The sequence below is a fragment of the Physcomitrium patens genome, chromosome 1 (genome assembly GCF_059467195.1).
Source record: "Physcomitrium patens ecotype Gransden chromosome 1, ASM5946719v1, whole genome shotgun sequence".
Taxonomy (NCBI): domain Eukaryota; kingdom Viridiplantae; phylum Streptophyta; class Bryopsida; order Funariales; family Funariaceae; genus Physcomitrium; species Physcomitrium patens.
Window position 1 is genome coordinate 23,601,830 of NC_143410.1, and position 142,831 is coordinate 23,744,660.

At 35.4% G+C, this 142,831-nt stretch overlaps 11 protein-coding genes and 2 long non-coding RNA genes across 36 annotated transcripts; 4 read left to right on the forward strand and 9 right to left on the reverse strand.

Moving 5' to 3' along the window:
• Positions 1-2,025: 2,025 nt before the first annotated feature.
• On the reverse strand, positions 2,026-9,901 carry LOC112282343 (uncharacterized). Its single transcript, XM_024519836.3, has 23 exons — positions 9,589-9,901; positions 9,142-9,317; positions 8,853-9,023; positions 8,602-8,712; positions 8,368-8,445; positions 7,830-8,023; positions 7,590-7,650; positions 7,336-7,410; positions 7,049-7,126; positions 6,752-6,814; positions 6,490-6,573; positions 6,094-6,272; positions 5,903-5,942; positions 5,593-5,736; positions 5,316-5,435; positions 4,926-5,144; positions 4,592-4,765; positions 4,212-4,433; positions 3,553-4,045; positions 3,227-3,441; positions 2,744-2,894; positions 2,330-2,500; positions 2,026-2,248 (listed from the first exon to the last, which is right to left on the reverse strand). Exons 1-22 carry the CDS (start codon positions 9,752-9,754, stop codon positions 2,355-2,357), a joined length of 3,360 nt encoding a protein of 1,119 aa, XP_024375604.1. The 5' UTR covers positions 9,755-9,901; the 3' UTR covers positions 2,026-2,248; positions 2,330-2,354.
• A 484-nt stretch (positions 9,902-10,385) lies between these two features.
• LOC112282347 (protein fluG) lies at positions 10,386-16,529 on the reverse strand. The gene is made up of 15 exons (XM_073537194.2): positions 15,847-16,529; positions 15,128-15,379; positions 14,931-14,999; positions 14,509-14,620; positions 14,292-14,400; positions 13,915-14,167; positions 13,304-13,807; positions 12,900-13,193; positions 12,605-12,781; positions 12,337-12,482; positions 12,053-12,241; positions 11,686-11,918; positions 11,435-11,577; positions 11,226-11,289; positions 10,386-11,071 (listed from the first exon to the last, which is right to left on the reverse strand). Exons 1-14 carry the CDS (start codon positions 16,027-16,029, stop codon positions 11,227-11,229), a joined length of 2,727 nt encoding a protein of 908 aa, XP_073393295.1. The 5' UTR covers positions 16,030-16,529; the 3' UTR covers positions 10,386-11,071; position 11,226.
• A 5,361-nt stretch (positions 16,530-21,890) lies between these two features.
• Positions 21,891-26,267, reverse strand: LOC112281414 (type IV inositol polyphosphate 5-phosphatase 7). The gene is made up of 9 exons (XM_090248583.1): positions 26,248-26,267; positions 26,102-26,206; positions 25,373-25,943; positions 25,049-25,242; positions 24,854-24,962; positions 24,564-24,718; positions 24,180-24,425; positions 23,944-24,061; positions 21,891-23,610 (listed from the first exon to the last, which is right to left on the reverse strand). Exons 1-9 carry the CDS (start codon positions 26,265-26,267, stop codon positions 23,545-23,547), a joined length of 1,584 nt encoding a protein of 527 aa, XP_090104709.1. The 3' UTR covers positions 21,891-23,544.
• Positions 26,268-28,218: 1,951 nt separating this feature from the next.
• LOC149989949 (uncharacterized) lies at positions 28,219-32,857 on the reverse strand. 4 transcript variants are annotated; one of them, XR_016505348.1, is made up of 3 exons: positions 30,645-32,857; positions 29,534-30,505; positions 28,236-29,408 (listed from the first exon to the last, which is right to left on the reverse strand). It is a non-coding gene; the product is annotated as an uncharacterized LOC149989949 (long non-coding RNA). The 4 variants fall into 4 exon arrangements; XR_016505345.1 differs by having other exon boundaries at positions 28,237-29,408; positions 29,534-30,490; XR_016505344.1 differs by having other exon boundaries at positions 28,286-29,408; positions 29,534-31,116; positions 31,280-32,857.
• Positions 32,858-32,996: 139 nt separating this feature from the next.
• LOC112283982 (uncharacterized) lies at positions 32,997-34,976 on the forward strand. 4 transcript variants are annotated; one of them, XM_024523617.3, is made up of 5 exons: positions 32,997-33,061; positions 33,242-33,658; positions 34,042-34,189; positions 34,300-34,458; positions 34,625-34,976. In XM_024523617.3, the coding sequence occupies exons 3-5, from the start codon at positions 34,049-34,051 to the stop codon at positions 34,721-34,723; spliced, it is 399 nt and encodes a 132-aa protein (XP_024379385.1). In that variant the 5' UTR covers positions 32,997-33,061; positions 33,242-33,658; positions 34,042-34,048; the 3' UTR covers positions 34,724-34,976. The 4 variants fall into 4 exon arrangements, with proteins under 4 accessions (XP_024379385.1, XP_090110136.1, XP_024379218.1 ...); XM_090254010.1 differs by having other exon boundaries at positions 33,242-33,554; XM_024523450.3 differs by having other exon boundaries at positions 33,242-33,454.
• Positions 34,977-44,441: 9,465 nt separating this feature from the next.
• On the forward strand, positions 44,442-46,579 carry LOC112290620 (uncharacterized). Of its 3 annotated transcripts, none has more exons than XM_024537219.3 (3): positions 44,442-44,825; positions 45,081-45,149; positions 45,291-46,579. In XM_024537219.3, the coding sequence occupies exons 1-3, from the start codon at positions 44,796-44,798 to the stop codon at positions 45,795-45,797; spliced, it is 606 nt and encodes a 201-aa protein (XP_024392987.1). In that variant the 5' UTR covers positions 44,442-44,795; the 3' UTR covers positions 45,798-46,579. The 3 variants fall into 3 exon arrangements, with proteins under 3 accessions (XP_024392987.1, XP_024393079.1, XP_024392902.1); XM_024537311.3 differs by lacking the exon at positions 44,442-44,825 and adding an exon at positions 44,831-44,939; XM_024537134.3 differs by lacking the exon at positions 44,442-44,825 and adding an exon at positions 44,882-44,939 and having other exon boundaries at positions 45,059-45,149.
• Positions 46,580-56,277: 9,698 nt separating this feature from the next.
• Positions 56,278-60,151, reverse strand: LOC112283324 (uncharacterized). 3 transcript variants are annotated; one of them, XM_024521924.3, is made up of 6 exons: positions 59,662-60,151; positions 58,282-58,744; positions 57,790-58,118; positions 57,530-57,605; positions 57,171-57,389; positions 56,278-56,943 (listed from the first exon to the last, which is right to left on the reverse strand). In XM_024521924.3, the coding sequence occupies exons 2-6, from the start codon at positions 58,741-58,743 to the stop codon at positions 56,455-56,457; spliced, it is 1,575 nt and encodes a 524-aa protein (XP_024377692.1). In that variant the 5' UTR covers position 58,744; positions 59,662-60,151; the 3' UTR covers positions 56,278-56,454. The 3 variants fall into 3 exon arrangements, with proteins under 3 accessions (XP_024377692.1, XP_024377683.1, XP_024377664.1); XM_024521915.3 differs by having other exon boundaries at positions 59,713-59,905; XM_024521896.3 differs by having other exon boundaries at positions 59,469-59,750.
• A 20,453-nt stretch (positions 60,152-80,604) lies between these two features.
• Positions 80,605-84,931, reverse strand: LOC112283346 (uncharacterized). 2 transcript variants are annotated; one of them, XM_024521944.3, is made up of 6 exons: positions 84,054-84,931; positions 83,288-83,750; positions 82,796-83,124; positions 82,536-82,611; positions 82,177-82,395; positions 80,605-81,949 (listed from the first exon to the last, which is right to left on the reverse strand). In XM_024521944.3, exons 2-6 carry the CDS (start codon positions 83,747-83,749, stop codon positions 81,461-81,463), a joined length of 1,575 nt encoding a protein of 524 aa, XP_024377712.1. In that variant the 5' UTR covers position 83,750; positions 84,054-84,931; the 3' UTR covers positions 80,605-81,460. The 2 variants fall into 2 exon arrangements, with proteins under 2 accessions (XP_024377712.1, XP_024377704.1); XM_024521936.3 differs by having other exon boundaries at positions 84,509-84,857.
• Positions 84,932-85,257: 326 nt separating this feature from the next.
• On the forward strand, positions 85,258-91,146 carry LOC112283313 (uncharacterized). Its single transcript, XM_024521865.2, has 9 exons — positions 85,258-85,417; positions 86,695-86,995; positions 87,245-87,698; positions 87,867-87,932; positions 88,371-88,449; positions 88,721-88,883; positions 89,096-89,233; positions 89,508-89,929; positions 90,186-91,146. The coding sequence occupies exons 1-9, from the start codon at positions 85,394-85,396 to the stop codon at positions 90,795-90,797; spliced, it is 2,259 nt and encodes a 752-aa protein (XP_024377633.1). The 5' UTR covers positions 85,258-85,393; the 3' UTR covers positions 90,798-91,146.
• A 2,465-nt stretch (positions 91,147-93,611) lies between these two features.
• LOC149989950 (uncharacterized) lies at positions 93,612-94,350 on the reverse strand. Of its 2 annotated transcripts, none has more exons than XR_016505366.1 (2): positions 94,089-94,241; positions 93,612-93,846 (listed from the first exon to the last, which is right to left on the reverse strand). It is a non-coding gene; the product is annotated as an uncharacterized LOC149989950 (long non-coding RNA). The 2 variants fall into 2 exon arrangements; XR_016505367.1 differs by lacking the exon at positions 94,089-94,241 and adding an exon at positions 94,249-94,350 and having other exon boundaries at positions 93,708-93,846.
• Positions 94,351-94,465: 115 nt separating this feature from the next.
• Positions 94,466-97,931, forward strand: LOC112288890 (tRNA (guanine(9)-N1)-methyltransferase). 2 transcript variants are annotated; one of them, XM_024533599.3, is made up of 6 exons: positions 94,466-94,577; positions 95,268-95,333; positions 95,634-95,961; positions 96,119-96,606; positions 96,742-97,101; positions 97,406-97,931. In XM_024533599.3, the coding sequence occupies exons 1-6, from the start codon at positions 94,554-94,556 to the stop codon at positions 97,628-97,630; spliced, it is 1,491 nt and encodes a 496-aa protein (XP_024389367.1). In that variant the 5' UTR covers positions 94,466-94,553; the 3' UTR covers positions 97,631-97,931. The 2 variants fall into 2 exon arrangements, with proteins under 2 accessions (XP_024389367.1, XP_024389373.1); XM_024533605.3 differs by lacking the exon at positions 95,268-95,333.
• A 12,879-nt stretch (positions 97,932-110,810) lies between these two features.
• Positions 110,811-113,589, reverse strand: LOC112274484 (putative pectate lyase 5). Its single transcript, XM_024504086.3, has 5 exons — positions 113,158-113,589; positions 112,206-112,833; positions 111,900-112,003; positions 111,643-111,781; positions 110,811-111,484 (listed from the first exon to the last, which is right to left on the reverse strand). Exons 1-5 carry the CDS (start codon positions 113,334-113,336, stop codon positions 111,272-111,274), a joined length of 1,263 nt encoding a protein of 420 aa, XP_024359854.1. The 5' UTR covers positions 113,337-113,589; the 3' UTR covers positions 110,811-111,271.
• Positions 113,590-138,499: 24,910 nt separating this feature from the next.
• On the reverse strand, positions 138,500-142,725 carry LOC112286250 (argininosuccinate synthase, chloroplastic). 11 transcript variants are annotated; one of them, XM_090254043.1, is made up of 11 exons: positions 142,668-142,725; positions 142,275-142,319; positions 141,593-141,718; positions 141,262-141,355; positions 140,996-141,125; positions 140,734-140,782; positions 140,367-140,549; positions 140,143-140,217; positions 139,817-140,002; positions 139,586-139,674; positions 138,500-139,282 (listed from the first exon to the last, which is right to left on the reverse strand). In XM_090254043.1, exons 3-11 carry the CDS (start codon positions 141,680-141,682, stop codon positions 138,727-138,729), a joined length of 1,452 nt encoding a protein of 483 aa, XP_090110169.1. In that variant the 5' UTR covers positions 141,683-141,718; positions 142,275-142,319; positions 142,668-142,725; the 3' UTR covers positions 138,500-138,726. The 11 variants fall into 11 exon arrangements, with proteins under 11 accessions (XP_090110169.1, XP_090110177.1, XP_090110184.1 ...); XM_090254051.1 differs by having other exon boundaries at positions 141,593-141,961; XM_090254058.1 differs by having other exon boundaries at positions 141,593-142,022.
• Positions 142,726-142,831: the final 106 nt, after the last annotated feature.

Below are 142,831 nucleotides of genomic sequence, written 5' to 3' on the forward strand. Positions count from 1 at the left end.
CTTAATAAATAAATATTTTATATTCTAAATATTATTTTTAGTATAAAAATATATTTCTTAATAATTTTTATACTTTTTATCATTATGAAGTAAAATATAAAGTCTACTAATATGTAATAAGTAAAATTGCTATAAAAAACTAGATACAATATATAATAATATATATATTTTAAATTTTATCAAGAAAAAATATATATCTATATATAAATAAAAATATATCTTAAATAAAGTTCTAAAGTACTTATTATATATAAAAAAATTATAAGTCAAATTATATTTTTTTATCTAATTTATATTTAAAAATACTATATTTTACTTGATTTGATTTAATTTATAATTAGATTTAAATTAATACAAAATTAACTTAGATAGATTATAATACTTTTTGCATTTCCTTCTTTTTTATGTACTTATATTTTAATAATATTTATATATTACAAAGTAAGCAATAAGATAGAAGTTAGAAGAGTAACAAGTTAGTTTAAAATATGAATTTCTTCAATACACTAGAACTTAAAGATTAATAATTTACTTAAAAATAAGAATAAATACAAGATAAGACACCATCCATACTTTATTATTCTATAAATTACATGTATAAAAACTTCATAAAATCATTCAAGTTTACTTTATTATATATAAATTATAAAATCTAAATATTATTTTTTAAATTATTAATATATACAAAAACTATCATATTAAATAATTTTTATTTATAATAAAGTTATATAAAAATTAAAATAATAACTTATGATTATCATAAACATATTATTTTAAAACCTATTTATATATCTATTTTATATTTTAGTTATATATTTTGGATATTTATTATAAAAACAATAGCTATTGCACTTCTTATTATTGAATATTAATATGAATATTATTGATATTAAAAATAGTTACAATTGTTGTACACTTCTTTTTGCAGGTACAACTTAATAATTATTGATTATACCTCCTTCAAAATACTTATTAATGCCACCATAGTTTTTTTTGTTGCTTGCACAGCTTACAATCCATCACATGCTGGTACAATTTTTTCTAATATCACCTCAAGCCACCTCAAACCTATATTGTAAACAAAACATTATATTTTTTGAAATTCTAAAATATACATCTATAAAGAGTGGGCACTTTATCTATTGTAGTGTGGATTAATAATGTTTTATAAAGTGCATTATTGTGTGTAACTTATGTTTTAGACAACTTGTGGTAATAGTAGCAAAAATTGTGATAGCTTTAGCAAAAACTATGATGACATATAGTGGATTGAAAATTGTGATGATAGCAGCAAAAATTATGGTAATATTAGCAAAAAATATGATGATATGTGGTGGATGACTTGTTGTGGTAGTCATAGCAAAAAATAAGGTAACATTAGCAACACTCTAGTTGATAGCCATTTTAAAATTTTAAAAATATATACAATAAATTTAAAATATAAATAAATAATTAGAATTTATATTTTTTTATAATTTCCTAAAAGAAATTTTTAATTTTTTACGAGCATAATTATATTAATATCATATTTTAGCATATTAATAAGAATTTTTATTTGATGTATAGACTACTTTATCCACTATGATCTATTAGATATTAGTATAAAAGCTAATAATTAGATTACTTTATGTATTTAAGTGTAGAGTAATTTATGATGGATATCTGATTCAAGAAAGATAAAAATATAAATAAGATATATACATTTATATTATATGTGTGTGTGCATATACATATGCCCATTTAAATAAGCTGCATCAAACTATTTCAGATTGAAATTAATATTTTATCATTAAAAACATGTTTTTTTTACACATTATATAATTTCGTGAAAGAAGATGGTACTTCAATGCATTGAGGAAAAAACAACAGAGAATAGAGGTGCACATGTGTACAGCTGAGTCCATGTTCAGTGGATTTTCTTTCAAGGAACAAGATAAAACTCAGCAGTCGCCAAACCAATGACTCAAGCCCTTATTAACCTTACTAACAAATCAACCAATTCTCATTAAGTTCTCTACTCTTCCCAGTCATGGGAAAATTATATGGCAGAAGAGGTACTTTCCAAACCAGAAATTGATCAAGGCAACAATAGAAAAAAAAGTAAAAAAAAAAAAAAAAAAAAAAAAAAAAAAAGTAGCTCGGCACGGCACTTCAAATCCTGTCCACCACCACCACAGCAGCTCTCATCTAGACCCTTGGATTGCTTCCATTGTTGTAGGCCCATACAACTTCAAACAGTTCGACAGACCTGCAGGGTCAGCATTTTGACTGAATTTCCATGTGGGTCCATCTTAAAAGCGAGAGTTCTGCATGGGGAAGGAAACTCCACCTGCTCAGGTGTTGCGTTTTTTGGGTTACAAGTAGCCTTTTGACTTGGGGTACCGATCCCTGAACCTCGCTAGCAGAATACGCGACAATGGCCTCTTGCTCGACAACTCTTTCCCATGCTCCTTCAGAAAAGCCAGCACCTCCTTCTCGAAGTCCACCAGTCCCAGGACACCTGTTGTTGTGTCAACCGCACCACTAAGGTAGCTGGAGTGGCAGATTTTGCATAGCTTTGTTGAGGAGGATTATGATGCATTCATACGGCTGGAAGCATGTGGAGCAAGAGTGCAGGAAACTGTTTCCCGTTGCCTACTTGGAGTGATTGGCAGAAGAATGCTATGAATATTACATGTAGGTTGTGCAAAGTAAAGTTTTGGAAGTGTTTCTCTAGTGGGAGTTGAGTGGTTAAGTTGCGGACCGAGAGCTAGTTCATGGCCATCTTCATTCTGGCCGTTCTCAGCTTCCTCACATGCTTCTGCCTGCAGATCGCGAGCTGTCTGAGCTTGTCGCTCCAAAAACTCCCCTTCGGTTTCTTCTTGCGTTGCAGCAACAGGCTCGGACCGTGTCTCCTGTCCCGTAATGGTAAGAGGTGAGAAACAATCGAAAAGCATGACGTCAAGCAACAAATAATCTAGCTTCGCAAACTAGGGGACGTTGAAGTCTATGTTAAAGTCAAATGAGTGAATCCCAGTGGAGGATCTAGATCTTGAACATTATTCTCAAGCTTTTGGGTAAACAAGACCTAAGCTCGGGATTTAGACTCTCGCTGCTCTTACATCAGAAAACCGATAAACGGGAATAAGAAAGGTTTGTTACAAGAACAAAGCTCTTCAAAACAAGAATCTGTGTAGAACGTGAAGGGCAGACGCTCAGATTTGTAGGAGACACATGTGAAGCTTACATCTAGGCTGTCATCCTCGGAACTGAAACCGGAATCAGAGTTTGAAGTTGATGAGGATCCACTCTCGTCGGATTCTGAGAGCTCCATGATATCCTTGAGTTCCACCATAGATTCCAATAGAGAACGTAGACAATGATGGGCCGCTGTGAACCCATTCTGGTTTTGCAACAAGTTCTTGTTGATAATGTGCACCATTACTCTCTGCAAGCCAATCACTGCAGCCCCAGAGTGTCTCCATCATTAGCTACTTCCATATACTACATAAAATAATAATCGACACAACGTGCATTTATCTCAAGGATTTTAAGAGTGACCAATGGGTCAACCAGTAATTTTCATCTCGGATTCCAGCGAGAGGCTTGGATCAGCTTCACTTTCAGCTAGCCCCGCCAGCGCTTCAGCTAAGGTGAGCAATCCCTGACATGACCCATCTTCCGTCACATCGGGACCATTATCGTCGAAGCACAAGATTTTTTCCACTTCCTCAGGCAAATTGATGAAACACACAGTGATGACAAGTATGAGAGGCTTCGCCAGCGGGACGGTCATGCTTGTCAACTGCTGTAACCGTCGTGAGGCAACCTCACAGAAGCGGGGAACGAAAAAGGCCATTAACGCTTCCCCTTCAAGCGAGAATTGTGTTGCATGCAAAAGGGCATGTACGTTGCGACATGCACGCCAGCACGCCGCAGAGGATGCAGAATCGATGGCGGTAGTGAGGAAGGTGACTACGCAATCCAGGATAGACCGCTCACAGGTCTCCGGTGCAGATGAGGGCATAACTTCGGATAAAGAGAACTGAATTATTGAACATCTTTCCTGCATTGAATAGTGATATAGTGAGTGAGAATGAAGAGTAAAAATCTGGTCCGAAATCAGAAAAGTATGTTAAATTTCCAGAATTAAACACAACCCATTGCCAAACCTTATGCTTATCCAAACAAAGTCCAGACATCTTAACCAGGTGGGTGAGGTGTACAAAGACCTGCAAAGCAATAAGTTCGTCAATGCAGTCAAAGACTGGCTCATCTCCATGCGCGTCCCATCCATTCGAGGCTGCCACCAAATTAGCCCAGACTCGAACCAAGGATTCCATTTTCATTTCGACAACGTCTGCGGAGCTTTGCCCGTATCTCAAGATGACTTTCAGTAAAACTGAGGCATCACTGAGACACAAGGCTTGAGGTTTGACTGGCATAGCTCCCTCCTGCATGAAGAAAGCATAAGCCACGTAATGAAGTGCATCTTACTTTAGCAGTCTTGTGCGGTTGTTCGTAATTTGGAAACAAGCAGGTTTCACATTATCTCTGCTAACTTTCAGCTTGATCTAAGCGTCTGAATTTCGTCCAAAGGTTTCATGCTAACCTGCAAGGGCACAAGCCATGCTCGTTGCAATAGCTCAGAAAATACATTCGCCACGGTGGCGCAGCCAACCATCCATTTATCAGAATCCTTCCCCTTACTCTTATCTTTATCAGACAATGCAGCTTCCCAAGCCTTAGCAAGCGCAGCGATCGCTGAGAATCCAAGCTCAGCAACCTGCAGAATTCGCAGTGGTGTTGAAAGGTGGTCAATTGCTGAACCCTTCGTGAGTCCGAACAGGATGGTTGCAGCAATCACCACTTAAAACAAGTCTAAATGAATAGTTCCCCCCTACTACTCATTTCCAGAGCGAAACAGCGAAGAGCTCTTTACTTACTTGAGGCCACGGTTCAGAGTTGGAGGGAAGATTCTTGCAGGTCACCACCTGCACTACAGCAGCGATAGCTGGAACATAGGAGGCTACAAATTCTCGGCCGGTCTCCACAGCTATTGTCAGCAGTTGCAGAGATATTGCCGCCTCGCTTTCTTTTTCCATTCGTACGCCGGCAACAGTGGCTTGGAGTAGAGGCAGCCATTGAATTGGCTTGTACCCGTTCTGCCAAGCCCAAGCCAAGCATGACATGATAAACCCGTGAGGCAAGGATTATAAAATCTTAAAACATAAAACTTCGCATAAAAGACTTGTCGATCCGAGAGCGTAACAGTGTGCAGAAGATTCCAACATTCCATCGAAAATCTTCTTCAGCGAACTCATAGAGATGAGGACCTGGAGAAGAGATGCAAGTGCTGCCGCAGCGGATGCTCTAACAGGCCGCCATGATACACAGCCAGCATTGGGAGCCAACAAAGCCTTTAACAAGGCTGTGTATACATTCTCCCGAAGAACCTGGTGCAACGACATCGATTGCAGTGATTAGCAATTCACTCAGTCTACACGGCACCTCGTTCCGGCTTCATAGCTATAGCGTTGAAGCAATGAGAACACAACGCTAATGGAACTAACTTGGATATTTGATATTGAATATGACAAGAACTCCTCTTACCTCAGGCAAGCAACTCGAAAGTTCCCCTAGTATCCAGTTGGCGTTGGCCAGTACATAAGGACTTGGAGCCACCATTAGATACAAAGGAAACACGCGCCTTTCCAGCAGCAGGGCAACTTTTGCAGCTGGTAATGTCTTCAAATACTGCGCACTACGCATGATAGTGATTCAAGAAAATCTGTATACTCTATTCTAAGCAAACATTTGTGTCTATATTCTTCTCATCGACCACGGTGGCTAAAAACTTGATGGATTCCGAGTATCACAATCAAGCTCAATAGCAACGGCTCGCCAGAGATAACCAACTAACCTTCTGAAGACCTCCATACGCTATCAGAGCGCCATAATATCTGCATATTACCAAACTTTCAGCCACATTATGACGACAAATCATCGAGAATACGAAACTTTGCATTAACACACAAGCATAGCGAAGGTAATTCGGAAAGGAAATGAGCCATGCATGCAAAGCAATGAAATGATGAAGAGGTGTTGACATACCTTAGTACTTCGTCAGATTGCACGTCAGCTCCATCAGTAGGAAGTGGATATCGAGCTAGATAAAGCATCACTAGAATATCGCCAACTCTGTCTGAGTCATCCTTATTAGCTCCCTTGGACCCAATTCTCCTGCGTTTGACAGTGCCGGCTTTCTTTCTCCTGCGTACAGATTGAGGTCCCTGGAAATTTCACACGACAATGAAGCTTGTGATGTTCTGGAAGAATTTGACTGATTTCCAAAATAGAACATGACGCGAACCTTGCAGCCGTTATACATTATAACTCAGTAACGCGAAGCATTTTTTTTTTTCTTTCTGACGAACCATGTTTCCATCAAACTCCCAATCAATCTCAAAGAAGCAAGCACTGGAACTACGGAAAGAGGCGATATTACACCTTAGCCATGGCGATGATCCCAAGCAAGTTTAATGCCCTTCGTCGAGGTGTGACCAGATCTTCAGTCGATCCACTTGCTACATCCTGAATTGGGGAACTTGTTTACCATGAGATCATTGTAAAGCTTGATCGATTCTCATCTAGTGTGTTTTAAACTGTATGTTGCTGTTGTATGCAGATTGCACTCCCCTGCTTGAGATGATAATATTTGTAGCACACAACAGAGTTTAAGGAGGATCATTCTTTGAAACAGATGAAATACCATGTTCGAAGGGAGGTTTTTCTGGATATACTCGTCCTCTTCCTCTACCCATTCAGATAGATCCTGCAATCAATTAAAAGTTATAGAATTGATTTCATTCTCAAGATAATCAGTCGTACTTAATTGAATACAAGACTAACGTGTAACACTCAACTTTGGCCTGACAAAGTGGTGTACATCTAGAGCTGTGAAGCTGTAGCCTAACCCTCGTCTTCATGACTCGCCGATGATGCTATAAACTTAGAATATATGAACCAGGTTTTTGACCTTCGACTCAACACCACTACAAGAACACACCTTTTCATTCATCATAAGAGCAGGGAATATTGCTTTATCCAGCAAGTTGGGGAAGTGGGATGCAATTAATTTCCATCCCTGTCATAACAGCAGTACAAATGCAAACTTGATGTAAATCTACCTCTGATGTATGTAAACAAAAGAGTTTATACCATTGTTACTGTTAACAAGGTAACTTCAGAAAGTGCATTAAAAGTTGGATTACTTGATGAGGTTCACAACCCAGACTTAACACCACAGAGTTTACCACTACACCCGATGATTTTGAGATTCAGGAAAGTGCTTACAACTTCTGTCTGAAGAATGTTGGCCAACAAGTCAAAACCCAAGGATATCACGCGTTGTTGGATTTGATTAAAGTTCTGCCAAATTGCAACGAATGGGTAAGATAACCTTGTAGCGTGAATCGCGAAGGCGTACTCAATGCAGACTTGTCCCCACTGCATCCTTTTATGTAGAACAGATTAAAGCAACAAGATCACTGGTTTGACCGTTCTCAATCCCTTATCAAGTTCCTAATCTTTATAGACTTCTGCTTTACCTTGGCATTTGAGGTCTTTCCAACAATTTCAAGTGCTGCAACTGCCAGTGAAGATAGAAACCTACACCAATATATTCATCAAGTTTTTAATGACACTGGTCTTAAATTGGACCACGATTATAGTAGCCGTTTTCAGCATGCATAATAAAATGATGGAAAATTAATGATTAATCCATTAGAGGGGCAATTCTCGTTCAAGAATGCATTAGTTTGTATCCCTTCATAGTGAAGAGAGCTTACTTGTCCACATACACTCCATGCCGAGAAACCATATTACAACAAATTTGTAATGATCTTTTCCATATCTTCAGTCTTGGTTGTTTGTCCAAAGAATCCACCCGTTCTTCAAGAACAACTGAATCTAGCAGACTTAAAAGATCCGTGAACCACTGGTCGACAGATCCTAGTAATGCAGACGGCATGTGCGATTTCAGCTGCAAGGTAACAGAGACAACTGAGAGTGGCTTTTGATGTTAAAGCTGGATGTCGAAGCATCAACACGTACCCTCCTGAACGATCTACAGGAATATGTAACTTGTGCAACTTCTCTGATCAGAGAAATCGCTCACAAGGGAACAAAAAGAAAGTCGAACTTGATGAAATAAAAAGAAGAAGTGACAATCTTCAGAAATAATTAGAAGATAGATGCATCCATCGTCTGCAAAGAATCAATTCACTTCGCATCATCTCCAGGATAAGAACTTTGTTTCAGAATTGTACGAATTTGTATTGTAAAGGAAAGTGACATCTGACTGCGCTTCAACTAGGAGGAACTTACAGCATGATCTAAAGATTTGCAGAAAACCAGCAGGATGATGTCATGTTGTGAGTATTCTGCAGCTTTAGATGTTGCAACCTGCAACAAGTAATTCACTGGCGACGTTATTTATTTATTTTTTGTACCTGTCAAGTGAATGCCTTGAGAAAAGAACCCTGGCCTTACCAATAAACCCACATTGAGCCAGTAATCCCTTGAATGATCTGAAAACCTGAGCTGAAGGGCAATCGATACCTGCTGCACAAGCTGATGGAAGGTCCCATGGAACGGAACGAGAAGCTCTTTGGAAATGGTCTCCAGTTGCTCAGGAACAGGCTCACTTGCCATGGTTGGGTTCAGAAAATACTGTACACCAACCAGCATCCAAAACTTCCTCAAGGGCACACTTGAACCATTCCATTGACGCAAATAGAGAAAAGCAGTGTAGGACTAAGTGCCCAGACTTCCTCTTCAAGCCCCAGGACGGAGAAAGATTTGATCCTCACCTGGAAGGGTTTGGTGATGATCTGAAGTCCAAGAAGACAATTAAGAGCCTTCATATCTGAAGCTTCGGATCCATTCATAAGGTCGATATTCTCTATGGCAATTTTCAGGGCTGGCACAAGCTCAGGCCACGCCTTTTCTCTTACAAAATCATGAATTGTCACCAGCAAGAACTGCGAAAAATGGCCCCAGTCAGAAAATAGGGGGAAGTGCCAGACCACTAAGAATCGCACGTTGAAAGTAACTAGAGATGTGAGAAATAACGAAAAGAATCGTGTTAATATCACTCACAGATTCTGCCAAAGGCTTGCGTACGAGATCGTCGACACGCAAGACCACATCCACAAGCTGGTTCCGAAACTCTAGCCTCTCGTCACGAGACATGACGCCCTCCGCATTCCAGTGAGCTTTCAGGAAGTTCTTCAGGGAAATAGCTCCAGCTACTCGAATCCCTTTCTCCCTACCTCCTAAACAAAGCATTACCACAAAACAAAAGATTCCAACTCAGTAATGCCAATTTCTTTCTTCTCTGTCGGTATCAAACTCTGTCGACAATAGCTCACGTACCTCAAGATTCATCCTGTTCTCTCATCCTTGGATTTCAACAAAACGTAATACACACTACTCCAGATTTTCCTAATATAGTGTAGGATGTCAATATATACTGAAACATTAAATAGCAGCACATGATTACTTGCATGGTTGGACTGGTCATCTTTCTGAGATAAAATGTAATACCAGCGGCAAGTTCAAGCAAGCACAGGGCAAATTTTGGGGCTGTCTGTGCACCCTCCAAGTGCAATGTTGCTGTCCGCATTGCTCCTTCGTCAGGTCCCGCGGTGTCGCTCAACCAACATGCAATGTTATCCTTCACCGCCGTTGGCAATTCCACCATGGCCTCCATCTTGGGTGTCTTTTTATGTACTCCCGGTTCGTTCTTTTAAATTAGATTCAAGCAGATAGGCAGGCAATGTTCGCAGCACATTGCAACACTTTCAAAGCCCAAAATTTAACGGAAAGATTGTATTATTTTCCTAGCACATCGGCAAGATGCAGGTCTCTAACACAAAAAAATAAACTCATGAACTCGATGCTTTCCTTCCAGACAGGATTGGAAATCTTTGCAAATTAATACCTTCAACACTGAAGAGTTTCAAAGAAATAGAAATCGTCAGCCAAATAATCAATTCCAGACCTCTTCAAAGTTGCAGAGACGCTCCTCTCTGGAGCTCGGTAACCCAGATTACTACAGCCTCAGGATCGGAAAACAGTTGCAAATGGCAACCGACAGAGATATAAAACAAAACCGTCTTGAACAGAGCTTCGTATCCTTACAGCTAGAATTTGATTTGTCTCAGACGAAGTGTGAGAAAACTTGCAGTACTGTGAGCGACCTCAAATGCTCAGTACGTTATACCCTGAACTTCTACAAAAGGCCAACCCTTCGGATGAAATACTGGCACCTTAAAGAGGAAATTCAACATGCATTTAGCTCAAATAAATCGGTACCGACAGCGTGCGATTTTCACAAACCGTTGCCATTTGATAATTGAACCTTTATTTGGCATAGGAACAGCTTACAAAGAAAAGATTTGTTGGAATGCTCTCTGAAGACACCCATCATACGCGTTGAGAAAGCTTAATTTCTTTCTAGAAAGATGAAGGGATTCACTATTCATATAGAATACGTACATTTCTCATCGAATCCAGTCTGGAAGATACCAGAAAACAATCAGAATCCCGATTCATTCGGTTCTATAATGATAGCAGGCTGCTTGTAACAAATCCCCTCACCAGCCGAACCTTGGTGCCGGAAAAGATAGCCACACTACAAGTTCTACAGGATAGAGAAGGCCTTGCACAAGCACACGTTGGTTTGTCTCCGAGTAAATACAAGGCGGTGTATGTGCAAGAGTTCATAGTCATATACTAAACCAGCTCACTTCCTCGTGACTTAAAGCATCCAGCAGCGGATATGAGCCAACCGCCGAATTCCAAGCGGTAGTCGAGCTTTAAGGTCTTGCGCAAAAAATGGAGTGCCTGCAAACACAACCAAGTTCGTAATTGCTATCTCGATTCGACTGAAATTGATGTCACTGGACCTTCGAGGCTGATGTCCAACACGAGCAGGCATTTGCATCCAACAACAGCTTATCTTCCTCCCGGTCGTTGCACGCTTTGCACAAAAGAAGGCCGACCAAGTTAACCTCAAGATGCGACGCTGCAAACAGACAGTAATTCTAAATTCAGCAAGCATCACAGATAAGGGAGATGTGCCAAGGAGAGTACTGTATAATACTAAAGTGAATTTTAAAGAGAATACTTGTTTATTATTTTGTCTATGCACCTTGGGGTGCATTTCGTCATACTTATACCTTAGAAACGCTCAACTAGAAACTCCTCCGCATCTTCCTTGTCTTTGTAATACTCCACTTCCGCCTGCACCAGAGGTACCCAAATAAGATAGTAGTTGATAAGATTAAAATAAGACAACAATCGTCAACTCCGACATATCTCTAAGAAACTACACACCCAGCCAGAATAACAAGGACTCGAAAATTACCAACCATGATATGATACGCACCTTGCGGATTGCAATGATAGTTTTCGCCAAGTTCTTTCCGAGAGCTTCACAAAGCACAGAGTCGCCTTCAAAAGCTTGCACTGATGCAATCAATGAATTGGGCAGGCGTTCAATCTCTCCTTTCATCAAAGATGGGTTTACTTCTGCATCAACAGCGAGACAGGGTTACTAAGCAGAAACGCAAAACCTCCCACTCTTTTAATTTGATGTAAACCAGTGAGGGTGACCGAACCTAAAAAGACAAGGCATACCAGTAGGCTCTGGAAGCTGGAGATGGTTTCTTAATCCGTCCATTCCAGCAGCAATAAGTGTAGCCAATCCCAGGTGCGGGTTGGCACATCCGTCAAAGCTCTTCAATTCGAAATTGCTAACCATGTCCGCATCACATCCGGGGGGACTAGCGGTCCTCAGAGGCGCCTCCCGGTTGTCCCGTCCCCAGCATTTGTAAGCACCGCTCCATGTGTCAGGCTGAATGCGCGCATAACTACAAAGGGCACCAACACCAGGATTCAATACCTCGCTTGTGCAATTCTTTCCTTTGTTGAAGCTTCAAAGCAGCAAACTAAGCACATGGGACGAGTGTAAACAAACACCAGATGGAGCACAACAGCAACTGACCTATTCGGATTCGGACAAGTCATTGCAAAGATCGCTGGCAGATGGTGCAACACTCCAGCCATAAACTCCTGTCCCTGCTTCGACATGCCGTGCTTTGAACCCGAGCCTTTGCCCATCAACACATTCTGGTCGCCTTGCCATATGCTGAGGTGCACATGAGAGCCAACTCCCGCTCCAGTCTTAAAGTATCTGCATTTCAAACGAACACATGAAATGTAAGGATCACATGGGTCACGAAAGAAATTCAAAACAAAGACAACAAAATAAAGCGACAGGGCCCTCACTTGGGCAGAAAAGTAGCACGAAGTTGGTGCTTATGGGCGATGGCAGTGACTGCCTCCCGGAGTAAGAGAAGCTTGTCAGCAGCTTCGAGACATGGAAAGTGGCCAACAGCTAACTCGAATTGGCCTCCACCGGACTCACAGTGCATCTGCAATGGCAATAATTCCATTGTCAAAAAAATCGCAGCAAACATAATATCTGGAGCATGATTAACACCATAAGCGATCATCCTAGAGGAATTAGACGAAGGGTTGGATTTGTCTGAAACACCTGCTCAATCTGGATGCCTAGACTGGACAACGTGCTGGTAATTTCGGAAAGAATGGCAGACGCCGAATTAAAGCCTGCGGATGAGCAGTAGGGTGTGGCATCCACTCCCTGCCATGTCTTCTCTCCGTCAACGCGTTTGAGGAGGTAAAATTCGCTCTCAAATCCAGCTCGAAGTGTCTGCAACAGTCATTAACGATGATTGGAAACATCCTTACACCCTGAACTTCAAAAACCAAACGTTATTCTGTGAATCCTTTAACTCAAAAGTTTAGAAGAACAACAGCCACTCGCTCACCAAGCCAAATTCTCTCTCCAACGTTTGTGTTACGTTGCGGAGAGTAGCACGCGGGCAATATTCCCACGGTGTTCCAGGAGAGCTGTGCATATCCACGAGCGCGATCTCATGCTCAGGAAACCAAGGCAGCCTGCGTCTCGTAGAGATGTCGGGCATCAGACGAATCTCGCCAATGGCTGTCAGACCACTGTTCAGCACTGGGGAATCGGTGAAAGATGGCATCGCCATGCAAGCTTGGGTAATGCCAAGTCCATGGTCCATGACTACACCTTCGTACCTCTTGACAGGCACAACCTGCGCAAATCCAAACGGTCAAAAGAATTCATAAAGTAAAGCGTGCGAAAGAGTTCGTGAAAGCAACCGATATACACACCGACATGACCGCAACGACGTCAGACACTCACTCTGCACCGTCTTTGTCCCGATGCGTCAGCGAACAGCAACCGCACATGCTTCACCACAACTCCCTCATGTGCATCTTTCTCCGCAACAACTGGATCGACCACCTTGTCGTCGGCCAGCACATCCACCTTCGGTGCTCTTGGACTGCCTGGGAGAGACTGCGCATTCTGGCCATCTTTGAAAGACTTACCCTGGGGAAGTGTCCGGAGCGAGGGTGGCAACCGAGGTTGGAATGAAGGAGTCCGCTCCATAACTCCAAACCCTGCCGTTTGGTTCAGCTTGCTCAAACTATCAGTAGAGGCGGAGAATCCACCTCTGCCTTCTAACTTGTAGAATTCTAACGCATTTCGTCCCAGTATTCCATCTGCGGCCGCCAGTGCCTCATTGATTGGCATGTCTCCATTGTCATAGGCTTCGATCAGTACCCGAGCCAGAATATCTCGTGACCACTTCGCACCAAGAAAGAATGTCTCTGGAAATGCGTAGCCATCTGTGCTGAACATAATCTGTAGCACAGACAAACAAAACGAGGGCAGTGAAACTGATAAGATCGAAGAGGAGAATTAGTGAAACATGACACATACAATGTTGAGGGTTTTTGTTGAAAGATTACCTTATTCACAGGAGCCAGATCCATGAGATCACTCACTGCACACCTCATTCCACGCACGCTCAACTTTGGAACCACAAGCCCAAAGTCCAGATGAACCTGAGGGTACACGCTGGCGAGATAAGACGCTTCTCGCATGAATGGATACGAACCATGGAGGAGCACAACACGAGCGGTGGCGAAGCTTGGGCATTCCAGCACGGCTCGCAAATGCAACGGGTTAGCGAGCTCCAGCTGCAAGTCTTTGTCACCGAATCTGAAATAATGCAAGGGATCCAAACACATCAGTTCGCTTTGAAGATCGCACCAAGTCTGTGCAACCGCTGAATCGTTCACCGGTGATCTGAATAAGTAGAATTAGGCAGCGCTTCGGCACGTACCCTGTGTGAATCTGAAGTGGAACGTCTCGGCTAGTGGCCACCTCGAGAGCTCGTAAGAATATGAAATCAATCAAGGCCTTGTTCGAAACTCGAACAGGACTCCCCGCACCTGTTGAACGCATTCCAGCCAATGTCAAGAGAAGAACGCTCAATCAAGTACTTTTCTTTTTAAATGAAAATGGGTGGGTGTTCAAATCTGACTGCAACTGCCACTTACGCAAATTGTCAAACAGGCCGTTTTCAGATTCTTGAGCTGACACGAGAGGGTTGATGCGGAGTCCGCTGCGGTAAGCTGCAATACTCTTGAAGGCTACCACCTTCGAAGAAAGTGTGAGAACGGCGTTGAGGTTAAGAAAGACGAACGTTTGTCCATAGAGAAATTTCGCAAAAATCACAGCCATTAGACCATGATACTGGATGCATTGAAAGACTACGCGCATTTCAAGTGAACTGTGATCGATACTCTCCCTTGCAGAAGATTCACGCTCATCCAATCACAAGTAACTCAATTCAGTGCAGCGGGGTAGATCATCCTTTAGAGATTAGGTTACAGACCAAGTAGCCGATACAATCACCGACACTACCGATATTAGAAACTTCACTAGAGTACCAAAAACTAGGTCACTTTTACAAAGGATATGATTCCAAGGTCGAGCTGAACCGGTGCTCGAAGCTCTCCAGGGTCCACCTCACGTTACCCTGAATGCCCTGTTACCAAGCACAGCGGTGGGAAAAGCACTGTCACGCCACAAGCAAACTAAAATGCTGAAAAAGGGTGCCAGAACAGGGTGAGCTGAAGGTTTACAGGAGAAATGGAAGAGGAGGGAGATGATTGCCTGATTCAGAATGGCCTCAGCAACAGTTTCGATTCGGAGAACACGGTGCACACCAGGGATGTACTTGCGGTGCCATCCTAAGCTGACCATTTTGTCCATTGTGAGCCCATCGTCCAGCAGAACGAATTCGATGTTAGCGGCATCAAAGCACTTCTCGCTGATCGAAGCTAATCCTTCAGTTTTCCGGAACTGTTCAATCGCTGCCAGAGAAGGTTCGCAGCCGTAAAGATCTGCCAGGTCTTGCAAGCTCCTCTGCAAATTAAGAAACAGCAGAATTTAATTCATGGCCGGGCAATTCACGTCCAAGCCAAGCTGCAGTCTAAAGTTTTAAGTTTGTGACAGAAGCCATCCCAAGCGGATTACATAGCTAGCAAGATTGAGACAGGTGCAGCGAGTTCTGCTGGGTGCAGATCCCAATGTAAGAAATGCTGCGAGCAGAACTCCAAATGCGGAGTGAGCAACCCCATGCTGCGCCCACGAGTTCCAATCAAGACAGGCTCGGTTTCTGTATAATACCGACCCGACAACCCAAATTCGGACCGAAAGATGATCGCAAGGAAAATTAGACTACTAGCCAGTAGACCGATAATTGCAGCCTCCTCAGGGCTTGTTGAAGAAATTGTTTGAAAATCAAAAGAAAATCACATGTTATGGATGGTTCCTTTTCAGTTCAACGCCATCGCGCCAGCCGAGGTGGCTGACAGAGGAATTAGGCGAACCTGAAAGGAGAGGCTGTGCGGCACCGACGAGAGCGCTTCGTGGCCGCGGGCTTCCGAGAAGCACTGCAGGAAGGGAAGAGAGGAATCCAGGGCAACGACATTGTGCGCGTGTGCATCGATTAGCGGCAGCTGCGCGCACACAGCTCGTATACGCTCATGGTCTTGCTCCCTCTCAGTGGCCATCTTCCCACTCTCTGCAGCCTAGCCCACCCCCAAGCTATCTTCACATAGGCCCTTTTACAATCTTCCTCCACACCTTTGCAATCCAACCCCAGAACCAACCTGCCGCCTTCGATTCCTTTACTCCGCCCTCAACCCAGAATTAAAAAATACCAACAAAAGTACTAAGAGAGCTCCCCGTATAGCCTGAATATGCCGAGTGAGCAACCCCACTCTGGCGGATGGCAAGTGAACGAGGGATCGCCGCGCTCCCAGACGTGATGGCTACGACGGTGAGTGGCACCACCAATTCTAGACTCCGACTAGTGCTAGGGATAAGATCAATTGTGGTACCAATCTTCGGCACTCTCCAAATACCCAAACCATCTGCAACCTCCCATGGCATCCCTCCATATTCCTTTTTCCGTCTCTGGGCCTGACACCCGGGTTGCATCGGAGCAGCCTTTCCCAAGCCTTCCCCGTCTCCGCCGTTTAGCGCCCCTCCCATCCAAGGGTGCCCCTTCCTCCACACACCGATATCCAGGTCCGCAAGCGGATATTTTGATGACATGGTTTCGGAGTTCGCGTCCCTCTCTAAGAAATCGGGGGCACTGCCGGAGGGCGGGGGATCAGCCCTCCGGCACGGGTGACGAGCGCTGCCATCGTCAACTTTTCGACAACCTGGGCCTAGAAACACGCGCCAGCCTTCGACAACTTATCGTTTCGACGGATGTTTTCGTTTGTGGCTGACAGGTTTACTGTTAAATACCCCCCCGACTCCCTCGAAGGCTGCCCGAATTCCGATTTTTTCTCGATTCACAACCCACATCACCCTTGAGCTGCATCTGCAAGGATCAGACAACCCCTCAACAGCTCAAGGATGACATCCAAGCTTTTCACGACACAAAAAGTCGTCGATTCACGTGGACAGGGAATTTTATCGTGGGTGAAAGTGAAGGTGGCAGGAGCGGCAGCTAGCCATTGAGCTGGGCACAATCGGTTTATTGATTTTGTCAAGTGCATCCATCCAGCGCTGCACCAAACCCCTCCATGAGCAATGTGGACCATCTCTGCGACCCCAACCATGTACTCCACACAACCCAAGGAGCCTACCACGACTGCTCCCTGCGAGGGGCCCGACCCCACAGGGCCCTCCATGGGCACCACCACCATCCGGAGCTCACACACTCCGCCGCTGACAAATCCAAGGGCAACACTGTGCATTTGCCCCTGCCCCTGCCCTCCAGAGATTGTCATGCTGTTGACATCAGTGCCGGCTCAATCATGGGTGATGGGAAGGGAGGGAGGGAGAGAGATGGAGGGAGTCTTGCTCACGCAATTGCGTCGGGAGGGTCCTCGCGGGGGAGTGACGACGACGCACAGACTGTGAGAGCTGGCTCCGGCATGGCCCTCCCCTTCTGGCCCCCGTGCGGCTGCCCCCGCCGCGCCCCCTCCATGTTGTGCCAAAACAGTCTAAACACGAACCCGTGAAGGGGCTCGTTTAGCTCGCGGCGCGCGTTTCGGCCTCTAGATTGCGTGCCTGAGTTCTGGCAACACCAAGCCTGATTGGCAACACGTGGGTCCCATGCCTTTTGCCAGAAACTTCTTTTTTCAGAAAAAAGATGAATAAAAGGGCTTCGGTTCAGATGGCTTGTGTGTATGACGAATTAGGGATGGAGAGTTCAACAGCCTCAAAGGAAAACTAATTTTCTTTTACTACTCTTTTGTATATTTACAGCTATATCCATGATGTGGGAATCAGTGCGAGCTTTGAAAGATTGTGCATGCCTGAAAAAGAGGAGTATTGACATGCATCCATAAAATAAGTGTTGATTTTTTGACATTTTGGAGGATTTTCTGACCCATGAGAGTGTGAGTGTGAGAGATGGATCTCAAACAACACTTAACATGGATGGTGGTCTTTGTTGATCTTACATAATATGTGAAGATGTATGTTAAACCAATCTCATCATTTACTAGATTGACTCACTTCTCCATCAGAAGACCTCTGCAATGTTCCCATTTTCCCCATCCCCATTCCCTGCCCCCTCCCCTGTCTAGACCCTCATCCTTGTTCCCATGCCTGTCATTTGTTCCCATTCCCATATTATAGATAATGATATACAATTTTTGAAGCAATTCATGATTCTTGCTCCAGAAACCAACCCCAAAGCCTTTAAGCCATATATTTACACATGATATCTATTTCAAAAGATTTGTACATTTAAAATTCAACTGAATTTTTTTTTTGATTCCATAGATATGTAGAATACAATCAAGTAATCCAATAGTATTCAAATTAAAACACAACGTATTTTTTTTATTTATTGCAATGTAACAACAGCAATGTTTTAGTCACAAAACAAATTTATAAAAAAACATCTATGATCAAAGTTATTGTTACCTTTCACAGTGATAAGGAATGGGAATAGAGGACATACATTGGAAACAAGGACAAGGGGTTGTGATGGGAATGGAGGGATCTAATGATGGTTTTGATAGGTGGGTCAATTTAGTAAAACTTGGGATCAATTTTACATTTCCTTATAGATGTATACAATTCAAAATAAATGAAAATTACATCAACCTTGTCAAATGAATTAGAATTTTTTTTAATTAAAAAATCTCAGATACTTTTATGATGAATAAGGATTATTCTTGTTTTGGAAATTTTTAAAAATAATCCTTATTCATCATAAATAATTGTTTTGGAAATTTTAAAAATATTTGAAATATGAATTTTAAAAATATGATGAAAGATGAAAAATTTATCCCAATACAAGATTTAAAAGGCTTATACTGCCCAGTCAAGTCTTGAATTAGAAAAAAAATGTTAAGGGATGATATAACCATAAGTGCAGATGTTACAAGTAGTTTGCTTGGATTACTCACATTCCAACATAAAGTCCTAGTCTTGCACCTTAACAAGGCACAATGGTGCAACCTAAGGAGGTTAATGGCAGTGCCACTTGAAGAGTTGTAAAGATGTCATTTTATTACCTCCAACCCTCCTGACACAACTCCCAAGCAGCAAATTTAAGAGGTTCTTGAAGACATTTAGAGGTGATATGAGAATTGAAATACAATTTAAGAGTGGTCATTTGAGAATAATGTTGTATACTCAATAAGATCCAGGTTGCAATAACCAGTGTGACAATTTGACCACAAACTAGTAGTTCCTTTGCATGACCTTAGATGTACATTATATCCATTTTCAATCCTCAGTATAATAAACATGGGATTTTAAGATTTTTGTGGTCTGAATAAATTAGAAACAAAAAAGTAAATAATTTATTTTAGTAGATGTTGGCATTTGAATGTTATATATATATATATATATATATATGTATATATAATGACTGTCCATGAAGTTCATTGATTAAATGTTTTTTTAGAAAGGATTTTTATTCTGGAAAAATAAAGAAATCATATAATTTAAAGATTTCCTCAAATTTTATTTATATTTTTTAAATAAAAAATATTCTAAATTTCTAATTTTAATTTAAAATTGGATGTGCATCACAGGTTTGCAATTGCTCAAAACCTATTCTGGATTTTAACTTGCCAAGAATTGCAAACCAAAATTATTTATTAATGAAACTTGATTATTTTGAAAAAACTGTCACAACTTTGTTTTTATGATATCAAAATTTCTTCCATGATATTATGTACATTAGTCAAAGTTTAGTGATTACAAATGTACTAATACTTTTTTTTCATGGCTCAACAATCTAAATAGTTTTCTTTCGTGTGTGTGTGACCATATGTATACACATACACAACACAACAACAGTAGTTGTTATCTTTACAATGGAAGGAAGTCTTTGCGATCGGAGCCTTACCGGTTGATGAAGACCTCGACGATGCAGCCCCACACATAGTAGACGAGCTCGTTGTCTGTCTGACATCTCCCACGTCTTGCTGTCGTCCCGAATACGCCTTGTGAAAAGACTTCTAGGGGTTTGACGCTGAGGCCTTCCAGGTCCAAGATGCAAAGTCGGATCCTCCGATCTGTTAGATCGATCAAGCAGACACTTATGCAAGGATAATGAGAATCAGAATTTGCGTGTGTTGTGAGAGCAACGGGTTGATTAGCATCTTAGGATTTGAAGTTTTCGACTTTGATTTTGTTTCGCCGAATGGTGAAGGTAGGCAAGTTAGCTGGTCTGTTGGGGTTGTGGCAGGATGAATATTGTTGACGACAGCGTATTATTACGTTTAGAGTAGGACTAGTTTCCATTTGTGTGGAGATTTGTGCTTGAATGGCATGATTGTGGGGTGATTCAGACTTGGACGCGATCTGGCAGTCCCATGTTCAAAAGCTCAAGGCGCTGCGGAGTGGGAGGTAACAGGGTCAGCCTTTGAATTCCTGGACAATGTATGGCACTATAAGGGCTTAAAGCATCGATTTTGAGAATAATATTTTATATATTGTTTGAATCAATGACCCTGATTCCTGAAGGGATTCACGTCTTTGCAAATTCTATTCACTATCTAAAAATTTCATCTTAATGTTTTGAAGAGACCATAACGTACTATCACCAAACAAAACAAAAGGAACCCACTCCACCGAAATGTCCAAGAAAACCACGAGTACACACACTTCAACAATAAAATGCGGTTCGATCTGCATCGTCACTAACGCAATTTAAGCTGATTACAGTGTGGATCGAAATACGATTCACTGGAGACATCGTTGAGGATAGGACTGTTGCCTCATGGTTGGACTGTGCGGCGAAGATAGTCACAGCCTTACGGAACTACAACTAGCTCGCGCTGTCTATGGACAACTTTCCGGATTCTGGCTAGAAGAGAATCGTTCCCTAAGTGAGAAAAAGATGCACAAATTCACTAGAATAGACTCGGAGGCGCGATTACTATGTTTCAGAACGAGATGGGAACCATCTGTTCACTGGATCCGCCTCCCATACTCTGTTGACCACCACCACCAACTCCTGGTCACCAGCTCCACCATCAACTACAAGTAGATAGTGGGTGCGTTGTCAAAATGAAAAAGGCGCAAACTAGAATATAAAATAAAAACACACCCACACTCACATCTCGGCAGGGTTCGCAATTGCCAAAGAAATGGACTAAAGCTAAATCGTTTTAGCTTTAAAATTACCTCAGCATCGCTATCCCCTCTTGCCCCAAATGAAGCTGAAAACTCGCTCAGCTTCCTTGTTCCTGATCGTTGCATGAGTGCAACACTGTGATGGTGAGCGCACCGAGTACCACACACAAAGAAAACCTTGAATGCTCCACACTGGCGGCCTAAAATGACAGAATTGGGGCTGGTGCAGCTCCAACATCACCACATTGGAGGAAACGACGATGCGAAGGAGTGAAGAAGATGAATATCTGAGTGATCGTTGTGTGCAGGATTGGTATGCGACGGGCTTTACGTGCGCACGACCTTCACACAGAGTGCAAGAGAGAGAGGGAGAGAGCGAAGAAATGGCAAACTAGAGCTGGTGACTTCCCGCTCGCCGTTTCCACTGCGTCGGTGGTGTCGGTGGTGGCGGACCACTGAATGCGGTGTCGGTGCCCCCTTCCCCTCCCTTACCAATGATGACAAGAAGCTCCGAACTGATATGCATACTTCAGTTTAGTATAAATTTGTTTATTCACCCCCAAGCTCATAATTCCTCTGTAATTTTAACCAAATTTTACTTGGGGAATTTCATTGCTGAAACGATTCTGCTCTTTCTCGTGATGTTTTAAATGGAGTAAGTAACAGACGCATTAAAAAAAGAGAGGAAAATAATGATAAATTGTTTCCATTTGAGAGCATCATCACCCAATATTTATTTAAGTGTTTTTAAAATTTTACATGTTGAAATTCTAAATTCTAAACTTACATCTATAAATGTGTGTGAGTTATTTAATTTGTGGGTCCCTTGGATGATCCTCACTTAAAATCTCTTTATTACATTATAGGTGTCGTCAAAAGTATTTCAAAGAGATTTAAAGTGCACTTTTTACAAAATCTGTTTTTCTTTTATTGGATTTAGATGTATTTCTTTAAAGATATCAAAGATAAAATACAGTTGTCAATGATCCTGATGAGGTATGTAATTGTAATTTCTTCAATGAGAATCTTAAGCAAAGGGGTAGTAGCATCCATTCTAAAAATTCTTCTTCTTTAACAAATTTTATTGGATTTTTATTTTTTTATTTTAAATCAACAAAATCAAACTAATATGAAAAAAGATACAACAATAAAAAATTTATTAGAAATGTTATCTACTGATTACTATGCAACAATAAGTATCTTAAATTTAAAAGGTTCCATTTCTTTTCCATGTGTCTTATTATGGATTGATTTTGCTGAAGGTGGTGGAAGTTGAAACTGTACTGTTTTTTGTCTTATTACTTTTTAATTAAAAATCAATGATGAATGTGCTATACAGAAATATTTTAGGTGTCTTTTAGATAATTTTAAGAATCTAACGTAGAACTTTTAATTTTAAAGAATTCCATACCAAAACATTAAAATTTAGATGATTAGTACATTTTTACTAAGTTCTTTTGAGAAAATTCTCAACTTACAAACCATTTAAATATCAAGTGCAATCTTCAAATACATTGCATAGTACAAATAAAGTCAAGTCTTGTTTTACTCTTTTTTCCAAGATCCAAATCCACCCACAAACCAATTTAAAACATGTTTATTACAACACTTAAAAAATATATATGTTTACACACACACACACACATAATCTCATCATAGTACACCCAGTGGGCTGGAGTGAATTATTGTTCTGAGCGTAAGAGAGCTCTGTATAATGATCTCATGCCTGACTGAGAGAACTGGCTGCCTGTGATCAGGGTCATTTCATTCGTGGCACAATGCTGACTTGATCTATTTTGACTCTTTCCATGAGTATTTCATACAAACAGTGAGGACTGAATGTCTCGTGCAGCGCTGGATACAGTGTCAATTGCAGATCAATGCTGTCCCAGCAGTGGTTACTATCTTTCTGAGGAATTAGCAGTACCTGTGTCCCAGTCTTGCTGTTCTTTTCTTTGTCTCTCGTTTCATATGCGTATGGTTTCAGGACTTCGAGATGTCATCTGAGCCTCTAATCCTTACATAAGGAGAAATCCGCCGAAATTGACCTCATGGAGAAGTCTTGAATGCTGCATGACTCCAATATTGAAGGCCAAATGGAGTTTGGTTTTGTTAAATGAACTTTAAATTCAAGTTGGATGGTTACTTCCGAATGTGATTCACCAGTTCATATATGCATGACTGTCTCAAGATGTATTGTGCACTCGGTTGTTTACACAACTAAGAAACTCGTTGATCAGCACATTCACTCTATTTGTCTCATAAATCCCGAGCACCACAGTAGGCGGCAGATTGAAAAAAAAAACTTCTTGTAGTAGGTAAATTTTGCCAAACAGAAGAACATTCGGGGTTCTGACAAGAATCTCGCAACGATATCCAGTTGAAAGGTAGCGAGCTCAAATGGTAAGATCCATGTTGAATTATACACAGGAATACTGTTGGATGCCTACCACGACCAAAATTGACTAATTTGAAGTTCTGTTGCCGCAGTTCGGTTCTTCTGATTGCACGACTTCCTCATCATCCAGGGCCTGCAATTGGACAAAGCCAACAAATCAACCAACTTAGTCATATATTTAAGGTTTAATGTTTTAGCTTGCATGTATCCCCCCGATCGTTGCAACGTGGCTGCTGGAGCTGAACGATAGCTAGGTAGATCATTTCTCGCGATGCCCAGTCATTGGAGGTTGCCAGGGGAGGGGATCGCTTGTGCCAACCGACTTCCTCGGGAGATGGATTAACAGCCACACTACTATCAATTCTTCATAAAAACATACACATGTTTGAAGAATCAACGCCAAGGTGGCAGATTCTCCATTTCGCAATGTGAATGGAACCTGTTCTGACGCTTCGCAAGAACATACCTTTTCAATTGTGGGGTCGTCTGGTACAGTTGTTGGTACTTGTTGGTCGAGTAACCCTCTCAAATCTGACCAGTCATCCATTTCTTGATTGAACTTCTGGCATTGGGGAGTCTTCCTGCTAATGAGAATCAATCAGATGTTACCATCAAAGTTCAGAAATGGACATTTTCACAACTGCATGAAAATAATCGGTCGAAACGAATGAGGTTTGCTTGTAGGATCAGTTGCAAGCTTACAAGAGAGGAGACCACACTTCGTTTTCTTGGATCTTTTGGACGTCAATGAAGGGTTTTACTCTGGGCACCACCCTGTTGGGCAGATCTACTTCGTGTTTCACCACTCTCCTCAACTTGTTCTGGCTCACCACTTCCACATCCACATTGAATGTTGCCGAAACAGAGCGGTGATCTGACAATTTGCAGTCTTCTCTAGAGTAGTTCAGTTGGTGAAGGCCCTGGCCATACCATAACACTCGATCGCACCTGCGAAATAAGCAGCCCACATGACGAGAATGAGCTTATGATGTCGATCGTTCACAGCGGTGATTGACTGCAGTATCTTAAATTAAGGAATTGAATGGAAGCGAAAGGTCGATATTTAAATGTCTCGTCGATTGATACCAAGCAGGTGATCGTCGCTTCGATGACGAGCCAGTTGATCCTTCACCAGAGCTATAATTATCCGATCCGTTCATGTACTTGTAGGTGGGGGGGAAATAGATCGGCCCTTCCTGCCAGTCTGGGAATACTCGCCCTTCGCTTTGCTCCAGCTTGAGCTACAAAATTAGTCACAACTTAGTGCCACGCAAAAATGAAATAAAGTAAAGAACTGTTATACCACGTTGTAAAGCTCCCCCTCGCAACGACGTGAGTAATCAGGTTCTTTGGATAGGTAGAATGTGTTGAAGTACCTGATCCACACGTAATAGCGTTGCCCAATCGCCTTGTTTCACCAGCGTCCATGTTTCCTTGTCGGGGAGTGCCAGCCGGTAATTCAAGTCTCCGAGCCATATCACGCGACTACAAAGAGGAAACCATTAACTTCAGATTCCACTACAGGAACATATGCTTCGCAAATATAAGAAACGTTGCACGAGTTTTCTTACTCATGTGCTAAGATCGTCTCAGGGAGCTGAAGTCCTAAAAGCTTTGCCAAACGAGGAAATCGTGTCCTGCGAAGAATCTCGGCGACGTCGGCGTTCCTGCGCAGTGCATCACCCTCCTTATGGCCAGAAGTTAAGTGTGAGCACACAAAGCAAAAGCTCGTGTGGTGAAGGAACATGCTCACGGATACGGCACCCTACAACATTCCAATGGCAACACATTACTTAGAACGTCACGTCAAGTCACGTCCTGTAAACCCGCCGTAAGAATCCAATTTCATCAACTTCGAACAAGATAAGCGATCCTTTGAGTCATCGAACACATACCTTGTTGCCGAGGTGATTCATTAGTCCACATCCCACAGTTGATACCTGCACATTGTGTACCTGGCGCCAAAGGCTGGAACGAATCCAGACAATAATGAAAAGTCCCACCATCTGCTTGCTCGCTACTCGTAAGTACTGATGTGGGTGTTCTGTGGAAAAACCATTCCAAGGGGAGCTTGAAGCTGCGATACTTGCTCCATTCTGACTAGGGTATCTTTCTAATGAGAGCTTGGCCACGGAGTGTTTACAATTGGTAGGATTCTTGTTGGTGTGAACAAAACTTTCTTCTGAAGTGGGTGAACTTTGTGAATTTCCTTGAAATCTTGGACTAGCTACTTCTGCAAGCAATCTATCAACATCCGACACCTCAGGTACGTCCGTGACTATCACATCGATGGGATTGGATGGCGATGGGATCGGCACACTCAAGCACTTCACGAGACCGGAGCTTTTGGGTTGTCCGCAAATTTTGTTCAGAGTCTTTCGAATCTTGGCCTCCCACAGTGCCGCCGGACAGTCATTCTCAACGCAGAGCACATTGTTGGCATTCAATGGCACTACTTCCTGGAAGCTGGAGTTCGATCAAAATATACAGTGCAGTTTATAATATGTTCTGATTGGCAGCTTCCTGTGGAATCCTAAACTGCAAGAAACCTGGCGAATACAAATTGAAGTACAAATCGTCACTTAACAAATGAAGAGTAAATTTATTTGGGAGTAGGAACTTACCCGAAAACATAAATATCGGCGGGGTTGGAAGTGTTAATCCAGCCATCCAAGTCCAGATCATCGGGAGGAGGCTTACCGGCAACATTCCAGGTGTGCACATCGATTCTGCTCACATTAGTTTTCCAAGTACAGGGGTCAGCCTTGACGGGCAGATTGCAAGCCACATGCAATCAACTTTTCTGGTGCAAAGGGGCATAAGTCAGTGGCATCCAAGTTTGATTACCGATATTGGTGAGTATCAATGAATTGTTGCCGCAAAGTCTCGGATTGTCCCCGCACTAATGACCTCGGATTGGACGACGCTGTCATCGTTTCAAGGTCTTTGAAGTCCACATCAAACTTCTCCTCTTTCCCATCTGGTGAGTCAGTATTGAGCGCGTTAGGTGAGAGATGTCAATTCAAGCATAATCAACGTGTTCTAATCTACTCCTATTACAATGTTCAAATTTGATTCAAAAGAGATGCAATTCTGTTTCCAATCAAGTGCATTACGAATTCAAGACAATATAAATATAAATCAATCGGAGGAAGCAATTCATTACAAAAGTCATTTTGCTCATTTGGTTTGTGGTCCATATGATCCATGTCCACATCATGACTGAACCCTGAGCTCCCAGTGTTGCTGAGAGCACCCCATTTTCGTATCAGCTGTCGTAGCCATACCTACAAGCCACCAGACTACAGTATTAGTGGAGCTCCTGTATCTGAACAGGTTTTTCTGGGACAGCAGGTGCGGCTTGTAGAATAGAAGTCCGTCAACTGAATTACCTCACGTCGACGAGGTGTCCCCTGGAATGGTGTGGTGGCCATGTCTCCTACAAACGTTTTCTTGGTTTTTGAATCAGCTGCTACAATCTGAACCCAATTCGATACACAAACAGTCAAATTGCTTCATCTTTAAGATTGAAACACATTTTTGACACTAGCAGGCAATAAAATCGAGTTCAACAGACCAATTGTCTTTCGAGTATGACGTCAACAAGGATGGATACATCTCACAATCGGCACAACAAAATAAACAGGCGTCAACACCAGCACGCAGAGTTAGAATTGATTGGATCAATCCACCAGGAATCAACAAAAAATCTCGTTCCAGAAACGTGGAAGTTCGATAAGCAAGTTGAACCAAGGAACTGGATACAGCACCATCTTTACAAAACGAACATTATTTCGTGAGTGAGTCTATCTAGTGGAAATGCCTTTTCTTATCACTAAACTGAGGAATCAGTGAAGGTGACCGAATCACTGAGTTTTAGACTTCCATCTACTTTTCCTTCAGAAATATCAATCTGCAACTCTTCAGACAACACAAGAATTTGTTCTCCATTTAGATGTGTTAGGCGTATGAGAGACAACAACTAAATATCGGACCTCCGCAGCATGGGCTTGAGCAAGTCGTGCAAACCGGATTAAATGGATTTTTCGGCTGAGACCTACAAATCTCGACATATCAGCCTCGAACGAAGTCTGGAATGTAGAAAGAGATACCGCTGGATACCGATTGTAGCCAACAATTAAAAATTTGTAGTTCACGAGTTAGACTTTCAACTTACAGGCAGGTGTTAGCAACAACTTTCGGAGCTTCAGGAACTGCACACGCTCCTCAAGCCAGGAATTAGTTCTCGTAATTAACTGATGCTAGATCCCTTCCAAGAAATTACGTACTTTCCTCAAAAACTAATTTTGAAGAATGCTGACTTAGAATTCAATATGATGAGCAGAGTCTCATTTCATGTTAATCCTGACTATTAGGCTTGTATCATTTTGATGCTTAGTCTACCACAAGAGAATTTCCACCGTGTCAATGGCCGTCAATGCAGCGATTGAGTGTTCTATCTAGGACTGCACTGTATTATGAGAGTTTTAAAAATAGAACATACAATGAGCCGAACATGGCCCAACCAATCCCATCGCTATCAAAACCGTCGAACTGTGTAGTGAAGCCAGCTGCGTGATGACTGTAACAGCAGCTGATCAATAATTTTGAGAAGCTAGCAGTGAGTACGTGATTTGCATGTAACCACATACGAATCCAGCCACCGTCCACGCATCGCTTTCACAATGACTAAAGAAACAGTGGCGTTTAAAGATTTTGCAACGTCTTAAGTTACATGCAGGTGCTTTTTTTTTTTTATTGTGGAAACTTCGGCATGCTTTCCAGTAAAGCTTTCATTCTCCTTCGTTGTTTTAATTTAGACAATATTTCCTGTTTCACACAAATAGTACATACTAGATTTTGTTTTTTTTTTCAAACAGTGACATGATAACACTGTGGAACACTAAGCATTCAACGCCTTCCGAAAGAACACTGGCAACTTTGTCCTTACAATCCAAAATGGTACATAGAGCTGAAATTGCCAAAGTGGGAATGGGTCAGAGGTTGAAATCAAGTCGTAATCACAACCTAAAAAGCCACTGCTTTCGAACTACTGTAGACATATCTGCTGGGGGCCACTGTCATCTCCCCTTATCCTTTTCAAGTTTCCAGCCATAAAGGATGCCAGCAATTGCAAGTGAAAACCACTTTTCTTCATCACACCCACGCAACATGAGCAAGAAGATTGACACAAACAAATCAAGCATCTCTCTCTTGCATGTCACAATCAATAATGTGAACTTCATTCAAGAACCCATAGTAAAAGTATCACATAAGATCTGATGGACATACTTACAACTGTGATAAGGTGATGGAAGAGACCCCATCAGGTAATCGTTTCGTGATCAGCTGTGTATAGAATTGAGTCTATGTTACTTACTGGTGACAATAATTGTAGTAGCTTATGTGTGACGAAGCGTATAAGCACACGACCTCACTCTCAGGTCAAAGTACGGTAGCTCAAGACTTTCACAGGACAGTCCGGTCAAAACACAATTGCCAGAATCTTCTTGAAAGAGAATTCTAATGAAATTCATTTCACATGTAAGACGCAAAACAACCTAACGTTCGACACTGAACTAATTACACCTGATAACTGCACTACGAAGAAATTTTGGAACTCAAACTGAAACGATAACAACACAAACTGTTGAAACAAATTCAAATCAGACCCAAGAACATACAACATTTACAATACGAACCGTCATCGAAGCATACAGCATACACAAGGCAATCCTTCGCCTGCAATAAACTTAGGTACCTAAGACAATCCTTTCTGCCTCTTCAAACATTGTGTGGAACGCATAAAATATGGGCTTGCGAGAACCTTTCAATCTGATGGCAAGACCATCATATTTTTCACTTGAAACAAGGTGATAAATACAGTGAATATACTGAATATTCACACCCTTTTGATCTCCCCGGGACAGACTGCACACGAGATGAAAGGGCCACCCATAATATGATCGTCACCTTTATTGTAGACATGTACACATACAACGATTTAAATTCAACTTATATCGACAAAGAAGAAACTAAATGGGACAACAAAGTACCTGAAAGACAGCCTTCCAATCAACTTTGAGGGAACAACCATCACTTTAGCATCCTCCTCAATAGTGAGCGCAATTTCAATATTGTCTCGGTCTACTCAGGGCAGAGGTATTTTGCTGATGTGAAGTACTTCACTTGAAACAGAAGCAATAATGCTGTAAGACAGTGAACCATAAAAGCTTTCCAATTCAATATATCGTATGAAAGCAAACGCCAATGTTAATTGAGCGTGTCCTAGACAGAGCTAACGATCTGATTGAAACGTCGCCTTATGTCAGTATTCTTCATTCGAATGTGTACCCACAATGTCAAATATCTGCGACGACTCCGTCAAGCAGCGAACGTACATACGCATTTTTGGTCATCTAAGTACGTAAAAAGAAACATCAGAATTTACGACCAGACTTTGTAGTTTGTGAGAGAAGACAGAACAAGAGCACCCACACGTTAAGCACAAAAGAATGATAATAAGTAATCACTAAAAACAACACATTTCGAACGTGCAAACCTAAAAAGTATATATAAGTCGATCCCCACCCCACGTTACATGAAGGCTTCACTTCGCTATGAATTTCAACAAAACAATTTGAATCAAGATTAGAGCCTAGTTTTCTAATACACTGGGTAGTTTTCAATATTTAAACTCGCCCTCGCAAATTATCCAGGCTTTCTTTCCCTTGTTTGACATCGGTGCTCATTATTGTGAGCTCCTCTATCAGTTGATGTAAAGAGTTCAATTAAATCATGAATAACAGCATCCAGCCATGATGACATGACAGCCAGTTCCAACTTGCAAGTGATGTGCTAACGAAGATGAAACTTCTCCGTGTGTCACTATCTCTATTCAGGATGGTGCACCTTGCTTAAGCCTAAGCTAGTCTGATCCATTTGAGTAACGTTTCTTTACAAAAGAGGCTTCGCTTGAAGATGGGACAAATTCTAGTGAAGGGACGTTCCTCCTGCAACAAAATTACCTTCCGCCTCGAAGTCACTTTTGTGAAACCAGGGGGAACTAAATCTTGCTGTAACAATACCGCTAGAAATGAAATAGTAGTCACTATGAAGGTCAAATCGTATCAGAGCATTGCAGCAAGTGCTGGGGAAGAATCGTACTTTTACTTGTGTGAGAAACATCCCTTGATGTACTTTCGGTGATTGGGAATCGCCATTGTACACTCAACTTGAGACACCGTGGATTTATGTTAACTCATAGTGCAAGCTATGATGTGAACAGTGCACTAGGTTGTAGCTGCCCCTCCAAAAAATGTTGTATTTGAATGTAATAAGGATATTTAGTTCATGAAAGCGCAAGAAATTGCCTATTCAGCTAGTAACGGATTGACGAAGCCGAAAGCATAAATTGTCACGGTCTTTTGATATAAGTTGTGACATTCAACTCATAAATTACCCTAAATATTATTTGAAGCTACCACCCTGAAGCAAAACTGCACGAAAACAATGCATATCTATTACAGTGATAAGAGACCCAAGGAGACATACTGATCTTCGAGTGTTTAGGAAACATTGGGAAAATTGAGCCCACATTTTGCCTGTTATAATGAAGGTTCCAAGAAGACTGCACTTCCTGCAAGATGAACGTGGCCTACATCAGAACTCAAACCAACTCTATAAACCACAAATTCTAGCTTGGATATTCTACAAATAATACGATTACTCCTACATAACAAATGCGAGCAAAACACGCTATTAAGTGTCAAACTGTTTTTAGAGATCAACACTGACTTAACTGCTGAGTGATAGCATGGTTTTGCAATGTCACAGGGCATTAAGACGTTTCAAAAGTTCACTCCATCAATCCACTACCTACACTTGATTTGGTTTCCTTTAAAAGGTCAAAGTGCACGAGTGTATATGAGTTTTTGGTTAGCCTGCAACTAAGACACAAGTTGTCAACAACATGCATCTCCAAAAACAACTGATCAGTTGCCAAATTCACTATAATAGTCATTACCTTCTAGACGATGGTTTAGAGCTTAATTAGTGTTGATTGAGGACTGTAAACTGCAGACGATTCAACAAGCAAATAATCCAGTCCAATAAAACACAAATAGAACAGGCGTTTACAAGCAATTGTTGAAGCGTTCAGCACAATACATAGTTACGTGCCACGAAAGAAAAACCATTAAAAACAATACAAGCAGCGATATAAATTATTTTATAACACGAAATATTTCACGAGATTATTAACCCAAAGTATAAGTATCGATCTCCTAATCCAAGTCAATCAATTGAGACACATTCTTAACGGACTTTTCTAGACGGTTGTAGAATTAAGAACACGTTGATAGCAAAACATGGCTTGGATCGGATGTGTTGATCAAGCAATTCTTCTGGTGGACCCGCCTTCTCCTGCTGTCTAAACAACTTATTGGTATCCCAACCCTACATGCAGTTACAAGAAATTTCTCCAAATGCAATAAGAACACAAGATCCCATGATCCTATTATTCAGCTGAAACGCAAACACTAATGGTCATCAGGGAAATAACTAGCAACTAATGTTGAATAAAAATCTTCCACAAGTTACAGAGGATTACATGATTCATTCTCTCAAATTCGCGAATACTGTGCCAGAGTAAACCTAAAGGTCTTACTGAACAGATCCTACAATGAAGTATAAAACTGTACCAATGCACGCTCGAACACAAAACCTTGGAAAAAACGTAACAATGCAACACTTAGCTCTAAGCATTGACACTTCATTATGCAAAGAAAATAATTCTGATAAAATGCAGCCTACTTCTGAATCTGCTCACCTAAGACTAGTTGCAATGCAACAAGAAGCAATACCTGCTATCTTCGACTGGGCTGAAACATGGCGCTCTGAACGGGCTACTTCTCAATTACACAAAATACCAGATGTCCATCACACCATAATGTCCTTAACACAATCAGAGCCATTCAGTGACCACCGACAAAGAGTAACCATGAAGAAGAGCCTTGTTTGGATCAACCCTCGTAACCACGACATTGCAATAGGCGTCTCGCGAAACAGACAGCAAGTCAGAGTGCGGGACGCAATTCCATGAGTTCCAAGCATCAGCCCCAGAAAAAAAAAAAAGGAGTCTCACAACCTCCAACTCACGTCAAATCCTCCGTAAGATCACTGTGCTCCTCTCCGACCCTCACGGCCGGAGCGGAATCTATAAAAACTTAAGGAGCGTACAGCTCACAGCTGTGTCAAAATCAGATTCGTATTTATAATCCCGACACAAATCAGGACATGAAATTCGGTATGGCTTCAAAGACTCCAGGCATGCGGATATTAGGGCTAAATGGACAGTCTCTATGCCTATTGTCACAACACATTGGACAACGAATGAACCGGAGCAGTGTTGAGGACCTCTACCGAATCTCTCCGATTCCGGGTATCTAAGAACTATCTGCTCCGCTTCGCTAACACGATTTAAGGCTATGATCAAGACATTGTGCTGTGCGGAGGAAGACATACAACGATTCCACTGCCATTGTACTTCAATTTCGTCGGCTCAAGCGGTTTTAGTCCATCAGGTAAGGAACTCACAAACAAGCTTATTAATTCAGTATTAAGAGATTCCATCTAGCATTTGGCAACGAGTCCCATTTTGATGTTTCGTCGCAATTCTGTTTCGAGTTACTCTTGCTACCAATGGATTGAGGATTGAGTCATTAGTGGATATACTGGGATGTGACGAGTTTATAATCACTCAGGTTTTGAGTGAAGAGCAGAGTAGGTGCGAGGGTTCTCCTGAGTTCATTATTCGTTCCAGTGCCGTTCGCCCAGTAGAGGAATTTCTCGACGAAGGACGGGTTTGGAGCGAGAGCAATTTTGGAATATATGGCTTGTGTGGGAGATTCATTAGGGCGAGAGGCACAAAAGTTTGTGGGTTTTAGTGAATGTGGAAGATTGCTACTGTGGCGATGGTGATTTTGTCCGACAATTCTAGCTGTTTCGTGAAATTGTTCCAAATTGCATTTCATCTTGCCGTATTTCTGACTCGAGTTTGCCCATTTGACCAATAAGGTTCAATCATAATACCTTCTCATTCAGAAGGCTTTCTCGAGTTTACACTCGCGTGTTATTAGTGTTGTCTCTGTATTGCATAATAGCCGAATTCAAGAAGCAAGGTGCGGATGTAGGTTTATCACCAACATTTGATGTGGAATTGTGATTGTGCTCTATATGGCTATCTTTGTTGCATTTTCTGCTTAGGGCATCTGCAGCGACTGTTCTAGGTTAAATTGCGCTTCTTGTATACGACTAGATGACAGCAGCATTGGACTTGTTTGTTGTGTCGTCGCATTCTCCGCACTTTACTTGGTTTTCCATCTCCTATCCGCAATCTTGTATAGTTCGCACGGGGAGTAATTGTCATTAAGTTTCCCGTTGACAAGAAAGTTTGAGCTATGCATGCTTTGCCTCGCTGCCGCGACTACCTAGATCCTCCACTCTCTACAATGCTTTGTTGGGGCTGCTCATTCATCTGAAATTTGGTTTCTTTTTTCCACAGTGCGAGAATGGCAGCAACTGGTGCGAGACCTAGTGGGGGAAAGAAACGCGGCAACGATGAAAATATTGCTAAAGCTGCAGGCGCTGTTGTTGCCGGCGGCATAGCTTGGAGCTTGTTCAGATCCATTACTGGTAGAAGAAATCAACAGGTGCACAGCCAACAGTCGACCTCAATGCAGTCTTTCACAAATTTGTTCTTCAAAATTATAATGTAAGCCAGCTCCTAGCGAGATTCTAAATCGAATTATTGTGATCATAGGATGTGGATGTTGCGTCGAGCAATGATGTGGAACAGAAGGTAGGAGATACACAAGCTGCTATTCGAAGCAAAACTCCGCATTTCGGACACAAGTCAGCTGGCAAGACTGTACAAGTGCGTGACGGCGACACTCTGTGGGGGATCGCGAGAAAGTACAATGTATGCATTCTTCTTAATCTTTCGTTCGTGAAGAAGTTTATCACCATTATCGTTAAGTCTTTCATGTTCTCTTTCTCTCATTCTGGTGTAACATACTTGGTGTAGTGAATATATCAAGTTTCTATGTAGATTTATTGAACATATACTGGCATGTTGCTGAAAACAGGTTTCGGTAGATGCGTTGATGGCAAGTAACGGAATCAGCGATGGAGACAGTATAGTTGTTGGAGAAATGATCGTCCTTCCTAAGGCCCTAAAGCCTTAAACTTAGCCCTGACAAGAAAAGTTTTAGATGTTTTATGAAACCCTGTAGTAGAGAATTGTTAGGATAGCAACTCTACTTGTTGGTGTTTGCACAAAACTTTCGGTGTAGTCTTTTCTGTGGCTTCCAGCTACTCGAGAACATTTTATTTTACCTGCATTGATATCATTAGGTGGTATAATAAAGATACCTTCTAAAGCTGCTGTAAAGCTGTTGAAGCCTGAATAAGGAATTCGCTGTCTTCAAACTTGTACAACACTTTGTTTTTATCTGTGATTTTGTACGTGCAAGAATGATCATTGCAAGAAGAGGAATCAGTAAACTGCTATACTGGTAAGTAGCTACTTGGGTTATGATGAGTTTTCATCAGATGCCATGGACGTCAGTCGAAGAGCAGTTGCACAGCTCGGAAGCTTTTGGCGTTCTCACTCGGACTCGTGGAGAACTTTGAGGCTGGAGTATTTTGAGAAGGAAAAGGATTGTGTGAACTGTAAATGATTGTGCTTGGAGGTGGTCATTCATTATTCGTGAATCTCTTGAACCTTAATTGCTGGAAGGATAGCCAGCAGCATGATTTTGAATTATCTGCTGTTTTGTATGGTAACCAAGGTGGCAGGGGAAGATATACGATTTTGATACGAACTGGGGTGGTTCTTCCACAGAAATTCCTTTCAGTCTTTTAGTTCCTTCTCTCCTGCCAAGGTATTTTATGCCTTGGCTCAGTTTTTAGAATATTGTGTGGAAGTATTGGATGTATGTTTTGAAGTATTGTTCTATTCCTTTAGAGCTATCCTTGATATTGTTTTTTCTTGGATCGCCTATTTATGTGGATCATTTTCATGTACCAATTTTTTTACTTACTCTTTGTCTTCTTCATCTTCTTTGATTTCTTCCCTCTCTCATTGTTTTCTCTTGTTTTTTCATATTTTACCATATTTTCACCATATTTTTTACATTCCATGCTATTCAAAACACCACTTTGTGATTATGAAAATTCCTTGAGATGATTGATATTGGATTCTTTTAGTTCTATACTTTTCATATATATATATATATATATATAGTGCGTACTTTGTTAAAGTAAATAAATAAAAGTGTAAATAGAATAAGTTACTTTATATATGATATTATCTTAAGAAAGTTGCCAATGATCATGGGATTAATTCTTAGTACATCACTAGCATTTTAAGTTACATCAATGATCAATTTTAATAAGAATTAATCAATAAGTTACATCATTGATGTATTAAAATTGTGCTTTTATGTGCTTAAGTTCTTAAAAGTTTTTCTTATAGTGATAAGAGATGTTTTGTGAGATTAGAAGTGATTAAAGAAAGACAAAGCTAGTATAAGAAGTTTAGATAGAGTATAAGACTTGTAAGAAATCCTATAAGTACAATTGAAAGTGATTAAAGAATAAAATCACTAGTTTACTCACAAAGAAGATATTTTAGATTTCTAAGATAACACCTTTTTGTTGATTTTGAAAGCTCTATTTTTTTTTTCTTGATTTTCTTTTATACAATTCTTTCTTAGATATGGCTGCAAGTAAGGTTGAGAGCTTGAAAGTAATTAAGAAGTTTAAAAGTAAAAAGTTTTATCATTGGAAGAAAAAATTAGAATTTTTATTAGCTTCATTGGACCTTTGGGATATTGTTGATAAAAGTAAAAAGCATCTAAGAAACAATGCTAATATCAAGGTGAAGAAAGAATACAAACATTGTGAAATGAAGACTTTTGAGTTCATTGCAACAAATCTTGATGATGCCAACTTTTCACATGTAATTGCTTACAATGGATCAACAGAAGCATAAAAGACTCTTTGTAATATCTACAAGAGTAGAAATCTTACCAACATTCTATAGATAAGGAGGAAGTTTTTAATGGTAAAGATGGAAGTAAGAGATGATCTCATGGTTCATGTCACTAAAGTAAAAGCACTTGCAAACCAAGTAGCATTTATTGACATATCAATTGTCAATAAAAAAATTATATTAATATTACTCATGAGTCTTTCAAAGTCCTATAACTATCTCATTATGGCATTGGAATCTATGAATATGAAGGAACTTATTATGAATTATGTCATGTGAAGACTTAGACATGAATTGACCAAGAAGAAAGAAAAGAAGCTTCAAAGTGAAGATTTGGCTCTATTCTCAGGATAAAGTAAAAATAGCTATTTTTATCAATATAATAATTCAAAAAGTAGTATAAAAAATTTCTATATTTGTAGAAAATAAATTTACTTTGCAAAAAAATACCATAAGGCTAAAAAATGAGATAGAGAGAATATAAATAATCCTTGTAATAGTTTCAGTGGAAATAATTATTCTTTTATGGCAAGTGAAAAAGCCTCCATGGTTGACATGTCTAAGTGGATTATAGATTTGAATGCTACTAAGTACATGATACCGTATAAATTTTCATTTGACATTTATGAAGAAATTTCAACAACAAAAATTTGGTTGAGAGAAAATGGCATGGTGTAAGCCATTGGAATTGGCTCTATTGCGGTAGAGATTTTTGTAAACGACCAAATAAAGAGGATCAAATTGAAGATAAATTCCAAACTTGTCTTCAATTTGAATTTCATTTGAATATTAAAAGCATAAAGAAGCTCTAATTCATAGTAAATAACTTAGATCTTGGTCAATTTAGCCACAATGCCATGATACTTAGTTGTAAAGGTTGTATCCAATGCAAACAATAAAGAGATTCATTTCCAAGTAGAATTGCAATACATGCTAGAAAATTATTGGTGGTTGTACATTCTAATGTTTGTAGATCAATGGAGATGCCATCAATTAAAGAAGAAAGCTACTTTGTCACATTTATTGATGATTTTTTAAGGAAGATGTGGATTTACATCCTTAAAGCAAAGAGTGAATTTTTTTTAAGGTTTAAGAAGTTTAAGACATGAGAGGAGAAGCAATATGAATATAAGATTAAAATACTACACACAAATAATAGAAGTGCATATATATCAAAGTATTTTGATGGATTCTTAAAGATTCAAGGCATTGCAAGACAAATCTTTACTTTATACATTCTACAACAAAATGGACTTGCAAAAATATAGGAATTTAAAAAGAATAGGTACCCTACAAATGCACTCATATGAATGATTCTATAAGCAGCAAAAAATCTTATATTTCACATATAAGGATTTTTGAATGCATTGCTTATGTGAAGGTATCTAGTTGTATAAAATTCAAACTTAATGAAAAATATATAATATGTGTGTTTTTTGGATATTGTGAAGATACCAAGGCATGTAAGCTAATGTGTTTAGAAACCAAAAAAATCATTAAGAATTGTGACATAGAATTTTTGGAGTATAAGAATGCTTGTAAGTATTTAAAGATGTGTCTAAATAAGATTAATGGTGTGTTTGTAGATACATCTTCAATTTCAATAAAGAAAAAACTAGAACATGATGATAATAAAGATGGTAGAAATATAAATTATGATGAAGAGCCAATGAAAGTAGATTAGAGTATGTCTACAATTACTAGAACCAATAATAAAGATAATCACAATGTTGAAGATGATGATGATGAAGAATACCAACCTTTAAATGTGAAGCAAAAAGTTTTTTTTAAAAAAGAAGAAGCTTGCAAAAGACCTTGGACTGCTTGAAAGTGAATTTTCATCAAGTCAAAGAAGATATTCTATGATAGAAAGAAAATAACTTGGTGAATGATAGAAGAACCATATCTTTCATTAAATAAATGAAAACCATGCCAATGTTGTATTTTTTGCTAATCCATTGACTTTGTGTAATGTAATGAAGTCCACAGATGCAATAAAGTGGAAAAATGCTACAAAAAATAAAGTACAAATCACTCATGGACAATAGAACATAGAAATTGACTCAATTCCTATCAAATAGATCTTCAATTGGTTGTAATTGGATGTTTAGAACCAAAAGGGATACAATAGATAATATTATAAGATATAAGACTAAATTGATTGCAAAAAATTACTCACAAGTTGTTGGTGTTGATTTCAATGAGACATTTGCTCTAAGGACTAAATTCATAAATATTAGAAATATTATAGAAATTGGAGCAACAATGAACTTAGAGATGTATCAAATGAATATGAAAACAACTTTCTTAAATAGAAACTTGAAAGAAAACAACTTTATAGATCAACTTCAAGGATTTATAGAAGAAGGCAAATAACATCTTTTTTACACATTGAAAAAGTCTTTATATAGGCTCAAGCAATCACCAAAGGCATAGTATTAATATATTGATGCATTCTTTGTGAATGAAGGATTTGTAAAGAGTGAAGCAAATCATTCTATGTATGTGATGCAATCAAATAAATTTTTATTGATTGTCATCTTTTATGTTGATGATTTGATCATCTTTACCAATACTTTAAAGATAAAGAATTGATTGAAGATAAAGTTAAAAAAAGATTATAAGATGAGTGATTTGGGAGAGCTTCATTATTATTTAGGAATGGAGTTTATGAGAGATTGTGCTAAAAAGACCATTACAATGAATCAAAAAATATATATTAAAGAAGTATTGAAAAGATTCAATATGGACAAGTGTACGCCTATTGGAACACCTTTGGAAGCCAAATTGAAATTGATAATATTGATAAATAAAGATTTTGGTGAAGTTGAAGGTGAAATGTAAGATGTTCCATATAGGGCAGCAATACTCACTTATATATGCAATGGTTGGCACAAGGGTGGATCTTGCATATGCAATGAGTGTTGTGAGCCAACACATGTAAAAGATTAGACCAATCTATTGAAGAACCATCAAAAGAATTATAAGATACTTAAAAGGTACTTTGCACTTCAAATTGTATTTTAAAAGTGAAATTAATAACTAACTATGTATTTGTTGTTGGAATAAGAGCTATTTTATAGAATTGCAAGAGATAACAAATAATTGCAAGGTCAATAATAGATGCAAAGTATATAGCAACAAGCCATAGTGCAATGGAAGCAATATGGTCAAGATAATTTTTGGGTGACATTGAAGTAGTAGAACTTGAAGCAACGTCAATGGAGTGTGACAATCAAAAACATCTTATTTTTATAAAGAATCCAAAGCATCATTCAAAGACTAAATACATTGATATTCAACATCACTTCATAAGAGAGAGGATTAAAATGGAAATGATTGTTATAAAATATTGTGCAATAAAAAATATTCTTGCTGATTTATTCATAAAAATATTCGTAAAGAATGGACATGACATGTTGACAAAAGCATCAAGATTGAAAGCCTTTGATTAATAGTAAAATAAAAGTGTAAAAATAAATAAAAATAAAAATAAAATTATTTACTTGGTAAAGGATATTATCTTATATAAGTTGTTAATAGTGAAAGGATTAACTCTTGGTATATGGAAAGGTCATCCTATAGATATAGGACAAAATTAAGAGCTAAGAGTCAAAATCAAGAGAATAAAATATCAACTAAAAAATATTCAAAGATTAGTAAGAATAATTAGTGTTTGGCATATGCTATCTTCTTGGTTAGTGATATGCCAAAAGATCCTAAGATCATATGATATTCTTTTAGTAAGTTACATTCAAAGAGATCATAGGATTATATATGTAAAAATCAAAGAATAGAAGTTGTTTTTTAAGACAACAACCACCACCTATAAATAATAGATGTTGGAAGTGAAAGATATTTTATTCCATACTCTCTTTCTGTGCAATCTTACTAATGCTATGTATTATGACTTCAAAGTTCTTTTTTTCCAATAAGCTTGGCATTTTTACAAATATACCTAATAAAATGTCTTTCTTTCCTTGTAAGATTACTTTTGCAACAATCTATCAACTACTAGTTTATTTTGTGGAATGCAATAGCATGTTGTGGTATAAGAATTGGACCTTGTCTTCAAAAATGATGACTGAGAAGATATTAGAGGAGCTTAACTATGGAGTAGGGAACAAGATTTGATTCATGGTGGAGGGATTACTTGGATTTGTCCATGTTTTCTTACAAAATGGTTGAATCCGTCATAGAAAGGTCCGAACTAAAGCTTATTTGCAACTATATGAGGCTTGATACTCAAACCAGATATGTGAAGACTTGCTAGTGTGATTACCTCTTCACAGTGCAGCACAACTCAAGATGCCAAAGTAGTCGGTACTTAAACAGAATGACCCTGTCAAGCGAGTCATTACAAGGATAATGGAAATCCCACATCATCACGCAGAAAAAAATGTTTCAACTATATCCGTCCCGAATTTCTCACCTTACGATCAGTTTAATTTCATTTTATGATTCACGTTCTAGGTTGTAGAGGCCTAAAATTCTGTTTTGAAGAATTATCAATGTGCTCAGTGTTTTCGAGGGTACTAGTAAATGATGCCTCAAAATCTTACATTCACGTGTTGCTCGTCAGATTGCTTGCCAGGTTACACGGGGAGGAAACTTTGGATCAACTCTCCTGACAGGGTGATCCCGAAAGTGGTGCCGTGGTTCATGCCCGCTAGAAGCTGCCAACAACGCTTGCATGGTTTGCACAGCAACAGATGTCGCACCTTGGACGTGCTTCACTTTATTAGAGTTTGATCGAGGGAAGGGTAGATGAACGATGCCCGCTCGGCGTTCAAGGCAACTCGTCAACCAGACCAGTTTTCAAATCTCTTGCAGACAATGGAGGAAGACACCTTCCTAAAGTGTCGATTATTGTTTGATAAGTAAGTGGCTACAGCCTCTGCACCACCACCCAATCTCTTCCTTCAACCAGACGAGACATGGACAGATCAGATGTCCTTCCTTGTCACGCTACTTTGGAGCTTCACTGCCCTTCAATTCACGTCTGTCTGACGCTACTTTGTTGTGCTTCTTTTCCCGAGGCCCCTGAGGTACAATCTGAAATTCGATTTAACTTAATTCTATTCATATCCTGATTAGACAACAATTGGAAGTCATAAGCATTGTACAAGTACTTCACCCCCATGGCTACGACATTACATTCATGAGAAGATCCTGATCACAAATATCCAGATCGATAGCATCGTGAAGTACGTTCCATTCTCTAACGTATCATTCGGTATCCATGAGGCAAATTTAATGGAAGACTCCTTTCTAGTGATCAGTGAACTCAACACGAGAATTCTAACTTATCACCGCGGACATTCAACCAAGCTTGCGATCAATCTGTCGCCAGGTTCCAGTCAACAAACGAGAAGAATTTTGGAGACCCACCGGTTTCGGTTCAACCGGCGGAGTGAATTGCTCGAATTACCGATTCCAAACCGGATCTCTGGAAGCATAACATAGCTTTTTTCGGAAAAGCAGCGGAGACGATGCCGCAGGCTCCCGGTTGCTCAAGGGGAACACAAGATTTCTACCCAAAATTTCTCCCCGCGCCGTGGTTCCACCAAATCCCAGTTGCGAACAACTTGGTCTCGCACACTAGGGTCGGTAACAGCGGCGGTAACTTTGTTGAGTTGGCTCCTCGGTCCTAATCCCCAGGAGATTTGAAACCGAAAGCCATGCTAGAGATTGTAGATGGCGTGGACGACGCAGGTTACGAGATCCATTGGCTTCCAGTTAACAACTTCATGCTATTCCTGTTTAGCCACCGCGTCACGACGATAGTCGTTCCACATAACAAAGAGCCTGTTATCTTGGGCTTCGCATCAACATCCTCGGTTGGTGTCACCTGTCTTATCAATGAGTGGTGGTGCTGCGGTGGTTTTATGGGCTAAATTTGGGTCATCCCACGGCATATATTCCGCTTTTTGGGAACTTCTTTTTGGCACTTTTTCTCCAGCGTGGTGATAACATTTGAATATTTTTTCCAGAAACCCAAACTTGGTTCACTTTCATGTGCAGATGAAGCTGGCCTTTGCCCGATTCGGTTGTCTGAAGCAATGCCCATCCCACTTCCAAATTGGTTGCTCTAAACAATCACAATAATTCACATCTCGAAAAAGTACTGCTGTAGGTGCTCATTTTTAGAATCGTTCGACGAATGTACGACTCTTGCAGTAATCACATACCTATCAATTGACAATTCGCTTATTTCTTTTTTCATTTGTCTAAGTCGATATGTTGCAATTGCAGTTGGTCTAAACCCTTCACCTCGTTGCGCACGTCTTTCAACAAATGCACGATATTGAAAACTACTCGGTGTCGAAGAAAGTATCGCAGAATTGAACCTCCACACGGTCAGCGCTACTTCCAAGTGCGACGAAATTGCATTGAACCCTCCCTTGTGGGAATTTAGATTGCAGTTCGAAGTTGTTGAAGAGCCTGGCTCTTAAGCACCTCCTCCATTCGGAATACGGAATGTGATAAATTCTGTGTGTTGGTTTTCAAATCTCCGAAAATGCAGCCTGAATTTGGCTGCGACTGAACAATTAATGCAAGCCACTGTCTGACCTGGAAAATGCATTGCGCACTGCTTCCACTCTGGCGAATCCCCCACAATGTGCCAGCAACCCACCTTTCAAAAAAGATGGCTCACGGTGGGTCCTATAGAAGTCGGGGCGGTAAAAATAGTCAAGAGGAAAAATCATTTGATTATGAACGAGATGCAAGAATTGATGGCGATCTACTAAAATTGCTTTTGAAGCAAAGAAAGGCTTATCACCGGAACAAGCTTTCTAAATTGCATTCCAATAATAATTCAAACAGTCATTTCATTTCACAACCCAACTTCAGATGAAACGGCAATCACTGTTTTGTAACTTTCCAACCGAATAGGAAGCGTCAATAAATCAGCTCCTTCTTTAATTTACCGTTGTAAATATTACTTCATTTGTGCAAGTATCATTGCACTGTGTTTTTCCTTTGTTATTGTATCCTACACAACATAGTGTGAACCCGCCGTTGTGCTTTCCTAGCAAACTCTTGGTTGTTCACTTCTAAAATCACCGAAAACGCTGATGCAAGCACGTACCCCAACAGACCCCATACTGCCATCTGAAGCTCTCCTGCATTGTTGGAGAGTCTTTGCAAACCTGCAGAGTTAGAAAGGAATAAAGAAGAAAATACAAGAAGTTGTGTCGATTGAACACCACCCACTTGCCGCAAACCAACAAAACTTCATGGTCCCAATATGCTTGAAAATGATGTGATTGCTCTTGTCGCTGATCTAGGCTCCTCGTTTACAGGGAACCAGAAAAATATGATCTGGTTCCCGACACCACCAGAAGAGATCAATCAGGGGATGATAATCATATTTTACTAATTTTCTTGTTCTGCAACACGGGATTGAGAATAGTAAAAAATGACCATACAATATTGCAGGCGCTAGGAGTCCAAACTAAGAACTTATCGTCAGAACAACATTAAAGAAATCGCATGAATACTTTAAAACTTGCTGCCGATTAGCGAAGATCCAGTTTTGCTGCTGGGGTCATAAGAATCAGTACATTGCTCATCATAATCAGTGAAAACAACCGTTATTACCACCATTGATTATGGATTGTTAAATTAGAAACCTAATATAAGTGCTGATGCAGCAAATTAACACAGCTGATGACTTTCTTGTGAACCGCAAGTGTCATAAAAGGGGAGGAAAAAATTGCTAGTTGTTTCCCCAACCGAAGATTGAAAGATACATATGTTTGTATGCGTGTGAAGGCACCAAGCTTGTGAGCCCACCAGTGGGCATGGGGACTCATCGATGCAAGCCTTTCCAAAGACCAAGGGCGAAACCACACGTTATATCTGTTTAGTACAAACAACGGAACCAAAACGCGGCTAACAGCAGACGAGTGACTAAACCGAAGCAAACGCTGCAGTTGTCCATGAGGTTGAATAGTGTTTAGGGCAAGAGAAAAACTAGCGGAAAATCAGTGAAACTAGCACCAAATAGCATGTGTTACTGGGGAACGGCGTGATGAGATGGACGAGAGAAATTAGCAAGTGACCCTCTGTCAGCGACCGTTTTGGACTGCGAGCGCGACGGATTGGGAACCGTTGGCTCGTGCCGTGACTGGAAATCCCTCCCGATGGTCGCTCTCACCCTCAAGCACTCTCCAGTGCATCAAAAGGGTACTGCCAGGCCAGGAAATTACTGACTCGGTGAACTTTCCTCTTGCCTCTCTTGGGATCCGTGCACGATGAGTTGGAGTACTGCCACCCCCCTTCATGTAAGCACGAGTCTGGTGTCGGTCCAGTTTAAAACTGCATAGAGATCGTTGGTGGGAGTGACTTTGTCTAGATTATACCTTAATGGTGCGAATTGCGAGGCAATGCGGTTCAAAGTAAGAGGTCATGAAGTCATCTGCTAGTTTTAATGGACTGTAGCATACGCATTCTGAGGTCATGACTTCGAGGTATTTGCTCCGATATAGGGAGCGGCCCGTGTCTAAGTGGGGTTCAGGGTGGTGGTGGTGGATTTTCAGATGGAATGTGCTCTCACGGAGCGCTCCCGCAACACCGTCCTCAGGAAACGCGCTGCTGAGTCTTTGAAGGTACATCGAACGAGTATGATATTGCGGTAGTTCATCATTGTCAATATATGTTTCTGGTATCGAGGAATTGTTCAATGGCCGCGGCCTATCTTTGATGGGTCAGCAGCTTGGATTGATTGCTTGTATCCAATTGGTGATCAGTCTCAGGTGCAGCCTTTGAAAATGTCCGACCTCGCGCTTCCGAAGCGAGGTCTCCGTCCTATTTCGACTTCGACTGCGCCTGTGACTTCATCGAAGGTGGCGAGGGCGGCGTATCCCAGTTATACCTCCCTGACGGAGATCATTCCTTCCTCTGGATCTGTCGCCGACGAAAGTGGAGACACTCCTCGCACCCCAATGCGCAACCGATTGGTGGAGAAGGCAGCCCGAGCCTACCTTCTTCACTCGGACGCATTCGACAGGCGTAACCCCGAGAGCACTCCATGGAAGCAGTCCATTTCTCGCTTCCTCCCCCGTATGTCTGTTTTCAACATGGCGCTCAATCCTCTGAACATATTCAACTCTGCCTTCCAAGTGTTCCGGTTCTACATCACGGGAGCTCGTGCTCTGCAGCCGCAGATCAGAGCCACCATATCCCGCTCTGTCTCTCGCTCCATGTCCATGCCTATCAAAAGAATGTCTTACGCACATGACCTGAGCATTCTGTAAATCCTAAAAAGATCCTTTCATCAATTGGTGTGGAGTTGACTAGCTGAGAATAATTGATTTGTAGTCGAGAGGTGGTGTTGGCGTTAGCCGAGAATACGACCTTCGAGGTGGAGGGAGTGGATTACACTTCGAGGTGGAGGGAGTGGGCACTGAAGGGCTACAGTCAGGTTACCTCTTCAATCTTTACAAGGAAGGGAGGGGTATTAGTGATGGGAATATCAACTTGACTAGTTTGGGGAAGTCGTTTATATGTCGGGATTTGGGTGTCGGGGACGGCGGGGATCTTTTCCACAAGCTAGAATCCTTCTGTATATACGATAGGCTCGAGTGAGAAGCGCTACAACTGGGTGCTGGTGACGAAATTGATGGTGTCCTTTCTGGAAATGGAGTTAGCAACTTCTTGTATCTTACTCGGTTTTTCCGTGAGCGTGGGCGAAGCCCGCGACACAGGGGAATGGAATAGGAATTCAATTATGCCGAAATCGGTTTGGAAGAAGTGGTCACTTTGATCATGTCCCAATCAGCACGTCGACGTTCCTTATTTCTACATCAGCATCGACCCTGTTGCAGGAGCTTGTCACAAACTGTAGGACCACCAGGGATGACAGTAAGAGTCGGAGACAGAACTCAACAAGGAACCATTTGACTTGTTACTCACAACAATGCTTCTTTTCTAAAATTAAACCAGATGTAGCTACTAGACCGGTGGTTGTCTACTCTTTCTCGCTCGAGCTCAATTGGTAGGTGGGCGTCCAGCTGAATGTGATGAGTTGTTAATGTGATCACTGTCTTGGCTGTGTACTGCACTTTCGTTTGCCTGTGGATTGCGTGCGCATGTTGTTCTGGCAGGCTATCTAGAAGGGTTAAACACACAGTGCTTCTTAGCGACGGATACATGCGTTTGCTCGTTTCCATGAATGGATTTCAGATTCGGAGTACTGTAGGCTGATCAATCCAGTGAAGGCCTTTGTGTACAGGCGGGGAGCTCTCTTCGTCCCGTTTCAGACTTGCTTCTTCCTTAACATTTTTAGCAGAGTAACAATGTTTCCTTCCACCCTTTGCCTGCTTCTGTTTCAGCAATGCTCGACATCCATACTCACCGTCCAACTCTTTTCATTGTGGATGTCACTGACATGACGCGGGCCCCTCTTCCATCTCCGAGGCAACTATAATCACCATTTGCTGCTCCAGAAACGGCTTGATCCCCACTGCAGCATCATGCGACACTCCCCTCCGATGTTCTGAGGAACAGTAGCTATGTGGTGAGGTAGGGTAGTGGTGTACTGCGTAAATCCATGTATTAACCATGAGTGTAATAATATGTGCTAACCCAATTCTTCTATCTACTTCAGTATTATTTTAGACTTTTTCTAAGTAATCCAAAAATTTCGCCATACTCGTTCCCCTGTGTATGATATTTCGTAACCCGGATACCATGATTTTGATGTGCACATGAGAATTGGAAATGCTCGTCCTTGAAGCTATTCTCGTAAACAACAATATCAGAAGGACAATATAACTGTTTAGGTTTTTGTTTGCTGATGTTGCTTTTCTTCTATCTTGTGACCAAATTATTCTTCTGTTTAGCAAGAAAGCGTTTTCCCAACAAATCAGAGACCAAATTATTGTAAATTTCATAAATATATATAAAATCTCTTTTGCAAATATGATTTGTTTCTAAGAAATTGTTTTTCATGGCCTCCATTCTTTAAAGCGTACAGCTGATTTATTACACATCAATGTTACCCAATTTATCTTTTTAAGCTCAAATACACTTCCAAAATTTAAATTACAATATTTGGTGAAGCGTTTTGAGAAATAATTAGAATAAATAATATGTTTTGAAAGTTCAAAGTATCATGTATTCTTCATACTCATGTTATATTTTTCTTCTTCAAATCACCTTAACAAATTATTTCTAATTTCTTAATTTAAGTGGTTGTTCATTGTTGCTCACTAAATATTGCTAAGATTTTTAGTATTCATTTGAAATATCTAAAATATAGTCAATATTGAAATTAAGAAGTATATATAAATAAGAAGATGTAATTTACAATACTAGCTATTTTTTTGATATTAATTCCTATTGAGCACCACTTCTTTAATTGTTTTAAAAACAAAAATAATTAATAATTGATCTACATTAGGTATGCAAAGAAATATGCCAAAGAGACTGCCAAGAAATTAGAGATACTATTATTACTTGTCCAAGCCTATCCAAATCTATCAATTTATACATATTTTAAGATATTCATATTTTTCAAATAGACTTGGGATTTGGACCAATTTATTAGTAGTCTTAAGATTAGATTAAATATTTAGATGATATCAACTACCTTATCCATTTATTCATATATTTATTTATAATTTTTATCTTTTAAGGATTACTATAGTAGCATTTATAAGTTGACTCAATATTTGTTTATCTTCTCTATCTTTGATTGATATGGTATGTATACAATTCTCTTTGACCACCTGTTTAATAACTAATTTTAATATTTCACCTATTATTAGAAAATATAAAATAAGTAAAAAATGGCTTCATCTTTCTATAGAAAGAAATCTGGTTGGTAATATTTTTATTGGCACATACTTAGGCTTTTCCTTGCTAAAAAAATTATTTTTGTCATTATAACATAGTATTGAACAATAAATTCGTCAAAACCTTGTCACATACTTCAAAAAAATCTAGTTTCAAAAGCAAAAGTATTAGATAGAAAATTTAGTCCAATTGTTTTTTTTTAGATAACTAAAATATTATTTAATGTATACTAAAAACAAAAAGAAAGAAGTAATTTATTTTAGTTTATGTTTTATATTAAAAAAATTTAAACTTTTTAAGATTTTTTTAAGTAATGATAGGAGTATTAAATAGTATAGTTAGTTTTTTTTTGTTACTAAAGACTTTTTAACTTCTTCTCTTAAACAAGAATAGAATAATTTTTTATTAAAACTTCTAGAAAATTGATCCTTTAAAAAACATCATTAATTTCCAATAGAAATATTTTCTAATAATATCTAAAAACCATTTAAAAACTCAAATTCCAATCTTTTTGGTCTTTGGACCTTTTTAATTTTCATATCTTTAATTTCTTGATAATATTCTTAATGTATTAATAACCTTATAAAGTTATAATTTTTTTATTTAAAATATTTAAAGAAATATTTCTTAATATATTTTTAATTGCCACTTCATATTTCTTTATATTATTAGAATTATAAAAAAAATTCTTAGAATTCCTTAAAATAATATTTTAGTAATATTTCAATATTAGTTGATTATCAATTCTTTCACAAAAACTGTTGTAAAATATCAAAAAAAGTTGTTTAGACTTTAATTCTTTCAAACATTTTAAGGATACTTTCATATACTTATCTTTTATTTATATTTTATTCTTAAAATTATTCTTCTTTCTTCAACTCTCAAAACATAAAAATATTTTTATCTTATTTTGATTATTTTAAAATCCTATCTATTAAATATATTTTAAATATGTACTTAACAAGATAATAGAAAAGTATATCTTAAATTAACTCTTATTTATATTATTATTTAATAAAAAAATACATAAATTTACTTTAAAAAATTTAGATCTCATGAAAAGATTTATAAAAACTCACAATTTATCTTACTATATTTTTAAAATATTTACCTTCTTGTGTTGAAGTCTAAATTTTACTTATTTAATAAATATATGTTTTATATGTCAATTTTATCTTGCAAAGTGTTTGTAAGAATTATCTAATGAGCTTTATTTTATAAGAGATATTATATTGATAATTAAATATTTAATTACTTTATTTTTATTTGTTTCAATATGGCTTTTAAAATTTAGATTTTATTTTTGGACCTAATATAAAAGATCTTATGATTTTTTTGTTGATTAAAATATTAGGTATTAGGATGTTTAAGGTGTTGTCAAATCCACTTTACTTGTTGGTCTCTTGTGACTAGTATCTACTTACTAAAAACAATTTTATTATGTATTGTGTCAAATTGATGCCATTTCTTCTACTTGATTATATTTTGATGGTCATTCAATGTTTTTTTAAACTATTTATTTAAAAATTATATATATATATATATATATATATATATATATATTTGAATTTTTTTTATTTTTTTTAAGTTTAATTTTAATTTTAATTTTAATTTTTAATTTTAGTAGTGTGTATACTAGATATTGGTGCCAATTATAAGATGCATATACTATGGACATGTCTATTTTACTATTTACTTAACTCTGAAAATTAATTATTATATTTTATTTTTTATCAATTATATATATATATATATATATATATATATATATAGTTCTTGACTTTTAAGTGTTGTCTAACTTTAAATCTTATATTTGTGACAAATTCTTTATGTCAACAATTTGTTAGCCTAGGTAGTAATACTTATAGAATGAAATTTTAGTCTTATAGCTATTTGAGTTATTTAAGTTGTAAAGTCTTGTAAGTTTAGTATTACCAATTTTGTAATTTTTAACATGTTGCCACACCATCTTTGTAAAATTTGACTTAAAATTAACTACCTATATGTCAAAGAGGGATTATAGTTATACTTAATTTCTTAATTTAGCCACTATATTTGCCATAAATGGTTTATACTTAATTCTTTGATTTAGCCATTAGATTTGCCATACATGATTTATACTTACAAAGCTACTTGGTTAGTCAACAAGACACCTCAAGTAGCACTCTTAATCCTACTATCAATCTTATATGTGATGTCAATTATTTTGCCAATAGGATTACTCTTTGCTTTAGATTATGGCTAGATTATATATAAGATTAGATCTATTTCTTGTTTCTATGTTACCTTTGGTTATTTTTGGATGATGGATTTTTTTTACTTTATCTAAATTATATTAGTTTGTAATAAATCACTTAACTTCAATTAAATTCAAATAAATTCAAGTAATTCACCTTTCAACTACTAACTACTTTTGAATAGAATTTATATACATTATTTGTTTAATATATACTATAAATCTTTCAGAGGGTGTGATTTTATTTTTGTAAAAGATGTATTTTTTTTACAAGCCTTGTATTACTATTTGACTATGTTTGCTACTTATTTCTATTATTGCAGTAATTTATCACCTACCAAAAACTTTTTCAATTAAGTATAATATATATATATATATATATATATATATATATATATATATTTTTTAACATACCTTTTTAAAACAAAAAAAATATATATTCTAATTCATTGTATATCCTATAAATTAGTAGTTTTACTTGTATTATTGTTCTTAGATGACATTAGAATTGAGTAGGCATTTATTAAATAAAATAGAATAAAATTTAGTAAATAGTTTTCAGAAAGATGGTTGTAATTGATTAGAATGCATTTCTAAATCTTGTTTACAATTAGATTATACTAATGTGCAATATTTTGGCTCATTTATTTTATCATTTTTGGACTTTCTTCTACTATTTTTCTTAATCAACTTCTATCTATAGATTATTTTTTTGAAATTAATGTAATTTTTTTCTAATTTTATCTAAATCATAATATTTAGTGTGTTTGCACCATATGTCAAATTTGAATGTCAAATTGCTCTGGAATTGAATAAAATAATTCTTAGTTAAAATCTATACATTTTGTTAATTATATTATATAGAAACTAAACAAGAACTTTGTAGATCACTTGCATGAAACTTTAAATAAGAATATGGTTTTCCAATTTTTCACTCATTATTTACAGACCCTCCACTAGTTTCTTTAGATTGCTATGCCATGGGAAGGTTCTTGTTGTCCAAATTTGTTAATAAAACATGCTTTGGCAAATAAGTTGTTTCTTCTCTCAGAACTTTGTCATTGACTATTATCGTCCTAGGATTTGATTTCAACAGGAATTCCCAAACATAACCACTTGGGAAACACAAATCATTTTTTTCTTTTTTCTTTTTTCTTTTTTGGATACAAAAATTTATTTTAACAATTGCAGAGGCCACGAGCCAAGGTCAGTGCAATTTTTGTGGGGCAAATAGTTTGCCTCAATTTTTTTATTTTCAGTAGTAACGTTACCAACCACGATCTTTCAGAGCCACTGAAATATTCATGTTTTCCAAGAAAATAGAAACAATAAACATATTTTAACATTGGGTTCAGTGCTCCTTGCGGCCTGAATATAATAAAAGGTACACGTTGTTGGAGATGCACAGCAATGAATGACAGTTCCACACAAATTTTAAGGCTTTAGAGATGTGCTTGTGCAAAAGTTAGAATCTTGTACAGTACAGCATGCTAGACTCTTGTATTTCTGTGCTTGTCGTTAGTTGATTTATGACAAAAAATCTGCCAAAGATAACTAGTATATAATTACATCATACTTGGAAAGTTCTCTTTGATGAGGTTCTCTGTTCCTACATGCAAGCGCAGTTACTGGAGGCGTGTTCTTACGAATCTGGTTTCATGTCTGAATTCCCCTCATCTTAGGAAGTCGACGTTCTCGGACGATTGCCTGGTGTGGATATTCGCCTGCCTTTGCAAAATCAAGTTCTAGTGGAAGATAATGCTGGTTTGCTTGCTCAGGTAACTGTGATAAACGTGAACGTCCTCAAGCGTCGAACCTCGGGTTGAGCAAACTAATCTTATGCGACGACCAGGGATGTTCAAGGCCTCCATTGTCGACAACTGCACTTTACTGAATCTAGATGATGAAACCGCATCACTAGACTGATTGTTTCGAAATGTGCAACTGCAGACGTGTGAAAGGTTGCATGATACCACACCCCACACCCATCACCAAAACGACCAAAGGAGTTCCGAAACTTTGTATGAGAATGGAGATTTTCTTTACGTTGTGAGCAATCAGGCTGCATTAACTGTGTTGGAGATTTTTATGTAAGTGATGTCGAACAACGTATATAGATCTAAGAGAGCTTTAGAATGTAGGAAAGGGTACCCCTTCTGGATTATCCTTGGGTTGCTGAGCAGGACAAGGTCAAGGATTTAGTCCTAGCGGAATGACCAGGAATAGACCAAGATCCAAGACAAGTATACTTTTTTCTTTTTTTTTTTTTTCTTCAAAGAACAATTTCTCAAGCAATGGGGTAGACGCAATTGTGTCCTTTTAAGATCATTCGAAGTTGAACACATCTCCCTGTTAGATTAATATTCCCCTGTAAATGCTCGAAAAGTATGAAGGAAAAATATCTGCCTCTTTTTTTACTTGACGTGTTCATCAATTGCGATGTAATCCAGTCTTCTTCTGGCTCTTCAGCTAAAATGCCAAGTTTCTCTAGAAACGTCTGAAGCTCATCTTCTTGGAAAACTGCCAAAAAATTCATCTGAATCCACTCCACCACATTCTGACGTACTCAAATCTCACCTGCAGCACATTATCTACAGCAATTCTTCCGAAATTGTATGTGCGTGGTTATGTATATGAAGAATCTCGGAGCAACCTGTGTCTCCGGACAGTCTCAACGTGGACATGTTCACAGACTAAAATCTTGGTGCGCCCAATCTCCCTCTTCAGTTAAGACGTTTTAACTTCATCTGGTCCCTACTCAAGAGTACATGTCTATGGTATGTTTGGATCCAACGGAATGCAAAATTGTTTAGAGAGGAAGGATGGAATGATACCAAGGAAAATGGCTTGAGCAAATATCATCCAATACGAAAAAATACCATAGACTTGTTGCTCATTCAGGACTCTTTTCGTTCAGTGTTCATAGCTAGTACCAGTTCATATCTTGATGTGTCTGGAGGGAAACTATCAAACATTGCAAATTACGACTTCGTAACTCAGTAGATGCTCCTACACGATTATGATCACGTCAGCCTTATTTATCTGGAGCTGATATACAAAGATGTAACATGAAAACAGGATTCGCCGCGTAGCGTGGTCATAAATGTGGCTGCATTCCTTGGCCGCGTGAGATTCAGGCTTCAGCCTGAGAAGCCGAGGCTAGCGGCAGGCTCTCAACCCTTCGGATGAGACATCCAAATTTAACAATCATTCATCAATTTCATCCAACTCTTGGAATCTTCCTTTTTTTTTTAGTGGGGCAGGTACGGGCAGTCCAAGGGAAAAGGCAGGCCCTAGAAAAGTTCCGAAAAGTTAAAGCAAAGAAAAAGGAAAGAGAAAAGGGCACAGTGATGTTAGAGTATGGTTCCCATGATCTATCACCTTAGTGTTGTATAATTCATTAGTGTAGATATTTTTTGAGCTTTGGGAAAGTGAGGGTGTAGAAAAATCATAAATTTTGCTTTCTTTTTCGTCCATTCATTCATTAAGTGCTGTCAGATATTTTATGTCTTGACTTTGCCTACTTAGTATTTCCTTTGCATTCAAATGTTCCATGAAGATAGTGTATAGGTTACAACTCCTACACATTTTACTGCAGGGCCCACTAATTGATGAAATTTTTCATCAGGAATTACTTGTCGTCATCTGTATTCTTGAATTGATCAAAAGATGGATTCACACACAAACATGCATAAAGAAACTAGTTGATGATTGTGGACAATGAAAAATATCTTACAAAAGTCTTTTGTGGCAGGAACAGTTCATAGAAGAATTTCATCCATATCTTCAGTGCATAGCTAAATATTAATTTACCAAAAAAATAGAACTTCAAAAACAACTCATATACTGTTAAGCGTGCAAATGTATCTAAAGAGTTGTATTTTTCTCATTTCAGGGAGAACCATACTCTTCATAAGTTGGTCAACATGTTGGTAATTCAACTATAACCACCACCACAAATGTATCACCTTTTGTTCCCACTATTTTTAGGCAGTGAAACTTTCATTCCTGGATCCCATTAAGACAATTCACACAAACACACACATGTTTATAAATACATATATATATATATATATATATATATATCTATATACTCCACTTCTAAACAACGATAACAACTTATAGTAGGTATGTCTTGAGGCCCTCTTAGTGGTATTCTGGGTGAACTGCATGTATTCGCGAGGAATCAGATGAAACTTCCCCTACGCCAATCACTCCTCGTCAATAAATTCTGAACCTACGGAAAATTTGCTACGATGGAGAATTTTGCTGATGACTTGTCGTGCAGAACAGGCCACTAACCAAGTGGCACAACAACTGCGATGCCACTGTCGTGGAGTTACCACATGAATTGGCCACTAGGCAAAGTGGCAGACCTGCGATGAAAGCTAACCATTGGAAATCGCTTCGCAGTTGCCCACTTGGAGCCCTGCTGAAGCTGTATGAGTGGGCGCAATTGCTGAGGTGGCAAAGAGCGCGAGACCTTTGCAGTTCTTTCGCGTTTAACACCAACTTTTGAATCTCAAGTCACCTTTGGGATAATGTTACATATGGGATAACCCTTTGGGATAATGATATTTCAGAGTGCAGCCCTATATTGGGTTCTACATACCGGTATGACTCATCCCTACGAGTGTGAATCTCGTTACTTCCAAGCCAATGAAAGTAGCGAACATGGAAAATTCATGAGTCAACTGAGGCGTGGACATGTGTTACCAAAAACTGCAGTGTATTCTACGCATTTTGCCGTATGTCCTAGCGGCCCTGAGTTTTGAAGTAGCACATTTATCACATCATAACTCTGGTATTGAAAGGATACAAGCAACTACTGGCCTATCAGATTTTCATTTCAATCTTTGATGATTCTTTTCTTTTCTTTCCTATATTCCCTTTCTCTTTACATAAATTCTTTCGCATCATGATGACGATCCATTTTTTGAGGTCATGGCCTCTGAGTCCACCAGTTACCTATCAGCTGCATGTGGAGATATTTTACAAAACCAGATCGTGAAGACGATGTTCATCCACAAGCTCAAAGCCAGCAATCTGCTATTGCCCACTTGCTCAGTTCAATCATTGACCAAAGTGGTGCAGAGTCAAGAGACCTTCGATGGTGGGCTACACACTTACCCTTCATTCTGTTTAAAGTTGGAATGACATGATTGGACAGCAGAGCAGAGCAGTTAGATTTCACACTAACCGATTCCTAGTTCTAGCGTCTCACTACCACATTCCAAGCGATCGCGCAGTAACAAGACTACTTTGCACACACAAGTCCTCACCATGGCCTAGTATCGGCCATCATGTTGACACTGCTCCAATAATCATCCTAAAAAGATACAAAAATACATCATTCATCATTTAAATCAGCAGGACGCACGGTCATTTATCTGCATGCACTCACTAACAATCAAGAGAGCAAGCTTGGGCATGACGACAACCCACATAAGAAACCTCCAAGGTGTGTCCACATACACCTCCGAATCATTTCTCACAGATATACAGATAATGCAGACTGCCATCGACGCGCCCTAAAGAAATCGAGAACAGTCAACAGCTAATCACCATTATCAAGACAATACAATGGCAAGAAACACACTTCACATAATTGATTCAACAACGCAACTCCAACACACCCTGAACAAGCATACCCAACGGCGAAAAAACTGTTCACAACAAGCAAGCCAACATGACACAAAATAAAAATAAAAAAACTAAAACCGATGATCATCAATGCTACTTCCGATGAATAATGTACATCTTCAAAATCTTACTCATCTATCCTCCTGCCAGCTACCACCCTTCCACTTCCCCTCCATCTCTCCACAATCTAGCATCACTGAGCTTCAGCGGTGTCACCATCCGCTCTCCCCAACACCTCACTTGAAGCACTCCGCGAACTCCAACCACCGATCTGCCTCCATACAATCCATCTGACTCGCATCCTCCTTCATCGTCGCCTCCATCCCGAACGACCCCCCGAACGGCGACCTCATCGACTCCAGCACATTCCCGCATTCCCTCTCTACCCCCGTCCCTGGCGATCCTGCCCGCGCCAGGCTCGTGTGTGAGCTCGTCCACAACTCCCCGGACGCCGACCCCGGCCCCATGCAATTCCCCATCGGCGCGCTGTGCGATCCCCCGAACGAAACCGACTCCTCCAACGTCCGCTTCTTCCCCATCCGCCACTCCGACAGCGACTTCCGCACCGAACTCACCCCGTCGCCGTGCTTCCCATTGCTCGCCCCCTCCACTCCTTTCGTCTCCGTCTCCGTGGCTGCTGCACTCCCCGCTGACATCGACGGTATCGACTCCCCATCGTTCCCACTCCGCATCACGTTCGGATCCACCGACGTCCGCCCCCCCACCTGTTCACACACAACCCGTCATCACCCGCTGCCTCCTCCCATTCCCGACTCTACCCCACGACTTGCAATTATCCACAACCTGCCCCTCCACTCCCCCGACCAATAACACACCAACACTCACTCCCTACCATTTCGCACGAGCTTGTGCATGTTCCCACGACTTGCAATTATCCACAACCTGCCCCTCCACTCCCCCGACCAATAACACACCAACACTCACTCCCTACCATTTCGCACGAGCTTGTGCATGTTGTTTGCTGGCTGCTCGCGCACTCGTCGAACGCCCGCTCTGTCGGCATCCTTGCCTTCCCGCTCTCCAGCTCCTTGCTCAGCCTCTCCACTCTCCTCTGCAGCGCCTTGTTCTCGTCCTCGAACTTCTTCGCCACTTGCACCGCCACGCCCAGCTTCTTCTGCAACGTCGAGTTCTCCACCCGCAGCTGTGCGGTCTGCCACAACAACACATACCCCATCCCCACGCCGTTTACTCCGCAGCCCACTCTTTCACCCGCTGCTCATCACAACCCATCCCACTCTGTCCCCCTGCACCTAACCACCTACGACGCAGTTGACAATGTCATGTGTTCACCAGCACTTCCAGCTGGTCCAGCCGCTCCTGCCGTCTCTGCCGAGAACGTTGCGCTGACGCCCTGTTCGACAACATCCTGCTCCCACCCAAGTGCCCCACCACCACCTTGTCACACACCCACATCTCCACTTCCGCTCCTTCTCCTCACCATCCTCACACCCTAAACACTCCGCCTAACACATCATTCCGCCATTCCGAATCCGCTCGCAAACAACTCCCACACTCCTCAACCTCAACCTCAACCTCCTTGTCCGCCTTACCTCTTCTTCCGCTTCTCGTCCAAAGGCCGTGCCTCCCAGTCCTCGTCGTCCGTACACAGCTCCGCCGACGCCTCCGCCGTCGACTGATCGCGCTGCACCCCGCACTGGAACGCGCTCCGCTGCACGTCGCTGCTGTGACACGATTGCAGCTCCGCCGTTTGGCTCGCCACGCAGCTCGCTTCCCCCAGACCCCTCTGCGACAGGCTCAGGCTCGTCGAGATGCCCAGGCTCGGGCTCGGCGTCGGCGTCACGTCCGCCTGCATCATGCGCTCGATCCATGGCGACACCGATCGCGCCATGGACTCCACCCGCCCACCTGCGTCCAACGCCTGCCCACCACATCCCCTTTCAGACCAATGCACTCCCCCGCCATCTCTTCATCACAACACCACAATCGCAATCGCAATCGCCATCGCCAACGTGCGCACACCCACCAATTCACAACCTCCCTCCCTGCTCTCACCCTTCGCTCCCGGTGCACCGTCCACGTACCTGGTGGCCTGGGTGCAGTCGCGTTCGCTGATGCGCGCCCACATCCCTCGGTACTCCATTGTCAGCCCTCGAGTAGAACCCCTGATGTGCGCTTGCAAGCGGCTCCAAGTCGGGGCTGTACAGGTCCAATCTCGTTGGCAATTGCTGGGCGGGAGGCCTCAGCGCTTCGTCGAACCGAGGAATGTACTGCGGAATGGGTCGGCCTGCGCTGCCGGCGTTCTGATGAGATAGAAGCGAGTCAGGCGGGAGTTGCAAGCCATTTGCGGGCTCATGCGAACATTGAATCTCGCCTAATTGCTGGTTCCAGGGAAGCCAGCCCGGTTGGCTGTTTATGCGTTGGAGTTCGTGGGCAATGGCGGAGGTTAAGTCGAGGCGGTTTGCTGCCTCAGGCAGCTCTGAAAGCATTCGTGGCTGAGCGAGTGGTGAATGCTGCGGGATGAGAGTTGGATCAAGCCTGTACATCCTGCAGTACAAGGTCAAGGAACAATTAAGTCAGCGTAGAATTTAAAATTTTCTCTGACAAGGCAAAGTTTGGAATGGGAGCATTTCAGCGAATTGCAAGTGATTAGGTGCTGTCGTTCTCTTCTATCTCAAAGCGGTGGTTTGAGCAGCATCCGGGAAATTTACAGAAGGTGACGGTGAGGAAACGAATTTATATCCTAAGGAATCTCTCAAAGATCCTCCACTCCTGCAAGAGGAACTGCCAAACAGTCGCCGATTCTGTTCAGAGCGTGCGCCACACGGCTCCCCAGCACTCGCCTGATACTCGCCTGTGTGTGGAGCTCATATTGCTGGACTATATGTATAGAATACAAGAAAAATTTGTACAAGCGGTGTTGTATTCGATTCTAGTGGTGAACGAGAAGTGATGGAGCAAACGTCGCGCAGGACTTCGTGCAGCGAGGTCGTAGGCGGAAGAGAAGATTTTGACCTCGAGCACGGTTAGCTGAGAGATAGGAAGCAACTACGAGCAGCCGGGCAAGGAGCTTCCACATACTGCAGTGTTGCAACGATACGCTGCTGCACACTTCAAGCTAACAAGTAACTAATGCGAACAACTCCAGCAGCGACCGCGAATACGCATGAACCATCGCAACATCTAGCACACGCACAGTTCCCTAATCGCCGCCGCTCTCATCTCCAACATTTCCACCACAACTACGGTCAAGCATCCAAGATACACGTACCTAGGAGGCCCGCCATAGCTGAAGTTGACTAAGTTCCTACTAGCACTCTCCATTACGAGAAAAAAAAAAAAAAAAAAAAAAAAAACGCCCCTGCTCCCTGCACGTCCTCAGAACTCGCCCCTTGAAATTAAACTCCACTTTCTGGTCACCAGCCACACCACAACTGTTTCCAATATGGAAATTCAAGCTGCACCTGCCAAGCACTTAAGGGCCAGCACGCGAGCACTAGCTCCAGCAAATGTACCAGGGAGAGCCACCCCGCACATCACTGTCTTCGCCCTCCATGATGCCCCTCCCCTGCCTCCTTACAAAATCTGGCCTCTATCTACACAAAATTCGATCCAGTAGCGTAAAGTAGAGGCAGCATCAAGTCAAGTTGGCCAAGGAGTGGGGGAGGCCTCCCGAAACGCGGAGCGAGAAAACCTGAAAAAGGCGAACAAGACGAAAGCAGACCGCAGAGTGACGACAAGCGTAGTTGAGGCAGGGCTCCAATAGTGTGACATTGGTTGGGGCAGATCGAGAGCGCGGAGAGATCTGAGCTGGGGACCAGTACTACTACTACAACTACGACTACCACTCCTATGGCGACTGCTGCTCTCCTTCGCGGGCCGGTGTGTGGTCCATATAGCTCCGCTCTATGGTTCCCACGTTGGCCCGCCGCCGGAAAGAGCTCTCTTTGCATTGAGGAAGCATCGGGGATTTAGCGACACCCTGGCATCGGATAACCCCCGACACCGGCCTTGGTTAAGCCTGCCCGTCTCGCGTGGCGGGCTCACCTTTTCCTAGCCTATCGTATTCTGCCAACTGGACTGCCACCTCCGCAGGGGTTTGCCTACTCGTGGCTCGTGGCTGGTCTGCTCGCACATGGTTGCATTTGTGCCCCGGTTCGGATTCCCTGTTCACTCTTCACATTGGCTCACGCACTTCAGGATGGAATTTATCTAAAAGATAAAAGATTTGGTTTGTGCTCTCGCACACATGACTCCTGTTGTTTGTTTCCACATACATGAACTCTCTGAAATGTTGCAAAGAGTTCACCCTGTTGTGTAACTTTTTAATGTAAAATCTAATCAGTGCTCTTTTAAAAGGCATCGAACTTTTTTCTATTTTCTTTTTTATGGAATTGATTTATAAAGTGAATAAAATATGTTTCACTTATACCCAAAGAATAAGAAGCAAGGAGAGGATTTTCAGTGTGATTCTGATGATGGGATGTCTCCTTGCTGCACCTGCCAGTTGCACCTTCTTGCTCAAGATCTTTCTGTTTTCAGTAAAATGGAAATATATATATATATATATATATATATCCAATTATTATAAATTTATTTCTTATATACCTTTGAAATTTTGAAACTATTATTATGTAAAAAAAAATTAAATTTAAGAAAGTAGGAAATTTTCAATGATATACATATTTTAATTTTGATTTCTACTATTTTGGTGCAAAATTTTAGTTAAGATAAAATTCTAAAAGGCACAAATGTAAAGTAATTATGCCTATACAAAAAATTATCAAAATACAAGCTATAAAAATGATAGTCTTGTTTGAAAAAAAAATGCATTATCCATCTAAAAAGCTTAATAAAAGATATTTTATAATAGAATCATTTATATTTTAAAAATTTGATTCAACAAAATCAAAATAATAAAAAATTATGCACTTTTTTTTAAGTATGTATAATTTTTTAACATTACTCATGTAAAATGTTTAAATGCAAAATAAAATCTTAATTAGATGAAAAATAGGTATATATTTTATTGCATTACTTAATTATTTATTCTTCCACATATATTCATGTGTAATAAAAGAAAATTATGCTTTTAATTCAAAAAATAAGATATTTTTTTGTAAAATAAAAAAAAAAAAAATACACAAGAACATAAAAACTTGTCTAATTCATTTCAAAATGTTATTCTTGTATGAAGTTAGTTTTTTTGGATTACTATTCATTTTTTGTAATACATCAAAAATAATTGTTGTCACAAATATATATATATATATATATATATATATATTTACCTAAATAAGAAGAGATGTGTAGAAAGTAAATGTAGATAGATTTAATATTATCTTATGGCAAAGCTTCTTAAAAGCTATATATATATATATATATATATATATATATATGACTTTACACATGTTTATAGTTGATTAATAGATTAGAAACTTGGCCAACAAGTTAGCCATGTGTCACATGTGTAGATAGCTTATGGTACAAGCTAACAATGTGGCATACATATAAAAAACTTGTCTTGCAAGTTAAGACATGTGTCTCGTAAATTAGACACTAATTGGAGGTTCTATAGGACGTCGCTATGTAGCAAGTCCTTGGTTTTGTTTCAAGACTTTCTAATCTTTTTATCTTTCATAATAGCCATTCTAGTTTAATATTATACCATTTTTTAATGATTTTTTAGTCTTTTTAAAAGATACAAGAGTATATTGATCTTTTAGTCATTTGAGATTCATGACTTTGATAGTTTGATAAGAAAGCTTATTCTTTGTACTTTTTTTTGTTAAAAGTGAGTGGGTTATCTCACTTCTATTATTGTGTTTTGAAGATTGTGGACTATCCAACTTTAAAATTTATTTTTGATTTTTAAACATTCATTGTTTTTTTTAAAGAGAGTAAACTAGCATTTTTAGTAGAAACTCTTATTCAAATTTAAAGGTTGATGATTATCTTCTTCTAATTTGACTTTTAGATTTATTTGAATTAATTATCAAAAGATAATAATAATTATTTATGCTATTTTTGATAAAAATAAGAATAGATTTATAACAATTATAAATTTTTACAAGTTTATCAATATTCTAAAGATAGAAATCTCACATGTCTCTAACATCAACTATAGAAATAATATTCTAATACTCATAGAAAAAGTTAACAACAAAGTTTAAAGTCTATGCCAAAAAGTTGTGCAATTGAGAGAAAGAAGTAAATCAAGCTCATAACTATATTCAAGAAGTTTTACTATTCTAAGTATAAAAGAGGCAAAAATAAGTATGCCTAAGAAGTTTGTTGGAACAAGATCAAAATTTTGAAGATTTTTAAAATAAGTAAAGTTTTATCTAAGTTAGTATTCTTTTCAATACCCTTATAGATTTATTCAAGTTGGATTCATAAGTGCACTTAACTCTAGGAGTACTCTCTCTTAATTTGTACCTTAGATGAAAAAAATATTAATATCTTCTTTATTATTTGAATTTATTTAGAAAAGTATTTATAACAAATTTTAAAATAAATGATTAAAAAAACATAATAAAGACCAAATTTTTATCTTTATAACAAAAATCATCTTCAGCCATCATAAATCTTGTAGAATTCCAAAATTTGGCTTATGATGTAGATTGAAATAATAAAGTCTTTATTGATCAATTTTAAGGTAGGTTAAAAGATATGTCAAAGATTTATTGTTGACAATACTAAAAGCATGTTCATTAAAGCAATTTATTGTTGAAGCTAGTGCATACAATAATTAATTCTTTGAAAGACACCACAAATAAATATTTGGTTGAAGATGTATAAATCAAGCCATGGCAATAACATCTAATTTTATAGAAGCTTATTCATCAAGATTGGATCCTATGCAAATTAACACCGTTTATTGAAGGCCTTTTATAAAGCAAGAAAATACTTGATGCTATCAAGAAGGTTTATGCTTATATTATAGAAAATTTAAGAATATTGTTCAACATTGTCCAAAGAAGCAATACAACTATAAAATGAAGCATAGGATTGTTAAAGCGGAAAATATTGGAAAACAAGTTTTTCAACTATAATAGAGACTGTGCAGCTAAAATCTTGCATAACACCTAATAAAGATTTTATTTTCTTCTTAGATTCTTTATATTAATTTACAATAAAAAAATTTTACCAAAAAATCACAAAGTTTGTGCCTTGCTAGATTCAAAAGTCTCAATTTGTTTTATAGACAAAATTTTTGGTAAAAAATAAGAAATATCTTTAATGAAGAAAAATGAACTTGTATATGTAGAAGTCATAGGTGGTTGTTTCTTATCCTCTAAAGATATTATTCATAAAATAATTTTTTTTACATATAGCAATTAAAGATCATAATAGCATAGTAATATTTAATATCATTAGATTTTCTTTCAATCCAATTATTTTAAGATTATCATGACTAGAGAAGTATAATCTTTAAATAGATTGAACTTCTTATAATCTTTAATTTAGTCTAGAATCGTGCTAGTGAAGTAAAAATTCATAAATCCATCACAATCAAATCCTTGTTAGTAGATGTAAGAGCTTTTATGTATGCAACAAAAAAATGGTCAACTTTTGCTATTTACATCACAATTATTTCCTATAAAGAAAAGACTTAATATAGCATTCTAAGCCAATATCAAGATTATCAAGATGTATTTAAGAAGAAGAATGCAATTATTTTACTAGAACATTACTCCTATGATTGTTCTATTGATCTTTAAGATAGAATTCAACTACTAATTGGATCAATTTATAATATATTACAAAACATATTGGTTGTATTCAAAGTTTACATTGACAAAAACTTTGATAAAAACTTCATATGCCATTCCAAATTTCTAACATGAGCTTCCATCTTATTTGTGAAGAAAAAATATAGATCTTTGTAAATGTAAATGGACTATTGAGGACTCAACAAGATCATCATCAAAAATAGATATCTTTTATTTTTGACTTTAAGACTTCTTGATCAATTCAATCAAATAAAGATTTATACAAAAATAGATCAAAGAGGAGCATACAAATTACTTCACATCAAAGTAAAAAATGAATAGAAGATAACATTTTGAACCAAGTATGGACAATTTAAATATAATATCATGCCTTTTGGACTCACGAATGCACTAATTATAATTCAATATCTAATGAATGATATCTTTTGTGAATTTTTTGATGATTTTATCATCTATTATCAAAATAATATTTTAATGTATTCTAAGAACATAGAAGAGAATGAATTTCATGTTTGTCATGTCCTACAAAAACTTAGAGATGTAAGATTATATGTCAAGATAGAAAATTATATATTTTATACTATTCAAATTGACTTTTTATAATACATCATTTCAAATGATGGCCTTATAATGGGTTCTAAGAAGATTTAGACTATCATAAATTGAAATATTTTAAAAAAATAAAAGATATGTTTTTTAAAAATATATATTTCAATTATTACTAGATCTTCATCAAGATTTCTTTTAAAGTTGTGGATCTTCATGTATATTTAACATATAAAGAAAAATTTGAGTGGAGCAAAGAAGCTAAAGCCTCATTTGAAGCCTTAAAGACATCATTTATTTTTACACCAATTGTTATGGATATACTGTATGGGAGACCAAACAAGTAGTTGAATAAAAGAATTTTAACAAAAAACCTATCAAGAATTTGATTAAATCAAATAAATATAAGATCAATACTAAAAGAGGTGAGATAAAGCTCAAAGATATATATTGTTAAGATTGAAAATCTCCTTAGTATCAATTCCAGTATATACTAGGTATTAAAAAGCTTCTTAAGAACCTTTCATGTTGCTTAAAGATAAAAAACTTTAGGAACCTTCTTAAGAAATTCCTATGTTGCTTGAAGATAAAGCAACTTTAGGAACCTTCTCAAGAAGTTCCCATGTTGCTTGAAGATAAAATATCTCTACGACACTTTTCAAACAACTTCCTTAATCATTCTAATTTTTTTTAGAATTTACTAGAATATTTTAAAAAAATTCTAGAATCTTCTAAAATATTTTAGAAATATTTTTTGAATATTTTATTAAAATATTTTTAAAATAATTTAGAACTTATTATTAGAATATTTAAAAAATCTTTTGAAACCTTCTAAAATTTGAAATTTTTATTTCAAAACATATCTAAAAGCTTCTTATTAGATGTTTATAACATCACCTCCTATTCTAATTCAAATTTTATACAAGAAGCATCAATTTTATATTTGCAATAAAGTAATCAAAGTTTAAGGACCATCTTTAAAATTTTCTTGTTTGACTTGAATGTAATATAAGGATTTTTTTCTTCAAGAAGGTCCAACTTCATTTCAAGGATGATCTTACAAAGGTTGTGGAAATTAGAATAGTTGATTTGATGGTAGTGATATGAAAAGCTCCAATTCTAATTCTATTTTGATATTTATTATTTTAAGACTCTCTAAATACTCTCTTATTTGATGTATTAAAACATAAATTGAATATACTAAATTCTAAGGTTGTTGTTAGAAATATTTTCTTTCTTTGTTATATACAACATCCTAGTAGTAGCTTCATAGAGAATTCATCCTAAAATATATTCAAAATTTTGAATATAGCATCAATAAAACTCATGTACTTTTTATAGCAAATTAACTAGATTTTCTTCTGGTTCGTATATTGTTGTGATGTAACACGGCTAATAGGTAAAAGAATAAAGAAAATATTTTATTTTAGATCTTATTTCAAAATATTATAATAAATTATCCTAGAAATATAGATAATAGTCAAGAAATAGTAAACTAAAAGTATAAATGCTATATTTTTATAAAGTAGGCTTCTACTTACTTTATAAGGACATAAATAAGATAAAATAAAGTAGATTATAAAAATAAAGAATATAAGAGTATGTAGGAGGAAGTTAGAAGTTTATTTTAGTAAAATCTACCTCAAAAAGATAAAAATTAATATTTTAAGAGGACCAATTGCCAATTTGGATCAAAATCAAATCTTGAGGCTTAAAAGTGCATACTTATAGTGATATTGGAGTTTTTTGTAAATCAAAGAGTAAAAATTGAGAGAAAACTTAAAGAGAGACTTTTAAAAATTAATTTCATGTCATTTGGATTAATATTGAGAGTTTGAAGGATTTTCAAAGTTAATGATGTTTTTATTGGATTTAGATTTTGAAAAATAAAAACATGTTTACAAATTTGAAGATTTCTTGAGTTTGCGGTATGTATATAAGTGAAATTTGTGAATTTTTTTGTTGTACTTCTTCTTAATGTATATGCAATGTTTGAGGTCGATCAAGTAGATAAATTGAAGTATATGAGGATTCTTGTGAATTATGGTCTCAAAAATTTGAGATTTAGGATCATTGAGTGATTTTGAGATTTAACAATATTTTCTATCTAGATTGAAGCAAAATTTGGAGAGCTCACTTAAGACTTGAATATCTACATACAACCTAATTTTTGAAGCAATTGAATGGTTTGGAAAGGAAAGTTTGGTATTGAAAGATCAGCATTCAAGTTGGAAAAGGAGGATGGCCAACAACTAAGAGGTTTTTAGAGTTTTTTTTTGCAATTTGTATATCCAAATCTTCTCAAACATTATGTATTTGTTGATTACTTATTGGTTGAAGTCTAAATAAAATTTTAGTTAAGTTCTGTGGTTCAAATAATATTTATTGAGGTTTCAAATAAATATAGTAATTGATTAAAATTTATTTGGGATTTTCTTAGAATTGTTTAGGATTTTGGATTTTATTAGGATTGGTCTAGAATTATGATTTAGGATTTGCTTAAGGTTTGGAATTTTTTTAGGATTTCATTAAGATTTGATCTAAGATTTAGTTAAGATTCATTAGGATTTTAATTAGAGTTTTAATTAGGATTTTATTTTAGATTTGATTAAGATTAATTAGGATTTTTATTAGAATTAAATTAAGGTTGATTATAATTTACTTATGATTTATTTAAAATTTCTAATTTTATTATTTTATAAGGATTTTTTATTATTTCTTTTTTTTAATTATTTATAGAATTTTTAAAAGTTTATTTTTATTTCTTTAAACTTTTATTTTTATATATTTTTTTAAGATTTCTTTATTATATGTCTTTGAAATTAAATTATAACTACTATATGTTTCTTTTGTGACTTTTTTTAAATTTATTTTAATTAATTTAAATTTGATTGAGGTTATCAAGGATTATTTGAAGTTTAGTTAAGATTCTATTAAACTTATTAGAATTATTGTTGCATTTCTAATTACCTTCCAAAACTAAAAGCCAATTGCATTCTCAAGGAAGAACACACATATATAATATAATTGATCTTATTAATATCATAGCTATGCCAATGAATAAAATATTTTAACTTACCTCTTCTTTGCCAAGAATTAAAAACTTTTCATATTGTATGTGAATATTTATTTCAATGCAAGGCGGTGTTGGTTGTATTCTTTTTAGAATAGTTGATTCTAATTAAACAATTAAAAAATATATATAAAAGATTGGATGTACTTTCAAAGCTGTGACTAATGCCAATTGATAAGCCACTAATAGGCCATTGATTTGCTTTTGAATATAAAATGGCTTCAATCTTTTGTAATCCAACTTATTGCAAGGCCAATTGGTCTTAATGTTTTATCAAAGAAGCCATATTTTATCTCTAACTTAAAAAGTAGAGGATTTTTTTCTAAATTCTTCTAAAGATGCTTTGTATAAATCTTGAGCTACTTATAAATGGAGCTTCAAAGTTTTTTGAAGCTGTGACAATTATTTTGCAAGTTTTTTATTGTTGGATTTTCATCTTTTGGTGTATCTGACAAATTAAGCTTTGAATGGTAATTATAATAGGCATAAAATGATGTTTGTTGAGTCGAAGCATGAAAAATATTATTATAAGTAAACTTTGCTAAAAGTAAATATGAAGTCCAATCATCTTATTAACAATTGATGGTATATCATTAATATTGCTCCAAAATTTAATTAATTTGTTTTTTTTTGACAATCAATTTGAAGTTGGAAGGCAAAAAAAATTTTGATATTCACCTTCAATATTTCAAAAAATATTTTGAAAACTTTTATATAAACTAAGGAATTCAATAAAAAATGATGTTATTAAGTAGGCCACAATATCAATATATATATATATAGTAAAAAAAAAGCCTTGTCATTTTTTTTTTACTATTTTTTTTTTTTTATAAGGCAAATTATGCCATTATTATAGGTCAATTTTCAAAAAATTTAAATTATTAAATCCAAAATGTCTTGCTACTAGAAAATCATGTCAAGATTGAAGAATACAAAGTTGGATCAATCTTTTTAGAACATATAAAAAATCTTCACAATATAAAAGATCTTTCACAAATTTGAACTTGTCATTATGAAAGCGCTGCTTGATATTACAAATTAATGAATCCTTAGCTGACGCTATACAAATTTTTTTCAAAAAACTTGAATCAATAGGTGTAACTATAGAAGTAGCTTAAAGATGAAATTGTTCTAATTTCAAATAAAAGATATATTGCTAAAAAAATATTACTTTTTTGAACTTTAGAATAAGATATGATCTCTTTTGTAAAGCATATGATAGTCTTTGTTATTTCTTTAGTTGATAGATAATTACAAAATCAAAATAAGATAATAATATATTTCAACGAACTTGGCATCAATTCAAAATCTCAGTTAATATGAAATATTGTAGGTTTTTGTGATCTATATATACATTCATAAGATACGTATTACCTTCTAGAAAGTCACGCCATTCTTCAAAAAGTCTGTAATTATAAGAAGTTTTTTTTATCATAAATCTTATAATTAATCTCTTAGATTGAATTTTTTTTGAATTAAATGTAACTAAGTGAGGCTTTTCATCTTTTTTCATTTATAATAGTATAATTTTTAATACAAAGTGAAAAGCATCAATCTCCAAATAAAAGACTTTTGTGAAATTTGAATGCAATAATATTGGAGTTGTAATAAACGTTATCTTCAAAACTTAAATGGACTTTTTTGTGTAAGATTTCTATTAAAATATGACTAGACTATCTCAAAAATCCAAGTTCCTTCCAATCTACAACAATATAAGGCATCTTCACAAAATAGGACAAAACAGACTAAAATAAAATTGAACGGAATTAAATAGAATAGGACATGAAAGATAAAACTGAGCAAACAGAAACAGAACATAACAGATCTGAATAAAAAGATGCAAAACCAAACTTTATTAAGAAAAAAAAGGTCCAAAGCCATACTTGATCAAATGTCCCAAAAGGCCTTGGTCGATTCTATTTATACCTTGTCTTACCATCCTAGACCTTGTAGAATGTTCTTAGGTGGTAGATCTCATTTAGATAATTATCTTAAACTCCTTTTCTAGAAGGTTCTATTATAGGTCCTATCTAAATAACTATCCTAAATTCTTTCTAGAATATTCTATAGTAGATCTTACTTGATCTACTAATCTAATTCTAATTCTAAAAACTTCCATGGTTTTAATTATCTATATAATTATCTTATCTATATCCTATTATAGTTAAACTCCTTCTACTAACACAAAATATCCTTGTTTCAATTATGATGGTATCTCTGAATTGTCTTTTGGCAATAAGTTAGATTTTATGTAGGTTCCTACATCGCATCTTCAATGAGATAATCTTTCTAAAGAATTTTGTACAGAAGTTGTAGATGTTTATTACCACGACAAAGGTAGTAATGCTTCAAAATGCTGTCCACTTGATATTCTTGTTGGTCATGAACTACAATTAGTGGTCGTGGTGGTTGATATCGATCCGGAAAGCACATTGGCTTGGTATGAAATTCCTTTAATTGCAAAACATCGAAGACTGGATGGATCCAAATATGTGGCGAAAGCTCAAGGTAATATACGACATCAAATATTATTATAGAAATACGAAAATGTCTAAACGACAAAGGTGCTAGTTTATGGGTTTGGATTGATGTAGCAAGTGGCAAGTTGGCATTGAAGACTAACACTTGATCACTCTCTCAAAAAATCTCGTATTGTCGATGGTTATCCGCATACTACTTCTATCAATTCTGTGCAATAACGAGGCATTGCCATGCTTCTTGTAAGGCCATTGTAAGCCGTTGTATAAATTCTCTCCTTGCCAGATTGTTGGTATTGATGGGGCGATGGAGAGTTGATATCGTAATTGGATATTGACAGGTATTAACGAAAAATGGTGAATGACTAGTACTTATTTGAATACTATCATTATAAGAAAACTCTAAAAGTATCAAATATTCATCTCAATTATTATGATGAACTGCTACAAATGCAAGCAATATATCCTCCAAGGTCCGATTTGTACACTGTGTTTGTCTGTTTGTTTGAAGATGGAAGGCTATAGACATGGCAAGTTCTGTGCCTAATAGCTTTAATAAGGCTTGCCAAAAACTTCCCCTGAAGTATGGATCTTGATCTGAAATGATGATACGAGGTAATCCATGGTGACAAAAGATAATATCAAAGAAGACTCATATAAGCATTGAAGCATCAATATCTAAGCACACTACAAGTAAGTAAAGTTGCTTCACGAGTCGATCTACAAAGATTGTAATCACACTATGATTATAAAGCGTCTATGGCAAACGTATAATGAGACTCATAGTCACTTACTCCTAACATGCCATAGATGGCAGAATTGGCTACAATAGTCTATGAGACACTGCGTTATGTACTTTATTATATTAACATAACTCGCAAGAGTGTACAAAGGCTCAAACATCATGATTCAAACGTACTCAAAACTATATCCTTGAGATCCATTCTAGGATCTTTTCTTATCTTAGATGTCCAGATATTGGAATGTCATGTCTTTTCTAAAGTATATGCATCCAAAATTTAGCATTGTTGGGTACATAAATTTACTTCTTGAAATAGAGTAAGCCTTTACTAAGAGTATAATCTTGGTATTGTATATTGCCTACCTTCAATTGATTGCTAATCATCTTAAAGTAAACATCTTATTGTATAGCTTCCTTCCATTCTACTTCCTTGGTTGGATCTGAAATGATACTACTAATGGTAGCAACTTTTGCATTGTCTCTTGATTTGTCTTTCAAGTTTGGTCTTTATGATAAATTATCTAGCACAATATGTTGTGGTCCTTATTTATATTCAAGCTAGATATCAAAAAGCTGTAATTATTCTTCTCAATGATGATGCTGCAATTTCAAATTTCCAAGATGTAAATTATGTAGCAAGGATCAATGGTCAGTCCGAACAACCACTGGCTTTTCCAATAGATAATGTTGCTATACCTTTGTGGCATGTACAATTATTAATTGCTCTTGATCACATGCAGATTAATTGCGCTCTACCTTTCTGAACTTACGTGATTCATACATCACAAATTGAAGGCTCTTGCCAAAATCTTATTGAAAAACCGTTCTAATAGCAAAGTCGGAAGTATCAATGTTAAGTATACAAGAGAGGTTAAGATTATACGATTGTAATATTACAAGAGTAATGAGTACTTTTTTCATCTTATCAAAGGTATTTTGCTACTCCACTTTCTATTCAAATGAAGCACCCTTCTCTAATAGATTTCTCAATAAGGCATCAATGTATGCAAATTGCCAAATAAAACAATGATAGTATCCAGCAAGGCCTAAAAATGAGCAAACTTTAAAAGCACACTTGGCAGTTAACCAATCATTGACTGCTTTTATCTTATCTTGCTCCATACGCATACCTTAGGAGGATACCACATGCCCCAAAAAAGTGACTTCCGACTTCCAAAGTTCATATTTTGATTGTTTGCAATAAAAATGACTATCTTGTAATTTGTGCAACACCTCTTATAGGTATTGTTCATACTTTTCAAGGATTTTATTATATATAAAGATATCATCAATAAAGATAACTACATACTTGTGCAAAAGGTCTCAAAAGAATCTATTCATATGACCCCTGAAAGAAGCTGGAGCATTGGTGATGCCAAAGAGTAAAACCAGTCATTCAAAATGTATATAGCGTATATGAAAGGCTGTCTTTTCCATATCCTCTTTTGCAATAGGTTTTTGTCAATATCTGCTTTAAAGATCTAATTTACTAAAGATAGTTACACCTTAAAGTTGGTCAAAAAGATCATCTACTCGTTGAAGTGGATATGCATTTTTTAACATTCTACTTATTGAGACTTCAATAGTCAATGTAAAGGCAAAGTCCACCATCTTTTTTAGATGCAAAGAGTACAAGTACTTCCTACAATGATGTGCTTTCTCGAATGAAGCCTTTTTTCAAGAGTTCATCCAATGTCTTCTCCAACTCTTTAAGTTCTTTTGGTGCTAGGTGATAAATTGATCAACTTGCTGATTTGGCTCTAGGCAATAATTCTATTAAAAAAAAACACCTTGATCAAGATGTACACTACTAAGTAGGTTGATTGGAAAGACATCATAATTTTTTCATATGACTTGCTCTGCCCATTCTATCCCTTTGACTGTCTTTCTTACCATTGATGCAAGCTTTTGAACCACTGTATATACTGGTTGCTCATGTTGTAGTTGCTTCTTCATAAAGGTCGTCTTTACAAGTAAGTCTTTGATTGCAAATTTTCTTTCTTCTTCACTTGACAAGGACGTATAAAAAGTCACCTTTTGTCTTCTATCTTTAAAAGAAATGATCCTTTCTATTCAATTAACTGACTAATTTTCCATCTTTAGCTATGACATATCAAGGATGATACCATATCTTAGCTTTGTTACTTTGAATTTCTCTCTTAAGATATAGATGTCTGTCAATTTTAAGATTTCTTCTTTACACGTCTCACTTAATATGTTCTCTTGGTCATCTGCTAGGTATATACTTCTTTCTTTAATTTCCTTGGTTTTAATTCAAAGCTAGTTGGTAATTTCAGTTGAGATGCAATTTTCTGTACAACCGTAACCTATTAGCACTTGATATGGTTGTCCTCTTAGTAATTCTATTACAAACACTAGTCGATTTTTTTTTTATAGTTGTTTAAGGCTATGCCATTTGTCTCTAAGAAACAATAGCTATCCATAATATTGGCTCCCAATGCCTTTATTGGGGAGCTCCATTTTTCTACTTTAACTTATTATTAACTTGATGAATTTCAAGACTGTGAACTCACCTTGTCTTGTTGGTACTTACACTTTGACGTTTTAGACAACCTCCAATCTAATAGCTTGATTTTCAACAATAGAAATACAATCCTTTTTGTACCAATATTTGTCATTTTTGTGGTGTCAATGATCCTTGTAAGGCATCAATCTCTATTGGTATTGGTTGTTGTGCTATAATATTAGATTGCAACATAAAAATTTGTACTATAGGTTGTGCTCCAAGAATTTTGAAATCTATAGCATTGACCCTCTCTGCAATCCAAATTTTTTCTTTGAATGTTTGTGGATCCCTTAGCTCTATTTCTTACTAGATTCCAGGTTTCAAACCTCATAGGAATCGATCCATCATCTCTGCCTCCAAAACATTACCAATTTGGAGATATAAAGACTTGAGTCAAGAGACATAATCTCGCATTGACCTAGCTTATGTAAGATTTGCCAAGTAATTGCTTACTATCTTCTGTGCATTGATAGACCAAAATTGATTTCTAAATTCGGTCTCAAACTCCTCTCAGTTACAAAATCCACCTTAAGCACCATAACTTTGAATTCGATATCGCCACAAAATGGCTATCACAAATCACAAATAGCTAGTTACATATATAACTCCTTTAATGATATTTGCCCAAGATAGTTGGACGTATTATTGCATATTGAAGAGTCCTTGACATACATCTTCTTGTCTTGAAGTTTTAGAGTATGTACTAGGCTTACTCAATTCCAACTTAGCAGATGTCACCTCTCTTATCTTCGAGGCTTCTATTTGCCCTTGCAAAGTAGCTATGTGGCCTAAGAGGTATTGTATTTGAGCTTCAATCTAGGATTGCTCTGCCATATCTCTAATATTATAATTCCTGTATTGGACTCTTCTATTATAATATCTTTTCACCTTCCAATTGACTTTTTTAAAATATCTCGTGGTACCTTCAACATATTTCTTGGTGTGACCACAACAACTGACTTTGGACTAAATGATGATTATTGACATGCTACCAAAGGTAAATAATCTAATATTCGCTTTGATATTAATAAAATAGGACTAGACTATCTCAAAAATCCAAGATCCTTCCAATCCACAATAACATAAGGCCCCTTTACAAAATAGGATAAAACAAACTAGAATAAAATTGAATAGAACTAAACAGAATAGGACATGAAAGACAAAATTGAGCAAACAGAAATAAAACATAACAAATCTGAACAAAAAGATGCAAAACCAAACTTTACTAAGAGAAAGGATCTGAAGCCATACTTGATCAAATGCCCCAAAAGGCCCTAGCAAGTTCTATTTATATCTTATTCTACCACCTTAGACTTTCTAGAATGTTCTTAGGTAGTCAACTATATCTAAATAACCACCTTGAACTCTTTTTTAGAAGATTTTACAGTAGGTCTTATCTAAATAACTGTCTTAAATCCTTTCTAAAATATTCTATGATGGATCCTACTTAATTCACTAATCTAACCTCAATTCTAAAAACTTCCATGGTTTTAATTATCTATATAATTATCTTATTCATCCTTGTTATATCCATTTTAATTTATCTTTGGATGTCAACCAAGTAAGAAGAGTAGCAACTTGAGAATAATTCTTAAGAAATATCTAATAGAAATTAATAAATCCAAAAAAATATTATACATTTTGAATTATCTTTTAATTTTTTATTAATGTAAAAGGCATGACATTGTATTCAAAATGTTTATATCTTATTTGAAATACTTTCCATTCATCTTTTTTTTTAATCTATATCAAATTATATACTCCACAAAGATCTATTTTTGTATAGATCTTGGCTTAATTGAGTTGCTTCTAAAAGAAAAAAAAATGAGTTTATAAATAATGTCAATTTAGAGGAAAAAACTCTATAACCTTAAAAGTATCTAAATGCCTTTAAGAAGAAAAATAATCCACTTTCTATCAGAAAGAATTAAGCTTTAGTACTGATAAGATATTAATTTTGAAAAATTATTATAAATATACTATACAAGAAACCAAATAAGAAATTAAATAAAATAATTTTATGAAGAAAGTTAGCAAAAACTTGATTTAATCAAATGAGTCTAAGATCAATATGAAGAAAGATGGATTAAAGCTCTAAAAAATGTAATGTCATGGATATACATATTTATTTTAATATTTATATATATGATTAAGTATAAATAGATAAAAATAGATTTATTTCATAATATCTTCTAAAAAAGCTTCTCAGAAGCTTCATAGATGTTGCTTTGATTTTACATGTGTTTGTAGTTGATCGATAGGTTAGAAACTTGGTCAAAAAGTTAACCACGTATTGATAGCTTGCAAAATAAGCTAATTATGTGGCATACATATAGAAAACTTTCCTTGAAAATTAAGATATGTATCTTACAAAGTCAACATGTTTTGGAGGTGTTATAGGACATTGCGAGGTAGCTCTTAGTTAAGAGTATATATGGAGGCAAGAGTAAAGCCTTCTTCACTCTTGTCAACACCTTTTTAGTCTTTAGTCTTATTTCAAGACTTTCTAGTCTTCTTATCTTTAGCAATAATCATTCTAGATTAATACTATATCACTTTTGAGTGATTTTTTAGTTCTTTTGAGTGACATAAGAGTATATTAAGGATTTCTTTCTTTTAAATTTATGTCCTTGACATTTAATGTTAAGACTAAGAATCCCTTCAATCTCAATTCCAATATATATATATATATATATATATATATATATTAGGTATCTTTTCGAGAAGTTTTCATATTGCTTGAAGAAAAAGCTTCTTAAACAACTTTTTTTAATCTTCCTAAAACTTTTAAAAATCTGCTAAAATATTTTGAGAACCTTTTAGAACCTTCTAAAATATTCTACAAATATTTCTAAAATCTCTTAATAGAATATTTTAAGAATCTTTTAAAACCTTCTAAAACTTTACAAAATATTCTAAAAATCTTTTTAAAATCTTTTTATTGAATGTACAAAATATCAAACTTCTATTGCATCTATTTTTCTAAAGTATTCTTTATGAAAAATTAATATATCAGACTTCGCTAAAAGTATGTTGCTATTATAATAAGAAACATATATTAATTCTATTTGATTACTTTTCATTCTAGAAATTTTTTTGCAATCGATATTAATTATGAAATTCACAAAAAAGAGACTATTGTAATCCTAGATTCATTTGAAGAATGGCATCATTATCTAAAAGGTACTTTTAGTCTAGTCATTGTATATACAAATCAGAAGAATTTCAAGGACTTCATATTGACTCATATTTTGAATCCTCACCAAATTTCTTGGAGCATGCCTTTATCAATATTTTATTTGAAGATTACTTATCTAGCCAAAAAACAATAAGGTTTTTAAACCCCATTTCTTAAAATTCTTATCTTGCATCTAAAGCAAGAATGCAGCTTTTGATTAACAAAGAATAATTTTCTTAAAGTTGAAGCATTTTCATCTTAAAGCAATGAAATCAACATTGATTGTTGATTCAATCTTCATCAAGCAAGTTCAATAATGAAGGTACAACATATCTCTTAAAGCTCTACTATATCTCTCTTGGTGTTGAACTTGTTCTGATTTCATTTAATCAAGTTCTTGCTAGTTTTTTTCTTAAAATTCTTCTATTCAATTTCTTATATGGTCTCTTTTATAATATATTTGTAACATATATGATAGTAAATAACTTGAGAAGAAGAAAAATATTTCTATGATATTAATAAATACTTATAGGAGCCAACTAAGAATCTTACAAATGTAGCAAAAAAAATTAATGCTTTTAAACAAAGATATCCATCAAAACTAAGATTAAGAATAAAAAATCTTTACTATAAAAGAAATGGAATTCATATAAGATAGTATTTTACATTTTATCTTTGTTTATAGTTTATGTGTATTTGTGATGCTAGTGAGATAGAGAATCAATAATCAATAGATTCAATTCAAGAACTATCATTTGTCGACTTATTGGATGAAATATTACAATTATTATGGCCTTTAAGATAATGTAATCAAGATAAAGACCCTCAAGAACAACAAGTTCTTCTTCAAATAGATGGTGAACTATAACACGTTTGATATTATGATGTTGGAAGATATTTTCAATATTTGGTGATTTTATTAGAAATAGAAATGACTCCAAATGGTCTTACAAATATTTTATTTGAAGGAAGTTATGAAGACCTCAACAATGATCAAATAACAAGGTAGTTTTTCTACCTTAGAATGAGACATTATCAATGGCTGAAAAGACCTGTTAAACTTCTTCAAAAAGAATAAAGATTAGAATATGTGACAAATACAATTCATCGCATCTTCGACTTCATCGACATATGACAACTGCTCTTTCTAGAACTTGTTACAAGATAAAGAGATAATGTCATAGACATGTATAATTACTTAAATAAGAATTATTAGATAGAAGAAAAATGTAAAAAAATTTGATATTATCTTATCATGAAGCTTCTTAAAAGCTTTATAAATGTGTATTTGACTTTATATATGTTTATAATTGATTAGTAGGTTAGAAACTTGGCCAACAAGTTAGTCATATATTCTACATAAGGATAGCTTGTGGTACAAGCTAACAATGTGGAGTGGATATAAGAAACTTGCCTTGTAAGTTAAGACATATATCTTATAAAATAGACACATATTGGAGGTCCTATAGGATGTCGCTATGTAGCTTTTAGTTGGATAGTATATATAGAGACAAAAGTGAACCCTTCTTCACTGTTATCAATGCCATTCTAGTCCAAAGTCTTATTTCAAGACTTTTTAATCTTCTTATCTTTGGCAATAGTTATTTTAATTTAATATTATACCATCTTTTTGTGATTTTTTAGTCTTTTCAAGTAATAGAATAATGTATTGAAATTTTCTTTCTTAAAAATTAATGTTCTTGATATCTATTTTTGAGCACATATTTTAGTTTTTTTTATATTGTACTAATGTTTATTTTTATTTTTTAATAATATTTTATTCTTTTAAAAAAATAAAAATATAATGATTATTTATATTTAAAGAAGTTTAACATGTTTTAATTTTTTTAAATGTTTTTTTTCTAATAAATATTAAATTGAACTAATCAAAATAATAAATACATTTTTTTTTATAAAATAATTTATATTTAGTCTTTTATTTATTTATTTATTATTTTTTTAAAATATATTCATTATTTTTTTTTACTTCTTTGCAATTTCATGTCAAAATTTTAAGTCATTACTTCTTATTATTAGATTAAATAAGGTTTTGTAAATTATTACAACTTATTGGTTTTATTCCATCTAAAATTAACATTAAAATTACACATGGAATTAGAATTGGAGTTGCAAAAGCTAAAAGAGGAATAACAGCAAAGAATCTTTATCAAAGTTACAACTCTAAAACAATCTTTTGGAATGAATCAAAGTTTATAACATTAATATAGCTCATCAAATACATTTACAATTTGTATATAGTCTAATGTAATCTTAAATTAAAATAGTAGCAATTACATTGTTAAACAATATTAATAAGAAAAGAAATAATATTTTATTAAATAAAATATGTATTGAATAAAAAATCCTTAAAAAAAATATAAATATAAATATAAATCATCTATGAATTAACTAATCATTTAAATTTGCTTAAGCAAATTATATATAAATTATGTTTATGAATACAAAAGGCAATTTGGATTTATGTAGTTGTACAACCAAATTCAAATGCAAGAATAAATAGTAAAATTAATAAAGGTTCTATATTAATTATATAAAACTAATAGAAACTTGTATTATTGGCCACATAAATATTTACTAAAAAATATTTATTAAAAATAAAAATCAAGATCTTCAAAGCTCCTTACCTAGTGATTTTACAATACTACTCTCAAGAATCTACAACACATGCAGATTTGATCTTTGATTGATCAAAAGTTGAGTTATTGCTTCATTTTTGCTTCACTTTTGATAAAAACAATGAAATATGTAACCTATCAAAGATGATTTTTGTCTCTTCTGATTTATCTTGTTAGATTATCTCTCCTATGCTTTCTTATATAAAAAATTGCATATGAAGTAAGTATTAATCAAACTAATATATTTCCACATTTTTTTCTTATTGTCTAATATTAAGTGCAGTTAACTTTGATAAAGAAATGTTTTTGAACTTGACTTGTTTTCATAAAAAAATATTTATGAAAATATGTACATCAAAATAACAAATGAAGAGAAAATATTTAGATTAAAAAAATAAAAAAATAAAAAATCTTAAAATTTTGATTTAATTTTTTTTTAAAAAAATGATAATAAATATCAGCTAGATGTAAAAAAATGACACAACAAATTTACAAAACTATGTAACCATAAGTGCATTAAAAATTATAGTTTTCAACATTTTAGAATCTGTTTTATTAGAAGCAAAAGTATTAAATTTTAATTTAAAACTGTAGTTTTAAGTCACACAATATGTTATTGAAGTTTATTTATTTATTTATTTTTTCTTCTTCTTCTGGAAAAAATTAAAAATAACATGTTGTTGACTTAGCATTAGAATGTTAAACAATATGTTACACTTATAATAACAACTAATTTTTTTTATTCTAATTATATTTGATCTTTCTGATTTATTTGTTCATATATATATATATATATATATTACTGTTTATAAAACCATACTCTTTAATAGTATTCTATCTTACTTTGACTTGGTCCTCTTTGTCAATAAAATTTCAGGGTACTTTGTTTTGCACTATATTTTGTGATGCCGTATTGGACACACATGGTCAAGTAGAAGTATTTTACTTTTGTTCCTCGTCTTCACTTTCTAATTGAAATTGAGTGCATCTCATCTTCACGAAGTTATTCGGGTTTAAATATAACCCTTGCATTCCAATAATACAATGTGTGTATACTAAACATTACTTTTGAGGTGTACATAATTTTTATGTGTTGTGCTTTCTGAAAAGTGATAATCTCAAATTTATGCATCACTAGTTCTTACAAGTCAGATGCAGTCTAACTGTATGCATGTAAGTATGAATGTGTATCAATGTTTGCATTCACAAAATTATACATGACTTACTAGAATGAAAAAACATATTCTAGATGATTATACACATGCAAGATGCACACAAATTGTGTTTTAATTCCAGCTCTTTTGCATACAGGTTGTGAAGGTGTCTATGAATTCTTTTGGTAATCAAAAAGCATTGAAACGTTACGAGACTTTTTTTTAACTAGGCAATTTTTGTAAATAGAACCTCGAAAATATAATCAATGAAACTTTTCTGAGAGGTTGTTTCGGCTAAGTAAATTCTTCGGGAAAGACAAAGTTGAATACCATGAAAGTAGAGTAAAAGCAGTTGTTACCATCTCCGACTACAAAAAATTTGGTTTCGTTGCCAACAGCAAGTGTTCGGCAGGCCAATAATTTTCAAATGGCCCTCGGGCATTCATTTACAAACACGTAGACATTCATAGAGCATTCCTCATAACGAGCCACTGCCAAAGGCCAACACCCATGTCAGCAGCCTCGAGGAAACGGTGGCCCATCCAATGCAAGCGCCAACGATCCTCATTGGTGGTGGTATCTACACCTCCCCAGCGGCTTCTCTCGAAAGTTCCGTTCCCGCACTTCCGGCGCACAACTGATGGCGCTGCAGAATCCGGAACGCAAATGGAATCGGCCACCACCAGCACGTGTTAGAAATAGGAAAAGATATTTGCAGTCAAAGTCAAATTCAGCCGGGAAGACGTAGTGGGTTGGTGGAGAACACCACACTTGTCACGCGCCGCGTATGATTAAAAACCATGCCGGTCAAGGAGGCACACCCATAAGCTCCATCGGAATTCCACCGCCGTGAGGAGTGGAGACTGACATCGAATGGTGCACAACGCCACCCCCAATGGCTTGCAATACATGGACGATGCTACTTCCAGATAAACCAAGGTGGTCCCATGATTCTTGAGCATATTTCGATATTGGATGTAATTCAGTACGCAACAGCGTGCATCTCTCTCCAAGCAGGCAGAATAACTGTAGGAACCTGTAATCACTATTCAAGTAGCTAATGAATGATGTACATCTTCAAAATCTTACTCATCTATCCTCCTGCCAGCTACCACCCTTCCACTTCCCCTCCATCTCTCCACAATCTAGCATCACTGAGCTTCAGCGGTGTCACCATCCGCTCTCCCCAACACCTCACTTGAAGCACTCCGCGAACTCCAACCACCGATCTGCCTCCATACAATCCATCTGACTCGCATCCTCCTTCATCGTCGCCTCCATCCCGAACGACCCCCCGAACGGCGACCTCATCGACTCCAGCACATTCCCGCATTCCCTCTCTACCCCCGTCCCTGGCGATCCTGCCCGCGCCAGGCTCGTGTGTGAGCTCGTCCACAACTCCCCGGACGCCGACCCCGGCCCCATGCAATTCCCCATCGGCGCGCTGTGCGATCCCCCGAACGAAACCGACTCCTCCAACGTCCGCTTCTTCCCCATCCGCCACTCCGACAGCGACTTCCGCACCGAACTCACCCCGTCGCCGTGCTTCCCATTGCTCGCCCCCTCCACTCCTTTCGTCTCCGTCTCCGTGGCTGCTGCACTCCCCGCTGACATCGACGGTATCGACTCCCCATCGTTCCCACTCCGCATCACGTTCGGATCCACCGACGTCCGCCCCCCCACCTGTTCACACACAACCCGTCATCACCCGCTGCCTCCTCCCATTCCCGACTCTACCCCACGACTTGCAATTATCCACAACCTGCCCCTCCACTCCCCCGACCAATAACACACCAACACTCACTCCCTACCATTTCGCACGAGCTTGTGCATGTTCCCACGACTTGCAATTATCCACAACCTGCCCCTCCACTCCCCCGACCAATAACACACCAACACTCACTCCCTACCATTTCGCACGAGCTTGTGCATGTTGTTTGCTGGCTGCTCGCGCACTCGTCGAACGCCCGCTCTGTCGGCATCCTTGCCTTCCCGCTCTCCAGCTCCTTGCTCAGCCTCTCCACTCTCCTCTGCAGCGCCTTGTTCTCGTCCTCGAACTTCTTCGCCACTTGCACCGCCACGCCCAGCTTCTTCTGCAACGTCGAGTTCTCCACCCGCAGCTGTGCGGTCTGCCACAACAACACATACCCCATCCCCACGCCGTTTACTCCGCAGCCCACTCTTTCACCCGCTGCTCATCACAACCCATCCCACTCTGTCCCCCTGCACCTAACCACCTACGACGCAGTTGACAATGTCATGTGTTCACCAGCACTTCCAGCTGGTCCAGCCGCTCCTGCCGTCTCTGCCGAGAACGTTGCGCTGACGCCCTGTTCGACAACATCCTGCTCCCACCCAAGTGCCCCACCACCACCTTGTCACACACCCACATCTCCACTTCCGCTCCTTCTCCTCACCATCCTCACACCCTAAACACTCCGCCTAACACATCATTCCGCCATTCCGAATCCGCTCGCAAACAACTCCCACACTCCTCAACCTCAACCTCAACCTCCTTGTCCGCCTTACCTCTTCTTCCGCTTCTCGTCCAAAGGCCGTGCCTCCCAGTCCTCGTCGTCCGTACACAGCTCCGCCGACGCCTCCGCCGTCGACTGATCGCGCTGCACCCCGCACTGGAACGCGCTCCGCTGCACGTCGCTGCTGTGACACGATTGCAGCTCCGCCGTTTGGCTCGCCACGCAGCTCGCTTCCCCCAGACCCCTCTGCGACAGGCTCAGGCTCGTCGAGATGCCCAGGCTCGGGCTCGGCGTCGGCGTCACGTCCGCCTGCATCATGCGCTCGATCCATGGCGACACCGATCGCGCCATGGACTCCACCCGCCCACCTGCGTCCAACGCCTGCCCACCACATCCCCTTTCAGACCAATGCACTCCCCCGCCATCTCTTCATCACAACACCACAATCGCAATCGCAATCGCCATCGCCAACGTGCGCACACCCACCAATTCACAACCTCCCTCCCTGCTCTCACCCTTCGCTCCCGGTGCACCGTCCACGTACCTGGTGGCCTGGGTGCAGTCGCGTTCGCTGATGCGCGCCCACATCCCTCGGTACTCCATTGTCAGCCCTCGAGTAGAACCCCTGATGTGCGCTTGCAAGCGGCTCCAAGTCGGGGCTGTACAGGTCCAATCTCGTTGGCAATTGCTGGGCGGGAGGCCCCAGCGCTTCGTCGAACCGAGGAATGTACTGCGGAATGGGTCGGCCTGCGCTGCCGGCGTTCTGATGAGATAGAAGCGAGTCAGGCGGGAGTTGCAAGCCATTTGCGGGCTCATGCGAACATTGAATCTCGCCTAATTGCTGGTTCCAGGGAAGCCAGCCCGGTTGGCTGTTTATGCGTTGGAGTTCGTGGGCAATGGCGGAGGTTAAGTCGAGGCGGTTTGCTGCCTCAGGCAGCACTGAAAGCATTCGTGGCTGAGCGAGTGGTGAATGCTGCGGGATGAGAGTTGGATCAAGCCTGTACATCCTGCAGTATCAGTCCAAAGAATGAAAACGGTTAGGAATCATTCAGATGGTGGTCATACGAGATTACTGTCAAAGCCAAACTTGTAGCGGTAGCGCTATAGTCTAGAATACACAATTTCAAGAGAAAGGAGCTAATGCAATAAATTCTGTTTTTTTCGTTTCCCGAGTTTTCTTAGCAGCTAGCTCCACCAGGTAGCTCGGACCCTGCATGCTGTTTGAAGTTTTGATTGCGGTTTGACCTTAACTGCGAATCTCAGGTAATTCTTTCGTGTAGATCTGTGTTGTATTGTAACATAGAACTTACCGGAAGCACTGTGTAGCACGCCGTCACGTATGCTCCGAGCATTCAACTATGTTTAAAGCCCGTCAACGTCAACATCGTGTAAAGGATAAGAGGAGAATTTCCTCTTCATCATTCGAGAAGTTTAGTTGTCAGGTGCATAATATGAAGCAAAGTTTTGAGAAGGGCTTAGGAGGACAGATGTTTTCTACCGGATGAAGTAGATTGAAACCACTGCTAGCATTGCTGCCTGAGAGCTGGTAACTTAGTGCACTTGCAGTACACCGTTGTTGAGTTCGAGAGTTCCGACGATGCAATGTGAGAGATGTACGTTGTGCAGGACACAACCATCTGCAGCATACTCGAGTGGACTATTACCAGCTCCCAGTTCGCGAAGAGGTGCTAGCTCGCGAAACACTCTACACTAAAACACAACGATCGCCGTCACAGAAACCAACAGACAGAGATGAAGCATGTACCCGGAAGGCTCGCCAGGGTTGAAGTGCCCCATGTGCCTGCTGTCACTGGCTGTCACGACCCTGAGGTCGCTAAACCTCCTCCGCTGCCACTCTCTCGTATCTGTGTTCAGTCACCCGTCGCTTGAAGCAACTCTACCGTCTTAAACATGCACAAGCACCACCTTCTGTTCGACATCTACAAGATGATACAACCGAATACTGCTGAGTTTCTTCCACTCCCATCTCTCCTACACTCGTTCAGTCTATCCTCCCTCCATTTCCCTTCCCGCGTGTACTCGCAAACCACAGTTTATGCTACAGAAAATATCGATCCTGTGTAACAAAGATATGGCGGGCCTACAAAATCAATTCAGTTAGAGGACAGTAGCCTAGACGCGGACTAAGTTGGACAAAGCCGAAGGAGAGGGGTAAACGGTCCAAACAGTGCAGACAACCATTTGATCAAACTGGTGGCTCTCAGGCAATGGCAGTTCCAGTATCGGATCGCATGTGATGAGGGCCGAGTTGCCTGATTTCTCTGTGGCCCATAAAAGGCCAGGTCACTCTCACATCCCGACTTGTCCTGCCGCCGGTTCGAACTCTGCCATTACAGCAGCGTGGATTCGCGACAAGTTGGCTTCATTTGGATAACCTGGACACAGCGTCGAAATTTCGGCTGATCTCATGTGGCATTTAGTCGCTTTCCACCAGTGCACACTTGCCACGTCATCTGCCAACTCCCCCTGTTTTCTCTCCTTGTGCATGTAGTAGTTGCGGAAACTCTCCTGTGTGCAAGCATCAAGACGGAGAAGGTGGGATGTGCGCACCCACATTTTTAGCTTGCTTGTTGTGGCGGCAAAGCTTGAAAGCCTGGCATTCGATTTGTAGTTCATTGCTTGCTTAGTCATGGAGCATTCAGTGCCTGCTGAGGTACGTGTTTAGATTCTTGTCATTTGCGATTTCTTCGTGGCGGAAGGGAGAGGATTCTTGCTCGTAGGCTTTTCAGATTGGAAATGAAAACTTGGCATTTCTTTGATGCAATGAGTGATTTTCGGTGCTTGGTTGGGGGTGAATTCCTTGGCACCAGGATGCCGATTTAGTTGACAAGATTGCCTGGTTTTTCATATTTGAGTTGGAAGTAGCCGACTGGTTGGGAGCGCGACCGGTATTTTAGGATGGAAACTTTAGGGTTTACGTTCAGGGTTTTTCCCCGGGTTGCTGTCGTGAAGGAGGACATGTTGGGATGGTGGATTTGTGCACTAGGAGATGATTCCAATTCAAATGTTGGTCTTATAATATGAGTGCTGAGCTCCAATTTTTTTTTCGAAGTATCCTATCTTGATTTGAATACGAGAATGTAGAAGTGATATTCAAAACGCAGCAATGAAGTGTCACGGTGATCAGGTTGGGTTCCGTTCGTGGGGAGCTATTTTCGTGAACGTTGGAGTATCTTGGGTGATCGGTCATCGACATGATAGGAGCCTCCAAGACGATTCCCAAAAGATTCTTTCTAGATTCTTTCTTTTGATCTCTGTGGCTTTGAGAGTTTTGCAGTTCGTGTGTTCCATGTCCTGGAAGGGCATCATTCAGTTTCCATGTTGGTTTGAGGATTTCATAGGTTCCAAGATTGGCTTGGTTTAGTTGAGTTTCGCAGGCAAATCTAGGATCGAAAGATTTCGAAATTATGACGATTGAGCGGCTCGACAGGTTTTAGGTGTTGCAAGTTGCATGACTCGTAGTTATTTTGAAGTTTGATGATATTCTATGATCTCGATCTTCTGCGTCTATCATTTTCTACTTTCCCACACGCATATGATTAGTTTGAAGGAACGTTAGGCTTGAATAATTTTAGAGTTTTAGTGCTAACAGTTTGATTCCAATTTTTATTAAATTCAACTTTTCAGGGAATACCTTTAAGATGCTATGATCATCGTTGATTGCACACGGTAACAGACACATGGATACAGCGACACTTGGAATATACCAACTTAGAAATGGACTGGGCCGATGTCATCACTGGTTTCAATAGTGCTGGTAGTCGGTTTTATTTTTTTCCACCACGAAAGAAATAATTGGGTGTACGACTAATCTGGATGTCAGAATATTTCTGCTCTTGCTTTCGTGCTCCAGTACATTTTCGACAACTTGTTTTTAAATGTGCTGGTTCATTGCATGTACCGAAATTCTTGTCGTGGGCCTGAATGCAGAATGCTCCCGTCGATACTCACGAAAGTGCGAATATCACGAATCTTGAGAATGTAGCCACATTGAATGCAGCCACATCGAATATCGGTGAGGAGTACTTGGAGAAGGTTAGCACTGCAGAAGCAGGTGAACGGCCTGCAGCGGTGATGAAGCTTGTGCCAGATGTTGTAGTCGACTGTGCCAGTGTGCAGATTGCTGCGAGAGAAAAGGAAGTGATTCCCACGGTTGTGCACGAAGATCCGCCTTTGGATAGGGTCAGCACCTTAAGGCAAATGGACGTTGATGAAACCAGGGAGGGAATAGGTAAGGAGATTCGAGGATGGATTCCTGAGATTTTATCATTTCACGTGCCGAGGGTCTTCGTCAGGAAAAAATATGTAGCTTTTGCCTTTGCTGGACCTGAACTTCAAGTTCTTCTCTCATTTGTTTGAACACACACAAATACCAGTTTGTTCTTGCTCAATACCGACTACGCTTATATCAGCTCTACATTTTGATGTCTTGCGATGACGATGTTTAACAAAGTCCTTCCTTGGTCTCATGGTTCATCAGTTCTTTCGGCACATAACACCAGTGAACTTGAGGGGTCTCCAGACGCGTCTAAATTTATGGTAAAAAGTAACAATCCGGGCGTACCTCAAGTGGAGGTGGAATTCCATCGATCTGGTTCGTGTGTTGAACCACATCAGGTGTTGTCTGGGATTGTGGATAGCCCAGATCCATCCTTACCAAAGCAGCTGCTGGACGGAGCTGCAAAGGCGGAGCAGAATGGCACTGCGCTTGTGAGCGAGCGTCTTCTATTGACACCAGTATCTGTTACTGATAACATTAGCAGTCCTGCTGGAGGTACAGTGGCCCGGGATACAAGTAGTATTCCCGGCATTTCTATGTTAGCGGGGCAGTCGATTCCTCCCGCAGTTTATAAGCACGAGGAAGTTGTTGCCAATAAGGAACTTTTCGCTGACGCTCTCAACAAATTCCATACCATTCTTGGAACGCGTATCACGTAAGAGTACCGATCATCCTAATTTCGTAGCTAATGAGAGCATGTGTATTTGTAGCGCGAGAAAGTTTTCGCGTGTCGCGCATGTTTTACATATCTTCATAGGTACATCAGTTAGCTATAATGCTTTGTTCTCTTTAATAGTTTTCTCGAATTTCTCTTATGATGCAGGAAGAAAGGTAGAGGGGGTAGAGAAAGGGCTGCCGAGGTAAAGACCTTTCAAGAAAGCATAGCAGGGTGAGATATTCTCAGGCCATTTGCTTCTCTGTACACCATTGTTTTCGTCTTCCGTCTCTTGCTTACCAAAACGCTTGCTAATTTAATCCTTGTTAGATTAGATGTGGAGAAAAGCTGCGAATATTCGCTACAATTGTTTTCACTCAGTTGCGATCATGATTGTATTGGCTATCATAAGATTTCGAGTATACCCGACTTTGTGTTCGACTGACTTCTCAAGGAACTTGCCCAAATTGAAGCTATTAGTTACTAATCTGTTGTGCTTAAATGTCGTACACACTGTAAAATTGGTGGTTGATGTATGGAGTATATCGGTCATTATTTCTTGTGGGTCAGTAATAGTTCTCGTTGGTAGCAACAGTTCCACAGGTGTTTGTTCCAGTTATAGGTGCTCACCTCACGTGATGCTCAAGGCATTTCGAATACTTTGTTGTGCAGAATCCCCAAGCTGGGAGGGAATGACCTTGATTTGCACCTTTTATATGTGGAGGTCACATCCCGTGGTGGTTTGGAGCAGGTATTTTTTTGTTTGAATTTTTCCTTTTTGAAAGGTTTTCTCTTGTGTTACCTGTTACTCTCAAGTGTTTTTTCTGTAAGATTTAATGTGTGAAATGAGATGATTTAATCGAGCGCTCTTTTTCGTGAGTGAATTTACGTAGATATAAAGACCTCAATGTTATTATTTATGTATGGATTCCACAATCGCTATGCAACAAGTTCTTGAATAGTTGGTAAATCATCAACAGATATGCAGGCTTCTAAGAGTGAAATAATTCATGTTGGAGCAGGTTATCAAAGACCGGAAATGGAAAGAAGTCATAAACTGTTTCAAGTTTCCCGAAAACACCACTAGTGCCTCGTATATATTACGGAAATATTATGTTGGACTTCTTTATTACTTCGAGCAAGCCTATTTCTTTGGAAAGAAGGGTCCTCTGATTCCACCTCCCAGTATGTGCTCACTTCTGTCATTTGACTAGTTCAGCTTTCGTCGACAAGATATATTGTCATGTACGAGTCATTTCTTTATTTACTTTTAACATATTTTTTATTATGACAGAATATTGCCAACATAATCACAGAAAACCTATTATGTTCTAGCTGCCGTCCTTAGCTTAGGAGCAAATGCCTAAGACTTGGTTTTACTTGTGTTGAATTGGCAGTATCGATGCCTGGGCCAAGTCCCATGAGTGTGAAGAGGAGCAACTCAGCAGTAGATATAGCATCTACACCAACAGAGGATCAACCGGGCTTTAAGAGAACCAGAAAAAGAAAGATTCTTCCAATTCAATCAATGCCAGGTTTTATATCGGTTGATTATTTCATTGTATTGGACGTCCTCTTCATTTCAATTTGAAAACCTCAATTATCTTGGTCAGTATAAGGTGCTTCTGAGTTAAGCTATGTATCTAGATGTTTTAAACTGCACATCTTGATTCCATTCATGTTGAATTAATTGCAAATTTAACTGAATCATATGCATTGATGATGGTTATATCTTTTAAGTTATATTACTGTAAGTGCGCTAAGATGATCAATTTTTGACCCACGTTTGCATCTGCCACTACACTGCAGTTATTGATCCAGCTCAGTCGATTGGGCTCACAGTACGCACTACCATCGAAGGCAAGTTCGAGCATGGATTTCTTGTTTCGGTCACAGTGGGCACAGAGAAAATGCGAGGGGTGCTTTATCATGTTCCAGCTATGCAGAGGGCTCCACAACATGCCTATATCCCTAATTATCCAGCGACATTAGGTGCGGAACCTATTATTACTCGAGAGGAATTTAGTCGCCGAGGACTGAAGCGGAAACGCAGACGCACTGATGACATGCCCAAAAAGGATCCAAATGCACCACGTCCACACCGGACGGGGTATAACTTTTTCTTTGCTGAGCAGCGTGCAAGGCTCAAAGCCTTGCATCCTGAAAAGGACAAAGAGTTGAGCAGGATGATTGGGGATGCCTGGAATAACCTCACAGAAGAGGAGAAGACGGTGAGAATTCTGTTATAGTTTTCTCCCTAGTGGCAAGCGCTCTTGTGTCGCTTTCTTTGTTTTGCACTGATCCTTATTTGATGCCGAATCATATGAGTTCGCTGAGTATATTTCTCTTCAACTGGAAGGTTATGATTTTAACGGTGTTGTTATCGTCATCTAAGAGAAAGTTAGGCTTTATATTCCAATCAAACTTAGGTTTCATGGATATGCTTGAAACGTTGTTCTCATGGTAAACTCTTACCTGAGTGTGCAGCTGTATCAAGACCGGGGTGTGCAAGACAAAGAGAGATACAAGACAGAGCTGCGCGAATACCTGGAATTACTGAAATCCCAAAATGGAAAAATCCCGAAAGAGTTAGCTGCTGAGCACGATCCTGAAGAGGAAAAGGGAACCTTGAAGGAAGCTGTTGTTGATGCTGCTATTGATGTTGCTGTTGATGTTGCTGTTAATAATGCTGTTAATGTTTCTGTTGATGATGTTGTTGATGTTACTACAAAGGCTGTGACTGATGCCACTGTTGGAAACCACACCCTTGCTGCTGCAACATCCGATCACGTTGCAGCAGATGACACAGGGAAGGCTGTTACTGATGCCATTCATGTAAGTGCAGACAGAGATGCTACTAATGGGAGTTATGACCCTGATGCTTCTGTTGACGTTGAGGACGGCACTGCCAACACAGTTATTACCAACACTTCTACTGTTACCACTATCCGGAATACTGATCCGCCTGCTGCCATGAATACTGAGGATTGTATGGCAAATTCGGTTAGCTCCCCATCCGGTGAGGCCCTTGATGAGCCTGCTTCTATGGATGTTGACACTGAACCTCAACATCCTAAACTCGATACTTCAATATCCTGAATTTTCACCAGCTGTACTTGTTCGAACAGCATTTGTAGGCATGAGATTTCCTCGTCTGACGAAGGGAGTGGAATTAAACCCAAATGATTCTGTTGGTTTTATTTTTCTCTCTCTCGTCCGAGCAGGCTTAATAGGCTAGGGATCTGGTTGTGTGTGGAAGGACGTTGGATTTGGGTTGTAAAACTTGCCGACGCGTGTACAGTACACGCCATGCACTCGTATGATTTAGAAAAGAGCATCAAAGCGAAGTGGTCATTTCCCTTCACTGAAAATGATTGGTTATCAAGTAATTGTTCATTCCAACGATAAATCTGAGGCTGTCCTTGGTTTGGGCACAGAATTGTGTGCATTGGTTCAAAGTTCCAGTGATTCGTTTTATTTTTACTACCTTCTGCATCACTAGGATAAGTTCTGGTCCTAGAAATGTGTCATGTGGTGCTTGACTTGATTACTGTGACGAAATAAACAGCTCTGTGATTATACAATTGTGTACAAGCTTGTCATGACTTTCAGCTTATTCGTTCTTTTCAGCTTCATAGTGACGGTTATTTTGGTGATAGAATTTCTTTTGCTTTTCATCAAAAAGATTCACCCTGCCACAGGCCAGCTTTCGTAACCCAGCAACGAACCGATGGGAAATCGATGATTGTGCTCGACAATGCCTCTCTACACCGTGCAACTCGTAATCGTGACCAACGTGGCTTTCCTTCCTGCTATGACACCATCAACCTCTACATGAAGCTCATTAGAGAGTCGTTTTTTTTTTTTTTTTTTTTTTTTTTTCGTGGATTCAAGTGTTTGCTTGAATTCTCCTACTGAAAGTAATATTGCTTTGTCTTACTGTGCAACAGCATCAGCTGCGTGCTAAAGTCTCTCACCAGCAAAATATGGATCTCACCATATTCAAAGCGGTGGTTTCCAGAAGTGCTGGTCCTTCCAACCCGAAAAGAAGCACAAGATTTTGGGTTCAGTATCCTGAATGGTCGGTTGGTTTACTACAATCGTTGTATAAGTCAAATTTGAGCCTCAATATCAAGCTTTATTTAGCTTTTACTGCTCTGGTAGTATACAATTTGGTAGATTTGTATTCCCTGTATCCAACTAAGAAATGTGTGTCTCTGAGCATTGAGAGATACCTAAGGCTACGAAAAGGATAGTTTTTTTTAGCGTGTGCAGGAAATGAGTTTGAAAAATTTGAACAAATTGCCACCGTAGAAATATTGTTGTGAATGCGGGGCGCTAAGTCATCATGCCAAATATGGTTATGCTTAATATCCTGTAAAGAGACGACAGATTTCAATACCAAAGAAGAACTTTAAAGGTGACAAAAGTTAGGAAAGTTAGTGGGACAGGGATGTACTATACTAATAAACGTAAAAATGTCGATTATTTAAAAATTATGAACTTCTTTGAGATTAGATATATAAACATTGAGATTAAGCTGACCTCATTCATCAAATATATGACAGTGAGAAAAAAAATATTTAAAAAACCGTAAAAAATTGACTGTAGATTGAGAGAATTACGTCTGTGTGGTTTGTAACTACTAGGCAAGGAAACAAGGAAAAGGTGGACATTTGCTTTAAATGTAGAAAACAATAGGACAAAAAGCAAGGTTACCAATTTTCTTTTTATCTTTTCCATATTCACAAAGATATTTCCAGCATTCTGCAAATGGTAACCAGATGGTTTAGTTTGTCCCAGTGCTTCATACACATAAATGAAAATGGAAAATGACTGGACCAAACAAGATGAGTGATGGCTTTGTCGTGTGCTTTAAGAATGATATTCTTGGCTCGCTAGAAAGATGAACATGTATTGCTAAGATATTTTGTTGTTGCAAGATATGCTTAAAATTCCTATTTATGGATAGAGGGATTCTCACTCAATCATACAACCCAGATTTTCATATCTACTAACTGTAAGTCGGATTCTTACCAGATCGCTTGGCGTTCCTGATTTGCACAAGCATATCAAATCCAATCTCATTGTCTATGTCTTTTCCACGGTGGTTCGTCATCTTGTTCATGTCTGCTTTCTTCGAGTTGGATCCTAATCCTCTTATCAACACCTTCATTACAGAAGTCACAGTGTGAGCAACCTCTCATATATGCAAGATAGGTGGAACATGCATCATGTTGAGTTCATGAAAGTAGCAAACTACCGCAATGGATGGCTACGAATCTCATCTTTTATATCTTCAAAGTTGAATTTGACAACCATGTGAGAGTTGAGAGCCACAGATGGCACTCTGATGTCGCGCGTCACAGTGTCACTGATGTTTAGATAGTCATCTCTCAGGAACGCCAGAGGGCTGGAAATGCATGCTTTAAGGCGAGAGAGCCCATCGGTTTAGAAGAAACAATTCGTGAGAGAGTCGAGAGTTGTTGATGCAACTGATTGATACCATGAAGGCCTTCTGTTGAGGCCTTGGAGGACTTGGAATCTCATGTACGAGGTTGCCATTTCGTCATACAGTCTTGTAACTCCTTGGACATACCATCTCTGGAAGCTATAGATTGAAAAAGGATAAACATAGCATCCAAAAGTTGATAATACAATTATGCTCAATGAGCTATGGAATCTGCTAAGCCAGATGGTAAGTATAATGGAAATGGAGTCACTGGCGGTTATCAAGTCCAGCCATGGCTGAATCCAACCCTGGGGAGAATTCAGAACCGAGGCCGTTAAGTTGCTCGAAGAGCGGAAGATTGCGTACCAGTGCGCTCGCAAGGGCAAATTTAACGACTAGAGAAGAACTAAAGGTCGTGGGTGTGGAAGTTGGGTTCCGCTTTGCTAGCCACCGTGACGTTATTCTTACCGTTCGTATGCAAAATCTGAAACACTTCTGTCCCTCGACTGGTCAAATATTGAGCTAATAATCACTCAGAGCATGGCTCAACGCCGCAAGTACACACACTCCAAAAACCTTAACACACACCCTTAAATCACCCTTTATTTCTCCGCATCTGTGTCTCGATGACGAACCGAAAATTGCAAACTGAGCAACATTGCCGTAGAAAGGCAACGTCTAGATCGAGAGGTACACCTGCGACACATCCAGACCTCCTCATATTAGAGAAAAAAGAAGTTAGTTCAAAACCTGAATCGTCCTCTTTTCTCGACATTCATGCCTTCACCCTCTAGAACGTCGGTACACAACCAAATAAAAGTTAGGTCATTCCGTAATCTGAGATGCAACAATTAAACCATCTTGTAGCCTCATAAATAAAAAAAGCATTTAGTCTAAAACTTTTTTCGCACACACTATCCGTCAGCTAAAAAACCCACAGCTTTCCAGGATGGCCCCAATCGATTGCTTTAAGTCCTCTCACACTAGTCGTTAAGCCACCGTCTGTGAAATTTGAGACGATGGAATTCATGCAGAACAAATGGGTTCCAGAATCCACGCAAATCTAAATGGGTGAGATCGAAGTAGATCGAAGTATACCACCACTAAGCATTACTGGACTCCCGCTGTGGCATCTGACCATCCTACATGGCATTTTGAGATGTCCCATCAGGAAAGTTTTCGCCACGTAATCTGCCACCTCCTCAGAAAGGACCTCATTGTAAGAGGTTGAGGCTCCAACCGTGATGGGTTGCAGTAGTCCTGAGCATTCCTACAAAACCTCCGAAGAGGCGGGTTCACGAAATATAGGGAAGGAGACTGCCTACACCCACCTCGTTGTAGTGACGCCAGAGATCTAACCCTGGCGTGAGGCGTTCCCTCTCTTGCTCACTACTTGCTTTGCCATGGAGCATTCGGTGCCTTCTAAGGTGTGTGCTATGATTTCTCTCGCTTCTGTTGCTTGCGAGTTTTTGAAATAGTCCTTGAAAGCTTAGCATTCGTTGGTCGCTACAGGCCAGGGTTTTGATGTGTGAGCTGAGGTGAGTAGTTGACATGAGAATGTTGGTTTAGCTGTTGGTAAGATTACATGTTCCTGCGTGGTTGGAGCGGGAGAGATTAACTACCGGGGTGCATGTAGTGCTAGGGTTTATGTTTTTGATGTAGTTGGTGTGCTGCCGTTTGAGCGCTTCGCTTAGTATTGAACTTGCTGGGTTTAACGGTGTAAGCTGTTAGTTTTCTGAGAAGTGTCCGTGATGGAGCGCTCAGTCCTGAGAATGACTGCCAATGGGGTGCCGAAGAGGTTTTGTGCTGATTGGAATATAGTGACATTTGTAGCATTTTCTTGTTGGCTGCTGTCTCTCAGTCGAGACTTTAGAATTCTTAGGGGATGTGTGGAGACAGGTGAATAGTAATTTTTGCATGAATGTTAAACCCTTAGCATTTGTTGAAGTTTTGGATGTTAGGGTTTCTCTCGCGGTCTGGTTTAGTTACTCAGGCTTCTACGTGGCGTACCATTGGTGGTCATTGACAGGATTAACCTTTCGTAAGATTAGAAAGCATTCGTTTAGATGAACTAAAAGAGACATTTACTGATACTTTTCATTGTTACCGCTTTGTAGGCCTCCACCCTGCGAATCAGCCAAGCCAAGAAAAAGAAAGGTAGTTTTAAGCGAAGTAACAGAAAGGTAGATTTCTACTATTTTATGCTACCTTTGGGGTTGTAACATCCACCCGACTGCAAATTGTTCTCCGGCATTATCTAGACATGACTAGTAATACCCGGAGACTTGGCAGGATTGCCTCGTATCTTCAATTCACTTTGACGATTGCAGAGTTTTGCACACATGTATAGTCGTGAAACAACAGAATGATGAGTCCGAGGGGTTAGCAGCTGCAAATTTTCTTGGATTGTCATTCGCAGCTTGCCTTTCAGATTTGATGGTCCACTGTTCTTAACAATGCCCTTGCCGTGGGGTTGTGTGCAGGATGCTCCCGTCGATGTTCATAAGGATGTAAACATCACTAAATCTCAGGATGCAGTTATAGCGGAAATTAGCGAGCAGTATGTGGAGGAGGCCAGTACTGCAGAGGTGGGTAAACGATCCGCAGTAAAAGTGAAGATTGAGAAAGATCCCCTAGTCGACCCTGCCAGTGTGCAGATTGCCGTGGGAGTAGTTGGCGATGTGCCTGCAGCCGTGCACGGAGACTTACCTTCGGAAAGGTTAAGCAACTTAAGTCAACGAGATGGTAATGAAAGCAGGGAGGCTTCCAATGGGACTTGTCTCTACAGCAACGATGAGAAGGAAGAAGCAGGTACAAAACTTTGAGGGTTGTTAGTACATTTGATTGTGCGGACGAGGACTATAGTTTGTCATCCCCTTGTATGGATCAATTTTTTAGTTCCTCTCAATGGTGATATATTACGGTGGTAGACGTTTAATAGTCTTCGAGTGGTTTTATGCTACATCAGGTCCATCGGCAGAAACCGTGTACCGAACCGCGGATTTACCGGAAGTATCTGGTTGCGGGGAGAAAAATAATGGCTCAAACGCGCGTCAAGCAGAGCAGCGTCCCGCGTTATCCGGGAGCGTGGATGTCCACAAGTCACCTCTGCCAGAGGAGTCTAAATCTCTTTCCAAAAACGCTCTGAAAAAGCTTGCAAAGCAGGAGCGGATGAGGCAAGCAAAGTTACAAAACAGGGCACATGAGAAAGAGTTGCGACATAAAGAAACAGAAAGAAAGCGCAGAGAGTGGCAGGAAAAGCTTGCGAATCTTCCGGAAGAGGAGGTAAAAAAAGCACAAGAGGCAAGAATGGAGTTGAGGGCTTCACGCAAGGATGAACGCAAAGCACGAAAGGACAAGCTTGTTCAAGCCATGACAGACGGACAGAATATCGTCATTGACCTTGAGTTCGGCGAAAAGATGAAACTCAACGAAGTGTCGAGTTTGTGTCAACAGGTTTGTTATTGCACACTAAGCTGTCTCAGACTATTTTGCAAGCATTATGCGTTACGTTGACTCGTGGAAGGTCACATTTATTCAGTCGAAATGTGCACTTCATTGTTAGCTGCTGATACTCTGGAGGCCGTGCAGATAATGTACTCCTATGCTGCAAATGGAAAGGCAGAAGTTCCTTGTCGTTTGTCATTAACTGGATGCATTGGCGATATTCGGAAAAATTTGGAAAAGCATTCTGGATTTGAGAATTGGCTTCTGCATAGGGAAGAGAAATCCTATATAGATGTCTTTGAGGACAGGAAAAAGGATCTTGTATATTTGACAGCTGATTCAGAGAATGTTTTAGAGACTCTGGACAAGTCCAAAATCTACATTGTGGGTGGATTGGTAGACCGCAATCGATGGAAAGGAATCACTGCGGAAAAAGCTAAAAACCAAGGCATTGCTACTGCCAAGCTTCCAATCGGCGAACATATGAAGATGCTAAGCTCTCAGGTGAGGAAATGGACCAAAACGATATCACATACTGGTTGCATATTTATTTTTATATTTGATGCTGTTTTTGCCTTGCATAACTCGTTTTCTTTTTAGAAAAAAATTATGAAATGATTATTTGAACTGTCATTCAAGTTCGTTGTCCATGCTCAATCGTTTCTTCATCTTGTGGGGAAGTTTTCAAACTTGACCTCATGGTCACTTGGCTTGTTCGGAAGTGTCCAGCTTTGTTGATTAGTAATTTGGGGAAAATCCTTTGAATTCTCCAAGCTGGTTAGCTTTCTGATTGACTTCTCTGATGCAGGTCTTGACGGTCAATCAGGTAGTTGACATCTTATTACAGTACATGGATGTGGGAGATTGGGGGAAAGCTTTGTTTGCAGCCATACCACCCCGGAAAAGAGGTGCTGATGAGACGCTAGAGGGTGTGTCAAAGCAAACTAAATATGACTCAGACCAGATGTGCTCAAAGAGAGGAGATCCATCCATGGATGCATTGTCCGAGGCTGGAGACGAACCCATGAAATAGGAAGAGGAATGGGAAATGTAGAGTCAGCATCACCATCGGCCAGTTTATCTTCTGTCGAAGGTTTTAAGAGTCACGAATTTTGATCAAAATTTAGAATTTAGAACTTTATTCGTAAACCTTTTCCTGGAAGATTTCGTGTGTGTTTCTACGCAGGGTCTACTAGATTAAAACACATCGGCATATAGCATGCTACAGAAGATGATGACATGCTTCTTAACATCCGTAATGACGTTTTAGGACCCTGGAAGCGCTGAGCTTACCAATTTGGCATTGTAATCAAATCTATCTGTTATTCTTTTCCTCTCTTGTGACTGTTTTGGCAATTATTCAGTAAGTTGCTGAAAATATTTGTGATACATCCAGCAGCCAAACTCGAGCTTCACTGAAAAACACTAAGAGTCCAAAGGGCACATGAAAGTTTAGATTGTGTTTTAATGTTGAATAACGGCGTCATATTCACGGCACATCACCAACCATGGTACAACACATGCTATAACACCTCTCTCCGGTGTAAGCTGTCACAAGAATCGTCATCATCCTACAACGGTTATCTGGGCCGCTGCTGCGTAACTTAGTCGTCTGTGGTTGAATGAGACGTGAGGTAGCCGTGATCCCTTTGGTTTTTTTCTTCCCTATATGGCATTAGTTTTCAGTTGGAGATCATGTCAGAGGGATTGGGCTTTGCACGGTAGCAAAGGGTTTTGTTGTCCTGAGGGTTGCCATTTTAGTTTTCTTATTTGAATTAGTTGCTCTAACCATTAGAGCAAGCAATTTTGTTTTTAGACATGTCCAACTTCTTGGAATTGGATGCACATTGATTTCCAAAAATTATTTGTTTAAATGTTTAGTTTAGAATTTTTTTTTTGTAACCAAATTTTAAGAATCCAAGAACAATTGCCCAAAATTATCTAAGACAAATATTTCTTAAAATAATTTATTAAGATTGAGAAAAAAAGATAAAAAATACATGGTCAATAACAAAAATATGAGCAAATCATGAAGAATACAAAGTGAATAACTTTAAAGACAAATATAAACTAGAAGAGACAAATCTTTTAAGAATGCTAAGATTCACATAACTTTTGTGTTGATACAACCTCATAGAAGTGATCTTAATATTGGTAATTATATACAATACTTAAAATCTTTCAAGAAAATAAAAAAAACTAATTGTTTATATAAAGATGGACATCTTAATGGAAGTTGTATTAGATATCTTAGTTTTTTAGATCTAACACAATCAAAAGGTCCAAAGATAGCAATTGAAAGAAAACAAAGCCTATGAGTGACATCTATGGCTCTTAATATATTTTACATGGTTATTTAAACAATTCAACTAACAATTACAAATGTGGAAGAGATTGTAGTTACAATACTACTTAATCTAAATATTGCAAAAGACATCTATGGCTTCAAAAAGCTTGCATTAATAAATTTATTAATTTAGAATAGTACAAAAAATCATATTATTTAAGCTAAGTTAGATTTCTTTTGTGTCACTAGACATTGATTTATTGTAGTGAAATGATAATATATTGCTACAAATATAATTGATATTAACAGTAACTTAGATAAGAGGAGCTAGACATCACAAATATATATATTTCTTTGGATAAGAAGTGCTATATAGAAGATAAATGTGGGTAGATTTGATATTATGTTATGGCAAAGCTTTTTAGAAGCTTGATAAACTTGTATTTGACTTTATACATGTTTATAATTAATTAATAGGTTAGAAACTTGGCCAATAACTTAGCCATATGTCACACGTGTGAATAACTTGTAGTATAAGCTAATAATGTGGCACACATATAGAAAACTTGCTTTGGAAGTTAAGACACATGTCTTGCAAATTGGATATGAGTTGGAGGTCCTATAGCTCCTAGTTGGATAGTATATATGAAGGTAAGAGTAAAGTCTTCTTCACTCTTATCAATGCCTTTCTAATTGTTAGTCTTATTTCAAGACTTTTTAGTCTTCTTGTCTTTCGAAATAGCCATTCTAATTTAATATTATACCATCTTAGATTGATTTTTTAGTCTTTTTGAGTGACATGATAGTCTATTAATTTTTTAGTCCTTTGAGATTGCTATCTTTGACAATTTGACAAGATTGCTAACTTGTTGTCCATATTTTGTACTAGAAAGGAGTGAATTATTCCACTTCTATTATTGTGTTTTAAAGATTGCAGACTATCTACCTTTAAAATTCACTTTTAATTTTCTAACAACAATTGTTTTCTTTAAAGAGTGGACTATCTTCTTTTGTAGAAATTTTCATTTGATATTAGAGGTTGTAGATTATATTTTTTTAATTTGACTTTTAGATTTGTTTAAGTTGTCTATGGAAGAAAAAATTATGGATGCTACACTTAGCAAAAGTGAGAATAGATTTGCAACTATTGTAGATCTTTATAAGCTTGTCAACAATATTAGGGTAGAAATCTTATATATCTCTAATATCAACCATGGAGGTAGTATTTTAAAATTTATGAAAGAAGTCAAGAATGCAGTTCAAAATCTATGCTAACAAAGTTGTATAATTGAGAGAAGCAAGTAAATTAAGTTTGCAACTTAATCCAAGAAGTCATGGTACTTCAAATGTGAGTGATGCAAGGATAAGTATGCGTAAGAAGTTCAATAGATCAAGATCAAAATTTAGAGGATTTTTACAACAAGTAAAGCTCTATCTAAGATTGCATCCTTCCTAATATCCTTATAGATTTACTCAAGTTGGATTCATAGGTGCACTTTTCTATAGCAGTGCTCTCTCTTGATTTGCATCTTTAATAGAAATTTTTTTACATCTTCTTTATGATTTGAATTCATTCTTAAAAATGTTTATGGCCACTTTTGGAGAAAGTCATTGGAAAACCAAAGGATAGCAAAGACCAAAATTGTATCTTTATGATAAGGATCACATTCAACTACTATGTATGTCGCAGAATTCTAAAATCTTACTTGTGATATAGATTGAAATGACAAAGTCCTTAACAATCAATTTTGATATGGATTAAAAGATAACATTCAAGATTTATTATTGATGATACCAAAAGCATGTTCATTAGAGTAATTTATTGCTCAACAATTAGAATATGCTCATTAGAGTAATTTATTATATGCTACAATCAATTCTTTAAAAGATGCCAAAAACAAAGATTTGGTTAGAGAAGTACAAATCATGCTATGCCAATAGTCTCTAAGTTCATAGAAGCTTTTTCATCAATATCATAATATATACAAATTGACTTAGTACATTTTAAGCTTCTTATTGAGCAAAAAAAAAAATTCAATACTATCAAAAAGATTTATGCTTATAATATAGAAAACTTAAGCACAGTGCTCAATATTATCCAAAGAAGCAATTCAACCATAAAATAAAAAGTACAATTGCCAAAGAAGAAAATATATCAAAAAATAAGTTTTTCTAGGTACAATAAGGATTTTATAGATAAAATCTTGTGTAATATCTAATAAAAGTTCTATTCTTTTTTTAGATTCTTCAAATTAATTTACAATAGAAGTTTGTTTGGTACCAAAAAAATCACAAAGTCTTTATCTTGTAGGATTCAGGAGTCTCATTTGTTGTCCTCCCAAGATGTTATCATATTATGTGAAGTTTGCTTGAGAATGCACTAGAGACTTGGTTATAGAAGAAAAAATAGAACTTGTAACAAGATAATCTTAATAATTGTAATAAAATTCTAAACAAATTCTAATTAAATTATAGTGATATTAATTAATCTTTAATTAAATCCAAAAAAATCAAGAACTTAAAAAGAAATATATAAAAATTATAAGTTAATCTTAATAAAATATATATAATAAAAAAATTATAAATTTTAAAATATTTTTAAAAAATATCAAAAATAGAAATATTTATTGAATCCTAATCCAATCTTAATGTAATTTTCAGCAAATCTTAATAAAATTTTAATTAAATCCTAATCAAATCCTAAATTCTAATCAAATATTAAACAAATCCTAAGTCCTAATCAAATCTTGGATCCTTAATTAATCCTAATCAATCCTTAGTCAATTCTTAAATCTTAAACGAATTCTTAAGAAGTCCTATAATAGATTAAAAATTTATTAATTAATACTTTAATTAGTGATTTTGACTCAAAATTTATAAAATTTGTGACAATTAAGCTAGAAATAAATAAATAAAATTTGAAAAAGATTGCACATACCAAAGAAATGATAATCCCTAAACTCCACTCAAGTATTAGTCAGCCTCCTTTTCCAACCTTGATGTTGATATTTCCAAATCATGATTTCTTAATTTCACCATTCAATTGCTTCCAAAATTATTGGAAGTTAAGCTAACTACCTTTGAGCAAAAATAAATTTCAATCTAATTGGTGGATTCACATATATCTTAGAAAGCTTCATCAATGTTTTAAATCCCAATTTTTGAATCCATAACCTACAAAACTCTTATATCCTTCAATCTAACTACTCGATTAACTTCAAATTTCTTACACACAATTACAATAAGCACAACAACAAAGTGCCAAAATTTTACTTATAAATATGCTACAAAACTAACAAAATCCTTAAATTTGCAAACTTATTTTTATTTCTTAAAATCTAAACCCACTAATTATATCACTTATTTTGAAAATCCCTCAAAACCTTAATAATAATATTATATCATTTGGATTATTCAAAAATATCTTTTTAAGTTTACTTCTATATTTTATTCTTTAACTAATTAAAAAAAAAAAAAAAAAAAAAAAAAAAATCTTTATAATGGTGTAGGTGATTAATTCCTAACTCCTTCCTAAATATGCCTATTTCTATCATTTTTTTAATCTATATTTTTTTGGCTTATTTACAACTATAAAAAATAAATAGAATCTATTTTTATAAGAGACAGTTTTAACACTACAAGATTTTACTACCTACCTATCTTTTATTTATATTTTTTTTATTATATCTTTTTAATTAGGCTCTTCAATAATGAAACATTTTTTTTTCTTCTTTCACCTAATAGTTGTATTACTATATGACAATGTTATCCATGAAACAATTTTTTTAGATGTAGCAACTAAAGATCACAATAGCTTAGTAATATTCAATTCATTAGATCTCCATCCAACCTAGTTATTTTAGGATTATTGTGTTTAAATAAGTATAATCCTCAAATAGACTAGACTTCTTGTAACCTTGATTTTTTTGTAGTTTTGTCTAAGATCTTCTTAGTCAAGTAAAAATCCATAAATCCAATATAATCAAACCTTTATTAGTAGGTATAAGAACTTTAAAACATGCAACAAAAGAAAAGTCAACTTTTTCTCTATAAACCATACTTATTTTTTATAAAAAAAAAGACTTCATATGGCATTTTAAGTCAATATCAAGAAATTTTCAAGAAAAAAAAATATAGATATTTTTTTAGAGCATTATTCCTATAACTGTTCAATTGATTTTCAAGATAGAGTTCAACTACTATTTGGATCAATCTATAGTTTATTGCAAAATAAGTTGGCTATATTCAATGAATACATTGACAAGAGCTTGGCTAAAAACTTCATACGCCATTCTAAATCTCTAATAGTAGCTACCATCTTATTTGTGAAGAAAAAAGATGAATCTTTATAAATGTATGTAGACTATTAATAACTCAACAAGATCACCATCTAGAATAAGTATTCTCTATCTTTGATTTTAGAGCTACTTGATCAACTCAATCAAGCAAAGATTTATACAAAAATAAATCCAAAAAGAGCATACAACTTAGTTTACATCAAAGAAAGAGATGAATGGAAGATAACATTTTGAACTAAGTACATGTATTTCAAATATAATGTCATATCTTTTAAACTCATGAATACACCAGATGTAATTCAACATCCGATGAATGATGTCTTTTGTGAATTTCTTGATATTTGTTATGTAGATAATATTTTAATCTATTCTAAGACCATAAAAGAGAATGGACTTTATATTTGTTATATGCTACAAAAACTTAAAGATGTAAAATTATATATCAAGATTAAAAAAAAATTAAAAATATATTTTATATTATTTAAGTTGTCTTTTTAGGATACATCATTTCAAATAATGGCCTTATGATAGATCTTAAGAAGATTTAGACTATCATCAGTTCGAAGATTCCAAAAATAATTAGAGATATATAATATTTTTTAAAAAAATCTAATTATTACTAAATCTTTATCAATAATTTTTTTCAAGTTACAGTTCTTCTTCTATATATGACATATTACAAAAAAAAAAAAAAAATAGAGCAAAGAAGCTAAAGCATCTTTTGAAGCCTTAAAGACAACATTTATTTTTGTATCAATCCTATATCACGTCAGCTTTTTTAAGGCATTCTTTATAGAAAAAAATGCATCAAATTTTGTTATAATGTAATATTGTTACAAATGGAAGTAGATGGTAAGTTCCACTTGATAGCTTTTTATTCTATGAAATTTACAGTAGTTGACATTAACTACAAGATCCACAACAAACAACTTTTTGTAATTGTGGATTTAATTCAAGAATGGTATGATTATCTAGAAGATACTTTTATTCTAATCACTATATATATATATATATATATATATATATATATAGATTACAAGAACCTTTAGTACTTCAAATTGACATGTGTTTTGAATCCTTGCTAAGTCCATTGAAGCATTTTTTTATTAAGATTTGATTTTAAGGTCACTTATTGAGCAGAAAAATGAGAAGATTTTTTACACATCTTTTCTAGATGTTCATATCTTGCATCCAAAAAAAGAAATATAATTTTTGGATCAATAATGAATAATTCTTTTAAAGCCAAAGCATTTTCATCTTTGAGCAATAAAATCAATATTGATTATTGATTCAACCTTTTTTAAGTAAGTTCAATCAAGTATGTCCTTTGAACTTCTTATTCATGACATTAAGAATAATTCTTCTAAGTCTCATGAAATTTTTAGGTTTGAGTTTAAAAATAATGCATTCTATTATTAAAGACAATTATATATTCTAAAAGACAAATCATAATTATATATTATTCAAGCTCATCTTAATTTTCCAAGAGCCAAATATTTTAGATACAACAAGATTTTAGATTTAATATTAAAAAAATTAGTGGTTTCAAATATAGAAAGCAGTCAAAGACTTTGTACAATTATATGATATTTTCTTAAGATCAAAAATTCCCTGTCATTGATCTTGCAGATTTCTTCAATAATTACCTATTTTAAAAAAATCATGGTCTTTTGTCATAAATCTTTCAATCTCAAGTTTATATAATTTTATATTTATAAAAATAAATAATTTTATCAAGATAGAATATTTTGTATCATATATAAAATCTATGATTAGTAAAAAAAACTATGTCTTTTTTTGACAATATCTATTCCTATTATAGATTCTCTAAAGATATTATAATAAATAGAAGTAATCAATTTATATCAAGATTTTGAAAATTTATTTTCAAGATTCTAAAGATAGATATAAAGTTATTTTTGACTTTTTATTGTTAAATTTATAAACAAACATAGTACATAACCAAATTTTATAGTAGTATTTGAGGTGTATCATCAACTACCAACAAAATGATTAGACAACTCTTTTATTATTGATAGATTTTGCTTATAATAACATAATATATTCTTCTATGTAATAATTTTTTTTTATTAATTATGATTATCATCCGTGATTCAATGCTTTTGATTTTTCAAAAGTTGATAATCTTATTTTAGAAGATTTGACAAATTATTTATCTAAGTTATGTACAATAATAAAGACACAACTAAAAGAAGTTCAAAAACAATAAAAGACCAATGTAGATGCCTATTCCAAGGAACAATCTCAATTCTACATTGGTGATAAGTTATGATTACTTTATTGTAATATTAAGTTTAGTTGTCCTTATAACAAGTTGGATTATTATAGACTTAGATTATTTCTTATTTATAAATAAATCAATCCAATTATTTATCAATTATATCTATTAAAGTCTATGAAGATCCATTCCATATTATACATGTTTCTTCTTTAATATCTCAAGAAGAAGATAAATGCCACCTATTATAAAAGCTGATAAAAATCAAGAGTTTGAAGTAGAAGGAGCCTTAGACTCAAGGTCATGCCAAAATAGGTTGAAATATCTTGTTCATTGATACGAATATTATATTAGTAAATATACATATGAGCAAGCTAAGAATCTTATAAATACAGCAAAGAAGGTTGATACTTTTCATCAATAATATTAATCAAAACTAAGATGAAAAATAAAAAATCTTTATTATAAAAAAAATGTAATTCAAAAAAATTTTAAAAAAAATTCTATCTTTATATGTATATATATATATATATATGTATATATATATATATATATATACATGTATTACTAAGAAGATAGAGAATCATCAATTAGCAAATTCAACTCAAGAGCTATCATTTGCTGACTTATCAAACAAGATATTATGATTGTCACAGCCTTCAAGACAATATAATTGAAATGAAGACCTTCAAGAATGATAAGTTTTTCTTTGAATAGATGGCACAATATAATATGTTTGATATTATGATCTTAAAAGAAATTCTTGATGTTTGATAATTTTATTAGAGATAAGAATGATTCTTAATGGTTTTATAAATATTTTGTTTGAAGGAAGTTATGAAGGCCTTAACAACAATCAAATAATGGGGTGGTCTTTCTGTCTTGAAATAGAATATTATTGATAGTTGAGAGGAGCTATCAACTACCTTCAAATGAAATAAAGATTAAAATATGTAGCAAATATAATTTGCTACATCTTAGACTTCTTTAATATAAAATGATCACTCCTTATGAAACTCATTCTTAGGAGGGATAATGTCATGGACATACATATTTATCTAGATAAGAAGTACTAAATAGAAGGTAAATGTAAGTAGATTTGATATTATCTTGTGGCAAAGCTTCTTAGAAGCTTTGTAGATACATTTGAATTTACACATATTCATAGTCAATTAGTAGATTAGAAACTTGGCCAATAAGATAGTCATGTATTGCACATATAGATAGCTTGTGATATAAGCTAATAATATGGATCAGATATAAAAAAACTTACCTTGTAAGCTAAGATACATGTCTTACAAATTAAATGTTTTTTAGAAAACTTATATGATATTGCCATATAACTTCTAGTTGGATAGTATATATAGAGGTAAGACAGAAGTCTTCTTCACTCTTATCAACACCTTTTTAGTTATTAGTCTTATTTCAAGGATTTTTAGTCTTCTTGTATTTGGCAATATCCATTCTAATTTAATATTATATCATCTTTGAGTGATTTTTTAGTCTTTTTGAGTGACATAAGAATGCATTGATCTTTTAGACTTTTAAAATTCATATCTTTGGTGCTAAATAGAAGTAAATAAAAATAAATAAATAATATAACATCTTATGGATAAGCTATATTAATATAGATTTGATATTATAAATATTTATAGGTGATAGATAGGTTAAAAACTTGGTCAATAAGTTAATTATTTGTTGCAAATAAAGGCTACTTATAGTACAAGTTGGCCACAAGGCACATACATAAGAAACATGTTTTTTATATTAGAGATGTATTGGCTATTGTTATATTTTGAATTTTTAACATGTGAGCACTGCTCTTTATGGAATTTATTTCTAAAAAAGAAGACTAATGTCAAGAACAAAATCAATACTAGTAGTTATTTAAATAAAAAGAATTAGATAAAGTAAGTAAAAATAGATAAATGATATAATATCTTATAGTAAAGCTTCATAGATGTCGATTTCACATTATACATATTTGTAGATGATTGATAGATTGAAAACTTAGTCAATGAGTTGGCCATGTATTGCACATATTGGCCACTTATGGTATAAATTGGCCATATAGTATATTTATAGGAAACTTACCTTATATATATGTATACATATTATAAGTTAGACATGTATCAAAGGTCCTATAGAACATTATTATGTAATTTTTAGTTAGATGGTTTATATATATTGAGACAAAAGTAAAGCCTTTATCACTCTTATCAATTCTTTAATTACTTCTAGTCTAATTTAAAGAGTCTCTAATTTTTTAGCCTTTGAAAATAGTCATTTTATTTTCTATTTAAATACATATATATAAATTTTATCTCTCTTTAATATGAATTTCACTTGTTTATTTACATTCTTTGAGTTCTTACCTTCAACACATACAACATATTATTGCATGACTCTTATTTGAAGTTTAGATCAATTTGCTCAATTTAAGTCTACATTAAGTAAATAAGTTAACATTATTTAAGTTGTTGTGATAGAACAAGAAGTAATACAAAAAATATGAGCTAAAAAAAATAAGAAAGAAAATGTGAAATAAAAAGAACAAATAAACAATGAGACTATTTATAAATTGTAGAATTTGAATTTCAAAAATATGATGGCCACGCAAAATCATTAAAGTAACTTCAAAGTAATTTATCTATCAATGTAACATTTTCCATTATGTACAAAATTTTGCTAAAACTAAATTTTATTTTGGAATACATATTTTTAAGATTAAAACAAAGTTAATATAATGAATATAATAAAAATAAAAATAAAAACTAAATACTTGCCAATTCTTTGAATGCCACAAGTTGTCCATTATTTCTTCTTTCAAGAATGTAAATAATAAAAAATAATAATAAGTAATTATTTTTAGAAGAAATATCTTAGATGAAGATGGTTTATTAATTGTGGTTTTATTTTAAAGAATAAAAGCTTAAAAAATTAAAATTTAAGCTATGAACACAAGAAATTAAACTTAGAAAACTTGCATATTCATTATTGTAATCCTAGTAACCTATATTCACTCTCAATATTGAATCAATCAACAAAATAAAAAATTTTGAAAAGCCATATTTAAAAGACTATTGATCTTTTTGCCAAATTACAAATTAGGTGAATTGTGAAACTAAACTAAGTATTTTACTTCTAAATTTTAGATTAATAACTATAGAGATAAGAAAAAAAACCATATTTTAAATGAACTTAGGTCTATTGACTTGGTTTTGGAATTTTTTTTATTAGTCACTTAAATTACAAGAATGAGTTTACAATACTACTTATAATTCTTCATTTTATTTTTTTGTTAGTAGTGTGGTCTTTTAGGATAGTTTTTCTTATAATTGAAAAGATATTTTTAGCTCATGAGAGTATTATCAAAAGAAAAGAGATTGAATGTTATAGTCTTCTTACAGCATAGACTTAATACATGTGAAGTATCAAAAAATTTGGGTATCTCTCAATCTACATACTTTAGGATTTATAGAGAATATGTTCTTCATATAGAGCATTGAAGAAGAGCATGCTTAAGAGGCATCACCTTACTTAAAGACAAGCATATGTAAGAGCCATTATAGTTGATGGACTAGATAATACTATAGATATGACAAATGTTTTAAGTAAGCACTTGAATATGGTGGTAAGCACCAATATAATAAGGCATGTACTTCATGAATCAGATCTTGGGTCATAAAAAAAGTAAAAGAAGCTACTACTCACAATAAAGAATGTGCATTGTAGGTTGGAATATGCTCGACTTCATGAAGATTGAATTGATTATGATTGGTGTAAGGTGATTTTTAGTGATGTGACTAATATTAGTCAATTTTAGTTTAATGATTGTGCTTGGATAGAAAATCTCAATTATAAGCTTGTTGTATAAGTCAAATAGTAAAATATAGAGGTGGTACCATTTTTTGTAGGATTATATAACTTTCTATATCATAGATTATATTTGCAAGATAGAAAGAAAGATGAAATAAGATTTTTATCTTAGCATTCTTTAAGATGAGTTTGTAAAGACAATTAAATGATATTGTTGAAAAAAAAATTGTATCATATTTTAGCATGATAATGATCTTAAACATTATACAAAATCAATCAAGCAGTGGTTGCCAATACAAAATTTTGATGTATTTACTTGGCCTTTTCAATCACCTGATCTAAATTCAATTGAGCATTTGTGCAAAAATGAAATAGATATTAAATGAGTATTTAGTATGCTAGCTAGTCAATGCCTTATAATTGAAAAAAATAGGCTTTTATATACTATTTGGGATTTAATGCCTTGTTGGTTGATAAAAATAGGCTATATAATCTTATTAATATTTAATCTTTTGTTTGCAACCCTTCCATCTCATATATTATTGATTATGCAAGATTAAGAAGATGATTGATATAATTATTAGATAAAATTTAATTTTAATAAAAATTTCATGTATTGTAAAAGTATTGTTAATATTTTTGATATCTTAAAATTAAATATATTGAACCTCAATTAATTTATTTTATGTAGGTAGTAATAAAATTTTAAATTAAAGATCATAATTTATATTTAAATACTTATAGATTAGATAATACAAGTAACACATGTTTATTTTCAATATAGAAATATTTTATTTGTAAAGATAGATTAAATGTCATCCAATAACATGGACTCAATGAACTTAATTCTATCAAAATTGAAACATTTGACTAGAAGATTTTTATGGTTAAAAATAAGCTGTAATCAGAATTTGATTGATATATTCTTCAACCAAAATCTTATTTCATTATTTCTAAAGACAGATCTATGACTCTTTCAATGATAAAAAGAAATAAAAAAATAATCCTGTCATTATTCATTGCAACACACACATTATAAATCAATTCTCAAATTAAAGGACCCTGAGCCATATCTATCAAAGGTGTGTTGGATATTGCTTGTAGCAAGCTCCTTTTTATTACACTATTTTTACACAATTCTATTCCATACATGTTTTCATATTCGTTCTGCCATGTGCACTAAATTTAACAGTATTTTTTACAGTATATTTAATACCATGTTCACGTACACAGCATGAAAAAACATCAAGAATTTCACAGTTGAAATTCTAGTTAACCAACTAATCAACATTTAAGTTATTGTCACGACAGTGAATATTTGCATTCATATCTCAAATGATCAACGTTTAGAGTTATTCCAACCATTGCTGTACTTAGTGCCATGATCTCCGCAACTGCAGTGAGAAATGGCTCTTTTGGTGATTAGTTGATTCAAACACTGGGTTTCAGAGTGGGCCACAGCTAATCCAGGTGAGTTGTCGTGGAAACACCCAATTGCAGTTACATTTGCTCATTGCAAATGCTCTTCACCCAATTGGACAAGTGAAGTTCGAAGTTTGACAACCGTTACTTGAACAATTGTGATTTGTTTTTTGCAAACTTCATTTAGGCTTAAATAATGGGACAATGGGGAGAAGCAATGGGACGGGGTGTGGAAGAAGAAGAAGAAGAAGAAGACTTTGGCTGCTGGCTTGCGTTGCTGCCGCACACAAAACCCCAGTTAATTGTGTGTGGGTCTTGGCAAGGGCACGCGTCTAAACACAAAGTGTTTATAGTCTACACGTCGTGAGACAGACACCCTCATCAGCTACACCGCCTTGTGCTCACACGCTAGGCCGACCATGCTTGGCCAGCTCTCGACCATGAGTACAAGAGATGCTTCACTACTATATGAAAATCCAAGTGCTAACTACGAAACCGCGGATTCGTTCCACAATCTTATTAGCAGTCTGAGAATTTTGTAATCCTCTGGAGAGTGAACGTTCAGTTGGGTATTGGAGACAGCCAGTGGTCACGAAGTATTGTGCACTATCACAGTGCGAGGGGACCTGCGTCATTGGTCATGGATTGAACCATGACGGCAGGGCGAGCGCTGAAACTGGTGGCCTTGGCAAAGAACTGAGTACTTGCAGACTGCGCTCCTGGTTCGCCGAAGATGGCACCGTTGAGGAACATGTCACCGGAGGATCTCCAGTTCCAACTGTTTTCGTTCTCCTTATGTCCGTCGTCGATCTGCTTCGTGACCTGGTAAGGAAGGTGATTCCCATTATTTCCAGAGAGGGTCGTTGAGTTGGGAGAAAAGATGAGGATCACTCCCAAGTTTGAAAGCACAGGCTCATTGCAATACACATCAATGCACATCACGGAATGAAATTCAACCAATAAGCGAGCTCGATGTTCACCTGTTTCTTAAACCTTGCATCGGGAGCGTAGAAACGGTTGCCCTCACTATTTATGATTGGATTCTCACTTCCTCCAATCGCATACATTCCCCATCCTTGGTAGTTATTGTTGACTACGTGAAATGTACCCTGTCGGCATCTGCAGCACCAGACAGTTATCGATTCAGAATCCAACGCGAATCATGCAATGTCAAAAAGAGCTTTGTAATTAAGAAATGTGACCGAAAACTGAAAAGAACCAAATACATTGCATGTACCTTGGCATGCGCTCAATAAGGTTTGCTCCGAAGTGGTTGAAGGCGACGGTGACTCTCATGCCCTTGTCAATTGAGTCATTCGGGTGAGCGCCAAGTAACATCACCTGTGCAGATGAATGGTGCGTTGCGACTGTTAAAATCTTGCTCAACACTCTTCGGCACGTCAAGTGAATGAAACTACTCTAGAGTTCTTAGACCATAGATTTCGTTCACTCCAGTTCCGTCGCCAAGAAAGACGAAAGAAAGTAAGAAAGAAAGAAAAAAACAATATTGAAGAGGTTCGAATCTCGGAGATATAAATCACACCTTGTCGTGATTCTCAAAGTAGTTGTTGGAGATGGTAACGTCGGTGGATCCTTGAATGACATCAACAAGGCCATCAGCGCTGTTGGAGAAGTAACAGTGATCCACCCAGATGTCGCGAGAGCCGAAGATGTTAACAGCATCCCCATCAGATTTACCTCTTCTACCATAGTGCGACGGAGAACTCCTGACGTCGGCAGGTCCCGTGACCTGACAGTCGTGGATGTGAATGCCGTGAATTATAACGTTGTTAATGTATTGCAGGGTGAGGCACGCTCCTCCAGCAATGTGGACATTGTTGCCACGTCCGTCGAGGGTCTTGTAGCTGTTCATGATGAGCTCTTGCTTGAGTTTTATATTCATGTTGCGGCTGAAAATAATCCACAGAGGCTCGACCTGAATGACACCGTAGCGAAGTGTCCCTTCCTTTGGGTTAACAACATCATCATCACTGTCATCCGTAACGACGTAAATTCCTCCGTTCTTACCACCGACTGCATTCCTGCCGAAGCCAAGGGCGCAATCTGCTAGCTGCTGCCGATTCTTAGACCAGTTTGGATTGCATCTCCAGCAATCGTCGACTGGGTTTCCGTTTCCACAACCGCTAAGAGCTCTACGGTTGGAATTAGGGCTGCATTGAAACAAGACAGCATCTCAAGTCAGAGTCGTGCTCAAGACAGCAACACCCTGTGCACATGCTATGACAGCAAATATTTCGCGGCTACATTTCTTGCACTGTGGAGATATATTCAGAGTTGCCACCATGGCAATATACTCCGTTAATGTACAGTCAAGGTACAAAACCGCCGAAAGTGTTTCAGGTCGCTCCGACACATATTGGCATCACAACAAGGTTGCATTACATGTTATGCTTTCTGTGGAAGTTTAGAAAGCCCAACTACATGCAATAAATTCAAGTGACCGAGCTTTACTTCAGCGCATTACGAAACTATACCTCAGCACTGAATCCGTGGTGCTGTTGTCAGCGAAAGCATCAAGCAGCTGAGCTTTCTGTAACTTCACTGAGCTGCCCGAGGCCAGCAGTCTCACAGCTCCACAAACCTGCCATTCCCACTGCCATAAAAAAGCAACCACTATAACAGCCTTCGCAAATCGCCAAGTAAAGGCCGCCATCGCCACTCGCAGCAGGTCCTTTTATCAAATGAGTGCACACCTCCAAAATGCTTCTTCAACACACACAGAACTCGTCACTAGCAAAGCCCTCAAAAAAAGCAAACAATACCACGATCAGCACGCCGATCCCCCGCCAACATAGACTTCACCAGTGATTCCAAGTGCTAGCTTCTCTGTGTCTCGATTGTGCGAGCGGAAGCGATGGTGGCACGGCAGGTGAACTGTGGTATTGAGCTGCAAACCCGGGTGCGATGTTTAGATAGTTGTGCCAGGACAGGGATATAAAGGAGACTCGCACACAGGAGACGTTCAATGTGCCCCGGGGCACCAAGAGTCCTCAGCAGCTTCCAATCCCCTTTCGTCAGACTTGCTTGCTCCGCTGCAGGCACCAACAGACCAAGCAGACCAATAACATCAAAATTGTCTGCAGCATAACCTGCATCATTTTTCACTTTCACTGACGAGACTCTACTTTACAAGGACCCACACCCTGAAACCACCGAAGTAGATTCGTGCAGAAACTGCTGTGGATATGTACCGCGGTAAGTACTTCGTGGTCAATGAGACACGCTCACAAACAATGGGGGCCAGCGCTTCCAGTGCTTTCTCTCATCTGGCTTCCGCGTGTCAAGTTAATTGTTGGGCACAGACTGATGGAAAAACTTTGATTCATCCTCGTAGAGACGTGACATGAGAGCCCTACCCACTGCTCAGATAGGGCTGCAAATCCATGGGTATATACCCTTAACAGCACGAAATCTTTTTATGGTCTCGGCATTGTGAAATTGGACCGGGTATGTTTTTTTCTCTTGTCGGCGCTGGAATCTCACCACATGGCCATCGCTCTGAACACCTGCCAGTGTGAATTTGCCGCGAGATTCTACCCCACAAAGCTCATGTGCTACGTAGCAAGCTTATGGACACTGTAGGGTAAGATCTCTCGAGAATTCTACCCCAAGACAGCTGAAAACCCAGAAAACAAACAGAAACCACAAAGAAGGGTAGAAAAAACTGAAGCCGCAATAGGAGATTGAGACTGATTAAGACAGACATGTGCAAACGGGTGCGAGAAACAAGGCTGGCGGAAGAAAGGTCCAGGCCTGTGCGGCTCTTGACTTTCTGATCCATTGCATCGATGGTGCCCTGCCTGCATCATCGCCTTCATGGATGTTTAGGTGGGAGGACGGATTCTCATGCCGGGCGTAAGATAACAACAACAACAACAACAATAATCATAATAATAAATACACAACCAAACAATCAAACAAACAGAAACTCCTGTTGGATGAAGCAAAGCATCGCTTCTTCCAACGCAGTGGGTGTGAAAACTGGTCCCGGAAACCCTAAATCGAAAGAGGCTTGATGACTTGTGAGTAAACGGTGCACATTAATGCCGAGCATCGTCGCATGAATGCCACCTAACCTTCATGGAAGCATTAAGACTGGCCCTTGTGTTGGTAGCGTGGAGACTGTTGCACCTTGTGTTAGTTATTTTTATGAGCTTGAGGGGAGGTATTGCAGCTTTCAATGCTCCATGAAGGAATGGGAAAGAGAGCATAAACACACACATACACACACACAACATAGGCTGTGTAGAAATCAGTTTTTGAACTCGCTATTTTTCAAAAAATATATTGCTGTGTGGGAGCAACAACGGAGGCGAGAACCCAATAAAGCTCTGAAGCAGCATGGAAAGCACGCGATGTTTGTCGAATCTTCATGTAACCTTCTTGTTTCCCTTTTGTGCTGTTACCTTCCCAACTCTTCTTAGGACTTGAATTTCTTTGTTCAAGTTTTGTGGCTAGTATTTCATGACGTAGGCCTTGTGAGCATTGTGAGTTAGGAACAAGTGCTACTATTGAAATGTTTTTGACATTGGAAGGAATTAAAACAATTTCTGTGGATCCATTGCAGTAGCTCCTTATTGTTTAGTGTGATCTTCATTCAGCAACTTATCGATTTTATTCGATTATAAAAGTTTACAAGTTCCATTGAAGTTCTTACCAGAAATGAACATGTTGATAGTTGATGTGAACATCATGGGCGGTTGAGGAAGTACTTAGATGAACAATAATATTAGTGTGATATTTCAAAAACAATTGTGTGTTGATGATGGATGACATTCAAGCCGATGTTATTGAGACAAGTATCCAAATAAATAATTCTTTCAGAACATCAACATGATTGTAAAAAGAGAAAAGAAAAAAGAAATTATATATAAATGGTGGAATGTAAAAGTGTTGTTGTTATTGCTATTGTTATTTTGATGCAACAGATTTTTAAAATATCACGGCAATATTTTCAATTTTCAATTAATATACAAATAAAAATGTGTGTATACATATATATATATATATATATATACACACATACACACACACACACTAGAAAAAAAATATTTTCATGTTACAAGCATTCATTTGGTAAATTATTATTTTTGAATATGAGGTTCAATTTTGAAAATTCAACATCAATAATTGATGCAATCAAAATACTTTAATTTTCTGATTCATATATTCTGAATATTTTATTTTATTCTAAATTTTTATAAGAATTGAAATTTCATTATTTTTTTAGTTGTTTTGAATATTTGGTTGTGAATATGGCATGGAAAAATACAATTTGGTACACCAAGTTATCAATTGTGGTGTTCACAATGTTTTTGCTTTCATCACACAGAATGTGAAATGAACATCTATGGAGAATTATGACATCTTTGTACATTAAAGTTGTCCTGTTCATGCCCCACATATCTTTGGAGTGTATGTGATTTCATTCATTAGTTGTATGGGACCACAAAATCATTGCGTCAATTTGCAAAAGGTTAAGCCAACAGAAAATAACATATTTGAAAGTGATCAAGATACTTGATTTCTGATATTATTTGCATGAGTGGCAATAATTAATTATTATGATAGGATTATTAAATTCTATCAATATCTGAAATTCACTATTTCTGAAGGATAAAACGAAATCAATAATTTTCACGTAGTAATTCTTGCATGATCATTTGGGATGGTGTAAAAAAAGATAATAATAAGAAGGAAAGAACAAAAAAAACTAAAACTAAAACTAAAACAAACAAACAAACAAACAAACAAACAAATACAGTTGTATGACACATTATGTTGTAAATGTCAGAAAATAAAATTCTAAATAAATTATCATATATACTAAATACATTTTTTCTAAGATTATGGTCCAAAAAAAATCGACTTACTACAAAATCATTAAATCTGGTTTCAAATACCAGTTGTATAATAAGAAACCATGAAAAATCACAAATTGAATGCTTAAAGGCAAACAAAAAAACTTATGTTAACATTAATCAAACTACACCACATTGATAATCCCATCCTAAAAACATTTTAAAAAATCAAAACTATCTTAAATTTATAATAATGCTAAAATCGTGTGGTAATCAAAGATAAAAAGAAAATAATATGAACTGTATTCCTTAAAAATTAATAGTATCATACCAGTTAAGATATTATCTTGACATCTGAATAATATAGATATATTAAAAATATCTTTGACTTCCTTTGTTTAAAAAAATATGCAATTTGTATTATAGTACTACACTATCAATAATTAAAATACGATTTTTTAAGTTGAAAAGTTACAGCACGGCTTTAAAAAAATAAAAAATACATGAACGTAAGTTGTTTGTTTGACTTGATGTATGTATTTATGTATATGTATGTTAAATAAGCATTATTAGATTATAGACTTCTAGTACAAACAAAAATTATTTTTATTTATTTTAAGAAATCAATTTTTTCAAACTTGAGAAGAGTACACACACACACACACACACACACACACACATATATATATATATATATATATATATATACAGTGAAATTCATTTATAGAAATGGATTTTAAAGTAGAAAATATCTTTAACACATTTGTAAAACTACATAAAGAAATTTTGTATTACTTCCTCCTAATTGATAAAGAATATTCATAAACTCGTTCCTATATAAATCTCAATTAACTCCAATAATGATAGTACAAGAATTATTGTTACAGAAGGTTTCATGCATGGAAGTATCAAAAAGGTCAAAATCAAAGTCCAACAAACATAAATTCTTCAATCTAACAGCCCTTTACAATACTGATTATACTGTTATCTTCTTTTTGCACTTAAACAACAAGAATATCTAAAATTAGTTTCACCTCATTATTTTGCCAGTCTAACTCATTAAAATATATAAAATAAAAATAAAATATTTCTTTATTATTAAAAATATAAATAATTATTAAATCATGATAATATTATTAATAATTTAGAATATTATTTAGAAACTTAATTTAAAACATGAATTTGTGAATTTTGTTTATCTATTTTAAATAATATTATTCTAGATAATATTGATATCTATATAAATACTAATATTAACAACATCTAAAACTTATACAATTGCTTATCTATGAAGTTAAGATATCAAGTTGCTAAATTTATTAAAAATTGTGTGTATAATAACTTGACTGCTTATCAAATAGAGTCTGCACAATCTTCTGAGAGCATTGCCTCCTCTCTCTTAGACTCTCCTTAGAATCCAATGGATGGAGACAATTCTAAACAATAGATAATCTCTTAATGTTCCATTTATTTCAAGTAGACAAAAATATTTAAAAAAAATGTAACTCTAAATGAATGATTGAATATATATATATATATATATATATATATATCATGCTCTCCCCATTATTTAATAACTAATAAATCTCAATAATCAATCAAATTTTTGAGAACTAACTTTGTTCTATGGTGCATAATAAATAACCTCTAATTTATAATAATTAATATAATTTTATTTATTTTTAATAATTAATAGGGATAATTAATAGAGGCCACATAGGCAGCAAGGCGACATGGCCATATGTGATTGGCCAAAGAAAGACCATACGACTGCTATGATGGAAGCAATCATCCTAAATTGTAGGGTCCCAGCAAAGATGATTTCCATCTTGCCTTTGAGGATTAGTAATCTCCAATAATCAATATTTTTCCTTGCAAAAAAAGATATTAATTAATGAAAAGGATATTGTATATATATATATATATATATATATACACATACATTTTATGTATATTTATTTATTATAATAAAGTATTGTAAAAAAGTCAATTTCAAATTTTAGATATATTTTTATTATTTTTATTTAAATTACTATAAAAATATAAAAAATATATTCTAATTGCAAAAATAAACTATTTTTTTAGAATTGCTAGATAGTCATTGTACATTTACTACTTGGACACCCTCCTACGGTACTCCAGTAATATACCATTTCCACACTTTTTTGAACAAACTGAACACTAATAAGGTTGAAAGGTTTAATAAAACACAACAAAAACTAACAATAAAAGAAGGGTGAGTACCAAAAATAAACTAGTATGTGGATATCTTCTTTTATTTATTTTTTTTGTTAAGCTTTTGTGTTGCTAATAGTCTTGCATTGTGGTTTTCTATTGTTGTTTTATACCTCTCAAATTGAATAATGTCCAGCTTGTTAAAATAATTGTAACAATGGTGTATTATTCATGTGGCAAATCAAAGTGTTCACATAGTAAAAGGGGAGGTGTCTACCAAGCTTGATTCATTTTTTTTCTTTTTTCTTTTTTCATGTATTGCAAGATGATTTAATTTTATTTAGTTTAATAAAATATCAATACATAAAATAAATATGTCTGTAACCAAAATTAGATCTTACTCAAAAGAATAATGGATGATATTATGAAAATAATATAAAACACTTAATTGACATATAATTGAAATTCGGTTTAAAGTAAGAATTCATTAAATTAGTTGAAATTATGATCTTGAAATTTGACAATATAAATTAGTATTCAAAGTGATATATATATATATATATATATATATATATATATATATCGAAAAATAAATATAATAAAGAAAAAAATATTAGAGCATTAATGACACGATTTTTTCTTGTGTTTCTTTTTAATAATCACTTCAATATTATTATTTTCTTGATTTCTGAATTCTTTATGTGTTTTATTATAGTTTTGCAGAAAATAAAAACTTGCTTTCTTTCTCTAAGACTTATTGACTTTGGGATTTTACACAATAATAACCTAATTGATGTTTAATTTAATTTTAAAGCTAATACATTGGTGGAAATGTTGGCCACACGAATCTAACAATCTTTGCATGACAAAATTGTTTTTAAAAACATATAATCTTCTTGAAAAAACTTAATCAACACTCTTTGTAGTGATAACGGTAAAAAAATTATTTTAATATAATCTGAATCCAGGTTGAAAATAGTTGCCAGTTGAAGTTCAAGACAATATCAAGTGTAACAAATTACAAAAAAAACAAGTGAATTAAAGAACTAAATTGCAATTTTAAATACACACTTTAATCAGGCAGTTTTGGATCCAATTTGGAACACTGTATGCTTCCTTGCTGATTCAGCTACTTGGTTAAATCTGATATGTTTGCTGGAGAGAGCAAGATAAAACAACAACAACAACAACAAATCATAAATACTATAGTATTTGAAATAGCATAGGAAACATGTGCTGGGGTGTGATTCCTTCCATGCATTAAATGTCTGTCTGTCTATCTATCTATCTATGCATAGGTGGGCATTTTGTATGTGAGTGGGTGTGTCAAAAGGGGGGGGGACAAGAAGTTGGCTGAGTGAGGGAGTGGGGGAGGGTTGGTACAGGTGGACGGACACCTGTCAGGTCCACGTGGGAAAGTGGCTGAGGTGGCGAGGATGGGGGTGCCAGGCAAGCAAGTAAGCTCACATGGATGTTCCCCTGTAAGTGTGCAAAAGTGGGTGAGTGGGTGGAGGTGGAGTGCAGGTTGTTTGCATCCAACCAACAAACCCCATTTCATTCAGCAGGGGGCTCCAACTCAGACAGACTCACTCACATACACTCATACACATTGGTGGGCATCAACCAGGAGTTTGTTCGGTCCCAGTCCCAGTCACACCCTATCTCTGATTCCCTCTGACTCTCTCTCACAGTCACTGGCTGAATGACTTAACAAGTTGCAAAGGGCAGATCACAAGCACATGGAAACTAGACCACTGCAAAATCCAAATGGCGGTGGTGGTGTTGTTATTGCTGTGCTGGGTCTTTCTCTCTGTCTCTCTAGGTGTGTATGTATCTCTCTCTCTCACTCTTTCTTTCATTCTTTCATCGATTGATTCTTTTGCGGTAGTGGTGCAAGTGGGGGAAGTTGTGGGTGGGAGTTGTTGTGGTAGTAGCAGCAATAGGGTGACATCTGACTGTCAGCCAGAGCTTTGCTTTCCTTGGTCGGTTGGTCTTGTAAAACACAACACAATACTCAGCTATTCATCCATCTGTCCATCCGTGCTGCATTAGCATCCTCTCTTCTAATCAATGTGTTTCTCTGACAATGTTTTTGCCCAATTGCACCCAAAAGATGGAAAGTGAAATAATTAAATAAGTAAATGAAATAGAAGGAAAAAGGGGTAGGGGTACACAGGAGAGGGAGGGGGCTTTGGTGGGTTTTCAGTCTCTCTCCCAGGGGGGAAGGGGGGGTACACATCCCTCCTGACACTGATCCATTTAGATGTATGTGTGTGAGGGTACCTATCCCTTACTTTGACATCCCTGTCTCATTTTCCTTGCTTTGTGGCATTTTTATGGTCACCATGGTGTAGAACTTGACAGGCCCTGGACAAAGAAGAAGAAGAAGAAGAAGAAGAAGCACAAGAATCAGGGAAAAGAACCATCAAACCACACCTGGAATGAGATTTGAGATTTTTTGTGATGCCTAAAAGAGGAGTGTACCAGGGCAATTTGCACAAAATTCCATTGCATAGAGACAACTGAGAATTAGTGTAAGTTTTGTTTCATAAAGATATGAGTATTTTTCAAGAATGTAATTACCATTTATTTATTTATTTGTTGAGATGAGAAAAATGCTTGTAATAGTTATCAAAAACTAGCATAGAGCTAAAAATGATACTTTGTTAAGATAGGAAAGATACTTTAGTTAATGAGCCTAAGTGCCAACTTAAAATATTGATATTTAGGTGTATGATGATAATTAATCCAAAAAATTATGTCATTAAAAAGTTTAATATATATATATATATAATATTTTTAATGATCCTTTCTACTTTTTATCCATTGAATAACTATTTGAGTTCACAAGTGACTCATGCACTTAGAATTGATAAATATAAAATTCAAAGTTCATCTTATCAAAAAACTTATATATACCATAAGTTTTTTTTTATATATATATATATATATATATATATATAAAGAAATTTTTATTAGGATCCTAAGTTTAATGTAAAATTTATAAAAATAAATAAATAAATAAATAATTCAAGAAAATATTTCAAACTTGTATTTAAGATCTAAAAATTACAAAAGAAGAAGTATACCAATTAATGTTTTTGGTGATGTACTTATAGATAGATAAAATTATTTCTATTTAAAATTAAGGATATAATTAGTAATAATCAATAGATACTTGCTAAGATCTATCTCTTTTCTTCATAAAAATTATTGATACATTTGCTAGAGATTTGAAATATCGAATAAAGTTCTTTGCAAGATTTTTGTGAATATAGACTTTCAATGTGAAAAGCTTGTTCTATAATAGGTTGTAGACTAGACCAAATGGTAGTTGAGCCCCTTCTTGAAGATTGATATCACAATCATATGATCAATACTTTGACAATATATCAACATTCTTCTTTTCAAAGATATCTTAAAATTCCTTCTATTACTTTGGGATAGCTACTAGCAAGCTTACTCTTTTACAAGCTGGAATTGCATAAATAAAAAATAACATTTCTTTCTTGGTTGTTTTTATAAAATCTATTGCTCCAAGAAATAAGGACTTTATAGTTAATGACTTATTGATAAGTTTTGTTCAAAGGAACTTTTTAGAAAACTTAACCTTATGAAATCTCCAATCTATAGATGGATTATATCTTTTTTTACAATAAAATTCTTAAAATGATAGAATTGATTTTTTTTTAATATTATTAAATATTATTTTGCTACTATAGCCCTTAAATGATTTTATAATGATATGGATTCATAAATAACATTTCTTGAAGATAAAGATTAATCATCTATTATTTCTACATATATAGATTTGGACTTCTATACTAAAAGAATTTTAACTTTAGAATTTTGACTTATGTACATAGAATGATCAACTTCATTCATAAAAAATATGTTAATATATTGGTACCAATTTCTTGATAATTTCTCTTATGTTTCTATTTAAGAAAATTATCTTTACATCCATTTAATGCATCTCCAAGTCTATTGTTGCTCCAATTGCCACAATGGTTTTAATAGTAGTGAATTTGGCCAGGAAAAAAATATTTCATTAAAATCAATACTAATAACTTGTGAATATACTTTGACAAAAAATCTAGCCTTGTATCTCACAATATTATTAATTATATCTCTTTTGGTTTTAAACACCTACTTACAACCAATTGAAGATTGGTTTGATGAAAGTTGAATCAATTTCCATATTATATTATCCATGAGTAATTTATGTTCTTTTTTCATAGTATTCTCTTGCTTCATAATATCCGTGGACTTCATTATTTCACACAAACTCAATGGGTCAGCAAGAAATACAACATTAACATGTTTTTCACTTATTTGAAAAAAGATATGATTCTTCTATCATTTATCAAGTTTTTTTTTTTTTTTTTTTTTTTTTTTAATCTCTCATAAGATATCTCCTTTCAATTGATGAAGATTAACTTTCATGCACTCCAAGATTTCTTGAAAACTTTTTTTTTCTTAAAACTTGTCTCTTCACATTCAAAGGTTGATATTCTTCATTATCAACATCTTCAACATCTTGATTGTCTTCATTGGTGGTTCTAGCAATTACTAATATACTTTGATTTACTTTTTTTAGCTCTTTATCTTGATTTTTATTTCCACCATCTTCATTGTCATCATTTTCTTCTTCTTTTTTGTTTGTTGGAATTAAAAATGTATCCACAAAATCACTATTATTTTTACTTGGATACATCTCCAAGTCCTCACAAGCACTTTTATATTCTAAAAATTTTATATTAAAGCTCTTGATGATCTTCTTGATTTCTAAATACATTAACCTATATACTTTGGTATCTTCATAATATCCAATAAATACACATTTTTTACCTTTTGTATCAAGTTTGGAACTCAAATAATTGGATATTTTTTCTCAAATAATGCATTTAAAAATCCTTATGTATAAAATATAAGGTTTCTTGTGTTGCCAAGCTTCTTGTGGAGTTATTGATATAAGTGCATTTGTAGGGCACCTATTTTTTGTATATATTATATTTATCATAACTTTTGTCCAATATTCATATCCAAAATTTTGTACATAAATCATATTCTTTATTATCTTTACAATGGTGTGATTTGCTCTTTTAACAACTCTATTTTATTGTAAAATATAAAGAATAGAGGATTGCCTTGAAATACTTTGAATCTAAAAAAATCATCAAAATTCTTTGATATATACTCACATCCATTGTTTGTGCATAATACTTTGAACTTGCACTTAATTTTTTTTTCACAAGTACTTTAAACTCATTAAATATAGAAAAATACTTACTTTTGGCTCTAAGAATATAAATCTATACTTTTAAAAAAAATTAATAAATTTAATAAAATACCTTACTTTTCTAATTGATGGCATCCATATTTATTTACAAATATTAAAATTCATAATTTCTAATAATTTACTAGTACATATTGCAACTCCACTTGAAAATAATACCTTTTTGTTATTTACCTTGGATACAACTTTTACAAGTAAGTATCATGGTATTGTGGCTAAATTGACCAAGATTCAAATAACTTATCATAGATTGAAGCTCTTTTGTACTTTTGGTATTTAAAAGACTAAGTCATTGATGCAAAATTCTAAACTTGTCTTGATTTTTTAAAAAATTAGTAAATACCACTATTTCAATTTTATTGATCTTTTTGTAATTAATGAAGTAGAAGTTGCCATTTCTAAAGCCTTTGATAACATATTGTCCATCTAATGTCTTTATAAAAAGCTCATTCATATCAAATTGAATTTCATAACTATGTGATATAATTTTGCTCATTGAAAGAAGATTTTTTATTATTTTTGGTATATATAAGACTTTTCTTAATTTGATCTTCTTTATTTGGTTCTTCACAATAATATCTATTATAATTTAGCCAATTTTAATGGCTTATACCATGCCATTCTTTCCCAACCAAACTTTTGTTGCTAGAATTATCTTATAAGTTTCAAATGAATATTTGTATAATATCATGTGCTTAGTAATACTAGAATCTATAATCCACTTGGACATGAAAACCATGGAAGATCTTTTATTTGCTATAAAAGTATAATCATTTCTACCAAAACCATGACAAGTATTGTTTGTATTTTTCTTATTTTTTTTCTTAATCTTATAGTAATTCTTTGCAAAGTGGCTTGATTTTTTACAAATATAGGAATTTTTCATATATATATATTTTAATTATCTCATTGGTAAAAATATTTACCTTTGTCTTGTCTTAAGAATAGAGCCAAATCTTTACTTTAAGCTCATTTTTCTTTTTTCTTGGTCATTTCATGGACAAGTCTTGATGTGATATAATTTATAATAAATTATTGCATGTTGATATACCCCAATGCCACAATAAGATAGTTTTAGAACTTTGAAAAGCTCATAAGTAATGTCAATATAATTTCTCTATTGTCAATTAATGTGTCAATAATTTTTAGCTGATTTGCAAGTACTTTTATCTTGTTGATATGAACCATGAGGTCATCTCTTTCTTCTATCTTTGTAATTAAGAACGTCATCCTTATCGATAGAATGTTGGTAAGATTTCTACTCTTGTAGATGTTACAAAGAATCCTCCATGCTTCCATGAATCTATTGCAAATAATTATATGTGAAAAGTTGGCATCATTAAGATTTGTGGCAATCATCCTAAAAGCCTTCTTTTTATGATATTTGTATGCTTTTACCTTTACATTAGCATTGTTCCTTAGAGTCTCTTCACTTTCATCAATAATATTCCAAAGATCCAATGAAGCCACTAAAGGTTTAATTTTTTTCCTCTAATAGTAGAAGTTATCACCTTTAAACTTTTCAAATACTTTTAAGTCTTCACTTTTATTTGAAGCCATTTCTAAAGAAAAAATATATCAAAGAAAAACAAAAAAATCAAAGATAGAGCTCTCAAAATCAATAAGAAGGTGTTGTTGCTTTAGAAATCCAGAATGCCATCTTTTTTAGTAAATTAGTGATTTTTTTCTTTAATCACTCTCAACTTCACTTATAAGACTTCTTACAAGTCTTACATTCTATTTAAATCTCTTGTAAATGCTTTTCTATTTTTTAATCACATCTAATCTCACTTAATACTTCTTAATACTATAAGAGGATCTTTTAAGAAGTTAAGCACATGAAAGCATAATATTAGTGCATCAATGATATAACCCCCAAAAAAATTCAAAATTAATATTTTAAAATATCATTCTTAGGTGTGTAATAACCTCCAAGACCATAAATGCACTTAAAAATAATTAAGAACAAAATTATATCAACAACTAGATACAAAAGTGGAATTAGAAGATACCAAACAATAAGGTTCAAAACTACCTTATAAATATCTTAAAAAGCCTTGTAAATATCTTATATTACTTTAAGTAATATTATTATTATAGAATTATTTTTTTATTATAATATAAATATAAAATATTTTTAATTATTTAAGATTTAAAAACTTTTAAAAAAAATATTATTTTATTTTAATCTTATTAATTTTTTTTATTATTCTTTTTTATTATTTTTTTAAAAAAAAATATTTTTTTATAATTAAATTTTATACAAAAAATACATATGATTAGTTTTTTAATTTTTATTAATTATTATAATTTTAAAATAGTAACTACTATATATGCTATCTGTTGATTTTTACTTAAAAGATAGATTAGTCTATTCACATAGTGATAATGGCCACCTTCATCTGCTTGTGGAAGATCTATTCTTTGGACTTGGTTAGCATTAAGGCCTTCAAAAAATCTATAAAAAGTGACTTTAGTTAGAAGGTTCTACTATACTAACTTACAATAGAATGACCAAAATTTGAGCATAATCTTTGAAGTTTTTATATTTGAGTTGACTATAGCATAGACATTTCTTCTATTGAGAAGGTCGAACTTTATCTCAAGGATGATCTTGCAAAGGTTATAAAATGTTGAAATGGTTGATTTGATAGCTATAATAATGAAAGCTCTAGCTTTGGCTCTTTTTAAGATTCATAATCTAAAGACTCTCTAAATACTCTCCTATTTGATACATTAGATTATAAATAAGATATACTAAATTTTAAGATTGTTATGAATAATACTTACACTTTTCTTTGCAATTCAAAATCTTAGTAGAAACTTCATAGAAAAATTATTCTAAAATAGATTTAAATTTTTGAAAATAGCATCAATAAAATTCTTGTATCTTTTATAGCATATTAACTAGATTTTTTGTTGGTTCTCATGTATGCTCATTGATATTGCAGCTACATCAATGAATAAAATATTTTAACTTTCCTCTCTTTTGCCAAAAATCAAGGATTTTTTTCACTTCATATTCCATATATTTATCTATTTCAATATAAGACAATGATGGTTGTATTTTTTCTAAAATAGTTGATTTTGCATAAGCTTCTAAGAAAATAATATAAAAGACTAGATGTATCTCTATAGATGTAAGTAGTTCCAATTGATAAGCTATTGAATTGATTTTTTTAATACAAAATGGTTCTAGTCTTTGATAGTCCAACTTATTGCAAGATCAATTGGTTTTGATATTTCATTAAAGAAAACCATACTTTAACTCTAATTTGAAAAACAAGGGTTTTTTTTTTTCTAAATTCATTTGAAGATGCTTGATAAGAATCTTGAGCTGATTGTAAATATGGCTTCAAAGTTTTTTGGAGCTATGACAATTATTTTGCAAGATACTTAGCTATTAGATTTTCATCTTTTGATGTACTTAATAAATCAAGCTTTGGATGGTAATAATTGGCATAAAATAATTTTTATTGAATCAAAGTATGAAGAATATTATTATAAGTAAATTCTACTAAAGGTAAATACAAGATCTAATTAACTTGTTGATAATTGATGGTACATGACAAATATTACTTTAAAGATTGATTGACTTGTTTTGTTTGACTATAGATTTGAAGATAGAAGGTAGAAGAAAGGTTGATATTCTCCTTCAATATTTCAAAAAGGGATTTTCAAAATTTTGATATAAACTAAGGTCCTTAGTCAAAAATGATGTCATTAAGTAAGCCATGATATTGATATATATTGTCAAGAAAGAGCCTTGAAATATTTTCTCCAAAAATTATCTTTTGGCATAGGACAAAATGTGCCATCTTTATAAGTTGATCTACAACAATATAGATAACATCAAATGTAATTGATGACAACAAATCAGTCATAAAGTCTATTCATATTGAAGCCATAGTCACTTTGAAATTCGTAGTAGCTGTAGAAGTCCATAAGGATAATGTGAAGAATTCTTGGATCTTGAATAGATATTATATAAGAGGAAAAATTCCTTCATGACCTTCTTCATTTGACGCCATTAAAAATCTTAAGAGATAAATTCCAATGTTTTGTTAAATCCAAAATGTCCTGTAGTTGAGATATCGTGACAAGATTGAAGATCACAAAGCCACGTCGATCCTTTTGGAATATATAAACGATCTTCAAAATACAAAAAATATTCCACAAACTTCAACTTGTTATTGACAAGGTAATACTTGATATTACAAATTCATGAATTCTTAATTGATGTTGTACAAATTTGTTCAAAAAAACTTAAATCAACAAGTATAATTATAGAAGCAATATACAAATGAAATTATTTTGGCTTCAAAAGAGTCATATATTGCTAATTAAATATTGCTTATCCAACCTTTGGAGCATGATATGATTTCTTTGATAAAGAATTTGATAGTCTTTATTATTTTTTTAATCGATATGTAATCACAAAATTATAACAAAATAATGACATATTTCAATTAACTTAGCAGTAATTCAAAACTTGAATTGTCATGAAATATTCCAAATTTTTTTAATTTGTATATACATTTACAATATATGTAGCGACTTCCAATAAGTGATGGCATTTTTAGAAAGAGTCTATAATGGCAAGAAATTCTTTATTGTGAATTTTTAGTGAGTTATTTTGTCAACATCCATGAGTATTGATCTTCATAGTGTTAAAATAATCAATTATTACAATTCAAAACTTAGCTTATGGCTTCATTGAGTGTTTGATGATTAAGTAATGATAATAATATGTTTTTCATATCATCCTTTAATTCTCAATAGAATTGGATTATAAGAGCTTATTCATTCTAATTAATGTCAAAAGTTAATTGTCAAAAATCAGATATATAAACTAATGCAGAGCATGATCTTTGACATAATTAGTAAATTTTTATTTTTGCCCATTAATTCTTAATATGTTTTCCAAATGCCTTCATAAATGCTTATAAAAAAAACTTCAAATTTACTTAAGATTAGAAATTTCTTCTCAAATAAAGTAAAAAATCAAGATAAGGCTTATCTTCTAATTAAGATTTTAATTAAACCAACTTGCAATTCCTTTGTTAGATAGCGCTCACATTGTACAAAAATTAACAATCAAATTTGATTAATAAATCCTCAAAACTTAGAATGTATGCTATCAATTTTTTTTAAAAGATTAATATGAGGTTCTTTTTTTATTTAATATGTAAGATTTCTTGTTAAGGTATAGATGCCACCACCTTCTTAGAGAAGAAACTTGAAGAAGTAATTGCATCATATGTTAACTTGCTCAAAGTCTTGCATCACTATAAAATTTTGTAAAAAATCCCTCAATTTTAATAATTCTACAAGATAAAGTACTCAATGTATTCGTGATAGCATCTAATATGGACTCAATAGATTCAACCATACTAACATCTTCATCTCTAGCCATCTTAAAAGAAAAAAAGAGAGTTTCTAGATAATACTAATTTAGAGGAGTATAATTCCTAATCTCTAAAGCACTTAGGTGCCTTCAAAAAGAGAGATAATCTACTTTCTATCAAGAAGAATCAAGTTCTAGTATTGATAAGAGAAAAACCTTAATGAACTATCATGGATACATTATACAAAAAATCAAATAAGAAGTTGAACAAAAGTGTTTCAATAAGAAAGTTAGCAGGAACTTGATTAAATTAGATAAGTATAAGATAAACACAAAGAAACGTGAATTAGAACTCTAAGAAAAGTATTGTTGAGATTAAAAATCTCTTTAGCTTTGATTCTAGAATATATTAGGTATTAAGAAGCTTCTCAAAAATAAATTTGTTACTTGGAAACAAAGCAATCTTAAAATCCTTCTTAGACAACTTCTTTAATCCTCCTAGAACTTTATAGAGTTTGCTGAAATATTTTGAAAATCTTTTAGAACCTTCTAAAATATTCTAAGAATATTTTTGACATCTTCTATTAAAATATTTTAAGAATCTTTTAATTTTTTTTAAATGTAATAATATATTTTTAAAATATTTCTAAAAACTTTTTATTGGATGTCCGTAATACGTGTTGTAAATGTCAACAATTTGTGATACAAGTTGATGATATGGCATATATGTAAGAAACTTGTTTTGCAAGTTGGACATGTATCAAAGGTTCTATAAAATTTTGCCACATATCTCCTAATTAGACAATATATATAGAGACAAGAGAGATGTCTTTTTCATTCTTGTCAATATCTTTCTTGTTTTTACTCTTATTTCAAGAGTTTTTAATCTGCTTGTCTTTAGTACTAGCTATTCTAGTCTTAAAATTATACCATCTTTGAGTGATTAACTATTCTTTTCTAGTAACATAAGAGTATATTGATTTTTCAGTTCTTTATGATTCATGTCCTTGACAGTTTGATAAGAGTGAAAATTTAATATTCTTTTTTTTATTTTAGAAGTAAATAAATTATTGCACTTCTTTTTTTTTACTTTAAAATTTACAAATTACTTCCTTTAGAACTAATATTTTTATTTTTTAATATTAAATTTGTTTTTAAAAAAGTGAAATATTTTTCTTTGTCTATACTTTTATTTGATATTAGAGGTTATAGATTATCTTCAACTAATTTTTCATATAAAAAATTTAAAGTTATTTATTATAAAAATAAAAAAAAATTATAGATATCATACTTGATAGAAAAGAAAATAGATTTGCAACTATTGCAAAACTTCACAAGCTTATCAACACTTGTTAGATAGAAATTAATAATAATAAAAAAAAGATATACATCTTTTATAAGATTTAAATTCATTTTCAAAAATATTTATGGCCATTTTTTTTTAAAAAAGTGATTGAAAAAAGGTAAAAAAGATGAAATTTCTATCTTTATAGTAAAGATCATAATCAGCTATTATATCTATTGATGAATTTTAAAACCTTGCTTTTGATATGGATTGAAATAATTAAGATGTTATCAATAAAATTTGATGTGAATTGAAAGATAATATCAAAGATTTATTAATGACAATGCCAAAAGCAAAATAAATGGAATAATTTATTGCTCAAGCTAGTACATGTGACAATTGATTTTTTTAAAAGCTGTTAAGAATAAAAATTTGATTAGAAAGGAACAAGTCAAATCATGCCAATAATTCATGAATTTTTAGAAACTTATTTATCAATAATAAAATCTATGAAAATTAATATATATGTTTTAAACATCTCACTAAACAAGAAAAAAATTAATATTGTCAAAAAAGATTATACTAATATTGTGGAGGACCTATATACACTACTTAAAATTATTTAAAGAATGAATGCATTAAAAAAATGAATAGAATGGTTGCTAAAAAATAAAATGTGTCAAAAAATAATTTTGTCTAATTACAATAGAAATTATATAAATGAAAACTTATGCAATACCTAATAAAGATCATATTCTTTCCTTAGATTTTTTACTTGATTTTATAATAAATATTTTTTTAAGACCAAAAAATTATAATCCCTCTATTTTATTAGATTCAAGAATCTTAGCTGATTTTATAGACAAAGACTTTATTAAAAAAATAAAAAATATTCTTAATCAAAAAAATTATGTTTGTACATATAAAGATCATAGATATTTGTTTGTTGTCTTTTAAAGATATTATTCATGAAAACATTCATATTTTTGTAGCAATTAAAAGTTATTATAACTTAGAAATATCTAATATTATTAGATCTTCTTTAAATCTAATTATTTTAGATTAATTATAGCTAAAAAAAATATAATCCTTAAATAGAGTGGAATTCTTAAAATATTGATTTTTTGCATAGCATAATCTTAACTTTTATTATCAAAGTAAAAAATTATAAACTTAGTATAAATAAATTATTATTAATAAATACAAAAGCTTTCATGTATGCTACAAAAAAAGTGTCTCCTTTTATTATTTATGCCACACTTATTTTTAATAGTGGAAAGACCTCGAACAACATTTTAAGTTGGTATAAAAATTATCATGAAATTATTCAAAAAAGAATGTAGATATTCTTCTAGAGCACTATTCTTATGATTTTTCAATTGATCTTTAAGAAAGAACTCAATTGCTATTTGGACCAACCTATGGCTTATCACAAAGCTATTTAATTGCTCTTAAAGAATATATTGATGAAAATTTGGCCAAAAAAATTATATACTATTTGAAATCTCTAATAGGAGCTTCTATCTTATTTGTAAAGAAAAAAGATGGATCATTCTAGATGTATGTGGATTATCAACAACTCAATAAGATCACAATCAAGAATATGTATCTTTTATTTTTGATATGAAGATTTTTTAATCAATTAAATTAAATTATAATTTATATAAAAATAGATCTACAAAGAATATATAATCTTATACAAATCAAAGGAAAAGATGAATGAAAGAATATATTTTGAATCAAATATGGATATTTTGAATATAATATTATACCTTTTAGACTCACAAATATACAACATATTTTTAGCATCTAATAATTTTTTTTTTTTGAAAGATCATAAATGATTTTATTATTTTTCATCTCACTAATATTTTAATTTATTTTAAAAATAAAAAATATTAACTTTATCTTTGTTTCTTGTTACAAAGATTTAAAGATGTAAGATTGTGCACCAAGATAGAAAAGTGTATATTTACACATCTCACATTGACTTTTTAGAATATATCATTTTAAATGATGGCCTTATAATAGCTTTTAAAACATTTAAACTATTATGAATTAGAAGATTCCAAAAAAATAAGAGATATTCAATGTTTCATAAAACTTTTCAATTACTATTAGATCTTTAATGAGAATTTTTCTCAAGTTTCAATTTTATTTATACATTTAATTAATAAAGGAAAACTTGAGTAGGATAAAGAATTTGAAGTAATATTTGAAGTTTTAAAGATAGATTTTATTTTTGCATCAATCTTATATAGTATTGACCTTTTTAAAGCATTTTTTATGGAAAAAAATACCTTGGACTTTGCCTTTGATGCAATCTTGTTAGAAATAGGAATAGATGACAAACTTCACCTAGTAGTTCTTCATTTAAGAAAATTTTCAACAACTAAGATCAATTACAAGATCCACAACAAAGAACTTTTTACAATTAAAAATTTATTTCAAGAATGGCGCTATTATTTAGAAAGCACTTCTAAGTCATTTAATATTTTTATAAATCATAAGAATCTTAAGTATTTTATGTCAAAAAATATTTTAAAGCATTGCCATGCATTTTAGAGCATGTTCTTATCAAAATTTAAATTTAAATTTATATATCAATGAAAAAAAAATAAAAAATAAAAAATAAAAAATAAAACACACACACACACACATAATTTATCATACATCCTTTTGAAAAGTTCTTATCTTGTATCAAAAGAAAGAGATGCAATGTTTGATTAATGACAAAAAAAACTTTGTTTATCCATCAATTCAAAGATAAAAAAATCAAAAAAATTTTAACTTTTAAAATAAATAAGCGTCCTTTGAAATAAAGAATATTTTTTTTGAACTCAATCTTAGAAGGATCATGAAATGTAGAAGAATAGTTTTTAATATCATAAATTAAAGCATCTTAGACATACTTGATTAAATTTGCTAAAAAATGGTTGAATCAACAATGAATATTTATTTTATATTTATATATTTATATTATTACTACATGTAATAATAAAGGTATAATTAAAAAAAGATTAAAAATAACAAAAGATCAGTACATATATCCATTGTAAAGAACAATTTCAATTCCACATTAGCGCTAAGATATTGTTATTTTGTTGTGATATAAAGACTATTTGCTCTTGTAATAAGTTATATTATTTTTTTTCTATCACCATTTTCTATTTGTGATTAAATCAATTCAATTACATATTAATTATAGCTATCAAAGTCTATAAAATTTATCTTGTATTCTATGTATTATTTTTTAAACTATACAAGATAATGAATATATCAAGAAAAAAATAAATGCTACTTCCCTCCATAGAAGTGGACAATAATAAAAAATTTGAATAGAAAAAATCTTGGATCTAAGGTGATGCTAAAATAGGTTAGAATATATTTTAAATTAGCAAAGATATTATATTTATAAATACACATGAGAGCTAACAAAAAATCTTGCAAATACAAAAAAAAGATTGATACTTTTAATTGATGATATCTATCAAAACCAAATTAAAAAAATCAACATATGGTCATTTCTTCTTGTGAAACTTGTCTTTAAAAGAAAAGATAATGTTATAGACATAGCCAACACATATAATTTTTTAGATAAGAATAGTTAAATAAATACAAATAAAAGTATATAAATTTTATAATATTTTATGGAAAAGCTTCGTAGATGCAAATTTGACTTTACATGTCTTTGTAGGTGATTAATAGGTTGAAAACTTAGCCAATAAGTTGGCCATGTATTTCACATATTGGCAACTTGTGGTACAAGTTGGCTATGTGGTGTACATATAAAAAACTTATCTTATACGAAAGACATGTGTTAGAGGTCTTATAAAACATTGCTACAAAGTTCCTAGTTATATAGTATATACAAAGGCAAGAGTGAAGCTTGCTTCTTTCTTTTCAACACCTTTCTTATTCTTAATCTTATTCTAAGAGTTTCTAGTCTTCTTGTCTTTAGCAACAACTATTCTAGTCTTAAAATTATACCATCTCTAAGTGATTATCTAAGATTTTTAATAACACAACAATGTATTGATGCTTAGATTTTTTGTGATTTATTTCTTTGATATTATATTAATAATGATGGTTAATATGATTTTATTTTATTTATCTAAATAAATTAATCAAATTATATTTTAAAAAATAATTTAAGAATTAAAATTTGATTTAATTTAGATATAAGATTATTTAAGATGAGTCCAAATTGGTTTTTAATTAATTAGGTCTTTGTTAAAATATTGCAATAAAATTTGCAAAACTATTTATAATTATAGTTTGGATAATAGTGGATTTTATTTCTACTTTCTACTACATTTTTTTTAATGAGTTGTATTTTTGTTATACTTCATTAGCTATCTTAAATCTTACAGACCTTTCTTAACATCTTACATGACTTGATTCCTTGCATTCACAACTCTTAGTTTTATAATAACTCCTTGCTTTACTTTATAACTCTAAAAATTATTATAATTTTTTACAATATCAACCTACTATCAATTCACATAATAATTTTATTTGTAGCATTTTTTAATAAATGTTTTTGAAAACATGCAAAATATTTTAATATTAAGACTTATTTAGATATTATCTTTAGTCTTTAAATATCCATCAAATTACAAAATAATATATATATATATATATATATAGATTGTAGTAAAAATTTATATTTATCTATCAATTGATGTTAGATGTTAGAAATTATATTTTTATATGTCTAAATTAGATTTTATAATTGATATAAGATTATGGTAATAATTTAATGACAAGACATGAATTTATTTATATAATATTTTAGTATTTAATTATTAATATAAGTATAAATTAAGAAATATTATAAAATTTATCAAATTAAAAAGACTAAAATTTTAGTATTATGTATTTTTATTTCTTATCAACTTTGTAAACTAATTTAATTTTCTTCATTTATCTATTCCAAAAATTCTTACTTATGTATGCTAGTGTAGTCATGTTAAAAAAAATAAAAATAAAAATATAGACAACAATGTAACAAATTGTAATAAAGAAATATAACAATTTTTTGAGCAAATCATTACTTCAAATCTAAATATTAGATATTAATAACACCAAATTGTTGTTTATAATTATTTAAGCTCTTTTTGATTCATCTATAAGTTAGTACTAGATCATTCTATTTTCTTTTGCAATATTTCTAATAGTTTATTCTATAATTAATTTTAATAATTTAGATATTTTTTATCTTATAATTATGATCATTATTATTATTTTATTTTAAATAAATATATTTTTTTAAATTAATTTAAAATATATTTCTTATTAAATGTTTCTAATCTAAATGTTTTAGTATCTTAATTAGATTATTTCTTATTTTAGGTGATTAAAATGCTAAGGTTTAAATAAAATGTAAAAAGTCAATATGCTATTGATAGTTTAATTCTAACTTAAAGAATATTTTTTTGCACAAATTAAAATTAAATCATAAGTATATCTACTACATGATTGTTAAAAGATGAATAGTAAATATGTATTTTGTTAAACAATTTTGAAAAATAAAATTATATATAACATATTATGTAATTATTATTGGAATGTTTATATATAATAAAAATGTTTGTAATATTTCTTAATATGACATAGTGGCTTATAAGGCAAAATCTCAAATACTATTATATATAGTACCATTAAGAAAATAATACATAAAACATAAGACTTGAAATAAAAATAATACAATATATTTTAACTACTATTATAAAATTATGACCATATTATATGGTCAAATAATATGGTCAAAGACCTTATTTTTGGATATTTTTATTTTTTTTGTTTTTTAAGCTAAGACAAATTTTTTATTGAATAATCTAATTAACATCTTAATCAAATAAGAAAATCTAATAGATTTAGACTATTGATTCAATTATCATTAGCTAATACATTTAAGCAAGTACCATGTGTAAAAATTGGTAATAACAAATAAGAATACTAAAATCTCATTTTCTCCTTAGAAAACTTTCAACAACTAGAACATAGTAAGTAGCTATTATCAAAGAAAAAAAATATATATAATGGTTAAAAATATTTACTAATTAATTTGGCTTGATACATAATTGTATTATGATATAAAAAGTATTATAAATTTAATAACAATGTAAGTGTATTATTACAAAACAGAGCACATGGATTTTAAATATTATTATATATAATATGTCATTATTAATAGTTACATTTTTTTTAACAATATATGTCATAAAAGTAAAAAAAACTAAATATATTGATAGAACCAAAAATATTTGAGAAGTTTAAGTTGTATTTGAACTTTTTAAGTGTCAAACATGCTTGATATTAGAACATCTATTAACATAAGGTATATAATATATTGATACTCAATTTTTCTAATTTAGACAAAATTCAAGTAAATATTGAGATTGTTATAGGAATGTCTTATATATATATATATATTTATATGTATGTATATATGAAAATGTTCTATTATATGAAATTTAATTTGAAAATATGTTAGACATTAATTTGTTGAGGAATATTTTTTATACTCTATAATGTCTTATAATTTAAAGTTGTTAAGTGTTCAAATACACCATTCTTAAACAATCCTGATTTTCCTAGAAATCCTAAATTTCACCAATCCTATAGCTTAGATCCTATCAATCCTAAAATATATATACTATATCAATTCTAAAATCTATATCCCTATCAACCTTAGAATATATAGTCTATTTATACAAACATACACCCTTGCAATCTTAAAATATAAATTCTATCAAATCCTAAATCCTAAATCCTATCAAATTCTTAATCCTAATTTTATCAAATTCTTAATTGTAATTCTATCTAATCCTTAATATTATTCCTATTAAATTCCAAACTATAAATCATATCAAAAGTTTTACTCAAAATCCTTAAAATGTCGAAATTTACTAAAGAAACCCTAAGCATATTCTTAACTTAATTCAATATATTACAATAGGCATTAGTTCATAATTGAGTTGTTGGATTAGCTTTATATTTTGCAAAATATTGTTTCTTTATACTAGGTACCAACTCAAAAAAATTGGAAGTTGTCCACCTTACAAATTGATAAATATTGCTATAAAAATCTCACTTTTTTCTCCTTAGCTTTGTATTCCAAGTTTGATAAATATTTCTAATAGTCAATTTTCATTACTTAGTTGTAAACTTTTATGCACACTCACTTCGTTTTCATTCAGATGCGTTGTATCTTAGATGCCTTAGCTGGTGTGATTCACACACTGGTTGCCTCGTCGCCTGCTTTAAGGAGCAAGCCCGAAGGTTCAGTCTCAGGTCTTGCAGTATGTCTTATTGGGTCTCTCACAAATCGTCTTGGTGCTTGAGGGAGAAAGAGAATGCAGAAACCTAAATGCTACCCGAATACCGAGGCTATACAGATTGATATACTGCCCATCGTAACTATTAAGGTAATAAATGCAATTTTTCCTATGCACCACATTTCTCCAGCACAAATCCTGAAGAAAACCTTTGAACTTCAGACCTAACCCAAAAAGGGCACCAAAATTTCTATTCTTGCAACTTGCCTGTCAGATGCAAATATTCTCACCCTTGCCTGTCAGATCGTGGTTTAGAAGTAGGACTCCAATGCACGAAAGATACAAATATTCTCAATCGTCACGGGGATAATGGGTACAGTTGAGGAGATTACCCAGATAATAAGGTGAATGAATATTTGGAGCATATATGGCTTTTTAATGTACAAGTAATAAAGGTCGAATTACTGATTCTTCCCCAAACTCTCCACAGGAGTAGACGACACAGCAAAACCGACAGCGATGAGAACCAGAAACTAAAGCCTCAGAAATAGCCCATGCACAGCAGATGTTTAGAATCTATAATCGCGGGACAATACAGTAGCTGAAAGGACCATAGCAAACCGAACTCTAGAGCATTACCATTTATTACTGCGCGGTTAATAATTGTAGCACCAGAGGGGATCTCTAGAGGTGTTACACGAGTGACAACATGTAAAACGATAACCTATCCCTCTTCAACATCGCATCCGACCTTCTGTTTACGTAAGTCAAGCCTCATAGCTACAACATTGGAATAATGAAAGCCAACTGTCTCAAACAAAATAAAATACGACCACCATGGTTTGCTGTTAATTTAAAGACCGTTGTTTTGCATGGCGCGTACTCGCGTTGGCAGCCCATACAAGCGAATAAAACCGGCTGCGTCAGCTTGGTTGTAAATCCCACTTCCCTCCTCAAACGATGAGATGTCTTCCCTGTAAAGGCTGTTGGGACTCGATCTGCTGGCCACATTTACAGAACCTTTGAAAAGCTTAAGGGTGACTTCTCCCGTGGTTGTCTCCGTCATCTTCTCCATAAACGCATCCATAGATTCGCGGAGAGGATCAAACCATCGGCCTGCGTAGACCAGTTCAGCATACTTCAATGCAAGCATGTCCTTTGTCTGCATACTCTCCCTATCGAGAGTGAGAGCCTCAAGTTCACGGCAAGCAACTGCCAAGATGGTGCCTCCAGGAGTTTCATAAACACCCCTTGATTTCATCCCCACAAGACGATTCTCAACCATATCGATACGGCCAATACCGTGCTTGCCTCCAAGTTCATTCAATTCCTCTAGTAGAGTAGCAGGTGAGAGCTTGTTGCCATTATATCCAACTGGCAAGCCCTTTTCTATCTGGATGGTGACATACCTGTTGAATATTGACAACGCAATCAGAACCAACCTGAAATTTATCTTCAGAGATGAAAACATTCAGAAAGCTTCAGTAACACATGCTGGGATTGTTCAATGGATTTGACAAGGAAATAGAAGTAATATCTAGCGCATAGGTAAAGGACGTGATATTTGATAATAAACAATCTCAAGAAAACGAAAACCACAAGCAAATTTTCTCACACCGAAACCAACAGTACGTGCCAGAAGAGGAATTTGCTTCAGCAGTTGATAACAATTCAATGCATGCTCGGAATTCTATGCAGATTTTGGCACTTACTCGGGAGTGTCTGGAGCATCCTTGGGGTCTACAGTCATCACGTACATGTCCTCCACCGGTTCATTGGCGGGATCTTCTAGGATATCGCCCTGAAACAAGCAACACGATAATTAATCCTGTCACCCAAACGGAATGTAAAATTTCCCTTCTTAATCAACTTAGTTTGAAGCAATCCAATAGATATAAGCATCGTTAAGAAGAAACAGAGAGCGAGCTATTCCAGTGTACGACCTCATGGCTAATATGCCACAGGTTGCGATCACGGCTGTAAATAGATTTCTTTGTAGCTGACACTGGGATGTTGTGCTTCTTGGCATACTCAATGGCATCCTCCCGTCCTTTGATGTCCCACTCCCTCCACGGAGCAACAACCGCCAGCTTTGGATCGAGAGCAAAGAAGGTCAACTCAAACCTCACCTGCTCAAAATGGCACACAAAACTAGAATGTCAGAGAGAGAGAGAGAGAGAGAGAAGGGAAGAGCTACTTTTGATGAAGGCAGTACGGAGGGTAGGGGATTAATTGTTAAAATAGGACGAAGGTGAATAAGGGTACTGACCTGATCATTACCCTTTCCAGTGCACCCATGTGACACTGCATCTGCACCAACGTGCTTTGCAACATCTACCATAGCCTTTAGAGTGATGCGCAAAAACCACAAATATGCAACCAGTCAAGTTCCGTCGCAAAACGAAATATGGAAAACTCAAAAACAGGGTGAAAACTACTCAGCAACAGAAACAAATCCAAATCCAAAGCTTCAGAAAATGTGCGGGGCTTGACCTTTGCAATGATAGGTCGAGCCATGGACGTGCCAAGCAAGTACTTGCGCTCATAAACGGCGCCTGCTCTCAGACAAGGAAAGATATAGTCTTTCACAAACTCCTCTCTCAAGTCCACAATGAAAAGTTGGCTAGCTCCGCTTGCTTTCGCTTTGGCTTCTAGACCTAAGGTTTCCCCAATACCCTGCGCTTTCCAGTGTTAAAAAAACAGAAAATAAATAAATAAATAAATAAAAACCGAGATACTATTATCTGTCACACCTAATCTCGTTCTCATCAAACTGCTACTAAGTGGAGTTTCTAACTGCTCACAACTACAACTTTGTTCTTTAAGGATGCTCATCGACCAAACTAAAGGAGCATAATACCTGACCCACGTCAGCCGTAAAGCACACAACCTCACAGCCATAATTTTCCCTGCGGTAACGTAAAAGCAAAGGTAAGAATAAACAAGTAGATTATTCACAACCCATCCGCTAAGAATTTCTCTTGCTGTAAAGGCAGAGTGCTTTTAGCCAACATAAGCTGGTCTCGAAACCCCCCCTTTTTTATGCGTTCTTCAACATAATACTAGAATATTAAATGAGAAACGCAAGTACAAAGCTATCTACTTCGCACGAATATCCTCACCTCAGCCATGGCACGATTACTGATGTGTCTAAACCGCCGCTGTAAGCCAGCACAACTTTGTTCAAAGTCCCACGAATTCCTCCCTTCTTTTCGTCTTTCACCTCGCCGGCGGCAATAGTTGCTCTAATTCCTGCAATACAAGAATAGCACTTTAATGAGCAAATATTTTCGGTGATTTGAAGTCCCAAAAACAGTCGAAAGAAAGTCCCGAACTGAATATCAAGGCACTACTACACAATGTCAAATGACTTGCTAAACTTCTGCACCTTTAGCTTGAGAAACTTTGCGTTGAGCACTAACAGTGCAAGTCTTTGAAAGCGATTCTCCCCACATGCGGCTGGTGGAAGCTCCCCATGACGCCTGCAAGATGAATTTAATGATTAACTTGCTGACGGGCTGGAGACTACGTGGTTTCACAATGTCTAATCAATTACTACGTGGTTTCTTCGCCTGATTATGTTCATTGCGATGAATCGTCTTGTTATGCCCAAAGCATTAAGTCCCGAACATCAAGAATATACAGATAGTGGCAAGAACCACGAGATTTGAGTAAGGTCCAAACAATGAATGAGGAAATCCTGCTTTAAGTTTACTTACGCTAGTAACCCGCGATTCAGGAAGAGCAAGGGCCGGTTGCATCGCCACAGCTTTAGAGCACACCATGTTGCACGCCATTGTTGCCGCCATATGTTGAAGATATACAATTCTTCAAAGAGTGTTCTTCTGATTTGCACAAACATAGCTGGTAAGGACAATGGCACTTAAGGGTGGTCACTCGTTTCTAATCTAAGGTAAAAGAATAGAAGTGTAACCGGACAATACTAAGAGTACGGCGCGGCTCTGGACTAGACATATGTTGAGGTCTACGGTGTACTTCCCTGAGAAAAAGACGAACAACACTACGTTGTGCGTATGAATCCCTCACAAAACCTAGTTTGAATGAAGGCAGTTTTCGCTGGACACCGCCTGTCACAAATTGCTTCAGCAAACCCATTGAACATGTCGACGGGGGGTTTAAACGTTTCGTCTGAAATCCCCGCTAATTGAATCATGAGATTAATGAAATGTAACAACGACCCGCAGCTAAGCTAATAGATTCATTGGAAGGAGACAAGTAGTAACATAATCCTTGATGCACAAGACGAACACACTTACTTCTGCAAACCTCACCATACCAGGATGCAGATATTACACGCAACCCCAAATACGAGGTTAAAGAGGGGAAAAATAAAAATAAAAACACGTTTTGATAAATTGCAGCACGATGCTGAAAACTTACAGAAAGACACTTCTGCCTCATTTAGAAGCAAACATCTCCAAATAGCTACAATGCCGAGAAGTGAAAAGTGAGGTGCAACAGACGGAGAATCATAAAAAATATTCCACCATATAAGCAAACACAAAGCTAACACTACTATTAAGTGTGCTTCATCATCTTCTTTGTACCCAGCTCCACATAACCACGCATTGTAACGACAACTCACAATAAACACACGAGAATCGTCAAAAAATACCGCAGAGCTGAAAATCAAGGAAGGCAGCAACTTCTTTTTCTACTTACTTGGCTCACTGGAATCCTCGAAGCCAGAAAAAAGTACAACACAGACCTACAAACCCTGAAGCTCGCAGACAAACTACAAGTTAGGCGAGAAGTAAGCAAATCGCACCGTACCTGAGTGAAGCTGCACCCCAGCAGGAGCGCAAGCAAGCAATCAAGCCGAGCTGTGGGGGGTGGAAGAGGGGATTGAGCAGATCACGTAGAGGGAGCGATAAACCCCGATGCAGCAGGGAATTTGGACCCAATCGCAGAACCCTGCAAAAGAATCGTCTTTCACA

Excerpts from the sequence above, each read along its gene's own strand:
- LOC112282343 (XM_024519836.3), bottom strand. The coding sequence starts at position 9,754 with ATGGAGGCCATGGTGGAATTGCCAACGGCGGTGAAGGATAACATTGCA. Across the intron at positions 8,024-8,367 it reads GCAAATCTTTAGATCATGCT|CTGAAATCGCACATGCCGTC; the intron begins GTAAGTTCCTCC and ends GTTACCTTGCAG. Across the intron at positions 7,127-7,335 it reads ACATTCTTCAGACAGAAGTT|GGATGGAAATTAATTGCATC; the intron begins GTAAGCACTTTC and ends CTGTTATGACAG.
- LOC112282347 (XM_073537194.2), bottom strand. The coding sequence starts at position 16,029 with ATGGCCACTGAGAGGGAGCAAGACCATGAGCGTATACGAGCTGTGTGC. Across the intron at positions 15,380-15,846 it reads CGCACAGCCTCTCCTTTCAG|AGGAGCTTGCAAGACCTGGC; the intron begins GTTCGCCTAATT and ends CTTAATTTGCAG. Across the intron at positions 11,290-11,434 it reads CTATCATTGCAATCCGCAAG|GCGGAAGTGGAGTATTACAA; the intron begins GTGCGTATCATA and ends CCTCTGGTGCAG.
- LOC112281414 (XM_090248583.1), bottom strand. The coding sequence starts at position 26,267 with ATGTGGCTTGCAATCTGCCC. Across the intron at positions 24,719-24,853 it reads CGCTATTACGTGTGGATCAG|CTCAAGCTGGAGCAAAGCGA; the intron begins GTACTTCAACAC and ends CTAATTTTGTAG. Across the intron at positions 24,426-24,563 it reads AAGCGACGATCACCTGCTTG|GTGCGATCGAGTGTTATGGT; the intron begins GTATCAATCGAC and ends CTTATTTCGCAG.
- LOC112283982 (XM_024523450.3), top strand. The coding sequence starts at position 33,369 with ATGGCTTGTGTGGGAGATTCATTAGGGCGAGAGGCACAAAAGTTTGTG. Across the intron at positions 33,455-34,041 it reads AGATTGCTACTGTGGCGATG|TGCGAGAATGGCAGCAACTG; the intron begins GTGATTTTGTCC and ends TTTTTTCCACAG. Across the intron at positions 34,459-34,624 it reads GGATCGCGAGAAAGTACAAT|GTTTCGGTAGATGCGTTGAT; the intron begins GTATGCATTCTT and ends TGCTGAAAACAG.
- LOC112290620 (XM_024537134.3), top strand. The coding sequence starts at position 44,908 with ATGGTGCGAATTGCGAGGCAATGCGGTTCAAA. Across the intron at positions 44,940-45,058 it reads GCGAGGCAATGCGGTTCAAA|GGTGGTGGTGGTGGATTTTC; the intron begins GTAAGAGGTCAT and ends AGTGGGGTTCAG. Across the intron at positions 45,150-45,290 it reads GCGCTGCTGAGTCTTTGAAG|TCTCAGGTGCAGCCTTTGAA; the intron begins GTACATCGAACG and ends ATTGGTGATCAG.
- LOC112283324 (XM_024521896.3), bottom strand. The coding sequence starts at position 59,521 with ATGGAGAGTGCTAGTAGGAACTTAGTCAACTTCAGCTATGGCGGGCCT. Across the intron at positions 58,119-58,281 it reads GACTGCACCCAGGCCACCAG|GCGTTGGACGCAGGTGGGCG; the intron begins GTACGTGGACGG and ends TGTGGTGGGCAG. Across the intron at positions 57,390-57,529 it reads TGGACCAGCTGGAAGTGCTG|ACCGCACAGCTGCGGGTGGA; the intron begins GTGAACACATGA and ends TTGTTGTGGCAG.
- LOC112283346 (XM_024521936.3), bottom strand. The coding sequence starts at position 84,540 with ATGGGGCACTTCAACCCTGGCGAGCCTTCCGG. Across the intron at positions 82,396-82,535 it reads TGGACCAGCTGGAAGTGCTG|ACCGCACAGCTGCGGGTGGA; the intron begins GTGAACACATGA and ends TTGTTGTGGCAG. Across the intron at positions 81,950-82,176 it reads GCACAAGCTCGTGCGAAATG|GTGGGGGGGCGGACGTCGGT; the intron begins GTAGGGAGTGAG and ends GTGTGTGAACAG.
- LOC112283313 (XM_024521865.2), top strand. The coding sequence starts at position 85,394 with ATGGAGCATTCAGTGCCTGCTGAG. Across the intron at positions 88,450-88,720 it reads CCCGTGGTGGTTTGGAGCAG|GTTATCAAAGACCGGAAATG; the intron begins GTATTTTTTTGT and ends ATGTTGGAGCAG. Across the intron at positions 88,884-89,095 it reads TCCTCTGATTCCACCTCCCA|TATCGATGCCTGGGCCAAGT; the intron begins GTATGTGCTCAC and ends TTGAATTGGCAG.
- LOC112288890 (XM_024533599.3), top strand. The coding sequence starts at position 94,554 with ATGGAGCATTCGGTGCCTTCTAAG. Across the intron at positions 95,962-96,118 it reads CGATGAGAAGGAAGAAGCAG|GTCCATCGGCAGAAACCGTG; the intron begins GTACAAAACTTT and ends ATGCTACATCAG. Across the intron at positions 97,102-97,405 it reads TGAAGATGCTAAGCTCTCAG|GTCTTGACGGTCAATCAGGT; the intron begins GTGAGGAAATGG and ends TCTCTGATGCAG.
- LOC112274484 (XM_024504086.3), bottom strand. The coding sequence starts at position 113,336 with ATGGCGGCCTTTACTTGGCGATTTGCGAAGGCTGTTATAGTGGTTGCT. Across the intron at positions 112,004-112,205 it reads ACTTTGAGAATCACGACAAG|GTGATGTTACTTGGCGCTCA; the intron begins GTGTGATTTATA and ends TCATCTGCACAG. Across the intron at positions 111,782-111,899 it reads CTTATTGAGCGCATGCCAAG|ATGCCGACAGGGTACATTTC; the intron begins GTACATGCAATG and ends CTGGTGCTGCAG.
- LOC112286250 (XM_090254066.1), bottom strand. The coding sequence starts at position 141,682 with ATGGCGGCAACAATGGCGTGCAACATGGTGTGCTCTAAAGCTGTGGCG. Across the intron at positions 140,550-140,733 it reads TTACGGCTGACGTGGGTCAG|GGTATTGGGGAAACCTTAGG; the intron begins GTATTATGCTCC and ends TGGAAAGCGCAG. Across the intron at positions 140,003-140,142 it reads CTGGAAAGGGTAATGATCAG|GTGAGGTTTGAGTTGACCTT; the intron begins GTCAGTACCCTT and ends CATTTTGAGCAG.